Raw genomic sequence first — 144179 nt, 5'->3', positions numbered from 1 at the left:
GGATAGATTCGTGCAACTTCTTAGTCTAATACCGATCCTAATATTACTCTTATATCTACTAGTCTCAGGGTGTTTAACTAGTCTCTGCTAGGCTCAATAGATCTAGATGTTATCTCTGGCTTTTTGCGAGTTAGTTCCAGAGTGAGAACAACTGTATTCTAAGTTTAATTCAAATTGCTCTGGTGTTGAAACTACAAGTAGTTTCAACACTTACAAACAAGTGGGTTGTTAGTTAGATGGAAAATGATTGGTTAATATTAAATATTTTATAGTGATAAAATATCTAATTTATCCAATAATAAAATGTAGTTTAGATCAAGTTCCACCCATCCGGGGTTCAGAGAGTTTTAGTTTTTCAATGTTGTTTTGTAGTTTAGGTTGGAATATGGTGTTTTTCTTTAGAAGTTGCGAGCATATTCTTTTTTCTGGTTTGGAAGAAGAGATGTTATCAAGATAGTTTCGGGAGATCATGTTATGATTTCTGATCGGTTGTGATGAGTGTTGATCTGGTTGATTTTAGAGAATAGGAATGGTCTAATCACATTCGAGAGTGTCGTGTAGTTCAACTTTGGATGCAGTGCCTGGTGACTTGGATCTTTACGTATACTTGAACATCGAGATTGCCATTGTTCTGTTGCAATGGGTTTCCTTTGCTGCGATGCCAAGTCGTACTTTAAATCCGTTGAGTGTAGTGACTGTAGGCAGCATATCGGGTGTATTTTGCCATTCCGTAGTTGGAGTGTGATTGGGTTGTCAAATTCCTTGCTGCTCGTCTTTGGGCTGTATGTAATCTATATACTGCATTGTATTATTTACATATACAAATCTTTGTTAATTCTGTTTTTAGTTATGATCTTGTATTAATTTTTATCGCAAAAGCGTTCTTCTTTAGTTCCGTTTTTTCGAGAGAATAATTTATCCAGTTCTAAGCTTGTTTTAATCCGGTTTGGGTACCGTGCGTTTTCTTTTCTTAGTCATGCTGTTAGGTTGTGGTTTGTGGTGTTTAGTAAGCTTGCGTTGGATAGTTTGGATTATTATATAATTCCTTTTCAACCGGGTTAAAGGAAAGTTTGAAATGTTAAAACTGGTTAAAGTTATTATCAATGAAAGTTAAAAGTTAAATTCACTATTTTAAACAAATCTTTGTGGGCGAGCAATGCGAATTTGGATAGATTTTATGGGCGACTGAATATTCAAAACTACAAAGAAGCGTCTTTGAAAAGATTAGTACTGCTTTAATTTTATAGGCAATTTTTATTAATTTACTACTTTGAAATTATTAACTTCACGGCTTTCTTTTGTGGGATGAAATTATCAATTTATTCTCATTTTAAGAATATTTATTGCATATGGGAAAAGAGTTCATTTATCAATTTAGTGCTGTTTTGGGGGTAAATTTTACTGCTTCATTTATTGTAATTGGTTCATCTAAATTTATGATTCTAGAAAAAGTTTTCTGTTTTTTGTTTCGTTTTTCTCTTTTGTAGATGATTGATGATCGTACCTGTGAAGACTAAAGAAAAAGAGAAAACATTTATTAAGAATGGTTAGTTTTGTTTCGAATTTATTAGAATAATTTATTTAATTCGTACTTACCTTGTTCGTCGGGGAAGAATCCATGGAGAAAAAACGTGAATTATTTCTGATGATTTTATTAGTTTAGCTAGTAAGCGAATGATGAATTTAGTTTGAAAATTGGCCAAAGCAATTCGAGTGTGGTCGGGTTATTTATTGGTTTTTTGACAAGTAGGTTGGGTTTGAGCAATTTTTGGTGAGGGGAAGGTTGCAGGGCTATTAAGGGACTTCCTAGTTTTATTTTTTTAAATTGGATGATTGGGGGTATTTGAGAATTATTTTTTACTTTAGGCTAAATGATCATGTCGGTTTTGTTCTTTAGGCTAATTTAATATTTTTGCTTGAAGGTATTTTGAGGTCTATGCTGGGACAATATTGTTGATTTTTGTTCTAGTTGATAGGGGAGGGTCGTAATAATGAGGTTTTATTTATTTCAGTTGTCAAATTTTAGCGGCTTGCTCATTTTGACCGGGAGGTCTTAAAGTAATAGTTAGAGATTAGCTTGAGGGTGGTTATTTGTCGGCTAGAGAAGTCGTGTTAGAAATGAAGTGATGATTCGGAAAAGCTTCTGATTTGTTTAATTTGAACTAGTTTGTTCAAGTGCTTTTCAGCATGAAATTTGAGAAAATGTTTGGTCCATGAAAATATCTTCAAGAGGTGAAAATGTTAATTAAGTTAAAGTGGTTTTGAAATTCAACTTTCTTTAATATTTTAGATTACGGGAGGAATGTTTTGTAAACTTTTCGTGGCTGATTACGAAGTCGCGATGAATGTCTATGTGGAGATTTTTCTTTTTGATCTTGTGGTATAATTTTTTCTTCTATTTTTTGATTTTTTCTTTCTGTTTGAGTGATTTTTTTTGTTGTCTAAGTTTTTTGATATTTGTTTAGGAAGTTCTTTGTCCTTTTTATCTAATGGTTTTTAGATGGGGTACATATCAGTGCTTTGATTTTGATGTTGTTCTGAGCTATTTTGAATATCTTTAAGTCATGTAAAAGAGTATAGTTGAGTAAGTTCTCGAAGTGCGTACTCTTTTGGGTAATAAGGTAAAAGATTGTTTCGATGTTGAACGATTTTTTTTTGTTTAAGCCTAAAAGTTTGTATGTTACATCAGTGGGTTTATCATTTATTTGATACGGTCTTCTTCGGAGTGGTTGTAATTTTTTAGAAATTCTTTTTTGTGTTGTAAAATTTGGAATTAAAACATATGTTCCTATTTTCAAATTTATAGCTGGGGTAAATCTGGAATTTTTTTGACAATTAAAATTTTGTCTTTGTAATAACTTTTTTTGTTACTTTCTGTTAAATTTTGTTGTGTTTTTTGTCTTTGATTAAAATCCATTCGGTGTGTGAACAGGAAGCTATATTTAAAGTTTGTGGATGATGAAAGTAATTTTCATCGTGGGTATATAGTGGTAGATTATAACATATTGATTTTATAGTGGGTTGACAAAAAATTTGTGTATTTTTTGTTTGATTGGCATGTTAAGCAATCCTTGCATAATACTAAATAGGTGTCCATATGTTCGGTGGAGGTTGCAGTGCGTGTTTATCGGGGTGCAAAGTATTGCTACGCTCAATTTCTGTTTTCATACAATTTTTTTTTTCACTTTGCATTTTCTTTGTTTTTCATTATACTGAAATCTTAAAAAATTTCTCCCTAGCGCAATATAAAATGTATTCATCTAATTTTTTATCCTAGTCCTAGCCAATAGTCATCTCTAGCACCCAGTTTGCTTAGATTTTTGATTTTTTACTCTAGTTTTGAATAATTTGGAAAAATATGTCCAAATTTCTTGTTTTTTGGTGGATTTCAGAGGTTTGGGTTGGGACGCGAATTTTTCTCTGTTGATCTTCTGGGGCTGCTTTTATTAACTAATCTGGGTCTTATAGGCTTGATCTTGCGTCTCGCAAAATAAGATTTTACGGTTTTTTGAAGAAATTGAAAATTTTGAACAAAAGTCCATTCAAAATTGTGCCATTTTTGGCCTGTTTTTCGAGGGTTTTTCGTGCAATTTGTGTATTAAACTTTATTTTTTTTGTGCTCAAAATGGTGTCTATCATTTACGGACAACTATTGTCGGAGTGTCTAGAAGTTAATTTGTGTCACCTTTTAAATTCAGTTTTTTAATACTTGGGTTTCTTCGTTTTGAAAATCGTTTCCTAATAATTTGTTTTTGTTTGTTAATAATTTTCTTTCGTAGTGTTTGTCTTTTTTCTTATGTATCCTATTATTTGTCTGTGTAGTGTGATTTTTGTCGTTAATTAAACAATTGTGTATTATGATTGTTTGTTTGTTTCCTAAAATATCTCTTGACATAAGGTTTAGGATGATGGATGCAATTTTTGGGTTAATGATTTCCAATGTCTTAAACTGTTAGTTCTTACAATTTTTTGTGGTTAGCTTAACTTGGGTTGTATTGATGGAGTTGAGAGAAAAGCTTATATCGGTTCCAAAGAATGGTTTTTACTTTCTCGTGGCTAGTCTAAGTTAAGGTGTTAACTTACTTAATCTTACTTAGGGGTAGCGATTGTGTTCAAGGGTTGGAGAATAGTAAATCGATCCACAAGTTCAGGTATAATTAGAACACAAGTAGTTCGTTAGATACTATTTTAAACTAACTAAGTTTAAGTATTATCCTGGGTCAGGTAAGAGGGGGGTCAAGTGAAGGATGAATAACCGAAGAATGGTTAGTTTGATTGAAAAATTTCTATCAGTCCTGGGTCTTGAGGAAGAGTTGGGTAGCGAATCGACGTTTGAGGTCGTTAGACACTTTACTAAATGAGTGGGGAAGAACAAAATTGTTCTATTTGATCCAAGGATAAGCCTTAATAATCAGGATATAAAATTAATGAAATGAAATTTAATTGAGATAAAGGTGAATTAAAGATCCAAGGGAAGCCTTGATGATCTGAATATTTAGATAAAGATAGTTTGTTTTAAGTTAAGTGAAATTAAATTAAAGATCCAGGGGAAGCCTTGATGATCAGAAAATTTAGATAAAGTCAATTTATTCTAATTTAAGTGAAATTAATTTTAAGATCCAAGTGAAGCCTTGATGATCTGTTATCTTAAGTGAACTTAATTTAAATGAAAACAAGGATAAGCCTTAATAACTTTTAGGTGAAGGTTTAAATGAAGAACAAATTAAGTGTTTAGTTTTAATGTTGTTAATGTTTTGAGATTTGCTGTTATGTTTTAGGTGATAAAGCTGGGATGAAAGGATGATTTATATAAACTAACAATTATGCTTTATACTAGATAATTTTTGTATTTTATATTCAATAAATATTTTTTCAAGATGTTATTTTTTCAAGATGTTATTTGAAAACAGCTGATTTAAGAAAACGAAAAGTGTTGTTTTTATCAGTCGTTATTGTACAATTAATAGGTTTAGCGCCATGAAAGGTTATTGAAGATAATTCTTCAAATAATATGTCAGTAAATGAAAATTTGATATTACTGCTGGAAGTATTCTAAATATAAAAGTTTGATCTCGTTTTTGTCGTACAATCATGAAATCGATTAGTAGATTTCTTCCTAGTCGTACGTCGTCTCTTGTACGAGGTCTGCTTCCAATACTGGGTAGTTCTCACATTGTTCGGATAATTAGCTGTGATCTATTGAGTCGTGGAGACATTACTACTAAATTTTTGTCACTTAACATTTTTTTCAATGTTGTATTTGTCTAATTCTAATCTATTTTTTTCTAAATCTAGCTTAGTTAAGGTCTGTTCGAGACTTTTTGGTCGCACCAGATGAGTTAGGATGATTCTCTAACTCATAGAGTAATTTCGGATAGGGTACACCGTCTGCTCGTCACGCTATCTTTTTTTCGGCCGGATAGATTCGTGCCACTTCTTAGTCTAAAACCGATCCTAATCTTACTCTTTTATCTACTAGTCTCAGGGTGTTTAACTAGTCTCTGCTAGGCTCAATAGATCTAGAGTATACTGGCTTATTGCGAGTTAGTTCCAGAGTGAGAACAACTGTATTCTAAGTTTAATTCAAATTGCTCTGGTGCTTAAGTAGTTTCAACACTTACAAACAAGTGGGTTGTTAGTTAGATGGAATATGATTGGTTAATATTAAATATTTTATAGTGATAAAATATCTAATTTATCCAATAATAAAATGTAGTTTAGATCAGGTTCCAGCTGGTCAGGCAAACGTCAATCTCCGATCGACATCAAAGAGAAACAAGCTGTCAAAAAATGGCTTCCAATGTTTAATCTCGAATTAATCCAGGGCAATTTGTCGGAAGATTGGACCATAGCTAATAATGGCCATTCAATCATGGTCTCAACGCCTAAGAGTGTAAAATGGCAGTTACGTGGGATTGTGTTGGATCGAAAATATCATTTCGATAACTTCTAAATGCACTGGGGACCACGTAAGAGATAAATCATTGTACCTGAAGTTAAGTAGGTTTTTTTAAAATAATTTGGTGGTGCCTTTTTGACCTTTTTGTAAAAAAAATTTTTTGTTATATTATTATACACACTTTATGACAGCAATAGAGTGAAAAATCTTTTAGCGCAGAATCTTCAGTTTTGCTTGTTTTGAAATTTAGTCTTTGCTTAGATCCTTTTATCACACCGCGGACAAATAATGACACAATTTGAACAAACAAAAACAGTTTTTTTTGGTGGGAATTTCGCGCTACTTAATTTTCAAAGTTTTTTTTCCACGTAGAATAGATAAAAAATCATTGGACTAAGCAGAATCATTGGATTACTTTGAAAGAGCCCGGGTCGAGGTCCAAAACTCATACCCAGACTTTCGCGACAAATTTTTGGCATTTCCAGACTTTCCAGATCAAAACTTGACATTTCCAGACTTTTGCTGCCCACGGCGCGACTCATGTCCAGACTTTCCAGACTCAAAATCTCGGGTCGACTATGCATTTTGAGGTTTCCCAGCCCTAAATTCTTCTAATAAAAATCTGCTCTTACATTGTTGAGCTCTTTTATGAAAACCCGCTGTAACATTCTTGGGCACTCATGCAATTTTTATAGGTGCGACCCAGAAAATAAAAAATCTATTTCAAAATTGGTCAGTTTTCAGTACTGAATTTTTTTAGAGCTAACTATCTGGCTAATAACTAGTCATCCTGAGCAAACATGAAAATGGCAAAGAAACATTTATTCGAAGTTTTTTAGAACAATTCAATTTTTTCCTTGTTTGAACAAAAGTAAAAATTGATTTAATAATCACATCCCTATGTTACTCGCCACCAGACAATCTCGGTGTCATATCTAAATTCGCTTGAGTCTGCTGACGATAATGAAAGCGAGTTTCCCAGGAGAAATGCGGCCTCCTGCTCGACCGAAACCACAGATGGGTTGAGATAAAAAGCGAGGCTGCTGTTTTAAGCTTCCCCATCTCTCAGGAAAACAACATGCTTCCTAAAGGGTAATTTTTGTTATAAGCGTTTGTTCATATTTTGTTTGACTCTCTTGCAAAGAAAAAAATGAGATCACAGAATCCAGAAATAGCGACGACCCAGACTTCAGCTTGCTCCCTCTCTCGGGAACACAAAAGATTTCGTAGCGTTGATCTCTTGTTTAAAAAACCCGCTCTTACAATGTGGAGTTTTTAGAAAAGCTCGCTCCTACATTCTTGGTCTGTCATGCTATATTTATGGGTGTGACCCAAAAAAAAGAAAGAAAAAACCTGTTTACAGCTAATTTTCTGGCTAAAAACAAATCATCCAAAAACATGAAACTAGCAAAAAAAGCAAAAAATTTAATCCAAGTTTTTCAAATTATCTTTTTTCTTCTCTGAGTACAAAATTAACCAATGACCTATTTTTTTGAAACAAACTTTACTTTATTTTGTTTTAAAAAATGTGATTGTTTCATCTAAAATTGATTTTTGTCGCACGTTCGTCATTAACAATTTTTTTAAACTGTTATGCCGAGTTTAGGGTTATGTTACTTTGCCTGATTTGAAAATATGCTTCAAGAGCTTGAAAGTATTTGAAATTATATTATAGACAAAAGCCACCAAAACTGATGTGAAAATATTTCAAATGACACGCCAATATAATTAAAAATGACTATGCAGCTACAAACGCTGCTTTCTTCTATGTTTTAAATTCTATGAGATAAAAACTTCCAATAAAAGCTTTCATTTCAACAACAACAACAACACAAAACACAGCCCCATTTCAACAACAACAGCAACACAAAACACAGCCCAATTTACTTGAATCAATTTCACAATCAATTAAGAATATAGTAAAAAAAACACTAAGTCTTGAACAAAAATAAAACTTAATTTGATAATCAGATCCTTCTGTTCCTCACCATCAGACAACCTCAGTGTCATATCTGGAACGACCCGGGTCTGGTGGCAGGCAAGGAAGTTAGTTTCCCAGTAGAATTGCATTTGAGCCATCCGAGTCCTGTCCGGCCTCCTGCTCGACCAAAACCACAGAGGGATTGAGATGAAAAACGACTCCCCTGATTTCAGCCTTGCCCTATCTCAGGAACACAAAAGTCCTCCTAGAAGGGAACTCTTGTCAGAAAAGCCTTTTCTTCCTTCGTTGAGCTCTCTTGCAAAGACGAAATTGAGGATGACAATATCCCGAAGTTGTCGCAGCGGAAATGTCGGTAAACTGACGACAGATGCGGCCCAGCTTTTTACATTTTCTAGATACGGGCTGAAGTTCGCTCAATTTTACCCGGTCTAATTTGCTCAACCGCAGGATAGGACTAATTCCTTTCAGTGCTGAAAAATGTATGTATAAGATGTGAAATTATATTCAAAATTGGTAAATATCAATGGTGCATTGCGTACAGAGTATAAAACGAAGCTATCATTGTAAATGATTTTTTAGGTAAATGGTACTTTTTTGTGGGAAGTTATTCAATTCACTTCATTAGTGGGAACGGCATAACGGCATTCATTAGTGAGTCCAGCACTGAATGAAAATGTAGTAAAAAGGATCAGGGGCATGCACATTCAGGGAATGGGCTCAAATTCCCAATGGAAACAACATATGATTACATCGCCCTGAATTCATTTCCGAAGCTGTCATAGATACAGTGTGGAAAAGATGCAGAAAAAAAACTAAACTGACCTTGAACAAAAAGAGGTTGAAAAAAGTTTGGAAAGGAGATGAATGAAGCCTATATGTACATCTGCAAACAATTGTACTGTGTTGCACTGCTTGAGGGTTCGAAACTGGACGAAGCTACAAAAACAAACCTTGAAAACATTAAAAAAGTCAAAAACACAGATAAAAAATTGGATTTTGGAATGCTTGAAATGTCACTGAAAAAATTTAGCGTATCCGACAACGAAACGTCAAACATCTTTTTGCAGTACTGATTGCGCTTTGTGGAGTACTGAATTAAGTACTCTAGACAGCCCTACCTCCCGAGAGGCTTCAACCGTGGGAACATCAGACGAGGAAAACATAACAAGGATAAGACGTCTAATTCCGGGAAGAGGCGATTCCAGGTTCTCTAAACGACAGGAGAATGAAGAGTATATAACCAAGCAAGAAGAGCAGGTCTATGAAGAAAACAATGTCGACACGGAGAACAAAATTGATACATCTACCTTTTTATTCACACCCGAAAATTGGGTAAAAGAAAGGTTTCCAGAAAATGGAGAAGTACTGAAAATAGAGATACTCGTAGATTTAGGGGCAGCAAATTCAACTAGTTCATTTAAAAATGAGACCAAAATGAATCAGACTAAGCACAGACTTAAAGGAATGAGAGAAAAAAAGGAAACTTATGAAACATTTGATTTTGGAAGAGGTGGAGTAATTAGAGCAAAACACATCCGATAAGTTACTTCCGGTAAGGAATGCGGGAAACCATATGACGTTCAAATTCAATGTGATTGACGACAAAACCCAATCCTAATGGGGATTGAGGCGACTGATATGGAACGTTCAATTAAATTTTTCCGAATAAAACGCCGGAACAAGCAGTCAAGGCGCGAAGAGGAAAAGATGGCCGCAGAAGGCGGGATGTGAGGAAATATCGTCTTAAGTGACGGATGAAAGTTACAAAGTTACAAATGACAGCGGGAAAAAAATGGATTGAAAGAGTGATTTAAGCGAAAAAGATGAAATTGATAAAAGACTGGGATTGAAGATTTTGCCACGCGGGTGAAGAAAAATGGAATAAATTCATTGAAAAACAGGAAAAAGAGGAATGGAGGAAAACATTTAGAAAAAAGGTTAGAAAAACTGTTAGAACATAATAAAAAAACTGCACACCATGCAATGAGCCTGGGAGATTCAAAAATTGACGGAAATTCAAAGATTAAGAGAAAATTTGGCTCTTTTTCCTTTTTCCCCCCACCTCACATAAGCATCAGTTTTATGGTGTAACGCGTGGTTTTACAAGGTTGATAATGAAGACCAAATATGTTTGTCATGTCCTAATCAATCGGTATGCCAAATTTTGTAACAATCCGACAATTTGAACAGAAAAAAAACTCTACAAATTTTGCAGGTGGGGGGAAAAGGAAAAAGAGCCGAAAATTTTATCCAAACAGAAAATAAAGGCGAACAAGACTGCTCGTATCAGGGCGAAGCCCTGAATGTTCCGACTGCCTTTTAAGGTTTGTGGAGCAGTAGTAACATCAAAAAATTAAATGTTATAAAATAAAATGAAAAAAAAAACAATTCTAAAATTTGAATTCATTTTTATGAAATCATCCCCTCACACGCCATATAAAATACAAAAGAATAAATTTCGCTCATTGTAACATATCAATTATTGCAAACATGCTTCTTTCAACCATTTTGGAACGATTTCAAAGACGGATTAAGTCTCCGCTTACGCGTTAATAGCGCGAAATATATCGCGCGTTAATTGTCCCAAATTGGCCAAAATGGCAATCTTTAAACCCCAATAACTTTACGAAAATTGATCACAGGTAAAATATCTTTTCAAATTTGAGCCCAAGACAACAATACTTTTTGAAAAATATAAAAAATTCCGTCAAAAATGTTAGTTAAAAGTCAAAATTTGACTGAAGAAAAAAAAACCCATCCCGAGCACAAATATTCTGTTATTTTCGTATCGAAAATCGGAACAACAAAACTGCTCGTATCAAGGCGAAGCCCTGATTGTTCCGACTGCCTTTTAAGGTTTTATGGAGCAGTAAAAACATCAAAAACATGATTGTAATAAATTAAATATAATAAACGTTTTTATAAAATTTGAAACTTTTTATGAAAATCATACCCCCACACGCCAAATAAAGTACTAAAGGATAAATTTCGCTCCTTTTAACAAATCAATTATGGCAAATAAGCTTCTTTCAACCAATTTGGAACAATTTTAAGACGGATTAACTCTCCGCTTACGCGTTAATAGCGCGAAATATATCGCGCGTTAATTGTCCCAAATTGGCCGAAATGGCAATTTTTATACCCCCTAACTTTACGAAAAATGGCCACAGGCAAAAAATATTCTGTTACTTTCGTATCGAAAGTCGGAACAACAAAGATTCAAAATGGGAAAAACAATTGAGCATATCTACCGAGTGGGGGATTGGATTCGTTATCACAAACATACTTGGAAGCAATTCACTGGATGGGACCGGCAAAAATTGTTGCGACCTATAAAAGAACGTGGTTATGCTTATGCAGACATGGTAAAGACTTAAATAGGCTTACTATTCAAGAATAAAACCTTCGAACGATTGAGAGGGAGAATTAAGATTGAAAAGAATTAAGATTGAAAACAGAAAGCGACAAAGCATGTAGAACAACCAATCAATCTTGAAGTTTGGAGCAATATCCAATAGCCAGAACGGAAATAGGTTGAATGGCGCTAAGGCTGGTGTTGTTGGATGAAGCAAGACTACTTCCAAAGATTGGTGAAATGACAAAAGACGATAAACGAAAATAAAAAAAGTGTTCAGAACGAGTGGAACTATAGAAACGGTCAGAGAAACACAGCGAAAAGAAAAAAATCAAAACAGAAATGTGATCAAAGACAATTGATCAAAAGAGACAAGCAGGAAGAAAAAGAAATGAATCAAGAGATGGAAAAAGAGAAGGAGATCTTGGAAGAAAGCGAAAGCGGAGAAACAATACCAACTACATCAATGATGAGAATTTCGATGAAGGGGAGTTGAGAAGCAATCACGGACAAAAGAGATGGGCCAGTCAGTGAACCAAGAAAAGTGAGATTTCGCAAAGAGAGGATGAAAAGTGAGACAGAACCAAGCCCAGGGCTTGACACGGAGACAAGAAACACAGAAAAAAAACCACAGCGGATGACAAAAGGGAGTGGCGTATTGAAACGGAAATGGGAGAGAAAGCGATAGATGGACACCTATTAAAGACAGCTCGAGTATAGATAGTAGTGGGGTCACAGACCCGGAAAGTGCAAGCAGGACCAAGGAGTCAGGTTCGGCAATATCAGAATCATCCACGGCAACTTTGTTAAAATTGACAGATTTTTTCGCGCAAGCTCAAACGGAGCAGCAACTAAAGTGGAAAACAAATGAAAACTGATCCTTGTTTGGGAAGATTGTGACTTTGAGAACAATACTCAAAATTTCAGTAGCAACAACGAGCAACCGAATAGAAAGAGTTAAAAACGACGAGATATTGGGAGCCGATAGCGTCACCAATCCCCAATCTCAAAAAACACAAGGAAGTGGTAGGCATACTAGATTGAAGGGAGCATTAAGACGCAATTCTTCAGTCACAAAGAGAGCAGTTGGAAGGCTAAAATTTATTCAGGATTGTGGAGCACTGCTGCAAACATGAGGCAAGAGGCATGCAAAAAAGATGCCGAATACCAGATGGGCTTACCCCTGGAAAGTAGCTATGGACAGTGGTAAGAAACCAACGTTAGGGCTAGTAATCAGACGCAACTAGCACAAAATAAAGCCTCGTGCTCAAAAAATTTGATCCGAAGGCTTCAAAATTAGCATGTAGCTTTGAATTGACAATAATTCAATTGATGAATTGGGAAACAATGACAATCGACGCGAAAAAAAGACTAACAAATTAAAAACTAACAAATTATGCGAGAAGTGTTCGTGAACCTAACACCAGAAGCGCTAATACAAGAATCGATTTGCTGGAAATTTCCTGTGGTATCAAAAATAAGCCACTCGACTAAAAGCGAATCTAATCAACGAGTGCGTTACATACTATTTCCTATTTTTAGTGAAAAACGATTTTGGAGCATGTATAGTTTTGCTGATTGTTCATTCAAATGACATAATATAGGGTAGCACGCCACAGTTTGAAGTTAAATTCTCTGGAAGGATTCAAAAAGGTTACAACTAGACGTCGGAATTTCGAGTTCCTGGGACTTAGTGTGAATGCATACAATGATAACTTGGTACACAGACCTGTGCTAAAAGGCACAGTGCAGACATAGGAATTTGACAACATGTCAGCAGCGGACAATGAGATGGCAGTGACATACGTTTTGTTGTGATGGCCAGGTCGCTCATTGAAAAACATCAATGGATGACTAAACGCATTACACCAGATCTAGCAAAAAGGCTGAACAATGTGCTCAGTAAACACAATGCCAACATGATGCGTGATGCGTGCACTGAAAACCTATTGAAGTAGTATAAGAGAACGCCAGTTCATGCCATGAACTTTCGGAAGTTATATGAGATGCTCCAATGGGAATTCTATGGCGATAGGAGCTACAAACGATTATTAAGTATCTGACAAGTTGGGTAAAAGCGTCTGAATAATTCACTTGCAGTCAAAGTCAGAAGGATGAACAAATACAGATATTCAGATTTAGTTGACACGGAAGCATAAAAGCGAAGAGTAACAAAATTAGAACGCGTAGATAGGAAAGCTACCATCTTCGACTCAGGTTTCATGGGAAAATTCGACAAATTTACGGTATAAACGGATAGTAAATATGTCAAAGCAGCGGTGGATTCCTTAAGATTTCATAACAATGTGAAATTACCTAAGGAGAGATTTTGTTGTGGTGGGTCGATGGTCAAGTATGAGGATTACAGTTTCATAATGTACCCACTACAATGAGCACCCACTTCAAAAGTTGCATGTGAGGACAAACTAACAACCAGCATGGTAGTCGGAACAGTCAAAGAGTGCAGAAAAAGGATGGCAATCGGATAGAAAGACTCAGCTGAACTCAAACTACCAAATCAGGTAGTCTCAAGTAGCCTAAGTTAATCGGTGCTCAAAAATCTTATGTACATTAAGTTATTTGGTACTAGGCTATTGGCGCGAAGCTTATATACCCTTAGTTAACTGGTACGAAGCCATTTTAAGTTTAGTTAGATAATTGGAGGATACATCAATGACAGACAACTGATCAAAATAGATTAACATTGGCCCTCAACTATACTTATACTTCGTTCAGAGAGGGGAGAATGTTGAATGATGAATTCAATAATCATAAACTGGCAGTATCCATGTCTAGTCTGTGACCTTGATTGCTAGCTTTAAGTATCTGAAAATGATCAACCACTACTACAATGAATTAACATATGTTATATACAGTTCTTCGTTTGAGCCAAACCCTTAACAGGGACGGACAACGTCAATGTGTTGTGATCCTGCGAAAAGTGGTTACTTAGTATACTTGATTTTTGTAGTTATAAACTGTTAAACTAATCACTATACCAGCTTCTTCGGTAAGTATTTGATTTTTGCTATATGCTGATTGTTTAGATTACAAATGCTCGTTTATTCGGTAGCGCGGACACTATAGCTGATAAAGAAAGATAAGTTTCACTCCGAGGTAAGCGCAAATCTGCTACTTTTAATATCCGCATTCAAGATAGTACTCAAAAATTCATAACTTAGTTCGAATTAGTTGGTAGATCTTTGAAACGATACATAAATGGCTGTTTGAAAACTACTGGAGCAGTTTAAGTCCATAATTCATCCGGAGGATTCGGTGGCACCCTTGTCTGTTTTTTTCTTCCTAACTTTTCCAGTGGATGACATGGCAGCTGCTGCTTCCAGAGATTCGGCCGCGTCTGCGTTGTCGGCTGCTTTCTTTTTGGACAGTTTGTTGACACATTTCTTGATTTGAGTGGTTAGTTTGGTAATAATTTCCAGACTAAATTTCTGAAAACCAAAAACTAAGGTTTTGATTTAATGCATTAACGATGACAACAAAAAAGGCCAAAAAATCAAGGTTTGAAATCGAAATGGAAGGTGAACATAGCAGTCACTACAGCAGGTAAAGAGTTGACTGTTATCTAACCTATTTCCAAAATTAATTTGATTTCTCCTAACCCTACGGTATAAAATACCGACAGTAAGCCCAGACAAAGGAATGAGTAACCTTTTAACTTTTCCGGTCTTTTAATTTATCCCCTCTCACCATTAATTCTGGTGAAAAATTTTATCTTAGGACGTCACGCAAAATGGAATTCCACGACACGTTGGTACAATGGTCTTCAGGCGCTTTTTTACTAGAATCTATTTTGGCCGACTAGCCGTAAATTCTAAAAACGCTGAAAAACACTTAACTCTGGGTGGAGAGCAACTTTTTGGTCTATCTTTGTAAATGTGGCTAGACTATTTTTTTGCCAAAAAATTGACTGCGAAGCAGAACATGATCCTAATTATGGTTGCTCTAAGATAAATATCCGAAGAAACAGAAAAATTCGTAATTGTTGACTGACTAATAAAAAAAGGTCAATCAAATTTTGTAAGAAACCTCCCCGTCAAAAAATTCTTGCGCACGCCACTGGAAATAGATATGTTTTAAAAATATGCCAAATACAAACAGATAAAGTCACATGATAGCATACAAGTTCTAAATCGTCGTTTTAAAACCGCAAATTGACCATTATGGCTATTTCAAATACCACTTCGATGATAAGGTTATCGACACTTTTTAAAAAATGGTAAGATATTGACTGAATTCGAACCTCAGACCTATTAATTTAAACTATAAATGACAATTTTTACCTCTTTGCCGTAAATATCGAAATTACTGAGAGAGCCGTCGCTGTTTTTCTTGATGATCACAGGGTAGTATGTGCAGTTCTCCTTCAGTAGATTGTAGCCCTTTTCTTTGGGGGAGAAGTCAGCAATGTTCATTATCTGTCCACTTTCGTCTATCAATTCAAGGTCGCAGATAGCACCTTGATCGGTTAGTAATTTACTCTGCAAAATAATATACTTTTTGAATATTTTAGCAAAAACTGCAGTAAAAACTGGTTTTTTGTGGTTTACTTGTTGGTTTTTGGTCTTCATATGGTTTTTGGCAAAATTTTATCATTGCACAAAAGTTATTGCAAATAATTTGCAAAATTCGCAGATATCCATCAAATCAGTAACTGCTTTTTATGACAAATTATTTTCTCTAAAATACGATATAATTGGAAAAGAAGAAAATTATTCTTGCCTTTAAGTGTTCCAACAAAAGCACAAACGAGCAGTCTAAATTAACAACAAAGAACTCTTCAACTGCAGGCGGGATCTCCTTAGGCCCTTCGCCTGAAGAATTAGGGCGTGATTGGTCATTTTCGGGGTCAACTACTGCAATTGAGGTCAAAGGGTCACCAGTAGCAGCTGAAGTCGCACCCTGTTTAGTACCTGGTTTTGCTCCTTTATTTTGTTCCGTTTTCGAATCTTCAGCTTGAGTTTTATTTTGCCCGACAGTGCTTTTCTCAGGAGATTGTTTGCGCGCTTTATGTTCTTTTTTGTTTTCTTTGTTGTTTCCGTCTTTCTCGGCTAACTGCTGTTGTTTTTGATTAGATTGCTCGTTTGTAGTATTGCGGTTTAGTTGAGCAGCAGGATTATGGAGCTTAAAACAAAATTCGAAATTCCGAAAACATTTCATCAATTCTTTCTTATGAAACATTAACAAAGGAAATAAACCAAATCAAACCAAAAAATCTAAGAATGAACAACCTAAGAATGACAGAAAAAGCAGTCAGTGTTAATGAACTTCAAAAAATTTGATAACAATGTATTTTATACATTTTTTTTGGAAAAAAAGTTTGTCATACAATTCTCATATATGGAAAATATAGGATAGGCGACAAAAAAAGTTTTTTCAAGTTACTTCTAAACTTCCCAAAAAAAACGTTCGTTTTTTTAAACCGCAAGACAAATTATGTACTCAAATAAACATTTTTTTTAATTACAAGCAAATTTTATATCTTTGTGTGTATAACGTAGTCCTGGATACAGGAATGTTAGATTTTTTCCTTTCAGCCGGATAACTTTTTTTCAAAATCTCTCAAAACACATTTTTTTCAATGACATGTTTATGTTTGACTTGATCAATGCCAGATTAATTTAAATTTCTTGATATAACAAAATGATGCACTTTGAGCCATTTCAGGTTGTTCCGTATACATTATAAATGCAAGGCCGTCCACCCTTTGGTGACTCTAGATTTGAATAAGCCAAGGTCATTGTCACTTGTGTTCAGTTACGATTACAACGTAAGAATTTTCAGAAATTTAATTAAATTTTTTTATTGGCTCATGAAAAAATGCTTATTATACAATTTCAATGTATGCAAAAACCCTATAACAGAGATTTCATACAGTATTCTGTGCGTATAGAATTCTATGGAATTGTATCGTGAGAACTTTTTCTTGAAAATGGAAATTTTATGATCAGAAGTTTTGATTATAGTAGATTCAAATGGATTTCATGGATTTGACAGCACATTAAGTTTTTTTTTCGTTTTTAATCAATACTAGTTGATTTTATTATTTAAAAAAAACTTTTTTAGAGACAGACAATCAAAATCCAATATATTCTATATATTTTTTATTCAGACGTCTTTTTATTCTATATTTTTTTATTCATTTATCAAAAGAACGTCACTTTCAAGTAATCGCTCACTTGATCTTCGTGGTCTCATCAGGGACGTGCTATGAACTATAATAACATGAATTTCGGTCGTTGTGTAATGAGTCGAACTAAGCTGCTCATTTTATACTTTGATGCTAAAACTTTAATGCTCCTTATTTACGCGTGGCGAAATATCCCGCACGAAGAATTTTTTCCAAAATGAACTGAGGCAAGCTAATTGGTCTTACTATTTTCAGACTCGATTCGAATGTTTACGCTTGAAAATTATTATAAACAGCCCAAAAATTATAATTTGTCAATATTACTTCAAGCAAAAACTATTCAAGGCAAAACCTATATTCAAGACTTTAAGCAAAAACTATTCCTTAACGTTCCAATTGCAATGGGCAATTGGATTATTCACAGCTTTGCCCTGATATGAGCAGTCTTGTTAGCAACAAACACTTGAATCATTGCTCATTTCACGAATTAAACATGCTTGCATTGATTTGGATAAAACAAAAAGAGCTAGCGAAATTTTTTTATTTGAGTTCTGCTGTGCAATAAAAGCGCATCGTATTTCAATTGGTGCTTGTAATCGTGCTTGTAATTAGTGCTTGTAATTGGTGCTTGTAATTGGTGCTTGTAATTGGTGCTTGTATAGAATATAGTAACAGCTGACAAACTTCAACGGCAACTAGGTCGACGGCTTCAAGGGAGCGATTCGGATACCAGCAAGTGCATCGATGTCTATGTGAGAACGCTTTTTCTGAACGTAAGCTTTGATTCTCGTGGATCTTCTACTGTACAACAAAGAGACTATTCTTATTTAATTGCTTCTTATTATACAGAGTCAAACTGACAAGACAACAGAAGCTGGTAGTTTACGCTGCGGACTATTGCCATGAATGAAGATTGATTGATTTGGGATACCAGCGAAAAGCGCAACGGCCATGTAAAAGAATACTTCTTGTAGGGAAATAAATTATCTCGGCGTCTAACTTTTTGAACAAGTTTTCATAATAAGAAAAAATGCCGCTTGTTTTGAAAGTAGCAAATTATGTTCAGTCTAGAGCAGACTCCGCAAAAAAAAAACAAAAAAAAATAAGTAAGGAGGGACAGGAAAATTTTCATGACCTAAGCACTAACAAATTAACTAACAGTTTAAATATTTTAGTCTCGTAAAAAGATAGCGACCATTAATTAACTCAAACCTTCAGCTTTAACTCAAAATTGACCTGAGAAGAACGTGGTAGTGTTTTTGTCTCGAAGCCAAAACAACTTCTTGCTGCTTATTCATGCATGAGCCACGAATGAAAAAAAATATTGTTTGAGTTATAAAACGATGCCAGTTGACTGCTCTATTTGACATCTGGATTTATGGGGGGGGGGGTTTGTGTCACTGTTTGAGTCCTGATTTTTTTAGCGATTGTGAACTTATTTCACGCATAAACTCAAACTTTGATTAAACTCAGTATAAATTTAAAAAATTACATATGATCTGGTTTTGAAAAACCATATCTCGTTTGAGTTTCCTTTTTCAATTTAAAAAACCTGACAATATTTTTAATAAATACTATGTCTTGTCTCTATAAAAACTATGTCTCTGCCAAAAAAAAAACTGTCTAGTTCTCAGCAGAAAAACGGTTGTCACAAATTGAACTTGTCATTAAGGCAAGGTTGTCTCTTATGATTTTTAAGACAAGGTTGTCTCTTATGATTTTTAAGACAAGGTTGTCTCTTATGATTTTTCAAAACTTTCTCAAATGGCGAGCATTATGAAGATTTTATTATGAAAATTGCCATAAGTTTTGAATTAACTCAGTATAAATTTTGAAAATAAATATGATCTGCTTTTGACATATAAAAATTACATCTATGAATTTCTTCAATTTGGAAAAAGCTGATATCTTTATTGGTTCCTTTTAACCAAAAAACTATGTCTTGTGCTCAACAGAAAAACGGTTGCTACAAATTTTCATTAAGACAAAGTTGTCTCAAGTTTTTTTCAACACTTTCTCAAATGGCGAGCAATATGAAAATTTCAATATGAAAATTGCCGAAAAATTTGAATAAACTCAGTATAAACTTTAAAAATAAATATGATCTGGTTTTGACATATACAAATCACATCTATGAATTTCTCAATTTGAAAGAACCTGATAATATCTATAATGAGTTCCTTTCATGCCAAAAAACTATGCCTTGTGCTCAACAGAAAAACGGTTGTCACAAATTGTCAGTAGGACAAGGTTGTCTCAAGTTCTTTTTTCAAAATTTTCTCAAATCGCGAGCAATATGACAATTTCACTTGCCTCGCTGCGAAATTTCAGAACTAAAAAACTGAAGTTAACGATGACATCTCCAAGATGTCCATAATATGAATTCCTTAGAAATGTGAAAACTCTGTAAGAAGATAATTAACAAAAGCATGGTAGTTGAGGGTTTTCCCGATTGAAGAACTTCAGTATGTCATTTGCAAGCTAGTTCCAATCCAAACCCAACAAGAACTTTTCAAATTTCAAACAAGCGAAAATGAAAAGCTTGAAAATGGTTGATTTTTTCAGTGTTTAATTTCCAGAGTTAAAATGAACTTCTCTGTATTTTGTTCAATTAAAGTCGAAATTTTTTCTCTGTTTCTAAGTTTCAATTTTACCTACAGAAAATATCTTATGCAACTTGTTATCCATAAAACGTCGTCATATATAATTATTTCGGAAACATCATCAGACGCAATCATGGCTGTAACCTTCAAGAAAATATCATTCAAATGTATTAAAAAGTCAATTTTTTGAAAAGGACTTTTTTCGACATAGTTTTTTGGAACAATTCATTAACATTTTCATGTAAAAACTTTTTTTGGGAATGATGGCTGACATTTGAATTATCTGGAAGTAAGCCGGGCTTGTCATGCTACGAAGCAACTGCATGGTACACAAAACTGTCAATTAAAATTTATAGCAGTGAAGTGTGTAACAATTCTAGCCAATCGCTCAAAAGAAGCAAAAACAAAATGACTTTTTGCTCATCAGGATAATAGAAACGGGGAAGCTACAAAACCGGATTGTTATAATTTATTGCGGATCAATGAAAAATAGCTAAAAAGAATCGAGTCAAAATCTATAATAACTGATGCGGATGAAAATGGCGATCTTCGTCAAACAATCGAAGGCGTTGAACATTTAAAAATTTGAACTGAACGGCAATTGAGCCGACAAAACTTGTGTCAACTCCAGTTAGAACATTAAAAAAGTTTATTAATCTTTTTAACAAAAATTTCTATTCTAAGAGTTTTAGCATTTTATGCGATACGGAGGGGAGCATAAAATTTTTTTTTCCATGTAAAGTTTGGGCTTAGTAAAATTTGTAAGCAAAAAAAAACAAAATATACGAAGTCAAGGTTCATTAGTGATACGTCCATACTGATAAGACTCGATGCAAACGCAGAAAGACACTGGGTTTTTTCCATATTATTCCACTTGCAAGCATCTTTCAAATAGAATATTTTAGTCGAGGGCTTTGTTTTTTGGCTTGCGTTCCCCAGTTGCCTTTTAAAACACTTTAGCGTTGGTCCCCCAAAGTTTACACAGCAACTGTAATAGAAATTTCGAGAAAAAACTGACTGCCGCGATCCAGTGATTAACCCAATCTAGTAAGTAAATGAGCTACTGGTGATAGCTACGATATCAAACTCTTACCTTTATCTTGGCAAACGCAATGTGACGTTCCATTTTTTAGTTAAGAAAGCAATTGATCAGCAGCAAAATGTCTGCATTCGTTTTATATTTTTCCTGTAAATGATGCACCTGGTTTTATAATGGTCATAAATAGCTCTTTTGTCGGCTAAATTGCTATCAACATTAAACAAATCTACCAATTGTGCATTTTTAAAACTCTTTTCTCAGGATGCATTGAAGTGTTACGTTGACCTTTTTATATGTTATGTTCAGCTTATTTTTATAAGAGTTCTTGTAAAAACACAAAACCAAACATGAATTAAATCAAAATAATTCATAGAAACATAAATGATAACTTAAAAAACTATCCTAAACTTCAGTATTTTATTAAATAAATTGTTTACTCCTCAAAATTAACTTTGCATAAGGGGCAATAGTTTTGAACATAAATCCATTTTCTTAGACAATTTTTATGGAAAACGTGCCCACATTTAGTTTTCAGCGCTACTTCCAAACTTTCGTAACAAATTGGGCACAAATTCGGCTCATTATTCTGCTCGTCTGACGAATCTGTACTCCCATTTTCCGACGCCATAAATTCGACAATTTCGAGCTGTTCCAACTTTTTCGAAGCTGATCTTCTAAGTTGAAACTTTCTGTAACCGTCTCGACATTGAAGAAAAATTGTACTGTATGCGTGCAAGCCCAACAAAACAGCCCTGAATTTTCCACCCGCATCAAAAATTAGAATGCAACATCCATTTATAAATACAGCACATCCAAACATAAACAGAATGCAACTTGTAAACAATTTTATGTTGGTCAGCATGTCGTCAAAATCCTGGTTAATATACTTTTTTAGAGGTAATGAATCCCAGGTGTAGAAAAATAGGTAAATAACAATCAACATTGAGACTTTGAAGATGATTTCGGCTGTGAAAAGGGATACGGCAATGTTCCAGGTTTTTATAGGAAAACTGAGAACGTAGTTGATGACGGAGAAGGCGGTAATAAGTTCCACAATGATAAGAATGTAGATTTTGATATGCCTGGATAAATAACAGTGTATTCTTACTTACTGTTCTGTTTAACAGATCCTTAATGATGCCTAATTTTTTCACCATTTATTACGAATTTCCCCCAAAAAAAAAACAACTTAAGGTCACAAAAATTGCCGCAACTATCAATTAACTCTCCCAAAAAAACTCCGAATATCTCCCCACCTCTCGAACTCATTTGAAATACCATTTTTAAAAATTTTCAAGCGTTGTTCTATAATGAAACTTTGCATGGTAATGAATTTACGGTTGAGCCCATTTACTTTTCATGCCTTGCATTGTAAAATCGTGCATTTAGCCATTATAGCGTTTCAATCTAAAACGAAAAGGAAAAACTTCTATGGTGGGGGAAGGTGACAGGGACTTTTTTATCGAGGGGGGGGGGTTTCTTTAAGTTAAGTCTCCAATTGTATACTTCAATGGACATCACTTTTCAACTGCACCTGATTGGCCTCCTGTTATTTGTGGCTCCCATTGCCTCCACTACAGACTGGGATGACATGTGAGAGAAGTGGAGGATACCCACCAGCATGATCAGACAGTTCTTCAGGAAACGAGAGTATTGTTCATCCGGGGTCAAGTAGGCCAGGTCTACGCAAACAGTGAAAAACTTGGCGATATAAGTTAAAAGAGGGCTCTGGTTGAGGGTGGTATAATAGGCAGTTGCGGATGTGAGAAGTGTGAGCGCCCTGCCCCCTCCCCATTGGTACTAATTAATGACAACGAATTTATACGAACAACATTTTTTTCTAGAGGCGCCAATATACACAAATTTTAATGAAGCCACGAGTCAAATATAAATATAAGTTGCTTATACATAAATTATATGAAAAAAAACAGCGAAATAAATGCAACCGTAAAGAAGTACGGGAGAATCTAACAACGCTTTTGATTTCACATTTGAACGATAAAAATAGTTTTGATTAAAGGTTTTTATAACAAAACCCTGAAATAGACGACAGGATACGACTGCACCTTCCATATAAAAAATGAAATAATTTTCTATTGCTAAATGATAAATGGGAGACATAATCCAGCGTAATTGATTTTAAAATATCACTTTTTTATTGTAAAATATTAGTATGAGAGGCCATATATGCATCCGCTGGAAGTAATCTGACCACCCCACCAAGGGTCGAAAATTTCAAATTTTGAAAAGTGTTTAATTGAATTATAACTTTTGAAGACTTTCAAAAAGGATAAAAACTTCATATCTAAGGAAGCACAAGGAGTTGAGCAGTCATTATTGGAGTACAGACAAACATCCTCAGGTTACCTTTGAGAGCACCCCGCCATTGTGCTAACTATTTCGAACTTGGAAATTATTTTGGATCTTAGATTTTAGAAAAAAATTGAAAAAACAAAAACGGCATATCTCAGAAACTAAGATGATTTGAACAAACAAATTTTGAAGCAAGATCTGCACCCTCTGATAGTACCCTGAGAACAACCCACTTTTGGGTTCGAAATTTCAAATTTTGAAAACACGTCATATCTCGAAAACTAATAGCATTTGAGCAGTCACATTTGGAGGCAAGATTTACACTGCCTGGGAGTACCCTGACAGCAACTAACACTATAAAAATCAGAATTTCAACTTTTGTTAAATTTTTTATTTTTTATATCTAAGATAATAAAAATTTTTTGAAAATCTTAAGAAACGTCATATTTCGGATATTAAAAAAAAATTGAGCAGTCATATTTTAAGGCAAAATGTGGAAATCCTGGAAGTATTCTGACAGCACTCAAAAATCAAGGGTTGAGAATTTCAATTTTTGTTATGCTTTTAATATATAATTTCTTTGAAAAAATCATAAAAAACGTCAAATCTCGGGAACTAAAAGGACTTGAGCAGTCACATTCAGAGGCAACCTTTGCAACCCTTGAGAGTACCCTGAAAGCACCCAACTACATGGTTGGGAATTTCACTTTTTCTGGAATTTTTGATTCTTATTTTTATGAAAAAACTTGAAAAGATCCGAAGAATCATTGTATCTCGTAAAGTAAAAAAGATTTGGGTATTCAAATTTGAAGGCACAGTTTGTAACCCCTAGGGTAACCCGATAGCATCACACTTTTGGGTGGCTAATTTCAAACTAAAAAAAAACAAACAAGCTAGAAAATCGAAAAAATTTTTTAAGCATTGCAAGATACGATATAGCTTAAACGTGCAAAAAATCATTCGCTAAACATGCAAAAACAATACGTTGAAAAAGCTTAAGCAAGGCGAGATAGTGAAACCCGCATTTAATTATATAATAGATAAAAGATAACAGATAGATAGATAATAGACAGATAGATAGATAGATTGTCAAACCCTCCAAAAATTGCAATACAACGGCGTTTTGGACTTGTCTTTTTCTAGTTAAAATTATGGAGACTTCTCAAACTAAATTTGGTCAACTTACAAAAAAAGATCGAACATTTTCGCAAGGCGTTGTCAAAACAAACAGTGATATATACCAAGGGAGTGTAAAAGCTTAAACTAAAATAATGGTTTTTGATTTCGTAGGGATTGCTTTATAAATTTAAATTATCCACTAATATCAATGGAAACAAAATAGACTTTTTTCAAAATCAAACGTAAGCCAACAAATAAACAATTTTTGAAAATTTAGATACTCTTACGTGATTGTATTGAAGCAATTAAGTACAGCAAAGCACAAAACGTTCCAAAATCCTCTTCTTCATTTCTCGTCTCGAGTAAAAACGACAAAACTCGATCCAACAATTTCGCCACTCTAGTCAAAACTGCACTCGTAGATGCTATCAAAGCCCACGATTTAGTGCAGTTAAGCACAAAACTCCTAAAAACTAATTTGATAGTAACTATTTCTATTTCACTCGCAGGAGAAACGGCGAAATCATGGTTATTCTCATCGTGTATATTTTCATTCGTCGGCGGAATTTGTTCATGCATTAACGAAGATTGTTCATTTCTCGTGCCTGAGTTGTCGGCGTATTGCGTAATATAGTCGAATAAAGTCGGTATAGTTGAGTATCCTTGATGACAGCACCAGTATAGAATCAGAATATTGAAGACGAAATTGCGATCGACATTTGCCAAAAGATATCCAATTAAAAACTCAAAATGACCTGTGTTAGCTGAAAGATTGAAGAGCTGTCTTGCTTTCCTGTAATAATCAGATCCTTCGTGTTTGATAAGAATAAAAACGGGTGCCAAAGGGGCTACTGAGAAAAACAAAACTAATGAAATAATTTGAGCCCAACTAGGAAGAAATATAAATAGAAAAGTAGGCATGTAAACTAGAAAGAACCAAACTGGACAATATTTGACGCCCAAAAATGGGTTAACTATATACGATGCTGTTAAAAAGCAGCCAGAAAACAACAGGATTAAAACTGTTTGACTCCAGTGCCAAATTAGGTCGCCACTTTCGTTTTTCGAGGAAACACTTTCTGATACTATGTTAAGAAACTTCAGACAAGTTTCGAACGAAAAAAGAATGCATAGAAAAGAGATAACGGAGCTGTAATACGCCAACAAGTAATTATTTCGCCATGTAATCAAAATACACGTGCAAACGAGGAGAATTAAAATTACAGGAACTGCGAATATTTCCTGCACCACTGAAGGTATGAAATGGTAGTTGTAGAAGTCGCTCATGATTGTGTTCACGCAACTGTCCACCTGGAAAATGAGCGGCAGTCGGATTATTGCTTCAGTGTCACTCATTTTGTCTGTTCAACACTAATTTATCCAGGATAAACCTCGAAACTTTCAAGAGTTCAAAATGACCATTCAACCTGAAAAAAAAAACACTGAAAGTGGTTAGAGGTCCGCGAGTTGGTTATTAGAACATATTGATTATATTAGATATTAGAGCAAAATGAAAAATAGGACATGTAATAAAAATATTTCATACAAGTAATAGAATACATTTGGGAACTGAGCAAATGGTCAGAAAATTCCGTTACACAGAGATTTATTTTGTATTCCCCAAAATGTGTCGTGTCGCGTCAAGGGGAAACAACTAAGCCTTAAAAACGGGTAACTAAAAAATTAGTTAACGCATTTTAACAAAAGTAGGCTAAAGCACAGTCTTCAAAATTAGTCAGTAACATTAGTCAAAACAAAAAATATTATAACGCCTTTTCTGGTCAAGGAAAAAAATTGCAAATTGGATTATTTTTGCAGTCCTAATCACCACAGAAAGGGCTTGGATATGATAATCACTCAACCTCATATAATCTCCAGAGTACTTTATTTTGCGGATACAGTTTCCAGGGTACCTAATTTTGCGTATTAAACACGCAGAACGAAATTGATCCGATCAATGATGAACCAAGGAATGATAGCTGGTTGATGGGCAATTTGGACAGAATGTTCCGACCATGTTAAAAAAAACTACAAAAAATGTAGTTTTTTTTTTCAAATTAGTGTCGTGTTTTGTGCGCCATGTGACGAGAAAACAAAACGAACGGGTATAACATTAACGTTAGAGAATTAGACATACTTGACAACAGTTCTTTTCGAAAAAAATTTAAAAATGTTAACAACTGTACTTGATTTTTTGCAGAATAAAATTTTGAATTCTAAAATAATTTATTGCAAAGGAGGCGCTAAATAAAAGTCCAGAACTAATTTTCTGGAAGAAAAACTAAGTTTTTCACTATTTAAATAAAAGTTTTAGTCTACTTCTGAGCGAGTAAAGCCAGCGATGATGTCTTATAATCGCTCGAAATTAAATTTAAACTCAAAAATTTCAGAGCGGTTTTTCTCATTAATGGGACCAATGATAGAAAACACTTTAAAATCGTTCGACTCACACTGGAAGGGTTATAATATGATATATTACTTGACCCATTCCGATGATTATATTACGCTACCTGATTTAATATAAAAAAAGATACTAACACAAAGATAGCCTGACAATCTAGCAGACAAAAAGTAAGTGAACAACCGCAGAGTCGAAAAAAAAAACTCAAAAATTCCAAGTCTCCAAACTCACACAAACACAAAACCACACGCGCACGCATTGTAAACTTTTTAGCCATAAAACGGCACAATATCAGTTAATAAGGCCAATACTTTTAATACCAAATTTAGCAAAATAAGTGTGTAAGCCGACTACAATAAACAAACTTCGAAAAAAAACAGACATTCAAAATATATCTGTTGCTGATGAAATAACAGAATTTACCAAATGGTTCGATTGATTTTCTTTAACACGTAAATTCAACATTTCGATTTGATAACGCTGTGATAATCGCAAGCGTAACAAGTGAGTTTGTTTTATCTGACAGAAAAATTTGGCGAATTCTCATGTCATGCAACCCAAACTAAGTTTTGAGCCAATAATTTAGAGTTGATCCATATAAATAAGGTTAACAGAAAAAAAATTGCTTCGAAGACCAGCGTTACAAAGACCTAATTATAATAAGAAAATTAACTTAAAATAAAAACCATAAAAACTAAAAATTCTATTAAAATAATTAGAGCAAAATCTAATTTTTGAATAAAATGGTTAATAGCACCTCTCAGTTAATATTATGTTAAATTTAGCTAAGAGAATCGGAAAAGGATAGAAATATTTCAAGAAAATTTCACAATTATTTTAGCTCGGTAAAGCAGCAGCCTTTTTGAAATCACAATGAACGAATGTTCACGTAGGTTTAACTACACTTCTTTTCATTCAGTTTCAAGAATTGTTTGGCTCAAAAAAATCTACATATTTATTTCAACGAAAAGTTTTTAAAATTTAGAGCCCATTATCTAAAATTGAAGTTAGTGGGATCCATATAAAACGTTCAATTAAATTCAAATTATTTGATAAAGCATAGAATAGAAAAATCTCAGTACTTAAAAGCACTATTTTACAACTTCATGTCACTTTTCATCTAACGATCCAGATAAGCAGTTTATTTTCGCGAGTAATTAGTGTGAACCAACTTGGAAGCCTCGCGATAAGTCAAACTTCTGTCGCTTCCAATTGAGTCGAAGAATTTGAGGTCGATGAAAACAACCCCTGTCACCACCAGACTTGAACTCGTAGAACCTTGAACAATTTCCCGTTATAAAAACATATCTGACAACAGAAAACTCAAAAACAAATTAAATAAACTATTTTTATGCAATGAGGTTATTTCCCAAAGTAATCAAAAGCTATCTAATATCACCATTAAATCCATATTCAGCTTCACAAACAAAAATCTGTTTTTTTTCTTATATAGCCACTTCTTAGCGTAGATATTTTAACAGAGGCTAGTTAGTTGAGTTGGTTGGTTCTAATTATGGGATTTTTACCTATCACAATTTTTCAGATATCCAAGAGCTCAAGATACCTCAATCAAAACATGATTTGGCTCTTTTCTTATTCCTATTGTGATAATTTGTCACTTACGCAAAACTGTACTTCGTAAAATAAGGCTGAACGAATCTCATAAAAGAGATAGAATGAGGGAACAACACAAAAGCGAAGCTGCAACTCGTAAAAAGTAGCTCTAAAAAAGGTAAGAGCCACAAGCAAAGCAGATTCAACAAAAACCACTTATTTGCCAATATTATAGAGCAAAATTGCCACCAAATGAGCACTTTTATTTGCGAGTTGGGTTAGAAAAAAGTTGATTCGTAACATTTAACTACGCTCTTTAGCTCGCATGTAAAAATAAAAATTTAACTGAATTCGCCAGCAGTTTAGTCACTATTTTAGCTATTATATCATCTCATTCACTAATTTCATCGCCTTTCATTGGAAAAAAAACAACAGGAAAATTGGTAAAATAAACAAAATTGAAAAAGTTATTGCATGTTAGTTTTTTTTTCGAAATTCTCTGAATTCCATAATTTTTTTCCTCAAGGAAATCTCAAAGGAGGTCAAACGAGATATCATACTATGGCCCTTTCACACGTAACTCGGATTCCCAATAATAATATTTTTTAAATGTATCTTATTTGAGTAAGAGCGCACTTCTTATGTGTTTTAGTGTAACTTTAGCCATTTTCAATTCGATTGCTTAACTCTTAATTGCTTCAATAATAGTACTGTTGTCGGAACAATATGTGCTATTTCTCCAAATGGGCTATCTTTGTTTACTTATGGATTATACCCCAACGATGTAAATTCAAACCTTGCGCCATCCTCCAAATGAGATCATCGCCTTCCATGTCAACTCGCCATTCCGAGTCTTCGGGTTCCCCGTCAATAGGGTCATCGCGGACAATTGTGCTCGGGTAAGATCCAAACGAACCCGGTCGACACAAAACACAGATTATGATGCACCATTGCGTACCGCCGAGAACAACTCGCTCAGAATACGTCGGATGGCCTGCAAGGTAAAAAAAACAGGCTACTAAATGTTTTAATTGAGACATAGCAGCCATTCTGAAAAACTCGTTATTTATGCTTTCAAAAGTTATGAATTTAGTTTGTATCAATTTATGATTCAGAAACGAAGCGTAAAATTCAAGCAAAAACTCTGCGTTCGTCTCAACTTTGTTCAATTTAGATGCCGATAAACAGATTTCCCAGCGTTGAATTAGCATTTGAGTGACACAAATTTACCAAGCGGTAACTACGCTCGAAGAGCCGAAAAATGCCCTATGATTATTGCCAATAAAGTTCTGCAACTGGAAGTTTTTATGTGAAGCACACGCACACACAAGCCAAACTGTTATTTCATAAATTTCAAGTCTCAAAGACTGAGGCAAGATCCGACCAACTTACCTGCGTATATCAAACTGGGAGAGATGAACACAGCGCTCGCCCAGTTATTAACTCCAAAGTGAGTTGACCCCAGCTGGTAATGACCCTTTGGGGGTCTGATTGCCGTGCCATCTACAACCGCTCCCGATGGTTGCAATCCGTTTTTCAGAATCGAATTCAAATAATTGTATTTGGTTCCATGCCATGCTGGCAGCCAGTTCTTGGGTATATCTATATTCTGAAGCCTCAGAATACGAGCGACAGTTTTTCCCCTATGAGTTATATTTTCAGCGTTCACATTCTGTACGGACTGAGTCAAAGATGCAATTATATCGCCTTTCTTCAATTCTAGTAACTTCTGTTTAAGTTCATCGGTTTTGGCCTCGTCAACGGGTGTATTCCCAAATCTATTCTTGGCAGCAACTTTGGCGCCTCTGGATATAAGCAGCATGCAAACCAAATCGTGGCCATAATAGGCGGCCGCATGTAAAGGAGTGCTCTCTGAGGAGCCACAAGTGAATCCGGGTTTGGCTCCTTTATCTAGTAGAAATTCGCATGTGTCGTAAAAACCACTTCGGGCTGCGATGTACAGCAACGAAGATCCTAGAAATTATTTTGAAGAAACGTTTATTTAATAAGCAAAGTTAGTTTAAAAACATTACACGCTTCTAGTTGCAACTCTTTCGAACAAAATTATTAATCACCAAAAAAAAGTTATCAGTCGCAGGACATCTAAAAATAACTCTTTTAAATAAACGCTATAAAACGTGTCTCTAAATCAAAAAAAACTTACGAACCAAGGAAATAGTTTAATTTCGCACATAAGAAATAGATGCGAAAAGTCTGTGGATATTAAATAAACTCTTTATGGAGAAACCTTAAACTTAAGACCCTTTTTTCACTTAAAAAATTAATGAGCTTTAAAAATTAATGAGCTAAACTAATCAAAAAGTTTAGAAAATTGTTTGCAGATGACTACACTTATTATGCTGCAAATAATTTCGGAATTAATAGCGGTTGGCCTTAACAAAGGTTTGAAAATAAAAGCATAGCTATCAGTCAGCAAACATAATGATACATAAAGTATATTTTATTAATAACGCTTTGCCTTTTGCAAAAATTTAGAATTTGAGTTCCTAGCCATGAATGGACAAAAAAATTAACACCGCATCATTTAAACAAGTTTGGAAAACGAATTCCTAGCCATCAATGAGCAAAAATATCAATATTTTTAGTTTGATACGTTAGTAGTGCTTTGCCTTGAACAAAAATTTGGGAAACAAACGCCAAGCCATCAATGAGCAAAAATATCAAAACAAAAGATTTCATACACAATTAGCTCTTCGCCTTAAGCAGACGTTAGGGGAAAACGCCTAATTATCAATGAGAAAAAAAGATCAACATATTCATCTCATTAAAATGACAGAGCCTTGTCTTAGTATGAAAAACAATCGCCAAGTCATCATCATTCAGCAAAAACATTAATTTTAAAATATTCAAAGCGCTTTGCCTTAAAGAAAATTTGAGAAAAAAGGTCTAGCCATAAATGAGGATAAAATCAATTCAAAAACTTTAGTACACTTAAGACGCTTCGCCTCAAACAAAAATTTGGAAAACAAATGCCTAATCATCAATGAGCAAAAATCGTACCACTCATAGTCGTATAACCAGATATTGACGTAACCGCACTTTTCAAACGGTTACACACAAAAAGTAAAGGATTGAGAGCCTATGTGTTGCGAAACTTTGTAAGACAACCCTAAGAAGTTTCAACGCAGAAGTTTTGCAGTTACCAAAAATTTCAGTCTAAGAATGAGACAACTTATTTGCGCTCTTACCAGAAGTATCTGTGCATTCTAGTGCACCTGGGTATTCTGCCAGTTCAGCTTTCAGATTTTTTTGTGTCACCACTAATTGCATAATCGAACACGTCACAAACTGTCCTTTCTCCAATGCAATAAAGCACTTCGTTCGTTATCATGTGCCAAGAGTATGCAACTAACATGCGTTTTTGGCGGTTAGGAGTTGAAACCAGGTCACGAAATGCGGTTTTACATTCACCGATACTTGCTCCTTTTCTCAATTGAAAATTATGGTATGGGTTGATGAACTGAGGAATGTAAACCCAGGAACCGCCTTTCGCTTGGTAGCAATATGTGTTCTCTTCGCCATATTGTTCGTTGGTCACGTGATCATCGTCTCGATATGGTTTCAGTCGCCGGACTCGACAAGCCATCGGTAAAATAATATTTCAGTTTACATCAAGCTTATTTGAAAAAATATATATAAATCAAGGAAAATCCAACAATGATTTACATATTCTATAACTGCACAAATCCTAAAAAAACATAGCCCTTTCAATTAAATACAAAGGCGATGTCGAATTTCTTAGCACTTGAGAAACAAAATTATCTACCAGATTCACGCGGAACAAAAATTAACTGGACAAACACTGATACAAAATTGACTGCACACAAAATATTTGTAAAAACGGGATGAATGAGATATTTTTCAAGTTTTAGCAAAAAATTAAAACAGAAATTTCAAAACAGTTAAGACAAGGATCCATTCACTGCATCCTACTGACTAAGATAAGAATGAAAAACTTTCGACAAAAACTTGGACAACTTTCGATATTGGCCGAATATGACGCTGAAACTTTTTTAAGGACGTCCGAAAATGTTTTTGAGCACTCCTGAAACGCCAATTAGACCCAATTGGCCAAAAATATCAGCACCGCAGGCAACACAAAAAGAAAATGCTGTTTTGGGTAAATTTTTGACGCACAGCTCTCAAAATTATATCGGTGCCCAAGGTGCTTTTAGATAAATTTGTGTGTTGATCGGCCAAAATTGATGACAAAAAATAGTTCCTATTAGTACCTAAAACTTGTGCACAGATGCTTTTGCAAACATAAAAAAATCATCTATGCATTTAATCGTAATGTTCATCGGAAGTTATATTGACAGAGGCAAAGCTACGCTTCTTATTCATTAGTGAAAAACGGCGCATATTTGATGAAAAAAAACGAAAATTGAAAAACTACAGAAAACAAAAAAAAACAGCTACAAGACAGTCGGAGAAGTGTTAATGAACAAGGAAGCAGAAAATGTTTTTAAAACATCCGCTTCCAAATTCCAAACAACATAACCAACAGATAGTTGGAGAAGAGTCACTGAAGGCAAGTGCACCACAAAATACTGAATTGATTTCAAACCTACATAAAATTCAATAAAATAAAATTCAATTTAAGAAACTTAAACCAAAAAAAATTATTATTGAAAAGTTTTTGATAGGAATAACCCATTGTGAGAAAACAGGTTCAATAGATAACTTATATCGCAGAGAAGTCTGAAAATTAAACCGCTTTCGAAACTAGAAGTCGATCACGTTTGTCTTGACCGTTACACTTTTTGCTCAATAGTGAAAATTGCCTTCCTTTCAATTTGGAAACTTAAAAACCAAAGTGAAAACTCAAAAAAAAACTAAATTTGAGCCTGAAAAAATCTGCAGACTTTTCCAGGGAAAACGACAAAAAAGTTCACGAGCTATATCAGAGTCTTCACAAAGTTCATAGACTGTTTAAATCGAAAAATTTAAATAATCGAGAGTAATTTTAACTCAGACAAATTGAAAAAAAAAACCTTTCAAACTCATCAGACTAATTAGTTTTTTGTATGATTGAACGCGTAATTAAAACAAGGAAACATTCGATCAGTTCCTTTGCTTGAAGTACTTAAAAATGGCAAAAAAGGAAGGAACAATGGCAGTCAATTTCAGTGAAGTTGTCGTAACAATTGTTTTAAAATAAAGTAGATCGACAATATCACAATAATACAATTATATTTTGCAAAACATAGCCAACTGCAAATTGGAGTGTCAGTGAACTAAAGGAAACAGTTGTGCTGATTTTTGAAACTTTCAAATTACGAAAGAAAGAAGTACAAAGCTTTTCAATTTCTAAGAACCTTTCGTGATCAATATTTTTTCATTTAAGTAGATCAATTTGAGACTGGATGTTTTTTGAAAACTGGGTCAAACTGGATCCACTGGAAATTTTGAAACTCATAACTTACTTTCGAAGCTATATTCCCCCACGATTTGTTTTTCACGCCACCTGAACTTTCGCTATTCATAAGCGTGATTTGTTTTTCTTTCAGCAGATAAAATTGAAATGAACTTTAAAGAAACCAATGGAGTCGAACTGTTAAAAGATATCATTGAGCGTAAACATCGTTCAAGATTTTCTACCAAAAACTTCAACACGACCTATAAAAATGTCCTTCCCACGCTCAGTGAAACTAAAAACTAAAATTCACTTTTCAAACACAAAGTCAAACAAATTGCAATATGCAACTTGGTGCGCGACCTGTTAGCAAAAAAATCTTGAGACCAAGCGTACAATCTCCCACCCCCTAAGTGACATACCGTAGACTTTCCCCTAGCCACCTTTATTTGTGCAAACTATGAATTCTAATCTGTTTTTTTTTAGGAAAATGTTTCAAACAATCATAGAAAAACGTCATATTCCGAAAACTAAAAAAGTTTAGATAGTCAAATTTGGAGGCCAATTTTTCAACCCATGGTGCAACGCTGACAGCTCTCAATTATATGGCTACTAATTTCAAAATTGGTGAGATAAACGCAAAAAAAACGCCAATTACATAAATAGAAGTACGAAAATTCCTGGACACTACGCTACACAGCTCAAACCTCTCCCTCTCATGCTGGCATTATAGCCTCAGCCTTACAGCCGGACCTTTCAATTGGACTAGCATTCATAAACAGGGAAATCTAAAAAAATTCTTAAGCATAGCAAAATACGATAAACCGTGAAGTGCAAATTTTTTTTCGTTAAACATGGCGAGATATGTGTCATATGCTTTCGAATATATTATAGATAAATATAGATAGATTGTTATATATCACGGTTTTAATTGAGTACTACCGTGTAACGCACCTCCGGTACTCATAATAAACCGCATATATTTGGAAAAAAGATCTGACTTCTTTGAGTGTACTCTGAAAGCACCCAATTACAAGGTTCGTAATTACAAATTTTGCAAAGCTTTTTATTCAAGTTCTTCATACAAATTTTGAAGAACCATAATAATTTGTGAAGTTTTTTTATAAGTTCTTCGAAAATTTAAAATGAACTAAAGAATGTCACATCTGGGAAACTACAAGAAATTGAGAAGTCGCATTTGGACGCAAGATGTGCAACTTTTGAGAGTCCTCTTTTAGTACCCAACTACAACTTTGAGAAATTCAAATTTTGAGAAACGTAACCTTAAGTTTCCAAAAAAAGGTATTTTTGAGAACCAGCAAAAAATTCACATCTCGAAAACTACCAAGATTTCAGCAGTCTTATTTGATGGCAATAATCGCAATCTTTGAAATTACTCTGACAGCACACAGCTACAGGATTGGGAATTTCACTTTAGTGAATTATTTTGTAATTTGAGTTTTCTGAAAATTTCCAAAAAAAATCACAAAAAAGGTCTTATCTCTTAAACTAACATTATTTGGGCATTCTTATTTGTAGTCCTAAATTACAACCACTGAAATTACTCTGACTACCCCCAACTACAGGTTAGGAATTTAAAGCTTTGAAAAAAAAATTAATTTAATTTTCATGAAAATTTTTTGAAAAAATCACGAAAAACATCATATCAGGAAAACTGCAAGGTTTAGAGCAGTCAAATTTGGAGGCGAAATTCGCAACACCTGAGAGTACCCTGACAAAGCCTCACTACATAGATGGTAATTTCAAGTTTTGTGAAAACTTTTATAGCTAAGTTCTCTGAAAAATTTTGAGAAAATCCTATAAAACGTCATATCTCGAAAACTACAAATAATTGAGCAACCATATTCAGTGGCAAGATTCGCAACTCCCTGAGAGTTTCCTCACAGATTCCAATAACACGATTGAGATCTTCAACATTTGGAAATTTTTAAAATCTAAATTTTGAACATTTTTTTAAAATATCATAAAAAACGTCATATCTCGAAAACTACAAGGATTCGAAAGTCAGATTTGGAGCCAGATTCGCAACTCCTGAGAATACCCTAACAGCACCTAACTAAAGGACGAGAATTTCAAAAATTGAGAAAATTTTAAAATTAGTTTTTCTAGAAATTTTCGAAAAATCTCGAAAGTTGCCTATCTCGTAAACTACAAGGATTTGGTAATTCATATATGGAGGCCAGAAACGCAAAAGCTGGGAAAACTCTGACAACATCCCACTATTAGGTTGTTAATTTCAAACTTGATAAATTAAACACTGAACTTAAACTGGAAAATCGAAAAAAAACCTTAATCATAGTAATATACGATATAGCATGAGCATGAAAAAAACTCTTTTGTTAAACATGTAAAAATAATACGTTGAAAAAGCCTTAGCATGGCGAGATAGTGAAGCCCGTATTTAAATATATAATAGATAGATGAAAGTTAAAAATTAGGAGACGGGTAGACAGACATAATCAAATTAATTAACAAAGCAGGTATACAGACAGACAGACTTATTTCGCCTCGCAAAAAAAAAATACTGAAAATTAATGACCTTGCGGAAAACTAAGTGAAAATTTTCTTAAGCATTGCAATATATGATATAGCTCAAACATGAAAAACTCTTTCGGTAAACATGCAAAATTATTATGCTTGAACATAGATGGATGATTGGTTGGTTAGATGGTTAGGTAGACAGTTGACTGGATAGATAGCCCCGGGTAAAAGTCTGAGAAAACTTTATAACAACAGTAACAGCAGCAAGTTAACTGGCGACAATCACTGGCTAGGCATAGTTTTTAATGACTGCTATCAGCTGCAAAAGGTCACATTTACACAAATGTGAAAGGTCCCTCAGCAAAAACCCACATTTACGCAATAAAACAGAAACATGACAAGCTAGCAGATAGAAAAGACGAAAGCCCACAACTCGAAAAACTGTTATTTTCCACACGCGGGCTTTGATTTGCTTAAGTTCATTTTGAAGAAAAATGTGTCAATTAAAACGACTACCAGAATTGAATTAGCACCAAAACAAAACTTATGCAGCAAAATTTTAGCCAACATTGGTTGAGCAAACACCAGTTTGCCCGAGAAAAAAATGTCATAAAAATTTAGAGCTATCAAATATTTTGAAACTCGAAACTTGAATTCCAACTCCTCAAACACATACACACGCACACACACAAGAGGCGCAGCTGAGCCGGATGTACCTGTTTGATAATTTTTGATTTTTGTTGTACTGATGCCGGATGAAACAAATAATTTAAGAAATTTAAAAAGTGGGCTTCACTTAAAACCTTAGATGTCTATTAAAAAATGAGTGAAAGTTTTTGTGATTTTGGAAACTTCCCAGAGACATATTTTTTTGTACAAACTTTAAGTCGTAGCAACTTATGCAAGAAGGCTTCACAAAACCTCGATTAAACCCTTGATATCAGATTGAGTTGTTTTCAGAAAGAGCTGTAGAAAGCTGTTTTTGGAAAGCTGTAGAAAGCAAATTGATGTATAAAAAGAATATAGAATAAAGCAGGCACATATAATAGTGGGCCTGCTTCCCATTGATGTTACTTTTTTGAAAATTGGTCGAGTCGTTTTTGAAGAAAAAAAAATGAAAAATTTTCTGAAAAGAGAAAATTTTTGCCGAAGGGTCCTAAAAAGTACACACACAAAAATTCCGGAAGTTTTTTTCGCTATCAACATTCGACTTAACCAGTAAGTCATAGGCTAAAGCCTTTTATATCAAATAGAGAAAAACAAAGAGATAGACCACCGGACATGCTAAAATTACATGGAGACAATCAAATTATATCTAATGTTGACGAAATCACCTTGACCAAATGAGTGAAAAGATTTAGTAATCAAGTTGTTAACCAACGATTAAAACTTGATTCTGGGTTCAGTGTAAATATGACTTTCAGCCTGAAAGAAAGTTTTCAAAAAATAAATTCTATTTGTATAATTCTGTCAAAAAATATGAAAAATTTTAGTAAGCACCTATCAGTTGATATAATTTCAATTACAAAAAAGAGCACCAGAAAAGGAGATATTCATTTCAAGAAATCTTCACAATAAATTTAGCTAATGTTGACCGCCGTTGACAACTAATTAAGACCGCCGTTGATGGGCTGGTTTCAACTCATATAACAACGAATATTCAAGTATGTTTAAATATTTATTTAAAAAGAATCATAACGATTTTAATAGCTCAAGACAGAATAACTAAAATTCAAAATCATTGCAGTATTTAGAAATCTAGAACCCACGTATCCTTAAATGAAAATCGTACCGCTATATTAAATGTTCAATTATAATTCGGATAATTCGACAAAAGAAAATTAGGTTTGCAGAAAGAAATTGCAATTGAAAGAAATAGGTTCGTACGGTTATATAAAAGGTTCAATTACAATTCAGATTATTTGACAAAAGATATAAATAGGTTCCAATTGCACTATTCAAATTGCACTTAACAGCAATGTATTCAATCACTTCCGGTCACTTTTCAAAGTTTCAAGCAAACGCTTCATTTGCGGTATAAGGACGTTAAATTTTAAATAAAAACCTTGAAAATATAGATTCTTATTATAACTATTCGTCGAAAAATATAATTTTCAAATAAAAATGTAGTAAGCACCTATCAGTTGATATTATTTCAATTTTGAAAAAGCACCGAAAAAGGAGATATTTACTTCAAGAAGAAGTAGTCACAATTTTAGCACAACGCAGCCTTTGTAGGGCTGGTTTTAAGTCAAATATGAACGAAAGTTCACGTATGTTTTAGTAATTATTTGCATTTATTTTAAACGAGTTTTAACGTATTTCATTCACTCGAGGAAAAATCACTAAAATTTACAAAATCAAGATTTCATTGCAGTATTTACAAATTATAGATCCCAGGTATTCTAACATGCAGCTCCTAGGACCCATATAAAAGATTCAATTATAATTCAGATTATTTGACAGAAGATAGAAATAGGTTACAATTGCACTGTATTCAAATTGCACTTAACGGCACTGTATACAACAATTTCTCGTCACTTTCAAACTAACGCTACAGGCAAACACTTCATTTTTGCGAGTAGTTAGTGTGAACCAACAGGGAAGCCTCGCGATACGTCAAACCTCCGATGCTTCCAATTGAGTCGAAGAATTTGATGTCAACGAGAACAGCTCCAGTCACCATCAGACTTGAACTCTTAGAGCCTTGAACATTTTTCCATTACAGTACAAAAAATAAATTCCACGGGAATGGACGCAATTTTACACGCCCAAATAGAGTCATACTGAGTTTTACAAATCAAAATCTGGTTCTAGCACTGAAATATAGAAAACTACGATGTTCCCAAGCTGAGATTGTACCTATCACAAATTCACATATTGAAGAGGTGCTTAATTCAAATTAATTATGCCAATCGAGCAAAAATTACACTTCATAAAATATAAAGCTAAGCGGTACCATTAAATTTGAGACGCAAAGACATCAGCTCTGCAGGCTTAGAAACTGGGACAAATTGTGGTCAGTACAAAGAGATGGTTACCTACTATTTACCTGCAAGGCCTTGGTCAAACAAAAAAACGCTTAAATTGAGTGAATCTGAATTGGTTGGCATGGGTTTTTACGACTGAATTTAATGTTATCTGCGAAGTTAAACCTATAACGGGTTGAAAATTCGAACCTTGCTCCATTCTCCAAATAAGGTTATCGCCGTCCACGTTAATTCGCCATTCGGAGTCTACGGGTTCGCCGTCAACCGGGTCATTGCTAACAATCGTGCTCGGGTAAGATCCAAACGATCCCGGTCGACACAAAACACAGACAATTACGCACCATTGCTCGCCGTCAATAACAACTCGCTCGGAGTATGTCGGATGACCTGCAAAGTAAAAAAGGAGATTACTTTTTGTTTTGTCAGACGTTGCGGCTAATCTGGATAATTCATTGTTGACAATTTCGTCAAGCTTACCACCACTTGCGATGTAACACAAATATGGCTGGAGAAAGAAGCCGGCTGAAAATGCGATGAAAACCGCCCAAGTTGAGAAAAGTCTTAAATGTTGACACAACTAGATGTACCAAAATTTAAAGACAGCATGCCAAGGTGAATAATTAAAATAAAATAAGCATCAGAACAAAACTTATAAAGCGGTCACAAGGCCGACAGCTCTTGAGCAGACACTGGTTGAGTCGAAAAAACTGCTTTCATAAAAATTTGATCACTCAAAAAACAAAAGACTCCCTCTCGCAAAAGATGGAGATCGGAAACTTTTTTGCTCAACAAACGAAGCAATGAGGCAACTAGGGTGAACAATACTAAAATCAGACTTACAAGACTACAGTATAAAAAGCAATTATCTATTAGAACGGGAGGTTAAAACACAGACATGCTCAAAACATTTATTTTGGCAAAAAACAGATTTGGATATTATCAAGAACTTCAGTTATTCTGTGAGCAGTTATTTACGGGAAAAAAAATCCAGCACCCGATTGCAAAACCCATGGTTATCTCAAGAGCAATGCACACAATTTGTTTCAATTTTTGATACAGAAATTAGAAAAAAGATTGTTGATAAATGTTTTACACAGACGCGAAGCTGCACTTCGTAAACAAAATCGACAAAAACGCCCAGAAGTAGATTTAAAAACTTTAAAGAGAGAAAAGTGAAAATTAAATATCCTCCACGGGAAACCAGCCTTAGTCCTCGGACTCCAAAAATTCAAGTCGACTTCACTACACAACTTTGCCCCTGACGCTTCCAGAAACGATACACTTGCCGATGATTAAATTTAAAACATGTCCTATTAAGCTGCCAATACTAGGTAACTGTAGTGCAACCAAAATGAGCCTTTTTATTTGCAAATTGGATTTCAAAAACGCTCACTTTGTGATAAAACAATGCTCGCGAGCTCACTCGTGTTAAAACATCACATAGGCAAAACAGAGCCGCACAACACTTGCGATACAAAAACTTCATGCCAATCGTACAAACCGAATTTGAAATATTATACCCCAAACCATCAAATGATCACACTTAATCTATTAGAGAAGTGCTAACCTGAAAAAAAAAACATATTCCGAATTAATAATGCTTGCTAATTGCCAATGTAAAAATGTCAAAATAACGATATCTAGTAACTATGCCATGTGTTTGTTTCCTATGATCCACGCGTACAAACAAAATTCTATTTTCATCCAGCTACACATTAAGAGATGGCAAAACCAACAAGACTGCTCGTAACAGGGCGAAGCCCTGAATGTTCCGACTGCCTTTTAAGGTTTATGGAGCAGTAATAACATTAAAAAATTCAATGAAATAAAAAAAATGAATTTTTTTTTCTAAAATTTGAAATTTTTTTATGAAAATCATCCCCCCACACGCCATATAAAGTACAAAAAGATAGGTTTCGCTCCTTGTAACAAACCAATTATGGCAAATAAGCTTCTTTTAACCAATTTGGAACGATTTCTAAGACGGATTAACTCTCCGCTTACGCGTTAATAGCGCGAAATATCGCGTGTTAATTGTCCCAAATTGCAATCTTTAAACCCCCGTAACTTTACGAAAAATGATTAAAGGTGAAATATGTTTTCAAATTTGAGCTCAGGACAACAATACCTTTCGAATGGTATAAAAAAAAATTCCGTCAAAAATGGCTACTTAAAAAGTCGACATTTGTCTGAAGAAAAAAAAAACCCACCCCGAGCACAAATATTCCGTTACTTTCGTATCGAAAGTCGGAACAACAAGACTGCTCGTATCAGGCCGAAGCCCTGAATGTTTCGACTGCATTTTAAGGTTTATGGAGCAGCAGTAAAAGCATAAAAAATTAAAAATTTAATTAAAAATACTTTTCTAAAATTTGAAATTTTTTATGAAAATCATCCCCCCACACGCCATATAAAGTACAAAAAGATAGATTTCGTTCCTTATAACAAATCAATTATGGCAAATAGGCTTCGTTCAACCAATTTGGAGCGATTTATAAGACGGATTAAATCTCGCTTACGCGTTAATAGCGCGAAATATGTCGCGCGTTAATTGTCCCATATGGCCAAAATGGCAATCTTTAAACCCTCATAACTTTACGAAAAATGATCACATTTGAAATATCTTTTCAAATTTAGGCTCAGGAAAACAATAGCTTTCGAATGATGTAAAAAAAACTCCGTCAAAAATGGCTAGTTAAAAAGTCGAAATTCGTCTGAAGTAAAAAAAAAACCACCCCGAGCACAAATATTCCGTTACTTTCGTATCGAAAGTCGGAACAATAAAAGTAAGTCGAATTAAGCCAATTCAACCTTTCAAGTAATATTTATGGCTCAAAGGCTTTCGCCAAAATTGGGTTGAATAGCAAATTATTTTATTCTGCTGGAAAAATCATAATATTTAAATCCTTTTTCGAACCTTAAATCACTCACGTATTTTCGCGTCAATTGCACTTTGGCATACAGAAACAAGAGTTTGAATTCCTTTCAGCAAATGAATTTGAATTGAACTATAAAAGAAACGGAACTACAAAGAACACCGCGAAAAATCAAATTTGTGCTTGATCAAGTTTTTCCTCTAGAAATTAAGAAAAACACGAGTAAACAAATGTGTACACTCGTTCAATGACCCTTATTGAAACACACTGATGAATTCACTGAAGGAAGTTTTTAATGTTTCCCTAGCTACCATAATTGTCGTTAGAGACTACATGAGGAATCATTTTATGACCTTGGCTGACAGTTCGATCACTTTAAAGCAAAAAATTGCAAAAAAAAATCGAAAAAAAAAGAGCCATAATACTCAGCACGGTGAATTAGCTCTAACCACCTTTCAAGTACATTTTTTAATAAAATTTTTACTGTCGAGTCCGATGCAGGATCGGACCGATTACCTGCGTATATCAAAATGGGAGAGATGAACACAGCGCTCGCCCAGTTATTAACTCCATTAACGCCATCTACAACCGCTCCCGATGGTTGCAATCCGTTTTTCAGAATCGAATTCAAATAATTGTATTTGGTTCCATGCCATGCTGGCAGCCAGTTCTTAGGTATTTCTATATTCTGAAGCCTCAAAAGACGCGCAACAGTTTTTCCATTATGAGTTACATTTTCAAGGCATAAACTCCCTGTCAATCTAGCCATTGGTGAAGGTTTGTCGCCATTTTTTAATAATTGCAATTTTTGGTTAAGTTCATGTGTTTTTGCTTCATCAGCGGGCGTGTTTCCGAACTTATTTTTGGCATCAACTTTGGCGCCCCTGGATATAAGCAGCATGCAAACTAAATCGTGACCATAATAGGATGCCGCATGTAGAGGAGTGCTCTCTGAGGATCCACAAGCTAGTCCGGGTTTGGCTCCTTTATCCAGAAGAAACTCACAGGTGTCGTAAAAACCGCTTCGGGCTGCGATGTACAGCAACGAAGACCCTTTAAAAATATTAATTAACTTAACGTGATTTTAACTTTTTTTGAACTAAAAACAGGTTGAGATACATTAATTACTCAAGAGATCTTTGAGCGTTTCCCTAGCAGAAATTAATAGTTCTTAAGAAAAACTACTATTTTCGTCAGGCCATCTATATCTATTTTATTCAAACAAAGAAGTATTTAATACTGTAGACCAAGATATCTTGTTGTGTAAAAAATAATATGTTGTCGGTAAAAAATTAAATTAAAAAGAAATATATGATAAATGTCTGAACACAACCCCATCTTGTGGGGCAATTCAATTTTTAAGAGCATTTTGTTAACTGTATAAAATGGCTCGAATTAATTTCTGATTCATGTCCAAATTTCGAAGAACATAGCCAATCGAAGAAGAGGAAAAGAGTAATGAACGCAAGTAAATATAAAAAACACTGATTTTGTAGAAAAAACTTTCAAAGTTCAAAGAAAAAAAATAGATGCCCTTTAAGCTCTTTGAATTTTTGAACGAACTATGATTGCCGTTTTTTGATATCAGTAACCCAATTTGAGAAAACTGGATCAACGGGTAAACTTTTTATCTGCTGGAAATCTAAAAATTAAATTCCACTTTCAAAACTAGCAATCGTTCGCGATCTTTTGCGCCATTTACACGTTCGTATTTGGAGAGTGTCGTATTTGGAGAGTCAAAAAACGCCAATCATAATTCGTTCAAAAATTCAAAGAGCTTAAAGGGCATCTATTTTTTTCTTTGAAATTTGAAAGTTTTTCTACAAAATCAGTGTTTTTAATATTTACTTTTATATTTATATAACTCCGCAAAAAATTGGAATATAGCCAACAGAAAATACATTTGACTAAGTTCAATCAACTCGAGAAATATTGAAAAAAAGAACGGATTAATTGTGAAGCAGGAACCAAATAAATGTATGAACTTAAGACTAATCGAACAAAAAGAATCTTTTACGATTAGTAGTATGCATATAGTGCGTTAGGATCGGGGGGGGTTGTCATACATGGATGACCATTAGGTATAAATCATAATGGTCACCATGTATTAAATGATCAGCAATGGTCACCATGTAATAATCCTAATTGTCACCACATATAATTTTATACCCAATAGTCCTCATGTAAAACTTCGGTATATTATTGAGTATTCCCACTGAACGTTGTGGTTACATGTTTGGAGCGGGAAAGGATTTGCCAAATCTTTGTTCTGAAACCAGCCGGAGTGTTTAACTGCGCTATAGACTGTTTGCTCAATTCTTCTTAAAACTTTGATTCAAACTCAAATTACATACAAATACATACAAAAGTATGCTTAAGACACTATCGCTTAAATGAAAATGTTTATATCCCAGATTAACTGAGTTCCAAAGCTGAACAAAATCTCGCACTTAAATACACACTAAACGCGGAATAAACGGTAGGTCAAATTTTATGTACAGACAATTCTCATATTAAATAACTGAATTTTATTTACTATACAAAAGTTAATGTGGTGTTTTTTGTGTTTTAATCTATTCGTCGATTTTTTGACCGTGGTTCTTCTACTTCAACTGCTTCATAATCGAAAAACGAATCGTTGAAGAATGACGACTCGTCCTCATCGGAAGTATTGGCCTCCAGATCCGCGATATCCCCGCTATCAATATCACTGTCGTTGGTTTCTGCTGCCCGAATCAGACCGGGGTCTGGAGTTTGCCAACTGCTATTGACCTGGTCCATCAGTTGTCGAAGCGAGCGATGTGGTTGTGTGTTCTCAACAGCAAAACTATCCTCAGAGTATTCATCATCAATTTCCGGATGGTCCCAATTAATGTTTTGAGTGTTAGCGAATTCTTCAGACACCCCATCTAGGAAATCGTCACAATCCCACGACACTGGCTGTTGACGATCTTCAAAAAATGGCATCCATTTTTCCAAATCGTCATCATCGGTTGGGTCAGAATTAACAGCGGCTGTGTTGTCATCACTATCATCAATGCCAATCACAGTTTGACCCAAGATGTTTTTGTGACCGTAGGGAAGAGTCTGCTGACCATCATCGAGGATGTAGCGTTTGTCATCAAAAGCTGATAACGATGTTTTCGTCGAAGTCACTGTTTGCAGATTGTGTGACTCGGATGCGATTCGACTGTTTTCAGTTTTGAATAACGAGCCAGAGGTCAAGGTGTCTCGATATCGCTGATGGCTCAACATCTTCTGAGCAGCTTTCGATACACCCTTCGCCGATAATTTTCTGCAATCTATAAATATAATTATATGATTTCTAATCAATTTTTTGATGATCACTAATGTGTGGTGGTAAAAAAAGAACCAAATGCAATCTGTGGTTTTGTGTTTTTTAGGAGCTACATCATGTTAACTTGAAGGTCAGGTGCAACAAAAAAAAATGACATGAAGGCCAGGTGTGACCTTAAAAATTAGTCATCATTAAAAAAATCGACCAACACAAAAAAAAAAAATCCCCAAAAAAATTAAAAAATTTTTTTGCAAAAAAAAAAAAAAACACTTTTTCGCCCGAAAAATTTTTCGAACAAAAAAAAAATTTTTTTTTCCAAAAAAAAAAAAAATTGTCCACAAAAAAAAAAATCGTCCGCAAAAAAAAAATCGCCCACAAAAAAAAAAAAAAAAATTTCGCCCACAAAAAAAAATCGCCCACAAAAAAAATTTTTTTCGCCCTCAAAAAAAAAAAAATTTCGCCCACAAAAAAAAAATTTTTTCGCCCACAAATAGAAATTGCTTTCCAAAAAAAATTCCACAAAAAATCAAAATTTTTTGAAATTCGTGCTCACAAATAAGGCAAATAGAAATTAATTAATTACCTCTGGACAAAATGGAATAAAGCTTGGGTTTGAGGGATATAAACTCGGTTATAATGTCTCCTGGAAACTCATCCTTGAATTTTAAAACAACCATTTTGTTTTTTGGGTCGTAGAGAGGGTGGTTCGTCGGGTAATTTGACAAGTCAAGTTCATTCAAAATATTCCTTTTTTCGGAAATTTCTCGGTATAAATCTTCACTTTTGACTTGGTACAGGAGACTGTCTGTATCAGAATACAGTAGTTGACATTCAAAATTTGGTTTCATTATATCGTAATGAAATTTATACATGTGAAACTTTGCTAACTCAAGAACACTAGCTCCCACAATTGTTGGGACATCCCAATAGATTTTTGTTGGGTTCGAAGTGAACGCTGCCAAGTTTTCTCCAAAAATTTTGTAGGATTTAAATTCGAATGCACTAATTTCTCGCAAAGCGGCATGATAATCTCTAACTATTCGAACAAGCATCCGTTTGCGCTTCGACTCGCATGTTTTCCCATAAGCACAATTGTTCAGTAGTTTGTACAAATCCTCCTCAAATTTATTTCTAGCTTGTTGTCGTTTAGTCGTGTTCAATGTGATGTATGGTTCTAACCATGCTTCTTGTTCAAACTTCAGCACACGGTGCACTTTTTTAACTTTAAGTCCCAACCTAACAAACAATTGCAATAGTTTGTAATGAATTGTATAGTTTGACTTGTCATGCAGCGTCTGCAGTAACTTTTTGGTCTTTCCAATTGAACGTCTTGCAATGTCTTGATTTTTCATCTGCTCGAGTAAATTCGTTTGGTAGGGACTCAACCAATCCTGGGGTACACTTTCTTTAGTAGGAGCTAAAGGGTAATCTTGATGATCCTCATGCAGTTCTTCTGGGTACTCGAGATCAACTTCCAATATAAATCCAATCAAAGAGTCTTCAGTCATGTTGAGGATTTGGTTCACAATCACCTCGTCTTCTATATGCTCTAATAACTCAAAGTTACGCACCGGTAATTTCTCCGTTTGCATGACGCCGCCATAGAGGTTATTTGCATCGATCATAAACCCGTAGGTGCTAGGTTGATCTGGGTTGAAGTCGGGGCATTCTTTGTTGTTGGCTTTGAAAAAGCGACTATGGAACACGGATGCAGTACCACCTCGCATCATATTCTCGACCATTTCGAGATGCCTGCGGTCTGATAAAAGCTGAACATTCGAGTCTTTGCAGATACGTTTGAAGGCGTCTCCAGCTAAGTTTGAAGCACTAAAATGGTGCGCGCAGTCCAGACCATAAGTTTGGTGACTAATTTGTCGAAATTCTTCAAAGACGCAAGCAAGAAGGAGTGTATCACACTTGAGATACAAGTTGTGATAATCCTCCAAGTTTTGACATTTGAACATTCTAAAAACTTTCCTTGCATGCTCCAGATCCGCTTGTGAAACTGCAACTTTTCCTCCATTCAAAACATCGGACCAATTTTGCAAAGGAGGCAATTCTTTTTCTGCAAATTTTTCTCTTTTGGTCATGTACGAATAAGGGTAGAAACCTTTTTGTCGTATCAGACACCGTTGCTCCTCCGTCTCGTTTGCAAAATACTTGTTCAAAACTGACATTTTTTCCGCTGGTAGATTATCAACCAATTTTTGCAAGGAAGAATTCAAAAACTTGCATGAGTCAATAAATCTGAGGTATTCAAAAACTTTTTGCTCGGATCCGTTTTTCCTTTTTATAGTTTTAATTAGGACTCCAATGCTTAACGATATATATTTTTCGTCGGTGCTAGGTATAACACTCATTGTACTTGTTGGCTCGCATTCATGCAATGCGAGACAAATGTGGTGAAGGTCATAGTTCTGGATGTTATGTCCAATGACTGGGGTGAAATTTACAGTTCGTCTTGCGAGGTTGCATTTTTCATGTGCCCATCCCAAAAATTTTCCAGAAAAATGGCAATGGTCAAGACATTTTTCGTGCTCATTGGTAAAATGTATACAGCAAATCCAACATGTTGATGTGTTTTCTTTGTTCAACGATTCTTGGCTTTCTAGAAATTGAGGAAACCGTCGCTTTTGATCATATATCTCTCTCGCTAATTGATGCAACTGATTGAGAAACTTTTTCATGCATTGATCAGAGCTGTCATAGTCAAAGAAGTAGGGCTGTGAATTTCCGTGCTCAATTACAGCCAATGAATACCCACAAGCTTCGTGTTTTTGTACAACTCGGGTAGATGATCGCGATGGATTATCAGGACAAGAATCTACAGGTTTCAGAAATGATTCAAAATCAAAATAAATCACAAGTGGTACAAACCACAAGGCCTGGAGGTTTTTGAACTCGTATCTGTTGGTACCTTTTTCTGCTGAAGGCATGACTACTAGAGCAGGTTCATGATCCTTACAACACTGGATGTGTTGCTCATGAGTTTCATCACTCCAACTAATGTGAAAGCAGTTTCTACATAAACGTGCAATTGGGCGATACTTACACCCTTTGATTTCGCAGATGAACTTTAACAAATCGATTATAAGTACATAGTGATGCTTTGCAGGCTCATACAAGAGAAGCAGGTCCATGTCAAATATTTCAGTTTGGGTGCTGTTATCTTGGTTTGGTCGTTTTGATATATACATAGGCAACAAATCTCCCTTGTGGTACTGGAACACATTTACCCGCACGTCGTTAAGTTGTTCAAATTTTCCAATTGAAGCGAAACTCATGGGTGAATCAAAATTACCTTGGGCTTTGTGTGCACTTTCTGCAGTGTATGTATCAGGTTGTGTCCGCGCAGCTGCTGGGTTCGCTTTTTGTTGATCAGTTAGAAGTAGGTCAACACCATGCTTCAGACTATAAGCAGCGGTAAAGCAAAGTTCGAAGCAATTATTATCTTCGTGATTTCTAATGTTTATCAAATTCTGGGACATTCGAATTCGAAAAGGCAAGTCAATATAAGATGACCCACGGATTGGTGAAAACTTTGCAAGTTTAACAAAAACTTGAATTACATGTTGCAAAACCCAACCGCTTCCATAAGATGCAAAAGTCTCCAAAACTGCTTGCATTTTTTCGACCATTTCAAAAAACTCATCATCTTCTAATCCTAAGCTCATCACAGGTTTCATATCAGAGTTTGCATAAATGTCAATCCGCTCGTCGTGCTCAGTTTTACTAGAGTCATTTATTACTTTAGGTTTTACCAAACCTAAATTAGCGCTGAACTGAACTTTTCTAGGTCCTTCTGCAACTCGATCGATTATGAGACTTTGAATTTCATCTTTTTTCTCTTGCATAAACTGCAAAAGGTCAATCGGCTGAGTTTCATCCATGGGTTGGTTTCCGCCGATCACATACGTTTCAAGAACACCGAAAAAAGCAGACTCACTTTTTTGAAGATTGGTGCCGTTGATTTCGTCTTCATCGACAGCATGCACATCACCGAGAGCAGCATTAGCAGCGGCACTTGTAGTGGCTAAATCAGCAGAGGCAGCTCTCATAACAGGAAGACCATGGGTTGCTAGTAAATGAGCTGATAAGTTTTTGGGCGAATGAAATCCCAAATGACAATAATCACAAACACCTCCAAGTTGACCATGAGTGTGAAGAATATGTTTTTGTAAATTTGAAAGCATTTGAGCCGTGAATGAACACTCATTGCATCGATAAACAATAAGTCCTTTTTCAACAAAATGTTTGTCACGCTCATGGCGACTTCTATTGCTCTTATTTGCATATTTCAGTGGACAAAAATTGCATTTGAACATTTTTTGAAATAAGTTAAGCTATTGATTTTAAGAAAGAAAAAGAATCAAGTGATCTCAAATTACACTCAGAAACAACAGTAAATGAGAAGCATAACTGTTCGTCTACCAATTGTAGAGAAAACGGTTTGTGTTTTGCGCGCGTAATTTTGAATTTGAATTAAAGTTCCCGCCAAAATTTGAATTAGATTTGAATTTCCCGCCATAACTGGCAAACTCAAATTCGATTGGACGAAACAGATAAATTGTTGTTTGAAACGTTAATAATTATTATAAACGATAGAAATTAATCTAAGCCAACCAAGTTTGGGCTAAATTTTAATCCAAAATGATTTTAGAGCCAAGATAGAAAAGTTTTAATTTTATATTTTATCAATTCAAATTATAAATTGATGAAATTTTCGAAATTGCAAATAAAAGTTGAGCATGTCACAACACATGATAGATCCTAAATATCCCAGTTGTCATGGGGACAGAATATCTTATAAAAACGTCAAAATTAGTATCAAAAACAGTTGAAATGATGAATAAGTAAAGCAAAATCTAAAAAATGACAGTTTTTTAACTTTCCAGGCGCATTGTTATCAATGATGTCAATCACGGAGCGGTCGCACGGTCCATATCACCATGAATTTGTCTCAGTTGTCTTTCGAGTTGAAAAAAAAGTCCGAAAAAATACTTTTCTGTAAAGAGAAATGAGTTCGTTGTTTTAGGGGGGATTAAGGGGATTAGCGTTTTTCTCGAAGACTAATGAAAAAACATCTACTCCCACAATCTCATTAGTCGTGCCCCTCAATGCAATTTCATAATAACACCACTTGCTCATAATAAAAAATTGCGTCTTCTGGTTGAAAATCGCATTTTTTCGGAAAAATGAAAAAACGATGAGTCATCAATTAAAAAGTTTGATTTTTATTATTTTTCTCAAATATTTTGCATGATGATGAATACTTGTATTTTTTTCAATATGACCATTTTTGGAGACAACAGTATCAATGATCAAATGGTAACTCCAATTTGTAGAAAAAGAAAAAAATTGATGCTTTTTTTTCCTTTTTGTAATTAAAAAATCAAATTTTTAACTAAAAAACCTTAAAAAAAATAATTATTTTTATCAAAAAGTTGGTTTTAAACATCTTTTATACTATTTTTCATTATGTTTAATTTGTATGATAACTATTTGAATAAACATATGACAACATAAGTTTTCATCCAAAATTATTTTTTTACAGTTTTTTTTTGACGTTAATTATCTTTTTTCAAAAAACGAATTTGATTTTTTTAATCTTGTTTTCTAAAAATTAGCATATATATATGGATGCTTTTCAGTTTTTTGTCAAGATCACTAATGTAAATAAGAACTTCAATGTTAATATGTTAAATCCTATTTGTGGAAAAAATGAAAATTTTACGGATTTTTTTTTTGTTTTTTATTGAAAAAAAAATAGTCAATTTAATAAAAATAAATGATTTTTGTAACTTCAATTTTTAAAGGCTTTTGAAATAAATTTTTAATCAGAACCCAATCGTGTGATAATTAATGAACAAATACAAGATACAAACTCAAACTCAATTTTAAAGTTAAATTATTATACACAATAAATACAAACAAAAATCAAAAAAACTCAACCTCAGTTTCAAAGTTATATAAGGTCCAAATACTCCTGCGCTTTCTCTAGTGTTGTTAACTTCCTTTTTTTCTTTGGCGCTAGACAGAGAGAAGGGGTTAAGTTTTCCATGTGGTTGCTCACAGTAGCCACAGGGGTACGCTTTGGAGTTGAGCAACCCGGTTCGTCAAGCCATGGTGAAACTACAGGGGAAGGATCAGCTTTCGGGGTAACTACTGATGGTGACTCAATTTGTTCCATTCCCCATAAACGATCAAAAAATTCAATTTCTTCAAAGTATTCTAATTGGTTTTCACACATCGGAGTAACATCACAATCGTATTTATACAAAATTTTTTTTACTGGTTTTGATAAAGTTGAAATATCAACCTGAAGAGCAAGAGGCTCGTCAGGATCCGTATATTTACCAGAATTTGTAAGGTAACTCAAATACTTTATATTCAGTTCTTCGTCTTTCTTTGAATTTTTTAAGGAAAGTTTACTGAATAAATGTAAAAAATTTTTGGGAATCATAACGTGATGAGTACAAGTCCACTCATCAGAATTGAAACTTTTTTCTTCGTTAATTATTGCTACAAAATTACCGTGAACGGTTTCATAAAAAATGGTTCTTTCGTAATTGGAATATCCGGCAATAATATAACAAGGCATTTTTGAAGAAAAGTTGGAAGAAAATGACAAACGTAACGCGGAGAGAAATGAAACTGAAATGAATTGTGAAAACGCCTCAAGAGATTAAAATAGGGATTGGTTCTTCTAAAATTAGAAATTTCAAGACCTCCTATGTAGTTTTTAATCGGTTTAATAAGGGAGGGCGTGTAAAATACTTATGTTACCTTGGGTGGTATTCTATGTTTATCTAAATTGCATTCAAACAAATAGCTTGTATCAAAAATAACGTTTAAACATTGTGACCTTTAACACCCATTAAAATTCTTATCAGTTGTACATGCACAAAATACTTATCCATGTGAACTAAATTGCAATCCAATATCTTTGCGATATAAATTACATGTGTATATAAATTAAAATAGATACAACGCCGCTTTCTTTTGCAGACATATACAATCAATCGGAACCATTCATTTCTTTCTATTCAGTTTTGAATCAAGTTACTTTGAAAATTTACTCGTTACAATGAATAAAACCAAAACAAGCACCACAGCAGATGCAGATAAAGATTTTGGCGATTGCTATTTCGATATTTCGGAAAACAGTAAAAGACTAGTGCGTGCTACATTGAAAACATATGACCAAACTGGAACTTATGTATTCCTGAAAGTTTTCAAAAAAGCAGCTGAAGGCGCTGAATTTGAATGTGTACAAAGACTTTCCTTAAGCAGCGAAGAATTTTCAAAATTACTAAAGTCGGGAAAGTCAATCCGAGCGCAAACAAGTGAAATTTCTGATACTGTTGAAAACAAAGACAAACCACAATCTAACTGTAAACGAGCCAGGAAATCTCAACTTTCCTCAAACACAAAGGATTTCAAGCACGACCCGAATTAATTTTCCTTTACAAAATGGCAGAAGCTATGTTCGAAGTTGTGTTACCTGATTATTTCAAAAAATTTCAACCAAATTTCAAATTTGTTATCACTGAAAAAATTCCTAATTTATCTACTTTTAAAAATTATGTTTTTGGAAGCCACTTCAAATCTGAATATTGCCCTTTTTCAGTCGAGAATGAAAAAAAAATTCATTACCATATATTGATTCAAGTAGATTCAGAGGAACAATTAAACCAATTTTTTCCTTCCCAAAAATGTTTCAGTGTTCCTTGTATTTTCACTTGCTTCAAATACTTAGTTTCTCCTGCTAAAGATGTCAAAGGAAACGGTGAGTTATTTGACAAGCTTAAACTAGCTCTCACTTATTCAGCACAACCTGTTGCAGCCAATCTCGATTTGTTAGATTTCACTGCAATCAAAAAACGTTTACCCAATTTATTGCTTTCTGCAACATCATCTAAGAAACAAACTTCACCAAATCAAAACGTTTGCAAGAAATCTCCGACCGTTGGGGGACAGAAACGAATTGATAATACAGTTACGCCTGCTGCATCGTCGACGTCAAACAAATCCGTAAGAGTTTCGACTTCAGTTTCAAAGAAACATACAGAAAGCAGACATGTTCAAACAGATGAGATGAATACAGAAACTTTGAAAAGATTTGAAAGTTTAATTAATGGACCCCATTCTGCCGCTTTTTGCAAAATAATGGATATTTTGACAAGTGGATATGGAAAACTTGATGTAGATACTGATGTGCTATTTGTGAAATTTATTGTTGAAGAGAAAGTTAAGTTTTAATTGATACATACTTTTCATTATTCCCTTTTTATTATATTGAGTTCAGTAAACATGATTTCAACTTTCGATTTAAAACTCATTCATGAAATTTTTATAGACTTAAAATCACAATATCCAGACAAATCAGTCAGATTTCAGTATTTTTTAGCCACTTGTTTGTATTTGGATGCTGATATTAATTTGGATTTTGTTTTGAAAAACAGACCATATGGTGGTTTAATTGGAATAGACAATTCGTCGCTCGACAAACACTTGAAACATTTCAAGTTTCTTAGAATACATGCTATATTGCATGACGCAGCGGGATATTTGCAAGAAAAAAATCATACCGGTCCTGGGTACACATATGTTTTGCCTTGTCCAATAAAAAACTGTTACCTGGGTCACGTGACAGGTATTGCGTTTTGCTTATTTCTTAAAGCATTCAAACCAAAGTTATTTCGTTTGTTGGAATGTTGAGTGAAAGTCATGTTAACCCAAAGAAAGAAAACTAAAAAATTGTTTTTCAACCATCTCATTATTTTAGATATTGAAGGATTTAAATGTGGCAAGAAACCTTTGATCATAAAGGAACTTTCCGTTTGCTCTGCTAATACAATTGATACAATTCATTTTCTGCCACCAGTTCAATTCAACAATTTATCAAAAGAAGAAAAAAAGCGTACAATTGGGTATCTAAATTTCTACACGGGCTTCGTTGGGACGAAGGTGAATACCCTTACTCATACTTGGATCAAATTTTTGACAGCATTCGTTTGAGGAACCCAAATTCCCATTTTTTTGCTAAAGGTACACAAAAATCTGTTTTATTAGCTGAATACTTGAAATTACCCGTGACAAATTTGGAAGATTTTGGCTGCCCAAAGATTGAACAGTTATTGGGTCAAGAAAAACATATTTGCAAACGACATTCTCATTTACTTCCCTCACATCAATTATTAAAGCATTGTACCCGTAGAAAATCCAAAGTTTTTTTCGATTGGTTACAAAATGAACTGTCCAATGATGCAAACAACCTTATCTCCAAATTTGGTGGTTTACGCTTCAATGACTAATCAGAGTCCTGAAAACAATTTAACACCAAGAATTAAAGTTACTCTTACGCGGACAGGCATATTAGATTGTCGAGGAAAACCTCTCCTGCAAAAACTCGAACAAATTACACTGAACGATATCGAAATCGATAATTTACGGAAGTTTTTTACAGTTCTTGACTACTTTCACCTGTACAATGTCCAGACTCCAGGAATTTCGCCAGTCAATTCCGTTGTTCAATCTCAACCTGGAAGGGCTGCAACCTCAGCTGGGAGAGAGAAGACAAATTCATTTACATGACCATCAGCTTCCAGCTGAACTGAAAGAATTAGTCAAAACTGATAACGTTGAGGAAATACATTTAGTTCAAGCCACTATCAGAGTTGCTGCTCATTTTGTTGTAAAGTTCAAATCTAATTGTAACCATGACAAATTCACAAAATATGAGTTTTTCTTCATTGAACGAGGAGTTGATTTGCCTGTTGAACCGAAATGACGAATCACATATATATATATGCCAAATTTTGTGAATCATAATAAATATATTTATTGATTGTCTTCATTTTCTTTTGATCTTGTGTGATTACTAGTTGCTAACATGTCGTGTTTGAAAATTCAAAATTTCAAAAAAATATTTTTGCCAAAAGAAAACACACAAAATGTGAGTTTAACAGGTGAGAATTTACCAAAAGAGTTATTAGACGAAATCAGTACCGGAAACGTAGAAAAAATTGTTCGGATACTTCTGACAGACAAAAACATAGCAAGATATATAATAAAATACAAACCAAACGGCAATAGATCAGAGAGAAAAAAAGGCGATTGGTATGCAGTTGTAACTATCAACCTTGATAGAAATAAGCAAAAAAAGTCTTCGGGTAAACATGGAAATTGAAGAAACCACCACTGTCGAGAACAATGATTGCGACTTTGTTGACATTGGTGTTGCCGAAAAGTCTTTATCTCACGAAAACAGATCTTGGAAATTTTGTAATTCTGTTTCTCTTCCGTCTGCAGAAGTTGTCTTTTTCACGCAAGTCTGTTTCATTTTCATTTTGCTCTCTTTATCTATTTCAAAATTATCTTTTTACAACCTTAGTTGTGATGAGACTGCCATTTGGCTTTCAATACTATCCAGTACAGTTGGTTACATGTTACCCAATCCCAAGTTATAATAATGAATAAGATCATTTCAACAAAAGATCGTCTGTTTATGTCCGTTTCAGGTCCCTCAGGATCTGGCAAAACTGATTTAATTTTTCAAATGCTTCTCAAAGGTACATTCTATCCATCGTATAACAAGATATTTTATTTTTATCTTCACGATCAACCCAAATACCGTTCCTTTGTTTCTCACAACAAATTTGATATTGAATTTATAAAATTATCCAGCTTTGAAATTGTTAATAACTTACGGGATTGTATGATTGTCTTTGATGATACCTGTGAAGAAATTTTTAATGAAAAAGATTTTGTTAAATTAGCTACAGCAGGCCGACATAAAAATGTTCATGTTATTTATGTCAAGCACAATTTATTTCAGCAAAGTAAGCAATCACGTACAATAGATTTGAATACAACTCACTTAATTTTGTTCAAATCACCTCGAGACATTCAACAAATTGATTATTTAGGCAGACAGTTGAATAATGCAAAATTCCTCCGTCATGCGTATCAGTTGGCAACGAAAGAAGATTTTGGTCATCTGTTGATAGACTTGGATCCCAAAACTTCAGAATGTCTTCGTTATTCGTCAAACATAGTTCCACCATCACCAACCATTTTCTATTTACCATCCTCGAAAGCAGTTATCACATCTCTTGAAAATGAAAGAGAAAGAATTATGTATATTGAAGCAAATGCTCAATAGTCGCCATTGTAGATCAATTTTGACAGAAGCTGATTCAAATTTTATTAGATTTCTTTGCGATTGTTTTGTAAATGTTTTTCTGGGACATGTTCCAGCTAACAAGAGTTTCATCGAGAGTAAGAAAATACCATTTGGAAAAATTGTTGACCCTAAGTTTAGTATCCGAGAAAAACGAAAAGTTTTGGCAAACAATATTTCACTGGTTAAATCAATCGGAGAATCGTGTTACATTTACTTGAAAAACTAGAATCTCAGGCATGTATGCTGAAGAATTCATCCTCATTCCTCGAAAAACATATGCTCCAGATGAAAAAACTGCACCACAATCTCAAATCCTTCATAATCCATTAATTAACGACAAATCATCTCAACTCAATTACATACAACGATTTCGAGAACGAAATATCAGCCGTGACTCTCCACCACCATTAAACCCAACATCTCCTATTCCTTTAACCCCTAATAATGTAGTACCAAATCTGCACCGAAAAAGAAATTTATCTGCACTTACTAATTTCAGTGATGACGGTGATGATGAAGCAGAAAAAAATTTTGAATCAAACAATTCACTGCAGCAGACAAGTTCAAAGAGAACAGAAAAAAACGATGAAAAAAGTAATGGAAAAACCGCTGAAGTGTTTCGAAAGGTTATGGAATCCATTCAAGAGCTATTGGAAGCTAATAAATTGGAAAGGGCAAACATCGTGCTAAAGCAGTTGTTCAAAGTTGAATCCTTGACTTTAGACGTTGACGGATATGTTTTAATTCAAGGAAAACCAACACTCGTTAAAATTGAATCTTTTTTGTACGATACACAGCAAAACACAAAAAAACTTGAGGGTGTTTTTTATCCACAAATTTTGAAAGAACTGAATCTTGATCCTAGCTTAGTGTCCAACACTTATGCCAAACAGATTCTCCGCTCGCTTAAGAGCGAAGCAGCTAAGCCCTTCTCAACTTCTTCCTCCTTCGTCTCCGACGACAACCCGACAACTGAGTACTCGAAGAGATCAAAACCCTCCTCTTCGAAGACTCGATCGACAACTCTCAAACCCAGAACCAAGCAATCAGACAAAAGAAAAACCCAGAAAAAAGAATTTTTCCCCAACACCAACGACGACGATGACGACGATGATAAAAACTATGAAAGCAGTAAAGAATCGTTTGCGACGACGTCAACAAAAGAATGGAAATCCTACTATCAGTGAAGAAAAGAAACTCAAATTACTCTACACGAAAGGTCCAGCTGCATTTGGTAGCGTTAAAAATTTAACAAATGCTAGTCAACTCTCACCAAAAAAAGTTGAAAAATTTCTGAGATCTCAATCATCACATACAAAGTATGGATTGTTTCGTAAAACATATCCTCGGCTAAAAGTGATTGTTAACGATATCAACGAAATTTGGTCTCTTGACTTGGCTTATGTTGATAAATTGGCTAAATATAACCGAGGGGTACGATATTTGTTAGTTGCTGTCGATTGCCTCTCTCGCTACTTACGAGTGGAACCCCTGAAGACCAAATATGCTAAGGAAACAACCGAAGCTTTCAAAAAAATGATCAAAACAAAACAACCAAAAAAAGTTTGGGTTGACAAAGGCACCGAGTTTAAAGGAGAGTTCGAAAAGTTATGTACTAAACGAGAAATCATCAAATACAATACTCACAGTGAAAAAAAATCAGCGTTTGCCGAAAGAAACATTCGATCGCTGAAAAGTATTATGTACAAATACTTGGAGTTTGAATGGACTTACAGTTATATTGAAAAATTACCAAGTTTTGTTCAAACGATTAACTCACGCGTTAATAGAGTAACAAAATTGGCTCCAAACAAGGTCACAAGAAAACATGTACCTGCTTTAGTTTCATTAATTGCAAACAGTTCATCGAAGTTGGTACAGAAACCAAAATTTTATGTTGGTGACTATGTTCGAATAGCGAAGACTGACTTGCCTTTTAGAAAAGGTTACAAGCAGATTTTTACAGACGAAGTTTTTGAAATAGTTGCCATTCCTACTGTAAACCCTCCAACATACAGTCTCATTGATGCGGAAAAGGAAGAAATCAGCGGAAAATTTTATGAAAAAGAACTTAGTTTAATTGGAAACAAAGCTGATTATAACGTAAATGGGCAGTGATGAGTTTACTGTACATTTGATTTCAACAGCATCAATGGATTATTTCCCAGGCAACACTTTGGCCAGTTTTAGAAATTTTTGTAAAGAAGAAATAGCTTTAGACGGAGATTGGAGAGTTGCTCTCTCAGAAATAATTTTCCCCACAAAATTAAACAATGTTACTGATGAGGAATTTACGTACTTCAGAGCATCCGAAGTAGTAGCCAGTAAATCCAACGCTGGCAATCGGAATACAATTTCCAGACCCTACTATGGCGAAAAAGTTTTTATCAAATCAGGAGAGTACACTTTTATAGAACAATTGATTAATGAGATAAAAACAAAACTCAAAGACAAAATTCATTTTGATGCGAGTCCTCAAGAAATCACGAATAGCATGAGCATTTGGATGAACGCAAATGAAGGAATCTCATTCCCAAGTCCCCAAATACCCAGTCTGTTAGGCTACAATGCAAAGCTTGATGAGAACGGTGAATATCACATTGGTTACAAAATGATACCCTCCTTCGATGCATCTTATGAGGGAAACGAACTGTACGAATCTCATTTCCCATATGACTTATCAAGTGGGACAAGTCTAATTTTTGTCTATATTGACATTATTCAATACCAAACTGTTGGTGATGCAAAGGCCCCATTGTTACGCGTCATTGATTCAAATAGACGCATCAAAAACGGTAGTGCCTGCAGCATTGAACCTAATCATCGAAAAAACTTCACTAATTTAGACTACAAAAAATTATTCACTTCATCTGTACAATCAATATCGGTACAGTTGCGCACAGAAACTGGAAGACTAGTGCCCTTTGCAGGAACTGGTAAAGTTGTGTTGACTCTAAAATTCAAGCGTTTTGATTGAAAACCAATGGAACAATATTATGCAAAGCAAGCTTCACTTCCTCATTTCTCTGGACACTACCGACAACGCGGCAGTGGATTTGGCGCTTTGGCTGCTGGTATTGGTCGTGTTGCTATACCGTTTGCACGACGGGTTATTCTACCGGCAGCGAAAAAACTGGGCAGAGAACTTTTGATGAGTGCAGCGCCAGAACTAATTGATGTCGCTATGAAAAAGAAGTCTCCTAAACAAGCATTGAAAAACACTGTCACAAAAACTGCAAGAAAACAACTCGGTGGTGGTAGACGACGTCGTCGAAAGACACCAATGAATGGATTACGAAGAAGAAGGTCAGTAGGGGCTCGAAAAAGAAAAACAACCATTCGAAGAAAAACCAGACCAGTGAGAAGTCGAGCAGATTTTTTCTCAAACATAAAAAATGATCGCTAATTTGTTACCCAATGAAGCTACCCATAGCTCTCTAGATTTGTTTGAAAAACAACCTCTTTTGATTACTTTTGAAAACGCTTTTGATCAAAAAATTGGACCTGTTTATTCACCTAATGGACCAATGCTTGAATTTGAAATCACCGGTGACCGTAATAATTTTGTTGACCTGCAAAAAATTTATTTGGAAATACGATGCAAAGTAACGCAATCAAGTGGAGCTGATCTGCGATACGACAACACTGATCCTACTGTGTCTGATTCACCGTTCCTCGTAAACAACTCCCTGTATTCCCTTTTCTCTGACTGTACCCTCTCTGCTAATGGACTCAAAATCTCAAATGCCAATAGTAATTTTGCGCATAAAAGCTTTATTGGAACAGAAGTTTCTAACAGCAAAGGAGCCAAGGACTCATGGCTTAAGTGTCAGGGATATCGTTTTGAAAACAATCCCGCTGCAATAGATGCAGCTGATTTCACATCTCAACGAGAACTGGTCCGTGAATCGAGGGAAATTTGGTTCTATGGACCCGCTGGAGTTGATTTTTTCACATGTGACAAGCATTTGTTGAGCGGTGTTACCCTCAGACTTTCCTACAGACGTTCTCATGAAGATTTTCTCATTATATCGGAAGATGCTGCCAAGCATTACAAGCTGCAAATACTCGAAGCGAACCTATATGTTAGAAAAATGACTGTGACCGACCATGTGCTCTCTGCCATTGAATCAACTTTGCTCAAAACTCCTGCGAACTACCCATATCAAGAAGAAATTACAAAAACATTTCTTGCAACAGCTGGTCAGCGCAGCTGGCAACAGGAAGATATTTTTGCTCGTGAACCGGTGAGACAAATTATCATAGCATTGAACACAAATAATGCATTTCTAGGAACAAACCGAACGAATCCTTTTCATTATCAAAAATTTGGACTGGAGCAAGTTACTTTGAGACGAAATGGTTTACCAATAGCAAGTACACCAATCAGTACACAAGATCATAAGCGTCTCTTCTTCAACACACTATCAGCGCTGGGTTTGTTGCACTGCGGGCTGGGAATCACTCTGGATAACTACCAACAGCACTTTATTATGTGTTTTGATCTCACTAGCACACAGCAGGCAGCTCATGACTTCTTGCATCCAGAACTTACTAACTGCTCAGTTTCACTCGATCTTCAATTCTCAAACGCTTTGACAGCAAACCTGGAAATTTTTGTTTGGGGTATACGCTCATCCAATGTATTTATTACCTCCGACCGCAAAGTTACAAAGAACGTCCTTCCCATTTCGACAGTCTGAAAATGGATGAAATCCAGTTGCAGGACCTCATTCAGAATTGTAATCATCTGAAATATAAGTTTTTTGGAGTATTTGCAGCCGACAATTTTCCACCTCACATCCCAAACAACATCTTTATGATTGTGAACACTTCAAAATCAGATTCTCCGGGGACACATTGGATTGTGATATGCAACAGAAGAAATGTTTTATACTTCGCTGATCCTCTCGGTCTTCCTCTCTGGCAGTACACCAATCTGTATAAACGATTGAACGAGAATTTTCATCAAGTGACTGAATTGATGACAAACTTTCCCATGCAAGACTCAAACTCTACCATGTGCGGTTCTTTTTGTATTTATATTGCACATTTGATTTTTGATAAAAACTTTAATGGTGATGCTTCTGATTTTGTTTATATAACTGATCATGTTTTGAAACGTTTCCTAACTCACATGCGTACCCATTAACTAACCATTTAATATGGTTGATTTATACATTTTACAATTCAATTTTGAACAATACATTCTTTTAGTAATTGAAATTTTACCCAATTGTTAACTGAATAGCAGTAATTCGAGAAGTTAAGCTTTTTATCAAAGTGAGAAAAAAAGTACAAAATCGATCTATGGGGGGATATCACCATACCAGCTACTGTTGCCTCCTTTCAGTACAATTTCCGGACGGGTTTCGAAACGCCGCCTTTCGGCTGAGAGTCGAGCGCCATGCGTTTTCCTCTACTCGGACCCCAAGAAATTTTGTTCCACTTCAATTTTATAGTAACAAGTTAGGTACACGTCTTAGAAATGGTTGCAGCAAAATTAATGGGCACTTTTGGCTTTCATCAGTGTTCTCGTTTTTCAAGATCTTTAGCCACTTCAACCTTTTAGCTCTTTCAACCTTTCTATCAAATCAAAGTTTTTGTCATAGATTTCAGACGTTTATTTTTCAGTCTCTTGTAGACACGGAAAATGGAAATGTCAAAATTTTCAAGCCAATTTCATCATTTTAGAGTTTTCAGTGTTCCATAATTTTTCTTTGTTTTTACCTTCAATTGGCTGAACGAAATTTTTCATTCTTATTTTGGTCAAATTGATTATTAATTTTTGCCTAAATAGAGGTGGCGGCCGCCGCACTTGACGAATTTTGCTTTCTTCGAGATTCAGTAATAAAACATGCATTTTTGAAGGAAATCGTTCACCGCAGCCAACAGTTAAGCTACGCTGCCAAAATCTTGTGCTTTTCTATATACCATATAGTTTGGTCGCATATAATAGGTATATAACGTCATTTTACATGTAAACAAACCAATACCCCCAAACTTTAGAAGGGAAAACATGCACCGACCAAAACCTAATTCCATTCCCGTTTCCACAACGTTCAGTGGGAATACTCAATAATATACCGAAGTTTTACATGAGGACTATTAGGTATAAAATTATTTATGGTGACAATTAGGATTATTACATAGTGACCATTAGGTATAAAATTATACATGGTGACAATTAGGATTATTACATGGTGACCATTGCTGATCATTTAATACATGGTGACCATTATGATTTATACCTAATGGTCATCCATGTATGACAACCCCCCCCCGATCCTAACGCACTATATGCATACTACTACGATTGAAACTTTTCAAGTTCCAAATCCAGTTGACAATTTTGTCTCCATGTACTGCAAATTTGCTAAAAAGAAATTGTTTTCATAGATAGCCCATGCCCAGTTATGCATGTTCTCGTGGTGGTCCTGAATATGATCCGCAAATATGCTGCTGGTCTAACTATTTGCGCAAATAGTGCACAATAAAGCAGAGAGGCCAATCAGTGCTTCGCTCCATTTGCGATACCACATTAACAAAGCATTGTCAGCTAAAATGCAGACATTGAGATGGATCTATTACGTCGGTAGAAAAATTCACAAAAAAAACAAATATTTTCAAATTTGACACGAAATAGGTTCAATTTGAAGCAACCAAAAATGAGGGAAAACGCAATCGTCAGCATTGAAATAGCGTCCAGAAAAACTCAAAGGCAACCAAATTGAAAATCGGTGGGTAAACGTCAGTTGAGACAAAAACAAAAAACAATTGTTCACATGAAAGCCCGATGAGCAATAAAATTTTGGAATTGGAAACATACAACCACCCCCCCCCCCCCTCTTTTGGAAAGCACACAAAAAAAACTTATTTTCCTATCAAACAACGCAATCAAACATTAAAGAGGCCGAAATAGTTAAAGCCGAACAGACGCGGATCTAGGAATTTCTCGAGGTGGGGGGGGGGGGCGCATTTTCAAAAAAAAATTCAAAATTTCGTCTAAATTTTTTTAGATCGACCAAATTGATTTTCTGAGCTCTCCCAAACCATTTTAAAGACGTAATGTGACAAAATTTTCTGCGCCACAGGCAAATTTTTGAAAAAGGCCAAAAAGGCTTTTTTTCGGCGCCCGCTCCCCCCTCAAAATTAGTATATATTGGATTGGCGCCAAAGGCGCTTTTAGGAAAATTTTAAGGTCAGTCAGCCAAAATGGATATCTCAAAATAGTATATATATTCAACGATATATTGAGCTCAGGTTGATCCGCTTAAACTTCGAATAACAGTTGGGAAAAAAACTTGCCTACAAATTAGATATTTATTCGTGAATCATTACCAGAAGTATCTGTGCATTCCAGCGCATCTGGGTGTTTTTCCAGTTCCAATTTCAGGTTGCCTGTGTTGCCACTAATTGCATAATCGAACACGTCACAAACTGTTCTCTCTCCAATGCGATACAGCGCTTCGTTTGTTATCATATGCCAAGAGTATGCAACTAACATGCGTTTTTGGCGGTTCGGAGTTGAAACCAGTTCACGAAATGCGGTTTTGCATTCACCGATACTCGCTCCTTTTCTCACATTAAGGTTATCGTATGGGTTGATTAACTTAGGAATGCAAACCCAGGAACCACCTTTCGCTTGGTACCAGTATCTGTTCACATCTTCAAACTCTTCGTGAGGCGCGTAATCATCATATCGATATGGTTTCAATTGCTGAGTCAAATACGCCATCATTAACTGAATATTATGTTTACAAAACACTGATCTGAAGAAAAAAACAAATCGATGTAATACTCGTATTGTAATAGACGAAATATTAAATACAGGTACATGCAGTCCTAAAACACACACCCCGACCAGCTTCAACTAAAGAATTTATTCCGAACACATGCTTGAAAATCAGAGAAACGCTTCATCGTAACATCCAATGGAGCTAGCTGATAATGAGTGACGAGGCAGCGGTTCCAATTCACCAGCAAAAAAAAACATTTGATCTAAGATTACAACGAAAAGATCTTATACAGTGTGTGCCAACCTACCACCCTTTAAAAAATTCCATCTAATGATTTTTATGAGACGAAAACATGACTGGTTTAGGCCATTTATTTGTCTAATTCGATAAAAAACACCATGGCCAAAAGTCAGTTATAAAAGTTTCAACACAGAAGCGGAGCGGAGCTTCCCACCTTTTGCTACACAAAATTATATGCCAGTTTGACTAAAAACAGCGACATATTTCTTATTTCTCATTTAAGTTCAAAATATAAAAGAAAGATCTCGACATTTTCTTACACTTATGATTCATGAAAGCCCACATGACAAGAACAAACTAGGTGGATGAAACATGCGAATGGAGATTTTTTACGCCGTAACACTGGCATTCATATATTTTTCAAATGATTGCAACCAGAAGGAATCTTAATTTTAAACAAATGAAGATAAGACGCAGGGTGGGAGTTTTAAACGTTTTTTATCCAATTATACATTAAAACATGTTTTTTTAGGAAAAAAAAACACGTTTTTTATGTTTTTTTTTCGCGGCCACAATTTTTTTTGTTGATTGGCTTAAGAAAAAAATCTTTCGCGAACACTGAATTCAACAGTTGAATTGTTTGTACAAGAAAGTCATTTTCCCCGCTTTTTCGACGTCAAGTTGATTTCTCAAAGATCCGTAAGTCATCCCAAGGGTTGAAAACTGACGCTTTAGTCCACCACTCGACCCTATGGCGGAAACAAGGGCTTTAGCCAGGTTGACTAACTCTTCGTCAAACCCGAGATGAATACCGCTTGACCACCACGCTGTGGGCGAAACCGTTTGGTAACTTTCTGCGAACAGGTACCTACAGTAAGGTTGTTCGTAACCAAGATACTTTGTAACTTGTGGAAGACATGCCTCATTAACTGAGCCGATGTAACTCATTCCGGCTGCAACTTCAACCGGAAAATGGCGGCGGCAGTAGAAATATGTGAACTCATCATTTATCTACCAATCAGCGAGCAGGTCAAAACAACAGGCGATAAAAGTGAGGTGTGAAACTTCGAGCACTATTGCGTCATAACTTCAGCACTATTGCGTCATTAGCCGAAAAACGACTTTAATTGTCGATTTCAATCAAATTGTTTTAAACGTGTTTTTTCCCGCTGTTTTAAACAGTTTTTTAACCCTGTGTTTTAAACTGTTTAAAACAAAGTCCCCCACCCTGATAAGACGCCAATCATTACATACGAAGGGATTGCGCAGACAAAATAAAAATTTTCGAAAAATTTCCTATAAGAAATATATTCAGAAAACTAAATATCAAGAATCAAATATCAGCAAAAATCCTTGGCTTGCACTTACCTTTACAGGAATAGTATGAAAGACTTTTGAATGACAGCGAAAAACCCTCAAAACATAGTGTGACAGTAAAAAGCGCTCTATCACGCGATAAAAAAATTTACCTTTCCAAAAAAAACAGGGACGGAATGGATTCGACTTGCAACCTTTGCCGTCCCAAGCAAGAACGTTACCTCCACGCTAAACGGGCTAAATTGACACCACGAACTTGATAAACTAATAAAGTAACCAACAGTACATGAGCACATAGTTTCGTGCGCTAGTTGTTAACCTGAAAAAAAGGTAGTTGTTAACCTGCAAGCCTATAGAAGTTGAGGATACGAAAAACATTTCTAGAAGTTGAGGATACGACTCATGTTTTTCAGAACAATTTTTAAACTTTCGAACAAGAAAGATATGACCGTAGAGCTCTTTAAAACTCGGGACATTTTATACTGAAACCAATTAGGAGCTTCGCGCCGCCCAAAATACAGCACAAAAAGAGCAATACAAGCTCGAAGACATCAAATGAAAAGAAAGACAATCAAATGAACATGATAGAGGCGAAGATGAGCTTCGCACCACTTGCGATACAAAACAAGAAAGCCACTAGGTCGAAAAAAAAAATCAAAAATTACAAAAAAACTAGATCTATTGATAAAACTAGTTTTGAAACAAAAACGAGTCAAGACAATATAATATGAAAGTATAATCGAAAGAAAATTTATCAAGCGGTAACAAAGCCGGAAATACCTTAGCAGAAACCCTTTAGGCCGTAAAATTTTTTAAAAATATCAAATCAACAATCTCAAGCAAACAAACGCACACTTACACAAAGTTAATTCACCCGTCAAATGAAACACTATGCGGCCACGATGCCGATATTGATTTGGCCGAAACCTATTAAGCCGAAAAAAGGAAAATGAAAAAAAAAAACATTGCCGAAAAAAAATTAGACTAATAGAAAGTCAGTTAGTCCCCTCACCCTCAAAACACATACACAGCTAGTGAAATGAAGCAATATAAGGCGACTGAGCCGATGTAACATATACCGAAAACTATCAAGCCGAAATAAAGGAAAAAAATCACAAAATTTAATTTTTAACGAGTAATAAGAAATTATCAAGTCCCCCTACCCCTCAAAACACAGACACGCACAAACAAACTATTTTCGCCCATCTAAAGGCGCAATATGCAGCCATTAAACCGATATAATATAGGCCAAAACTTATCAAGCCCAAAAAGAAAACATAAAAAGCTGAAAAAAATTGTTGTCATGAGAAGCTTGAGCTATAATATCTATTCAAATTTTGAGCGATCTGGAGGTGAGCAAAAATATTGTTTCCCTTGTAACTACGCCACTGTAACTGAAAACTAAGCCGATATAAAATTGTACGAAGCCTATTAAGCCAAAAAAGGACAAAATAAAAAAAAATAACACAGGCGAAGCTGAGCTTCGCACCACTTGCAATACAACACAAGGAAATCGAAAAAAAATGCCGAAAAAAACTATATCTATAATAAGGAAGAATTCTAGTTTTGAAACAAAACCATGCCAAGGCAATAGAATGTGAAACTAGCATCGCAAGATATTTTACCAAGCGGTAACAAATACTTTGGCAGAAACCTTTTGAGCCGAAAAAACTCAAGATATAAGACTTGTGAAAAAACCTCTTGCACTCGAAACACTAAAAAACATTATTTAATAGTCAAACGAAACAATATGAGAAATCTAATAAAAAGCTATGTAATTTATTCAAGGAAACTTAAGGAAACTCTTATTGAAAAAAAAACGGTGAGCATTAAGCAGTTAAGTTCAGCCAAAAACTAACTGTTCAGGAATAACTTCACATTCGAAATGTAGTAAACAGCAACACTTTACACAGAGGCGAAGCTGCACTTCGCAAACACTCGCAAGAAAACGACAAAAAAGCAGTTCTATAAAGTGCAATAAAACAAAGTACCAACAAGCCTCGAATACAAAAAAATCGGCTTCATCTCGAATTCGATCTGCGACCTAGAGATTATGAGTTTCACGCACTAGCCACGGACGCTTAAAAAACCACAAACACTAGCCACAAGTAAAGCAGAGAACAGATGTTTAGAAATTTCCAATTCTACAGATCGTGATTATAGCAAAGGTACCACTAAATACGTGAATTTTTTTAATGAACTTTTATTTACAAGTTAGGCTGGCGAAAAAAAAGGTTCATCCTCGCAAGCTCGCTCGTAGAGTAATTAACAACATTGATTAATTTGTAATAATTAAAAGACAGTTGAACAAAAATAATAGTACGCTATTGTACTGTATGCATATGACAGCACAAGCTGAAAAATAACAAACATGTTATGGAAGGAAAAAAAAGTCTAGTATCCGGTTACAACACGCTGGCTATCCCAAGTGTGATAAGCCTTGCTGTGAAATTTTTCAACTGCATTGTTAAACAAGAAATTGACCAAAAATAAATAAACCCCGATTTGATACCGCTTACTTATCGCTAGCGTAACAATTGACAATTTCTTGACATAGATTGACCGCTCTACTTCGCAAATAAGAGCGAAAAACATCAAACGAAAGCTTCAAAATTGCAATGAAAACGGAAAACATAACCGCTTTGATACAGCGGGTAAAATTTAAGCTAGTAAATCGCCAAAATGAATTTGATCAGTACTCATATAATGAAACTGAACATCGAATTTGAACAAAAGTCGGGTTGGAAAACGTTACCTCGTGGTCTAAAACAAGCGTTTGCTTGAGTAAAATAAACTAACCCATTTCGCAAAAAATGCATCATTAGATATTTTTTCATAGTGCTGGGAAATCTAATAATTACAATAATTTTGAAATTAAAAGCATTACTCACATTTTTCGCGCCATTTGTACATTTGTTATTGGAGTTTACAAGTCTGATTCTAAATATATCGATCAAAACAAACAAAAATGTGGGCATTAATTTTAATGTTCTCAAATTAGGTTACATTGAGACAATTGATGAAAAAATTGCTTATATTGCTACCAAATTAATATGGTGCCTTATAGTTGGGGGAATTCAGACCCGAACTTTTAAACAAAAAAGCAGCACGACAATGTTAAACAGAGTTATCTCCTAAATTTTAATCTAAACAAACATTTTGGTATACAGAAGAGCGCAGCTTCGCGCCACTTGCGCAAAAACACGAATGTAATATGGCAAGCTAGCCGGAAAAAACTGCCGAAAATCACTAGATCGTAAAAGAGAAGTGAACATGACATCTAACAAAACTACATTAAACGAAATGATTGCCTCGGTTGAAAAAAATTATAGATAGTATAAAAGAGAAGTGAAAATCACATCTAACAAAACTACATTAAACGAAACGATTGCCTCGGTTGAAAAAAATTAAACTAAAAAAAATAACATCCTTTCTGAACAACATACTTAAAATCGGCAACGCAGAAATTTTGCAGTTCGCAAAAAAAGTGTATTAACTCCATCACGGGTTGTAAAACATTCGGCGTAAAGATTTTTTAATTAATACTTAGCTAACACAAAAATGAAAAAACATTTCGCAAAAACAAACAAAAAACGGCAAACGCAAGCTCTTAGAAACAAAATTGTAAGTAGAGAAGCCGAGAAAAATTTTCAAAAAAAAAAGACTGCCAATAAGCTGAAAAACAACTAAAACTTTCGAAATCATTTAAGCAGAACTTTTGACAACGCAAACATAGCAGCACAAAGAAAAATGAGAAGAAAACCGCTAAATCGAAAAAAGCTTTGTATCAAGCCGGAAAACGCTAGATCAGCCAAAATTTTATATCTTTAAATCAATTTGTCTGGAATAAACTTTTCTTAAAAAATCTTAACATGCCAAATAAGACAACTGAACGTTAAACTTGAATCGAAACAAACTTACGAAGCGGCAACAAGCCGACAATGCAAATAGCGAGCATAATAACTGCAGGTATAAAAATTGCGTGCCTATTAATCGACGAAGAAATTTACAGTTCAAAACAAAAACAATCAAAAATTTACCAAGTTTCAAAAAAATGCGTCAAATTTCTGCAAAAAAATGTTACTCATTTTTTTCACCAATGGCATTCACTTAGTTAGAAGAGAGGTGAATCCAGAATATAGTCAACAGACAGTTGAATAAGAGCCAATAACCGCAAGTACACAAAAACACTGACTTTATTGAAAACATCAAATTTCGAATTTCCAGAAAAATGGCCTCAAAGCTCTTGGAAATTCTAGAGCAAATAATGACAAAATTGATCAAATAACCCAAATTGAGAAAACTGGATCAATAGGTAAAGATTTTATTTCACTGGTGAATCTGAAAATGAAATTCCCACTTTCGAAATTAGAGGTCGATCATGTTTTTTGTGACCTTTACAATTTTGCCGTTCGATAGTTGAATTCGCCTTTCTTTGAACAATAAAATGAATTCAACTTAAAACATCAAAACATCACAGCGAAAAAGTAAAACACCGGGCCGAACAAATTTTTCTGAAAAAAAAAAACGAAAACATCATCAAGACCTTTATAAGAGTCTGAACTACGTTCATCGACTCTTAAAAAAGAGTCCTTGATACGGGAAATAAGCCGACAAAAAAAACGACGGACAATAGTCCAAAAAAAAACAGAACAATTATAGTTTGAAAAAACCAGAAGCGTTACGTCTACGCTTGAAGCTCTAGATGCTAGATTGAATTTATTTCAAGGTAAGTAGAAACACGTTTAACAATTTGTTGACACGTTTGACAATTTGCTAAATCTTGTGAACAAAGTTAACAGGGTAAAAAAAGTCTTGTACCCTGTTGCAACACCCTTGCTTATCGCAAGACTAAACATTATAAGTATGGGTCACCAAACTTAAGCTTCGATAGTTAAAAAAATACAAAAATATTAAATGGTTAGCAAGCCGGTGGCAAATGGGCCGAAAGCCCGTAGATTGTAAAAACATGAGAAAAATGAAGAAAAAAAACTCAATTTAACGAAACGATTGTCCCAACAAAAGAACAACTTGAGGAAAATGTGCCGGAAACCAGCGTTAAATTAAGATTGAGACAAAATGTGCGGTACGGTAATAAAGGCTTCTCCCGCTGGAAAACATCCTAATCTCAATGATAGCCATAAACTTTCAGTTGTATCGCAATATCGGAGATTATACCTTATTTTTCGGGCTACTAAGAGACTCTCTTTGATCTGGTAATCTGGTGCTTTCTATTAATTTTTGATTCATTAATTAGAACCGAAAATAGTCTTATTATTCGTTGCAAATTTCACTAACTAAACTGCCTTAAAATAATAATTCTATTCAAGATGCAACTTTTGTTCTTGAAAGTATTTTTGTCTCTTGTTACTTCTTTCATTGACTCAATTTGTCTTTCATTGACACTTAATCAAGGAAAAACCCTCATGACAGATGGTCCTAGATTTTCTAGCAGACCGGTATTTAGCAGACACAACCATTACCAGTCAACTTCAAACGCCAACTTCAAACCCGCCATTGCCAAGTCGCGACCGTTGGCTAATTTCGTATTTTCTATTTTGAAGCTGATAGTGCTGTTGACAAGCTCGAACCAAAATTAGGCGTATTTTTTACATTGTCAATCACCGATGCGTCAGCTGCAACCCCTTGTCTGGATTAAAAAAAACGTCCCATGTGCAGGGGCGGATCTAGGATTTTCTCGAGGGGGGGAGCGGATTTTCAAAAAAAATCGAAAATTTTGACCTTTTTTTTAGGTCGACCAAATTGATTTTTCGAGCTCTCCCGAAGCAGTTTTGCCCCTATTTGGCGCGCGCTCCCCCTCAAAGTTAGTATATATTGGCGCCTTTAGAAAAATTTTAGGCTCGGTCGGCCAAAAATGGATTTCTGAAAAAGTATCACAGGGGGGACCCTTTGGGTCGGCAGGGGGTCGAATCCCTGAGGGGGGGGGGGGGGGGGCGTCCAAACCCCCCCCCCCCCACATAAATCCGCCCCTGCCCACGTGATAGATGTATGTGGAGCAGCCGTGGCCGAGTGGGGTAAGGCGAGCGCCTCTCGTTACGAGAGTACTGTGTTCGAAGCCCACTTCGTTCGCGGTTGGAAGGTCCCAGAGTCATCCGCCTCCTCAAGGTGAGACAGACAGGCTACCTCAAAAAAAAATGAAAAAAAATATTTGAGAAAAAAATTTGAAATTTAACAATTACTATAAAAATAATAATGAGAAATAGATTTTTTTCTTTTCAAAAATCAGTGTTTATTCTGGATGCTTCCAGAGACCCATCTGACGCTCCGATTCCACCCCAAAAATATGACCTTCCAGAAGAAGCTAGTTTTCGAGAAAACGCCATTTTTGTAAAAATATGAAATTTTCCAAATACTTACAAAAATACTTGCTAATACTTACAAAAATACGCCTAAAAATAACGTTCTGTCTCAGTTAGTATATATTGCTTAGACATTTAATGGGCATCTAATTTGCCCTTAGTCTATCCTCTTCGGATAATACGTACCTTTAGCAAAATTTGATTGCTTAACTTGTTTTATTTTTTTTGTAAATGTATTTGTATGTCTGAAGAAATAAATTCTTTCTTTCTTTCTTTCTTTCTAAAAAGAAAGACGTCCCCCTCCACTACGGTTGATCCTGAATTGAGTAGGACTGAATGCAATACAAAAAGAACACATGACTTTCTGTGGTCGCTTTGACATCAATCGGGTTATAGCTAGGACATAGAGATCACAAAATTCATTTCATCAGCATACATACACTTTTCAAAACCCCTACACTTGATCAGAAACTTGTCTAGTGCTTGATTCAAGCGTTGTTTACAAGTCTATAAAACATCGATTAGAAGTCGATTTCTTTCTCATTTCGATTATATTGATTTAGCAATCCGTAAGATAATCAAACAAAGCAAATTTGATCTCGCTGATTTGACAGTCTAAACCTTGTAATTAATCAACCCTATTCAGAGATCAAAACACGTTATCTAAACTAGTTTCAATTGTATTATCGGCTTTTGACCGTAATAAATTAGACATGTATAAATCAACTCATAATACTGTACTACACATGCAGGTTGTTAAACTCCGTGGACAAAATAACAAGTATTGGGAGGAATTTCTCACGACAAAAGTCATTTTGTGAATCAACTGAACAAAGTTACTTGAACACTTACGAAGCCATTACTCTTATGTTCAAGCATACCAATAAAAACCAACGCGAATTTTCAACCATTTTAATCTAACGACTCAATAATCATTTCACAGTTCATTCACATATTATTTTAATATTTTATGTAAACAAAATAGAAAACGTTTGCATTTGAAAAAATTAATCGCTCGGACAAAATGAAGACCAAATAACAGATATGCCAAAAATAAGATGCTCTTTTGAATAGCAATCAAATGTTTAAGATTCTTGGCAGATTTGACACTTTTCATTGAGAACAGCTCTAAATATTGTAAATTTACTCCAAATCTCAAAGCAAAATCAGAAGAAGCAAGTTCATGACAAAGACTCTTAAGCGAAAGCATTTCAAATGAATTTCCTATCACGAGTTTTTCGTATCACTTGCATCATAATTAACAACTCAATTCAAATACAAAGAGAGATCTTATCTTGATCAAAAGGTATTACAATTCTATATTAAAATTCATACCGGAGAGTTGAAATGATCTCACCAGAAAAAATTTAATCTGAAAAAGCTTAGAACAGCGTTTAAGATCTTCGTACTTGAATTGATTCCGTTTTACATTTAAACACGTCAATCTTATCAGTCAAAACTGGATAATAGTATAGAAAAAGAGAAAGCTGATATGAGCTTCAATAATGAGAGATAGAACTGAGGATATAAGATGCTCTCATAAGAGTACGCATCCACCCGCTCTGTTATTGCCCTGCTTCCTTCCTTTCTGTCTTTTGGAGCTCTTGGTCTTCGTGAATTTGGACGGACTCAGTTTGTTTATCGTTCGCACAAGGTCGTAGAAAATCTTCAACAAAAAATGAAAAAATAAACAAAAATGAAGCAGCTTTTAGAAACTAAATTTACGGCATGTTAGGTATGCTGCTCGTTAATAAACGTTTGCTATTAATCGGGTTAATAAAAAATTCAAAAGATTTTATGCAAATAAAAGTTTTTCTCAATTAATACAAAACAAAACAAACAACAAATGTGGGATGAACCATTGAGGATTGAAAAGAGAGGGGGGGATAAAAGCGATCCTAAAAATGCGAGCTTAATAAGACTACATTTTGATGTCTCAAATTAGTTTGCTCACTTCACTTTCACAAAATCTTTCTAAAATTTTGAAGTACACTTTTCTAAGCCACATTGCTTCAATTGCCGACAAATAATTTGATACTCACTTACCTCATGCACGTTTATTTTATTCTTCGCTGACACTTCAAAGAAGTTGCAATTGAATTGCTTGGCTCGATTATTGCCCTGGTCCCTTCCAACCACTCTTTCACTATCGAGATCGCATTTATTGCCGACTAGAACCATTGCCACCTGTTCAAAAAAATCATGAAATATTTCGATTTTTAGTTTAATTCAAACCGAACTTAACTTTTTAGTTATGTCCAGTTTAAGAGATACTTCTAAGACCAACTATGTGATATCGAATGATAAGTGAAAAAAAAACGATTGGCATGAAAAATGTTTCGAGGAAATAATAATTTTAAAAAAACACTCACATCCTGAGAGTCTTTGACACGGGTAACATGCTCTCGAATATCCAGCAGCTCATTGAAAGATGCCTGGTTAACAATGGAATAGACTAAAAGAAAGCCTTCGCCGTTCTTCACATAAAGGTCTCTCATTGCAGTGAATTGCTCCTAAAGAACAAATTTTTAACACAAGCAACTTGGTAAAAATTATTTGAGATATTTTAAATTACCGTTCCCGCAGTATCTAATATTTCTAGCATGTACATCACACCGTCGACATCTACACTCTAAAACATCAATTTAGCGATTACGTTCTTTAACCTATTCCGTTATTTTGGTGCTTTCAAAATTAAAGATCAAAAAACAGTTAGCTTTGAAATCAAAATGACTTTTCAGACTTACGACAAATTGAACACTTCACATTGGTTCTTACCTTCCGGTAGCTATCTTCAATTGTAGGATCATATCTCTCCACAAAAATACCTTGGACGAATTGCACAGTCTGCAAAAAAATCATTAAGTTTGGTTAAAGAAATCAATGAGTTAGGTTGAAAAAGTTTGATATGAATAAACCAAGCACTTCACTCACCAGAGCACTTTTCCCAACGCCGCCGCTCCCCAGAACTACTAGTTTATACTCCCTGATCATATGACAAAACCTGAAAAAAAAAAACAATTTTTGAAAAACAGCAAGTATCCAACCGATAAATTTTTATGCGTTAAAATTCCAGTTTACTTTTTTTAACAGTATTCTGTTTGCCAACAGTATCAAGTTTATAAAAATTACACACAGAAGTAAAACGTAGCTTTGTACCAGTTGCAAAATATCACTAACAAAGGATGGAATGCAAGCCAACAAAAATGGAAGAGAAAATACATAGAGAAAATGTTCAAGAAAAAACGTGGAAAATTAGGACTACCAAAACTTTCAAATAGGTTTAAAATAGAAATTTTTGGTTAAAAAAAAAATTTCAAACGTTTTCGCAACTATGCGCATTGTCAGGATTTTTACAATAAACTAATCTAAATGATAATACATCAATTTAATTGTCATGGCAACAATCGACGCTATTCTTTATTGCACTGAAGCATTCAGAAAAGCAATAGACAACAACAAAACTGTAGCATGTTCCATACTGGATCTCTCTAAAGCATTTGATTCTATTGATCATACTTATCTTAAACAAAAACTAAAAGGGTTAAATTTTTCCGAAGAAGCTATAGAAATGATCAATTCCTTTATCACCAACCGAAAACAGAAAACAATTTCCTGCTGTTATCTTAAGTATTTTCCCGCAATTGTAAATTCGGTCGTTCTGATTTTTCACTTTGTGTTTTCAGTTGTTGCGAGAAAACTGAGCATGACAGGCTCCATTCGAAATTTTGAAAAATAAAACTTCACTCCAAAATCACGTATTTTCGTGTCCCTCAAGGTCAAACTTCCAGATATGACCGATTGGCACATACTCCCCGGACTCAAGAACGATGTCCTCATCGCGTGCTGCCTCTGTCAGTGAATCCCCAGAAACCCGAGTGTCACTCAAGATACAGTGCCAGTGGTCATTTACAGAAGTTTGCAGCAGACTTAAGTTTATCTACCTTCCAAAATTCACAACCATATAAAATTTTCACACTATCGCTAAACAGCAATCAAAGTCTGCACACACCTTGAATCATGTGCCAGTCGGTCATATTCGGAAGTTTGACCTTGAGAGAAGCAAAAAACACTTGATTTTGGAGTGAAATTTGGTTTTTCAAAATTTCGAATGGAACCTGTCATGCACGATTTTCTCGCGATAACTGAAAATCAGAAAAGAGAAGTCAGAACGATCGAGTGACAATCGCGGGAAAGTTGCTAGAAAAATCAGTGGGAAATTGCTATTCGCAATTTCAGTAGCAATAATAATCGAGAGTAGAGCTGTCCCATCTGAAACAGAGACGAGCGCATTCCCACGAACTGGATTGTTGTGACTGGAGTACTATTATTAACTGGACCAGAGTGAACCTTCGGTGGAAAGGTGGACAGCTAGAGTGTCCCAATGGTTCACGAGAACTTACAGTCTAGAGTAAAAACTTGTTCTTGTTATTGAAACTGACTAACATTAAACTCATTTAGTTACATTATTTAATTCTCGAGTTGATTACCGACTGAAGTACTTCCCTTTCTTGAGCGTGCCACAATGTGAGTACTAATTTAAATTTCTAGAGTGTGTTTTATAATTGTTATGTTGAGGTAAGGCGAGTTTTAGTTTGATCCATCTGAAATGGATCAAAGTTCCACTGTCTAATAAAAATAAACTTAACGGATTGTTCTAACCCGGTTTTTAACGGCGTTCATGTATTTTGGGTATCTAGAGACCTAAGTATGGGGACGTTTCTAATTCTAGAGTGGGGGGATATTTTAGTAGTAGCCTTTAAGCTGTAACGGGTCGTAGTCTCATGTCACAAACGAACCGAACTGGCTCCGACCGTTCTTGAGGTAGAAAAACACAAGAGATGGTGTCCCTGACCCTTGAGCCAGTGGTTATAGGGCCTATTTTTCTTAAGCCTCATGTGTGACTGCAGTAGACGAATGTTACATCAGGAAATTATCATGCAGCATTTTGATTTATATAATAGATATAGCATATTAATAACAATATCTCATTTGTTAAAATTTTTTTCGTGAACCCAGATTTCATCCAAGTTCACCCTCGAGCCCCCTCCCTCTCAAGACTCAAGACTCTAGAATTTCCTTTTGAGCCACCGGCTCACCTCGTGTTCTTCGCCCTCGAGGTACCCGACCCAGATATATTTGACACTGTGATCTGTTTCAATGGTGCCTCTTCATCATCGGAGCTGATCACAATCTCCTCCCAAGCCTTCAGCTGTTCATAGGATCGCATCCACTCCCTTTGCTCCTGCAATCTCTTCGCTTGATTCGGTAAGCTCTTCACCTTCGACTCCCGGTTCAAACAGAAAGGAATTGTGAAGACTCAGGCTTACATTCTTCGCCAGGTCCTCCTCTAGTATCGACTCCCTCGCTCTAGTGTTGTTTCTGGATACTCTACCCACTCTTTTCCACCCCGTCGTGATCGCATTTCGATGGGTCAGCAGAGGTCTCTTGAAGGCATCTGGTCCTATCTCGGCCTGGAACTGTCGATATTCCTTTTGATGTTTCCTCATGTGATCCTTCGTCGCCACGTATAACCAGGACGTCAACGTCGCGCGAAACCAAGGAAAGAACCTCAATCGGCTCCACATGTGTCTGACTTCCATTGGTATGTCGAATACCTTGCATGCGGTCTCGAACAACTCAAGTCTCCTGCTGTAATCTATCGCGTGAATCGACTCTGCCGTTGGCGTCTTCGATTCCCGATAATTTGCTATATTTTCTTCAATCCATCGTAGAGCCAGCATCGTGCTCACCACCAAGATGATCACCTTTTGCTGATGATTGGGCAGTCCCAACGACCTGATTTCTTCCACATTCCAGATCAGGCAGAGATTGGCGTGGTCTGGGTACCACACTGTCTGCGCCAGACAGTGGCATGGACAATCCCCATGTATGAGGTCGATGCTCCTAAGAGTGCGTTCTCCTGAGGCTTCTAGGAGAGGCTCAAGTTCCATCATTTTCTCGTGTATCACGTCGATCTCTTCCAAGTTTGGAGCACCAACCATGGGTTTCCCGATCACGTTTTGTCTCTCGTGGTCACTTGTGTTTTCGCCCTCCAAACCTAGAAGTTCTTCACCCCAGATTTCACTCAAGCCGTCCCTCTGTTCTTTCGGCACTGTTCCTCGGATCTTCCTCAACAGCTTGTGTGAATGATGCGACATCCGAGCCAGTCTTACGCATTTGGGCACTGAGAAGGCTTTGTCTATCAATACCCTTTGGCTGGATACTTCTACCATCGCCATGTGTAATGGATAGTGGCTGCCACATAGGTTGGCCATCACTGACCCCACTAGGGACTTCGCATATAGAGGCAGACCATAGGCTTCGCTCATGGGAAATCCCATCTCCGCTTCGAGTCCAACCTTCCAACTCTTGATGTGTTTCTGGGTCACTTGCAACACCCCGGGCCATGACTCCACGCTCAACGCGGTCACCAAGTGGTGTTCTGACTCTAGCCTCTCCAGTGACTGGAGACTGCACATTCTTGAGAAGAACCCCAGAGCTGTTGCTAGGTTCACCGTGGTACTCGCGTAACACTCAGTCACTATCTGTATCTCACTTCTCTCCCTTTCGGTAATGTCTTCAAACCAGGTGACTAGGTCTTCTTTCTGGAAAGACTGTATCCTGACGCATGATCGTCCATCGCAGGTGTGCTCGCCATTCTCACACGTCGAGTCAAGACAACTGCCCGGCTCCATTTTCCTCACCGACCCTAGTCCACTCGTCACTTCACTTGACTCCTTCACATGAGGCAAGATAAGTCTATGAACTATACTCAATGTCGCCAAATCTTCATCCTCTGTCGGCGCTAGTCTCACTCGCTCCGTGACTTCCTCGATCAGGCTCGCATGAGGATGTGGACACCAGGAGGGCCTGAGCAATTTCCACACCACTCCCAGATTCGTGGTCAACATGCCGTTCCCGTTACCCATTTTTAGTTCGACTCTTTTACTACTCTTTATTACTTCCGGTGTTTTCTCGAGAATCAAACCTAGACTAGGTCTCTCTCTCTCTCCACAGTGTCTATCTCCACTATCTTCTCTGTCCAGAACTTTAGTAGCTCCGCTACCTCGTAGTTTCTGTGGGCACCTCCAGCCTCCAAGTCCAAGAAAGGGTTGTATGCCATCCCCATCACTCCAGACACATACTGGTACTCTCCCTTTTTGTTGGGTTTCAAGTACTCTCCTGACGAAGCCTAGTTACGGTGTACGTCGTGTTTCTCCTCGAACTTCTTGTTGTAGAATCTCCGTATCTCATCTAACTTCCTGTGGCTCTCTAGAGACTGCCTAGAACCATCCTCCTTTTCTATCCCAGTACTCTGGTACACATTCAAGATGACTGCGGAGACTCTCTTTTCCAGCGTCTTGCTTCCGATTGCTCTCTGGTGACATGCTAGGATGGTACTATCAGTCATCATCGGCATTATCCACCTCAAGAAACAGGTAGCATCTTTCCTCCTTCCCAGTCTCAAGCCTGAGTTATCCCTAGCAACGTGTTGCATCAGTACTCGATACACCTCTAGATTCTTGCCATCCAATTTGAACTTATCGTACGAAGTCAGTGTCTCTAATTCTATTCCCAACAGGCTCCACGCGAACATCAGTTGTCCTGCGGTTCTAATGAAGGGATTTGCCATCAACGGCGATGCCGATGAGGATGTTCTCATCGCTTCTTCAAAATGATCCTTTAACAAGTTCTGCCAAGTTCTCTTCAGTTGGCTCCCCAATTCCAATTTGTTGATGTCAGCCTTCTGCTGGGTAGCCCAGTTGCGCCGTTTGCGTGACACTCCACTGTCGAGCTTCTTTAGGCAGTCTTCCAATTCCTGCAATGTTTCCAGGGCCACCCACCACGGTCGGGAGGTGTTCCTCGTTTTATTCTTCTCAAGAGGATCGCTAGTCACTTGCTTCCCAGTGGCCTGGTGTTCATTCGAGACCCATTCTTTGCCGACGTCCACTTCCCAGGTCTGCCCGCTTGTCGAACCTCGCTTCATTTTCGTCCTCTGAGGCTTGAAGTCTTCTTCCGTTGTAGAGCTGGTGGGGATTTCCATCTCTCTTTCTACGTCGAGCAGTTTCCTTGGCTCGTAGCTACTCTTGTAGGCTGCTGTCTTCCATCATGCCAGAACCATGGGGGCCGTCTCTCTCAAGTTTTTCTCCGAGACCGCATCCGCTGCAGGACTGCCCAATCCCTCTACGTCTCTCTTCCTCTTGCGAGACCTCACGTCTTTACACGGGGTCGGCGTCGTTATCATCACTGATTCGACTTCTTTGTCTCCATCCAACCCTTCCAACTTTTGCCTCCCCCTGCTCGAGCCTTAAGGATATTAGTATTTTTAATTATATTACTAGTTCCGACCTTATCCCCCCTTACATTTTCAATTATTTTATTGTCAGTTTTTTGTTTCAGAGTAGAGCTGTCTTTACATTTGTCTTCCTTGGTCTTCTGTGATGCCTTCCTCAACTCGACCATCATGCTCAGCAGTTCTCCTCTAGCTTTCTCCTCCAGACCTGTCCCCATTAGGACAGGCTCTCCGAATTTCACCACCGTGTCCCACAGCTCCTCCTTGAAATCATCCAATGTGGTCTCGTCATCCACTTCTCGATTAAAATCGGTCAAGAATCCTCGCCAAGCGTCCTCATCCAGAGTGCCTAGGAAAGCATCCCTGTTTCCCTCGAAGGTGTTCTTCTCCCTTCTTTCTGCGCTCAGGAAAATCATCCCCATGTTAGGATTCTTGCTCGTCAGTGGTAACTCTAGATTCTTGCGGGGAGATGAGGTCAGAGGTGGCGTGGGGGTGTCTGCCCAATTTTCTCCACTCAGATCCTTCAACAGCTCTTGCGTGGTGAACTCCTCTTCCGATGGTTTTTGCTCCGGTGTGTTCCCACTTCCAAATCCTCTCCTGCCTCGCTGAGAGTCTCGTCCATGCTCTCCTCTCCCAATTCTGCTTCTCTTCTCTCAAGAATCCTCCTGAATCGATCTTCTACAGGACCGCTCCTTTTATCCCCAGGGGTGTCCACCGATAGGGGTGATGGTGTCGCTAGACCCGTTTTCTTATACTCTGTCAGAGCCACATACAATGGGCCTGCTGCATCCAGCTCCTTACCCTCCTGTCTCATCTCCACTTGCTCCAGTCCGTAAGGTGCCCGGTATCTTCTCGTGGCAAACACCATCTCATCTTCTTTTAGTGCGATGTGTCCTTCCTCCACGATCATCCTGCCATCGTCCCACACCGGCAACTTGTTCTCCAGACCTGCCCGCTCAAGTGTTCTCAAGGCTTCTCGCACCTCGAATTTCGGGGGCATCGAGCCTCTCATTTTCTTGGCTTGAGTTGTCCATGAATTTATTTTCGCATCGCTGGTATGAAAATAAATAGCTGCAGTGTAGCCGATGAAGAGGGGATCCCAGCCATCGATGAACTCCATCTGTTGTTCTTCGGTTGCTGCACTCGCGAACAGGGACGGGACCACCAGGGAGCTGTTCATCCCCAGGGTCATTCTCCTCACTGTTGGAAACTCTGGAATGCTTGCTGGTAGGACTTCCTTCTCCAATATCGCCTCTAGCTCCCTTTTCACCAACTCGAAGCTTTTCTTCCATGCGGGAATTCTCAAGATCTCTTGTCCATTTGCTGTCAGGGGATTTAGGTTCCAGAACTTGGGATAGGTTTCGATGGGGACTTCGCGCTTACCTCCCATCCTGCACTGCAGTTGTCCTCGGAAACTGTATATCACCAACTCCGGCTCCTTCACCTTTCCGAAGAGCACCGTGTTGCTCATTTGTGCCCTTAGCACCTCCTGCTGACACCAATTGAGTGTCGTCCCATCTAGTATGCTTATGAGGCTCAAGTGGGTCACTGAGTAGCGATAAGCTGTCACCAGAGGATCTGGAAACGCGTACGTGATGGCCGGTCCATAAATGCAGGTTACGACCTCCTCTAGCCCCCGGATCATCCCCATGGGGTCCGATCTCATGGCCAGGCATAGGTCCGTCAACAGAGGCATGCCCCCATTCACTTTCCTCCACTCATCTCGCGTCTTCGGGCTCTTTTCTTCACCAGTTAGGTGCCGGTTTTGCATCACTAGGTACTGCACTAGCAGCGTCTTCAGCCCGGCAGCACACTTGTACGAATAGGTGTCAATACTCGAGTGTGTTCTTTCCATCGACAGAGGCTCTCCGTATTTCATTAGTCGGTGAAATGACATCAGTTCCCCATGGGTTAGAAGCACCAATGCCAAGTACCCGTCAGTCCGGAGTGTGTCCACGCCCCGACTGAACATGTACACTGGGCCCATATTGTACAGGTACCTTGGGTAAACCAGGTACAGTGTCAACAACAGACTGATGGGCATGTTCAAGATTTCCTGTATGAAGGCTCCAAAGATGGTCTCTTTCGCGCTGTACACTCCAGCCATGAACTCCTTTCCCCAACAAGGACTCAAGAACTCAAGAATCTCGTGATCCCTCCTCGTCCTCAGCTCACCCCTTGCGTGCTCCCTCCAGAATCCTCCAATCGTGACCTCGTTGGCTGCTGTGACGAACCTGGCCACCGTCATTTCCCTCTTCTCGGCCACTTCCAGCTGCTCCTCAAGAAAATCCCAGATTTGCTTCACAAGAGGTGGGGCATCCCCTCTTGTCTTCTCCGTGGCGTTCTCCAGCCTTGGTGTCAGGAAGGGCCATCTGCCTCTCTCTTGTGTCAGTCGATACACCATCGACTCCAGCTGCTTCTCCGCTGCGGCCACGTTCTTCCTTTCGTTGCTCGGCCCTCTAGACTTACTGGTGGAGCTTGTCGCCACGCCGCCGGCAGTTCTGACTTGCGAAGTCTCAAGTTCGTTGGTTCCAACTCCCGATTGGGAGCTGCCATCAGAATACGCCACCCATTCCCTTCCGCTATCAAGATCAAGATCGCATATACAAATTGCAGAGCGGGAGGCATGCTCGTGTACCCGGGGGACGTCGTGAACACTACTTTTGTCTTGGAGCCAAATCGTGAGGCAGCGTTCTCTTGTACTCCGTTCATAGCTGCAAATAACGTCTGGATAGCTTCCCAGATCTTCTTCGGTGCTGGTTCATCACCCTTGAGCTGCTCAAGAAACCCCGTCGCATGCAAGTGATCATTCATTCCTGCAAACAGTAGTAGCTCAGGCTCGCAAGGCATCTCCGATTTTATTGCCACCACCAACGTTAACATCTGGTTTAGCTCCGCTCCCGGTAGTGAGTATATCAGAGTTTCCGGCCAAAATAACTTGGGAGACGTTCCCTCAAGATCCGATCCCGCCACGATGACCACCCTCGCAGCGGCTGGATCTGCCCTGTCATAAACAGCCAAGTTTTTGGCCAGCTGCGTGTTCCCGCAGGATTTCCCGTATCTGGGGTCGTCGGCTAAACTCGTACCCTCATACGCGGTGTCCGGTAGTTCCATTTCCCTTGGGTCCAGCAGTTTGTCCACCACCCTCAACTGTGCTGGAGTTGCCAATCTAATCCTGGCAATGCTGGTTCGATGCTTTGGAGGCTCCACCACGAGTCCCGGATTCCCCAGCGACTTGAGAGGCCTATAGTTGATGGGTCCCATGACCGATTTCGTGGGAATCCCAGTCAGATCCGCTGTCTCCATTATTTTCGCTCTTGAGAAATGCGTCTCGTGAGCCTTCAGCCAGTCCACGCACTGGTGTCTATCCAAGTCTTCGTGTGACACCCGCTCAAGACCCAAAGCTTCCGCCAGTTCTTGCCTGCATTCCAGATCTTCCAAGTCCAGCTCCTTCACCTTCTCCACATATCTCGACCTACTGGTCTCTGCTGGCCTCTCCGGTTTCTTTTTCTCCGCCACCACCACCGAGGATATTACCGAACCCTGAGCAGTTGATGACGTTGCCTCCTCGGCCTCCATGGGTGCGGCGCCTGGCAACCTGGTCCGGCTGTTCTTCGAACTGTCTCTAGAATCGACCGTCGCTCCCAGGCGACTGGACAAAGCTCTCGGGTTGAAGAAGGGTGGATTTGGGGATGTCCGAACGTGACTTGGGCCGTCTCTAGCAACTCTGCCTCCAATGCGCTTATGTGCCTTTGGAAGTCGTCATTTAACCACTCCACCCCTCTGGGCCTGTCAAAGAAAATCCCGTCCGAGGAAAGCAGATCGCTCCATTTGCTCGGCTACGTCCAATAGTCCATCGGGGAGGTCGCTCCTTTGGTGTATTTGCCTGATTATTTCATTCAGGTTTCGCACTTTAGTGTCCATCTGCATTGCATGTTGATCCGCTTTCATGTTATAAGGAATGGTGCACACTGTGAAAATGGCAGGATCCATTTGAATCCGCAATTCCTCAAGAATGCAGCTCATCTTGTCATGCAGCCTCGTCACCTTCCTTGCCTCCCCCCTAGACACGTCGTTCGTCCCGACCATCAGAGTTACCGTGTATACTCTTGCCATCCCTAGCATCTCAAGTGTTGCCAACATCTGCGGCGTCGCAGCTCCAGCGAAACTCAAGATCCCCGTTTGCCAGTGGGACTGAATCCGGGTCAGCACCCGCAACAAGCTGTCCCCTACGATCAGTTGGACCGCCCCCTCAGGCACACGTGAATGCGTGAGGTATTCCACCCAAGCCGCGTCATGGAAGCAATCCCTCCTGTCTCTCTGCGCCGTGCTCCAATCCATCCGATTGTGCATGTGGTATCTCCTTCCGTATTCTTCTTGTAACTTGAGATCACCACACTCCTGACAGGTTGCTCCCTCCACGTCGAGGGTAGCTCCACTCTTGCTGGACTCTCACGACTCCTTAGCTGTAGCCGCTCGTTCAACTCTTTCAGTCGTGACGAGCTACCGCTCACCTGACTACTACTCGGGGTTGAACTTGGGGTATATCCAGGCAGCGCGACGTCCATCAATGGGCGTATTATTTGTGTCTCTAGGCCACGCAGGGAGGACGTTGATTCAGTTGGTATCCACACCTCCAACCCCTCATTCATATGTTCTTGAGCCGCGCGATCAAGGTTAAATCGTCCCTTCGATCTAGGAGCTTCGTCCACCTCCATACGCGACTCTGGCCTTGAGCCGGTAACCGTCCGCTCTTTGGGCCTAGCCCCTTTCTGCATGTCAAGCTCGCGTTGTCGTTGCTGGATCCTTTCAAGCTCCGACTTCAGCTGCTCACAGTTCGCGGCATTCTCTCGTACTCTTTGTTCCTGCAGATGCTCAGCTCTCAACATATCCAGTTCCCTCCGCGCTTGGTCCTTTTCGACGACCGCTTGATCCCTCTCAACTTTCGCCTGATCTCTCTCAAGCTTCGCTTGATCCCGGTCGAGTTTCGCCTTATTCCTCTCCCGCTGAGTCCTCTCAAGCTCTCTCTTCATGATACTGAGGTCTGGATACGCTTCCCCCGTTTGTTGCGCTCGCGACATAGATGGTATCTTACTCGTGCTCTGGCCTGTAGATCTGACTGATTGTCTGATGGGTAGTGGGAACTCCCCTGCACCATACTCGGTATTGTTACTCAAGCCAGGGTTCCTTGCCAAGTCGAACCCCTTATTGCTCCATCCACATTCCAGGACAGCCATCTGGTTTGCTCTTGGTTGGATATTCCATCGGTGGTGTAGCCGACCATCAAAACCGCTTCTGTCGCAGACTCCCGGCACTCGCATGTTCCTCCAACTGGAGGATGGCATTCAGCATCACTGCCATTCTCTCATCCACTTGAGTGTAATCCAGGTCCCTCAGGCGTCTGTACAACTCATCAAGTGTGGGCTTTTTCAAAGCCGATGGCAGGGACTTCCAGAATCGATCTGCCATTTCTGTAACTTCCAGGTGATCTTGAGTATTAGCAACTTGAGTTTTACCTGAGCAACTTGAGTATTACCTGAGCAACTTGAGTATTACTTCAGCAACTTGAGTATTACCCTAGCAACTTGAGTATTACTTCAGCAACTTGAGTATTACTTCTTGAAGCGTCGTTCAATTTGCGTTTTCGTTTAAGGACTTCTTTTCTTCAATTGAATGCAGTTGGGTAGTCAATTTGACTTTACCAAATCAATCTGAAAATAACACCCAATTTTTAGACTAACAGGCTATGTTCCTAACCTAAAAACCCCCTTTATCACTATAGTTAAAACCCTTTCCTTTTCGTCCTACTAAAATAGTTCAATTGGAAATTTTCTAAAAGCATGCAGATTCATTTTATGTTTTAGCACCATCAATCATTTAAAATTTTAATTGTCATGCCAATCATCTTTAAGATTCTTTACCTGTTTTGTACCCCCACACCTAACTCGAGATTATTCCCTCATGCCCAACTCGAGACCCACGTGTACTCGACTCAGGCGATGCTCAAGTAGTATTTCTTATGAAGATGTACCATTAGCTCCGTTTCTGTGAGGACCACGTGTAGGATAGCGTACAATTCCCTTGGGCTCAATTTGCCCCTGTTTGGGTCATACACCGGTATTGAGACCTCCGTTATCCCTCTTTCAATCATGAAGTCTCGTAGTCTTGTTAGTGCCAACATCAAGTGTTCGGGATCGATCGCGTTCCTGTCATTGACCCTCGTCACTAGGAAGCACAGGTATTTGCCCGGGACTTGTGCTACTGATGGTGGTAGCGCGGCCATTCCTCCCAGCCCCTGTCTCTGTCTAAACAGAAACTCCACGTTCTGGTACTCTCTCTTGAAGTCTGCATCCAGTCTTGATTTGAAGCTCATGTCCGCCGTGATACAGATTGCGCTAGTCCTGTCTGACAGAATGATGTCACTATCCGTTATCAGGATATTTTCCGAGTATTCGTTTTGTATTTCAAACTTCGTTTTGAAATTCCGTCCTTTGGTAGGCTCGGCCTCCTCCCCATCCAGTTCCAGTCCGCACGTTTCTCTCACTTCCCTGAGTTTCTTTATCATTAATTTTTCGGTGTGGGTAAGTCCTACCCCACTCCCCGGACAAAAATATTTATCGACGTCCCCGTCGATGATGCTGGGTCTGAATTATCTGGCGGAATGTCGAGCGGGCTGTCTGTTGCCGTCCAGCCGAAAAGAGGATTCTCCGTTTTCATGTACTTCCTCGCTGATATGTCAACTTGCTGTATGCTTTGTCCTTCTTCGCTTCCCTTCTTGACATCGCGCATCCATTCTAATATCCTCAGGTTCGTATTCTCCCTCCTCTCTATCTCGCTCTGTTCTAAATCCGTCTCCCGCTCCGGTGTCGAGTAATCTTCCTGTGGGTAGTGTTCCTTATCATCGATGATTTGCCATTCACCATCTGCCGCCAGCTCGCCCACACTTATTAGTTCTTTGCCTAGGTCATCGGGCTGTATCTTATTGATCAGGAAATCGTCCCAATACCTGTTATACCTCATGCCTGTGCGTTTGCGATTGCCACTCCTTGTCCCCGCTGGTATTGATAAGTCTGGTTTTGTCCACTTCGGCACCTCACCTTGCTCCGGATCGTTCCAGTCCTCTTCCACAAAAGATTCCGCTTCAGAGTCCGCTTCTATTTTTTCATTGTCATCCAAACTCAAGTTCTCATTGCCATCATTCTTGTCTCTGGTGCCTTTTTCGTTCACTTCACATGCTGGCTCCACCAGTAGGTACTCTAGTCCCTCCATGTCCTTTGGTATACACCAGTCCTCTGGGGATGGGACATGAGGCTTCAGGTTCTCATAATGTGCTGCTCGCCCAGTACTCAAGCGGTAGAACCGTCCTTGTTGATGTACTTCTGTTATCATGAATGGTTCTCTCCATTTCTTGAGTGGTTTCTTCGTCCCTTTGGGCGGTATAACATTCTGGAAAACCCACACGTACTGGCCCACTTCATATGGCTTCGCCTGTAATATCTTTTCATCATATTTCTTGCGCTGTCTCATTTGTGCTTGCGCAGTGTTCCTCCTGCATAGTTCGTTTATTTCCTGCTGTCTCCTGATCGCTTCTTTCACGTAAGCTTGAGGCGACGTCCTCTTCCCTTCATATTCCGGGTAAAAGAATGTCAGGGGCATCGCTCTCTCTTTGCCTGTCAACATCATGAAAGGACTGATGCCCATTGTTGAGTGTTGAGTACTGTTGTATGCCCCTACGACTTGCGGCAGATATTTATCCCAGTCTTTCATGTATCTTCCTCAGCATATTCACCAACGTTCTATTCTGTCTCTCTACCAGCCCGTTGGTCTGAGGATGGTAAGTCGTCGTGTGTGCTTGAGCAATGTTTGACCTCTTCATTAATTCTTTAGTCAAGTCCCCCACAAAGGCCTTGCCGTTGTCTGACTGAAAAGTCATTGGACAACCATACCTCGATATCCAATGGGTTATCAAGTGGTCACAAGTCTCCTCTGCCGAAGCTGTCTGACACGGCACCGCTTCTGCCAGCTTTGTGAAGTGGTCAATTATAACCAGTATCTGGTTATACCCCGACTCCGTCATGCAGATCTTTTGATGGTCTATCTGGAGCACCTCATTAAGTTCCGAGCTTTCCACCGACTTGAGTGGGAATTTCTTCTTCCTTGGGTCTTTCACTTGCAGGCATGCCAAGCATGCATTCACCCACCTCTCGCAAGCTTTCCTCAATCCTGGCCAATCGAACCTGTGAAGTATTCTTTGTTGCACCTTGTCTATCCCCTGGTGCCCCATTTGATCATGCGATCTTAACAGCACCTCTGTCTGATACAATTGTGGTAATATGATGAAGTTGTGCTCGTGTAGTATCTTCTCCTCGTCTTTTCTCTTGCATGCTACCACCCCGTCAGCCGTGTGATAGATTAACTCTTTCCTTTCTTTGTAGAACTGGCTCAGGATCTTGTAGCTGTCTTCCTCAAGTTCCCCTTTCTCCTTGGACCCCATTCGGATCCATTTGGAGAAGTTACTTGTCATCTTGTCATTCTTCTGGGCTCTTATCAGGTCCGACAGCCTATATCTCGCCTTGACATGTTCCTTTAGTGCCATGATCTGTCCATTCAGTTCCCCGGGGTTGTGGATGTCGTCATTCAGCTTCACGCATACTATTCTCTTTACTATCTTCATGTCATCTTCTGGCACCAGATTTGTTCTGACATTTGAGTTGCATGATAGTTCCCTGAATGGTTTCCTCGAAACTACAATTCTTTCAAGTTCTTCACCTCCTCGTACTTCCTGTACGTCCAAGTTGAAGGTTCCTGAGGACGGATCTGTTTGTAATTCCCTGTCGCGGTGTCTAATCTTTTCTTCTGCCAATATCATGCAGAGACTATCTTGATTTTCGCTGCTCTCTTCCGAGTCCTCATCCCACATTTCACACTCCCCGGACAAATTTCCTCCTTCAGTGTTTCCCTCCTCCGTGGACGTGGACCGCTCCCCGGACTCTTGACCTAGTCCCAGGTATTCAGCCTCTTCCTTGAACTCCACTCTATTTTTCCTAACCCGAGTCTGTTCAAGTATGTCGGCTGGGATTTTCTCAACCAGTGACTGCACCACTTCCTTCCCATCAGGGTTAGTCACCTTCGAGGTATTTCCATCACTAACTATCCCGCTCTTTCGCAGTATTGTGACCTCAGGTTCCTCCTTACCATTTTCTTGGATCACGGGCTTATCATCTGCTAGTTTCTCGAGTAACCTCTTTAAGTCATCGTCTATTTGTGCCTCTCCTGTCTCCACCTGGTTAAGATCATAGCCTTTTCCTTTGACCGTCTCCCTTGCGATCTTTGACTTGAGCATTATTCCTATCGGCATCCCTCGTTTCTTCTTCAAGATTGTTTTCTCTGTGGTTTCTTTTGGTATTTCGGGGTGATCTTCTATTGGTTTGCCTGATTTGTCCAACCATCTCGTGAGTGGAAGACTGTCGTACGTTTCCTTGTCCATGAAGGAGAAGTCATACTTGATCTCAGGTCTATCTGCCTCCCTCTGTTCTTGTCTCTCGTAGAACTCCGTCTTCTTGCTCAAGCTGTCAGCATTTTGATGTTTGTCTCGTGTTCTATGCTCAATTATCATGTTGTATCCGTCCAGGCGAACTATCCACCTACCAATGTAACTTTGGTCCATTGAGTACGTCTTCAGCCAGCTTAGTGACCTGTTGTCGACTCGCAGCTTGAATGGCTCGCTGCCTAGGTATGCTCTATATTTCTCGACAAAGTTAAACACCGCGAACATCTCCGCTTTCGGTGCCCCGTACTTCATCCGTGTCACTTAGGACTTTGCTCCCGTACGCTATTGGTCTCAGGACTGTCTTCCTGTTCCACTCTTGTTCCTGATGGAGAATTCCAGAAATCGCTACTACCGACGCATCCGTATCCAGCAGTACATCCCTTTCTCTGTTGGCATCCCTAGTACCGGTGCCTCGCACAACTCTTTCTTTATTCTCTGGAATGACTCTTCTGCTGCGTTGTTCCACGTGAACTTTTTGCCCTTGTGTCTCATTAACTGTTGCATCGGATAAACCTTGTCTGCATAGCCTTTGATGAATTCTCTGTAGTAATCTAGCGATTTCCAAGTTAGAACTGCTTCTACTGCGTCTAGATCTGGTCTGATGCCATGTCTGTCCACCATTCTGCCCAAGTATTTTATCGAATCCTTGAGTATCTCACACTTTGATGGTTTGCACTTTAGCCCCGACCTCTTCATACACGCAAATACTTCGTCAAGTCTCTCAATGTGGTCTTCCAGTGTGGGTGTCGCTATTACCACGTCATCCACATAGCACATTACCAGATTGCCGTACATCTTCGTCACGCCTATTAGCGCGTGTGCCATCAACCGCTGAAATGTGGCAGTGGCATTGCAAAGACCAAACGGCATCCGTTTCTATTGAAACAGACCCAACTCGCAGGCAAACCCTGTCTTGTCCCTGTCCTGCTTCCTGAGTGGTACCTGCCAAAAAGCAGAGCCTAAATCAAGAGTCGTAAAAAGTTTTGCATCACCTAACTTCGAGAGGCTCTCATCAATCCTAGGCATGGGATAGGCATTCTTCACCGTGACGGAGTTCAGGTATCGAAAGTCACAACAAAACCTCAACCGGTCGCCTTTCTTTTTGGCCATCACTACTCCACACTCCCACGGTGATTTGGATGGTTCTATCATGTCATACTCTAGTAGCGTTTCAATCTCCTTTCCACACGCATCCGATTTGTGTGGGGTCATGCGCCTCACCCCCTCCCTGTGCGGTGTTGCGTTTTCCTCAAGTTCTATTTCATGCTCAACAAAATTACAACACCCGATGTCTGCCTTATGTCTTGAAAAAACTTCCTCGTTCCGTTCTAGTACGTCTTTGATGGCTTCGAGCTGTTCGTCCGTTAACCTGCCTCTTAAATGTTCAATTTCCGGTAGGACCGGTTTATCACTCTGCATTTCATCTAGTGTGGGCCGTTCCGGGAAATTCGAACAGCTCGATAGTCCATCGTCTGTCTCTGACTTAAGTGACTTTACAAGACCTGATGAACCTTTTATTTTCTTCAATCGTCTCAAGATACAAATTTTGTCCCTGTGATTAGGACAATCAACAACTTCATTTTGTTTATGGTTTTCAGTCATTTCATATCGAGTTTTTACGGGTAAAGCCTATCCCAGTTCCCTCCCCCTCTGTATCGTGATTGGTATGTCAAGAGTATTCAACAAGACACTCACGCAGAGACCGCTCTTTGTTATCGAGAAGGATCTTCCTAAAACAGCAGCACTTTGACTATTTGGATTTGGGACTATGCATACCTGCTTGTTGTCACTTAGTTCATTGTAATTTTTCATTCGTAAGCTTACAATCGCCGCTTCGTTCGCCTTTAGCCTCAGTCTCCTACTCAAGAATACCGGTTCTTTGGTCTCATTTGCCATTATTAAATTTACCGGTTTGATTGTGTACCTCCTATCCGGGTTCCGTATCCTGAACATTGCGTTGTTTAGATCAATCGCTACATCAAAGTTCCTGATGAAGTCCCTGCCTAAAATGAATTGGTCAGACTCATCTAGGTTTTCTACCACAAGAAAGCTCATCCACAGGTTTCGTTGCCCCAGACTCAGGGCTTTTATCGGCGTTCTGCCCAACACCCGCAGCGCCCCTTTGTTTGCAGCTGACAACCGTATTCTTGAATCTATCAAATCATTTTTGTTGAAGCCCATTCTTTCCCAAGTTTCGATTGGTAGGACACTCAAGACCGCTCCAGTATCAAGTAACCCACGTAACTGAGTCTTCTTGCCACTTATGTCAAGCACATGTGCTGTCAATTCTGCCTCTGTCCCGATGTGCATTGCATCTTCCTCTAGCATGGCACAGTGTCCAATGGATCTCACTTTCAACACTTCTTTTCCCACGTAGATTTGCCCTATTAGATCTTCATCACATGTTATCATTGTTTTCGTATAGATGTTAATCCCATCTATATTTAGCATCACTTCATGTGGACCATAAGCTTCTGTGTACCTGTTATCAACTCGTACCGACTTGCTACCCCATCTCGTGAGTAGTGCCCTCAATGCTCGAGAAGTCGTTTATGGGCTTATACGACTCAAGTAATCTGCGTACACATCAATATGCATTTTTGTCTGGTCACTTGGTTCGCTCAAGTTTCTCGTTACCTCATGGCCGCCCACAGTGATTATTGACATTATTCTTGCCCCAATCTTTGTTATGCCGAATGGCTTCCCTGTAACCATCTTTACAGTGTTGCAGTTTCCATTTTTGTCGACCCCGCTACAGCCTCTGGTATTGTTTGTGGGCAACTTAATGCTTCGTTCAATTTCTGTCTTTGGATTTCTTGCTTCAGCCGTTGTTCTATTTCTTTCGCTGCCAGGTCTTGTTTCACTTTGTTGATGGCCTCCGCTGCCGCCTTCTCATAATCTATTTCTAGGGCGTTCTTCGCCGTGGCCTCTATTGCACTTTTACATTGTGTTACAGCTTTCAATGTTTTCGTCGGTAGCTCCGCACTTGGTCTTTCTAGGTTTTTCGTCTCAAATTCACCTTGTCTGTTTCTCTGGTTCTGCACCGCTGCTAGCGCCAACTTTGGTTTTGGATGACTCTGATTCTTAACCGCTTCCCAAAACAACGGACAGTCCATCCTGAAGTGCCCCTCTTGATTGCAGAAGAAGCATCTTGCACCTATTTTGATGATCAAGCCACTATAGAACTCGTGTTCTTCCATCTGGCTCATATCTTCCTCATCGGGTGCATATCCCAAACTCTTCATGCCCTGTTTGTATGTCGTGCAATCCGCCACATGATGATCAGCTGACCCGCAGTCCCTTTGCCTTCTCTTTTCAAATCGCATCATCGCTTGATGACCCTTCATGCCTGAGCCGAATCGATTTAAGAATATTTCGAAGATTTTGTCCGCTGTATCGCGTTCCTCTTCTTTCTTCGCAACCACGCATTTCAATGCCGTGCCTTCCAGGTTGCTCAGTATCGCTGTGCATGCTTGCCTCTCATCGTTGCCTCTCTCACCAAGTTTCAATGCATCCGTCTGAATCATCTTTGAATTCTTTTGGTTTCTTGAAAGTTTTCCTGGATTTGTTGCTTCCTCTGTCACTCGAGTCGGTGTTCCTTGTAGCGAAGGCTTCTAGTGTCCTGTTCATCGTTTCCCAGGTGCTTGCCCATGTCATGGCATCCGGTCCCATGTTGTTGTGAGTCGTGGAGTCTCCTGGACCACTTGTTCTGTTCGCTGTTCCACTTTTTATAATCGTCTTGGCCCCCACCGGTGCAGTACTCGCAGCCTGCCGTTGTACTGGTAACGGTGTTGACTGTCGTTTGTTCCTTTGTGGTTCCACGAAGTCAACTCTATTACCTTGTGTCCGCTCCGCCGCTGGCCTGTCTTGTGGTGTTGAATTCCTCAAGATAGCGTCTAACTTTGTCTGTATCGCACTTGAGCTCTCAGCCTGGTCCCTACTCATCGTATCAAATCTCGTTTCCAAACTCCCTAACTGGCTATTCACTGCGTCATATCGCTGTTTCATTTCTCGCATGTCTTTTCTGATGTTCTTGTCTCGTTCTCCATCAGTGGTGTCTACTTTGTCAGACATCTGCTGAAGCTTTTCCTCTGTTGCTCTCGCTAGATGGAAATAGCTGTCCAGGTACTCATGTTTGTTGTTTCTCATTTCCTTCCTTATCACATTTCTATCCTCTTCGCTGTGCTTCAGTTTCTCGTCTATATGATCTAGCTTCGCCATCAAATCGCTTAGCTCAAGAGTAGTTGTTCCATGGTCCGTTGTTGTCCTGTAGTCGGTCGCTGGTCCCGGTTTTTTCTGATCCTCGTTTTGGTCGGTCTCTGTCGTTCTCGTGGATACTGTTCCGAATGTTTTGCTTTTCTCGGCTTTCTTCTCCTCCACTGCTGCGTCCCTCGATTTCATTCCGACCATCATCGCCAATCTTTCAGTAAAAGACGTTCTCTTTGCTTGAGACTCATCCTTCACCGTCTCTGGCGTGTTGCCTGTTGTGTCTTCCACGTTGTCTATTGGTGAGAACTCCATGGGCTTCGGTATAGTTTCTTCCGCATTGGGCATCGGAGTTGACTCTGTCGTTTTTTTTCCCACTTCATCCACACTTTGATCCGGTGTCTCTAGTTCAATCTCGATGTTGGGTTCTACTCGTTCCCCTTCCGTGCCCTCTTTTGCTCTGTTCTCCGTAGTACTCTTCGTGTTGACCATACTAACTGAAAATTTCTTCTTTGTTACCTTCGGACCCATTGATGTTGTTTTACGTAGCGACGAGTTATACTTTGTCTTCGCTTCGGTAGGTCTTTTTTCAGCTACCGGTACCCTGCTCCGCCTCATTATTTTTATTTACAATTGTTCCTATTTACAGTATTACTATCTACAAAATTCTACTCTAAGGTTAAAACCTCTTTTGAAAAAATTTTATAAAAAGAAACTTACAATTTGCTAAAAACAACTTTTCATGAGCTTTTGAAAATTCTATATGTTTGGATTTGATAGAAAGTTTGATTTTGCAATTGGTTACTTCAACCTGTCCTAGTACTCTTTTAGTACCGTCACCCCCTTTTTTTATACTGTTCCAAGACTTCCTCTCTACTGTCCCAAGACTATTCAGTGTTGTCCCAGTACTTCTTGTTAGTGTCCCAGGACTATTGTCCCAAGACCACTGTCCCAAGACCCTTGCTCTAAGACTACTGTCCCAAGACTACTGTCCCAAGGCTAGTGTCCCAAGACCACTGTCCCAAGACTACTGTCCCAAGACTAGTGTCCCAAGACCACTGTCCCAAGACTACTGTCCCAAGACTACTGTCCCAAGACTACTGTCCCAAGACTAGTGTCCCAAGACTACTGTCCCAAGACCACTCTCCCAAGACTACTGTCTCAAGACTAGTGTCCCAAGACCACTGTCCCAAGACCACTGTCCCAAGACTACTGTCCCAAGACCACTGTCCCAAGACTACTGTCCTAAGACTAGTGTCCCAAGACTGTTTCGTAGCAAGACTGCTCTGGTCCAAGACTGTCCCAAGACTGTCCCAAGACTGCTCTGTCCCGAGACTGTCCCAAGACCGTGTTGCTCCAAGACTGTCCCCAGACTGCAATGTCCCATGACTTCTTCGGTACTGTCCCAAGGCTTGTCGCTGAGTGTCTGGATATCGGATCTCTTCTTCTTCGTTGTAGGGACTCTTGAACCACTGTACCTTTTACCACCACTTGAGCTCTAATAAAAGTTTTCCCAAAATCCCTATCTTAATGGCCAAAACCCAAATAATAACCCCCCAGTATTTATCTCCCTCTCGATGTTTCAGGCTATTTGAAACCCTAAATTCCCCGCAGGTATCTTGTGATCACCTGTTCGTTAAAATACCAACAACAAATTTCCACCAAAACGTAAAATTTTAAACAGGAAAAATTTCAAAAACAGAGAGATGAATTCACCTAAAAATCAAGGTTGACAGATGTCAATCTTTGTCTGAAAAAATGTCTGGTACCCGATTGCCACGCGTTTTCCTCCCCCCTGCTAGCGATCTTATGGGGTATCACAAAAACTGTCTATGTCCGTTCCCCCCTACCAATCCGACCAGGGTACCTACCTTAACCTGATGTTAAACTTGGATATCCGCTTCTTCTAACCAACGCGTGTAAGTATCTAATGTAACTAAATCGACGATGCCGAACAATTAGTTACTCTAATGTGTCCCCCCCTTTTTATAATTTATAACCGCTAACCTCGAACCTAACCAGCCCCCCTTCTAACCTCCTCCCTCTTTAGCCCCCCTCTTAAGCCGAAAAATCCCTTAAGCGCCGGGTGCTAAACCTCTCGAGAGAAAACCGTAGACCTGTTTCCAGGCCTGCTTGTGTAAAAACTTCCTCAAAACAATGGGGCTCCGCTTATCCAACTTTACACTTATCTCCTATAATGTAATGTGGATTTTAACGATACCCGTTTGCCCAACTTGAGAACTCCCCTGTGCGTCCTCTTGTTGTGATCCCGTGCTGGTTGTCTCCGTTGACGTGACTGCACTTGACAGCAGCGCCACCTTCCCACTTGGCTGGTCACCTCTTCCAGTCAAGTTTCCTAGCGGTTCAGCTCAGTCCCTCTGAACCACTTTCCCACTCGGCTGGTCACCCTTTCCAGTTAAGTCTCCTAGTGGTCTGGCTAGGTTGCAATCTATCTGAAAACCCTTAACAACGCCCCCCACTCGGGCACCTTATTGAAGTCACTGGTTTAGATTGCTAGATTGATCGAAACGATCGGTCTTATAAAACAGTATGGGTATACTATTTAATTAATATAAAGGTTTGATCCAAATGATCTGGTATCAAAGTCACTGTCTTTTTTGTTTTATGGTTTTTTGTTCCTTTTTCTATGTTTTTTCTTGTTTTTGCTTCACTTTTTGTCTTTTTACTCGTGTTTTTGTCCCCCTAGTCACCCCCCCCCCCCTTACTCGGTTAGCTAGGCCTCGTTCGGAGAGCGTACCAGGAAGTTTTCTCAAGTTTTCTTAAAAAGCTATCACGGTACAACCGGAAGGTTTACACGTTCCCGCTGAACCGTACCACCGGTACTCTATAATGGACATGCAGCCCGGAGCTGTGTCAAGTGGGTTCGACTCCGTGGTCATGATATCGTAAAAACACCCAGCAGCGCCATAAAAATACTATGTAACAGTCGCCTACTTCAGTCACATATGAGGCTTAAGAAAAACAGGCCCTATAACCATTGGCTCAAGAGTCAGGGACACTATCTCTTGTGTTTTTCTACCTCAAGAACGGTCGGAGCCAATTCGGTTCGCTTGCGACATGAGACTAGAACCCGTTACAGCTTGAAGGCTACTACCAAAATATCCCCCCACTCTAGAAAATAAGAACGTCCCCATAATTAGGTCTCGAGATACCCAAAATACACGACCGCCGTTAAAATCAGGGTCGGAACAATCCGTTAAGTTACTTTTTATTGGACAGTGGAACTTTGATCCATTTCAGATGGATTAACCTAAAACTCGCCTTATCTCAACATAACAATCATAAAACACACTCGAGAAAACTAAATTTGGAACTCACATGTCGACGCACTAGAGTACAAGGAGTAATTAAATTGATGAGCAACTCGAGAATTAAATAAGATAACTTGATAAGTTCAATACTAATCAGTTTTAATAACAGAAAGAAGTTTAGACTCTAGAATTGAAGTTTTAGTCTGAACCATTGGGACACTCCAGCTGTCCACCTTTCCGTTGAAGGTTCACTCTGGTCCAGTTTGAATAATTGCTCTCTTCTCTCGTGATTATCTCGCCTCCTATTTCAGGATAAGACGGCTCTACTCGTGTCTTATTTTGATCTGGAAATTGCGAATAGCAATTTCTTGCTGTTTTCTTAAGTATTTTCCCGCAATTGTAAATTCGGTCGTTCTGATTTTTCACTTTGTGTTTTCAGTTGTTGCGAGAAAACTGAGCATGAAAGGTTCCATTCGAATTTTTGAAAAATAAAACTTCACTCCAAAATCACGTATTTTTGTGTACCTCAAGGTCAAACTTCCAGATATGACCGACTGGCACATATTCTGTGAAAATAACGATCCACAAAAAGCTATTAAAGCACTCGAAGCCAATTGCAGTCTATTGTCAAATTATTTTTTAGAACACTCACTTCAATTGAATGCAAAAAAAACAGAACTCATCGTTTTCAGCAAAAAACATTCAAGGAAAAAGGATGAAAAGTACACTATAACTCTAGATGATAAAATAATTGGGGAAAAAACCAATGTTAAATACCTAGGAGTAGTTAAATACCTAGGAGTAACTTTAGATCAGTTTCTCACATTCCACGATGAAATCAAAATTATTCTCAGGAAAATGGCATGCGGAATAAAAACACTTCAATCAAAAAGCCATTGCCAGTGAAAACAAGACTCTTGATAATGCATGCACTGGTAATTAGTCATTTGCATTACCCAGCAATTCTTTTAAATGGAATATCCGCTAACCTAATGATATCTCTGGAAAAACAGTTAAGCTGGGCAGTAAAAACTTGCTGCGATCGTGCAAAATACGACTCATCTTCAGACTTGAAGCTAAAACACAATATACTACCAGTTACAATGTTTCTGGACTATAAAATATTATGTCACTTTTAGAAAATACAACATCAATTATTGCCAGCCTATTAAAACATTGAGTATGATAACCACCAAATAGATATTAATACAAGAAACAAAAAATCATATTTCGGCGACAGATACAATGGGCAATACATAGAAAATTCCTTCTTTAAAAAGTCCGTCATAATCTGGAACAAACTAACAGATGATAAAGTCAACTTTAAAGACATAGTAACATACAGAAAAGCAAAGATAAAATTCAAAAATTATTATTTATTCTTATTTAAAGAAGACCCCTCTGTGGCAACTCATGGCAAAGTTTCATGGAAAAGCTTCAAGTTTATATAATAACATTTATTTATCAACCACCTTGAAGCTCTCAGGTGAAAAGTAATCATCGATAATTGTAATCGAGTTTGTTTTGTTTATTGTTATTGTAACTATGTGTATCTAATAATGTTATAATATTTTTATGAACTGATAGGAAAAAAAACAGAAAACATTTGACATACACTTGTGTTTTGAAATTAATTTCGATGTGCAATTAAAGTGTTTTTTTTTATTTACAAATTCTATTTACAATAATTCACATACATTTTGGTTCTAAACCATCATGTTAAAAAAGTAGCCAATCACAGTTGACCTCTAAATTACTATTAAGATTAAAATACTTTTAACCTCTAAAATTATTTAAACAGTTTCACAAGAAATGGTCTGGAAGTTTTTGAGTTATAATTTCGATTTAGACATGTACGTTTTAAATAAAAACCAAAAATATTTTGGGACTAAATTTTCAGTGTTAACTCCCAGCTCCTAAACACATCGCGCGTGTTCAAGCCCGGTTTCTCTTTCCTGATATGTATTGCCTCTAGTGTTAACTATTTTGTTTGGTTGTTTGACCTATCTATACTTTCCCAACTAAGACTTGCGCTATTTCCCTCAAGTTGGCATTGCTGAAGGTGGAGGCCTACCGGCGAGTCTGCTTTCTAATGTCCCTCAATTCTAGTGGTCAAAAGTCGAAAAGTTTGTCCGACATGAGTGGAAGTGCATCCACTACATGAAAGTTTATAAACCACTCTTGACTTGAGGTCATTAAAAATGCTAACTTTAGTGATGGTAAAGATGATTCTAGTTTTCTTGTGGTGAAAACCACTTAAACGTTAGTTAGTTTTCGTAACCTGTTGCCAAAGCCTTGCCTTTGGTTAACTCTATATTGCACCATCAGAATTGGGGGCTTCACATCCTTTGGTGATTGAGTTGACAAACACCTCTCACTATCCAGGGGCTTGCCCTTACCCTCGATAATTTTGCACGGGGCGTCTGAAGCCACCTTTGTGGACTAATTTTCAGGGTACTGATTTGTCAGCCATTGCGCCCTATTAGTTTCCATAGCCTTATCATATTGCTCCCAGCTGGATGTACTCCTAAAAACTTATACTGAGTTGAGGCGCCGCTTCTATAGTTCAGTATAGTCCCTTTATCTGTTGGTTTTTGATAACAACTGCAAGTTACACCCCTACCCTGCGATAAATTTATGTTCAAATCCAGGAGCGGCAAATTCCCCTCCAAGTTAGTTTCCTCTAGAGTGAACTGCAGATTTGGATGAGGAGAACTGGCGGCATCGAGAAGACAACTCGGCTCCCCTCTGACTGTTCTAACAATGTCATTCACATACCTGAGGAACAATTTCATCTGGGGAGTATCCTTCTCCTTGTTTTTAGCGCGGCAGCAGCTTTCACAGTACCAGACTAGCTCAGTTATTGATGCGTATACGTCATCGGAAATTTTTTTTCCACATTTTAGATGATACCAGTTTCGGCAACTCTCGCATTCAACCCCCTTCGATCTCTATGTGACTTTCCTGCTGTAACATGGGCACAAACCGTTTTTGTCATTAATTTGCTGCATTTCCGTTCCCACCAGCATTTCTTGTCTTAGAGCAAACTCGTACTCTTTGAGCCATAAGTTTGCCAGAATTACAGTCTTAGAATATTACTGATAACTTATCTCGTCTCTTTTGTTCATGGCTAGTATTTCTTCGTTAAGTTCCTACTCAATTTTCAGTATAACCTCATCAGTGGTGGGATCTTTTTTCAAAAACTGAGCCGTTTGCAACAAAGATTCCAGCTTTGATCCATACGTTTGTTTCCTCATTATGCAAAAACCATCCCCCTTATCAAAAGGCACATCCAAGAATCCATTATCTTCGAGAAATTTTTTCGTTTTTTCAACGGCTTTGTCTCTTGGGGTACGCCTTACGTTTTTTGCATATGCCTTTGCCGCGGCTTCTATTTCACATAAAGTTTCACCAGATGATTTTTGATTTTTTCAATTGTGAGAGGAGGAAAATGTTGATATTAGCCAAAAAGTGCGTTTCAATAAATTTGTCTCTAATGTGATGCTTCGGGCCCCTTAATAGCACTTCATGTACCCATCCAGGCAGTTCAATATTATCAAGCACCTTAACTGATTGCTCATTTCTCCCCCCAAGAGGTTTATCTTGTCTCCCGGACAGTTTTTATAACTTTTTTCTATGGTTTTCTGATGTTGTCTTTAAGCTTGCCTCAACTTGACGCCTCACGAAGCGGAAAATGGATGCCCACCACTGTTCGTCGATTTCTTTTTGCACCAGTGATCTTGCCTTCATTACCATCTCCTCGTACCTTTTCCTGTCCTCATTTGCCCTTGAAGTTTCAGTCCTTAGTAGTTTTAATTGAAAACCATGCACAGCTTGGTCCGAAAAAACCCCGTTCTCGGAGACCCTAAACTTAGAAAAACCGGTATTAGATAGATTTTCAGACATTTTCTCAGAAACTTCAGTCTATGTACAGATACTTGAAATTTTTTAAAGAATTTTAAATAGTCTAACACAATTTTCCAAGTTCGTTTTCTTTATCGAACTTGGAATTTATCTGAACATTTATCTGAGCCAAACAGCAGGCAAAAGTACTGTGGTCATTGTTTTGCAGGCCACGAGTAATGAAACTCACAAGGCACAAAGCAAAACAAATCCTGCTCTTCTCACCCCTGTCTTTGAAGCGCAGACACTTCCTCTGCCTTCAGCTTCTGCTCACGTCTTGCGTTCGCCTTCCTCCTTGTATGTGATGGTCTCTGATGTTCACCCCTGATATTGCCAACCAATTCTGACAGCCTTTCTTTGTGTGCCACTACCAATCGCAGAGATTTCAGCTCCAATTCAGCACTCTGGTGCAGCTTAGAATATTCTTTGAGCTGCTCCGTGTCTTTTTGCTTGCTCTTTAAGAGTAGCCGTTTTGTTGCTGGAATAATGAGCAATTAAACAGGTCGAGCTGTTTAAACAAGTCGGGCGTTCCTCCCCTTCTGCGATAGACGATCGCCAATATCTGCTGCTTCTTCGACTTCAAAGAGTTTGTCAGCTCCTCGACACCGGCTGGGCGATAGTTGTTTGTTCTGTGGCTGCTAATGGTGTTGTTCACCACGTCATGCCACACAACGACTTTTTTCTCCTTCAAGGGACTGTATTCTAGTAATCGTCGAAGGGTGTTTCCTTGGTTCAGCAAGTTGTTATTAAAGGATAAGTCAAATAAAAATCGGCCATATTCTACGTATCGATAAAAAACGCTATAAAATTTCCCTATACATTATTGAAAATCATTAAAATTTTCATACTGGTCTTTTAATGGGAAAACAGTTGAAATTTTAAGCTCTTCGTTTTTGCTTTGTCACAAATTTACAAGTAAAATTGAAGAAAGTTTTGCTAAAAAGTAAATTGCAAACGTTTTCGCAACTATGTGAATCGTCAGGATTTTTACAATAAACTAATCTAAATGACAATAATAGATCAATTAACAAATGTTATTTACAATAATTCACATACATAATTAGTTTTAATTTCATTTGTCTGGAAGTTTGTGAGTCATAATTTCAATTTAGACATGTACGTTTTAAAGAAAAAACCAAAAATATTTTCGAACTAAAATTTACAGTGTTAACTCCCTGCTCCTAAACTCATCGCGCGTGTTCAAGCCCGCGCGTGTTTAAAAAAGTTTCGTGTTAAAAATTTTAATTTAAATACTTTTTCTACATTAGAATATGACTTTTTTTCGCTATAACTAGCATCATAAGGTATGTAATGCGTTTCAAACAGCTGTCTCGAATAAAATTCGAGAAATTAATGCCAAGAAAGACAACTACTTGTAGCAAAAAAGCACTTGAAATTACATAATTAATACGTAACTGTAGGCAATATCGATGTTTTTGAGCAATATAATCGGTCAAAACTTTAGCTTTTTGAAGAAATTATTTTTTTGTAGAAAAAAATTACATGTCGAAATCACTGAGATACTAAATGTGCTTGTCGATAATGCTCTGAAGTTCTATCTTCATTTTAAACGGAAGGTTATTTTTTGAAAAAACCGAAAAAAACGTCATGCTCGGTTCATCGCAGCAGCTGAAATAAGAAATAATTAAAAGCAGCCGACTAGAGTTATAATAGCGGGAAATTGGACAAGGATCGGTCTGGAGTCAAGTTGCTGTCCGAAATTTGTCCAAAAAAAATCAATTTGAGTAGAGCCGTCTTATAAGAAGTTTAAAATGTTAATTCAAACCTTTTCGCACATTTTGTGCATCATCAGGATTAAAATTTCTTTTAATATTTACAAAACGATCAAAGATCTGAAAAATGAGAAATATGTCTAAAAACTCTATAAAACTTTTTGACCAATCAAATTTAAACAACTGTAATTACATAATAAAGTACGTAATCATTAATAACTTTTCCTTTTAAATTTCTGATATTTCTTTTTAGTTTTTTTAGTGTTTTGTTCTTTTAAGGATAAAATTCGTTTTGGGATTAGTTTTGATTCTGACATGTCAGTTTTTTAACTTTTAGCCATTTTATACATAGATTAAAGTTTTAGTGTTAATTTCCGGCTCCTGAATTCATCGCGTAATTTGATCCTCGGCCTCTCCCTCCAAATATGCTAGGTTCTAGTTTGAGTAGCTTATGAGTGTTGGCTGTTTGGTCTATAATCTCTGACTTCAGCTCAGCAGTACCGCCTATCTCCTTATTACTCTCTAACAAGTGTTGCCCTACTAGGAAGTCCCCTGATGGATTGCCTCAATATTGCATTGTAAATATGGGGGTGAGTCTTTTAATTACTTATCATTTCTCGGTTGTGATGCCTTCACCTCTAAATTTTTTTTTCTCTCAATTATCTTGTTAAGAGTTTCCAACACTGACCTGTCTGACCAATTTTTCTGATATTGATTTCCAATCCATTCTTTCCAATGCTTGATCAAAATTTTCCTATGTTGATGTAACTTCTGAAAACCCTTTGAACCGTCCCTTCAAAAATGTTTCTTTTGTACTGCAAAGGTGCGCAACCTGTGAAACTTAGAATGGTGCCGGTATCAGTGGGTTTTTAATACCACCCACTTGTGACCTTTTTTCCTGATCCCACGTTGACATTTAAATCCAAAAAGGCCAAACTACCGTTACTATCAAGTTCTGCAAGTTTGGATGCAAATTATTTGCAGCCTCGAGAACTAACCCAGGATCGCCCTTGACAGTCTTAACTATGTCGTACACATACCTTAGAAAAACTTAAACACTATTCGCAGCCCGATCTGCTCCCTGTTGTTTTTTGCAAGCAATGCAATACCATTCTGTTTCAGCGATGTCTGCGTATTCAGATTCCAATATGTTACCACACCCTAAGTGGTACCAATTCAAACAAGCTTCGCATCGTACCCCTTTAGTCCGATATGTCACCTTTTTCTGACATCCAGGGCAGACCTCCTTGTTAACCTCATTTAGCACAGTCAATTTTGGTACTTATTTCTTTAATGCAGGTTCGTATTCTTTGAGCCACAAATTGGCCAGTATTACTGCAAGGGAGGCGCCCATTGCTAAACCGTCTTTTTGTACATACGACAAACCGTTGCATTTAAAGTGTACCTTACCCACTGCCAAATTCAGTAGTTTTTCATAGTCATGCTAGATGTTTCCCGAGGGTTGACTTGCACGGGTTAGTTCAACCGCTTCCTTTAGCGGCACATTAGGTTACAAACTCTTTACATCAAGGGGGATTATACTCTCATCAGAGTCCAGTTCAGTTTTCTCCAAGATCTCCCTGGCCATTTGAGTGTTCGCTTCTATGTTTGCTCCTCAATTTCATCAAAGTACTTGGCCACTGTTTTATTTAGGCTGTCATATGAGCTACCAGGTAAAGAAAGGACGGGACGAAATGGTGTGTATTGTTTATGTGCTTTTGCTAATCATACAGCCTAATCGGCTGTGCCCCCATTGATCTCAACCTAGTATACAGCGCTTCGCTAATCTCGTTCTTCTTTTTCATGGCGAGTAATTCCTTGTTTATGCCTTTTTCAGTTTTCATGATCACGCTGTCTGTCAGCTTCTTCCTCTCACTAAATTGTTCTGCCTGTAATAAATCTTTCAGTTTCTTCTCATATGTCTCCTTTATCATTACACAAAAGCCCACGCCCTTATCAAACGGCACTGCCAGAAGACCGTTGTCCTTCAAATTTTTTCTGGCTTTTTTGTCAGAGGGGGTCTGTTTCACATTCTTAGCATATCTCTTTGCAGCTGCTTCAATCTCACATAATTTTTCTTCTGGAAACCTATTTAACTTTAAATCAGACAAAATCTGTCAATGTCCGCAAGGAAGTAGACTTCACAGGAATTTGTCTTGTACCGAATGTTTTGGTCCAAAACTTAAGACCTGTCGCACCCAAATCGGCAACACCACTTCATCTAAAATTCTAACTGACCATTCATTCGAGTTTTTTATTGGTCTATCCTGTCTTTCCGAAAGTTTTTTCTTGTGTCGGCTTATCAGGTTATTGACACTATACCTTGCTTGCAGGTTCAGATAGAATATTACCGAAGGCCACCACTTCTCATCTATACCCCTTGATCTGAAGAAAGACCGTTATCAGTCACGCGAAACCGTAAAAAATATGGTATATTGTCGTTATCGAGACATTTTTTCAGAAATTTAATTCTCAGGAAACTGCTATTCAATTTATTAAAATGTGTTAAATAATCTAACACAAGTTTTCAAGTGAGTTTTCTTTTCAGGGCCAGTCTAAGGAGTGGTGGTGTCAGCAAAATTGCCCTCATCTCTTCTTTGCAATCCACGAGCACTTAAACCCATGTGGCACTCAGCAAAGAAAAACAGCCTCAACAATATCTTACCACTTATCGGTCGTTCGGCTCCGACTAAAGGTCTCCTGCCAACACCTTGGCTCTCCGCGCCTTTGCCCTGCGATGGTTACTTGGTCTGGGCCCGTATCTTTGAGAAAATGCCTGGCAGGTGGTCTCGATGGGACACCACAACCCGTAGTGACTACAGTTCCAATCCACTTGACTGGTGCAGTTGAAGGTACTCTCTGAGGACCGCAGGATTCTGTCTCTTGCTTCTAGAGATAAGATTACCGGTTGTCTTTATGACTTTTATCTCTGTCTTCTGCAGATCTTCAAAAATATCAGGAGTGCCCGTTTTCCTGCAGTAGACGAAGTCTCGGAATGTCGAATAACGTTCTGCTCCACCCTTTCGAACTGTAGATTGACGGCGGGAACAATTTGATCGAGTCACCTCACCGCACAGCATAATCAGCATTATGTTCATTGATGACTTTAGATAACAAAAGTAGATCGTTTATTTGCTTTTAAAAGGAAAATGGAAGAAGCTTCAACTTAGTGAGTCTTTCGGAATATGATGAACTACTATGATAGCCAACAATCCATCTGTTGCATCACGTTGTACACCTTCAATGAGCTTTTTGCTGCTTTTGCTCGCAATACACGCGACGCTTCCCTATGTAACTACTGGAACAACCATAAATTTATATAGATTCAAATTGTTTTCAGACGCTAAATGATATGAACAGTTGCACTTGATAAGAAACAAAATTGTAAAGGCGTTCTGTACACTCAATTTGAAGTGGTCGTTCTATTTGAGGCTTGAAGATACATGAACGCCGAGATCTTTCTCACACGTGGTGTCTTTCAAGCTGGACCCATTGAGGTAAAAAGGGGTAGTAATGTTTTCGCCTGCTAAGAATGAGATAAGATGACTCTTGTCGTAATTGAACTCCATTTGATTGCTGATCGCCCAATTTCCCAGGCGGTTGAGGTCATGCTGCAGCAAAGTAGACTCATTTATGCTACGAATAGACAACAGTTTGGTATCGTCGGCGAACATATACGCGACACCTAGAACTCCATCAGGCAAATCTAAGACATAAAGAAAGAACAGCAGCGGACCCATGATGAAACCCTGAGGAACACCAGATAAAATGAATAGACGATTAGACTCAGTTCCGTCTAGATTTACAAACTGTCTTCAAATTGAAAGATAACTTCTCAATATTTTGAGGAGTTTTCCGCCTACTCCAATCTTTCGTAAATTGTCGAGTAAAATACTGTGGTTTTTTTTGTCGAAATCAATTTGCAAAATCAAGGTACACGGCTTCAACGACAGTTTCCTTATGATGAATTCCTTTGTATATGTCTTCAAGATATGCGATAAGCTAAAGCACTGTTGATTTCTTTCGCTGAAAACCATATTGACCATAATGAATGAGAAGTGCTAGGAATGGGTACAAAGCATTGAAGATACATTTTTCAAATATTTTGGAGCAAATATTGAGGTGAGTGATTGGCCTATAGTTACAAGCAACTTGAGGATCTCCTTTCTTGAAAAATGCGGTAACTTTACCAATCTTCCAACAGTGAGGAAAAATACACGTCTGTTTGAGTTCGTTGAATATGATACTCAAAGATTTGCCAAGCGCTGGCACTTCTTTGAATATAGCAGGAGGCAACTGATCAGGTCCACGCGATTTTGAAATATTGAGGTCATGAATGACTTTCATGACACTTGCGGAGGTGATGTCATATTCGCTTAGTTTAACAGTGGGGATTTCAGTCGGTATCAGTGAGATGTGCTCAACTGGAAGTACTCATTGAACAAACACGCTTTATCCATTTGCGTCGAAGCTTTGCGTTGCTCCCAGATGTTCGGTGGGATAGAATTGCCTTTTCTGAGGCTCATGAAACGCTGAGGATTGTCCTTCAGATAAACTAGCTTCGTATACGGCTTGTTCTTCGAGCGACTCCGCGTTGATTTTGTGTCTCAGGCTGTTAATTTTCTCTAGAAGAATCTCGCTGCTTATCGACTTATATTTGTTTTTGAGCGTGTGAAAGCTTTTTAACTCTTAAGAGGTAGTCGAGGAAATCCAAGGTGGTAAAGAAGCGCGCTGTTTGGTCTTGTGGGGAATGTGGGCATGAAGTATATCATTTAACCATAATACCATTCGGTAGTCATGACACTGGGGTTTGACCAGCTGACCAGCAGTTTCCATCAAAAAGCGAATTAGTTATGGCTTTGTTGATAGACAAATAATCAGCTCTTCCGAAACTAAGCCTCGGGTTTAAGAGGTTTGTGGTCTGAGAGTGTTCGTCCATCACTTGAGTAATAAGAGAGCATACATTGACCATACATTAGAGAGCATACAGTTTGATGTCAGTGCAATGTCAAGGCAATGATTGGCGGTCGCAATGAAGCTCACTAACTGCGGCAGATTCGTTGATGAGAACTCGTGAAGTAGTTCTATGTCGTATACACTATTGGAATGCCAAACGTTCTAATCAGTCGAAGGCATATTCGTATCTCCTAGAAGAAGAACATACTCTGAATCTTTTCTGACCAGATTGATGATATTGAGCACTGGTTGCCATTTGACCAGCGGAGGGTTGTAAAAACAAACGAGGATAAAAGACTTCCAGCTGGATGATATCCTGCAGAAGATCACATCAGAGAAAGAATCCATACTGCAGGTCATAAGTTTATTTGGGTCAAGGAAAGTATGGGGTACCGATGAGCGAATCGCGATTAGAGCTCCTCCATGTTTTGATAAAAATGACTGGGTAGTTTTTTCCCGTCGATAAACGCAACAATCAGTTAAGAATAAGTCCGCATTTAGATGATCGTTGGTGAGCCATGTGTCGCATAGACTTATTTTATCAGGGTTTGATAACAGTACGGCATTTGCGAAGCATTGTCTTCTACTCGTTGAAACGAGACTTCGCATATTGAAGAGTAACACGCTCAAAACATCATTTGAGTTTGCTTCTTTTGAATTGCGAGATGATGATAGTCAAGATTTCAATAGAACAACTACACCGTTGCGTAGTAGTTTAAGATCTCTGACTTTCAGTTCTTCTGGGTCTATACCTTCTTTTAAGATAATTTCTCGTCGCTTGAGAAGAACTTGTTGTTCAATCAGCTGCTCCTTTGGGTCCAGTTCACGAGACAAGAAAACAGGCGACAAAAAAGATTTCAGGTTACGAGCATTTCCGAGAGCTTCTCCACTGTCCACTGTAAAAGCACTGGCAACTTTAACCAAGAGTGTTCTTGGGTGCTTTCTGTCCTTGTCATACAATCTGAGTCTCTTAATGTCTTTGATTTCCTATTCCCTTTTGCCTAGATGATTGAAAATCTTTCGCACTTCTTCATCTTCTTTTCGTAGTCTGCCAATAGAGTTTGCTTCACTTGGTTCAGGAAGACTAAGTTTCGGGAGATTGCACGATAGGCAATATGGTAGGTTTAACAGGTGCATTTTGTTGCTGATCGTTGTTTTTTTAACAACTGTTCTGTATGCCGTGAGGTTTGTTGAGATGTTCTCCATTTCATTTTTCATAGAATTGTGACTAGTTGATAAGATATCAGTTTTATATTTCAGATGATCTAGCTTGTCAACAAGTATTGGTATATTTTTGTTTTGGTCACTCACCTTCTCCACAATTTTCTCCAATTTGAGCTGTTTTTTAATGATTTTCAGTTGAGATAGCAATGAAGCAGGAATTTGTTGATTTCCTAGGAAATCAACTTATTCTCTGAAATTATTTAATAAGTTTGACACTATTTAATATGTGAGTTTTGAAATTTTTTCCTTGTGTGTATTTTATACAGTCATGTTGAGGTAAGGCATTTTTATAGGTTGATTTAACTGAAATGGATCAATGGTCCACTGTCTAATCAAAGCTAATGGTATAATTGAGTTTTCAGCACTGTTTTTAACGGCGTTCGGGTGTTTTAGCTAATTAGAGATCTAGCCATGGGGACGTTCTTTTTTCTAGAGTGGGGATATTTTGGTAGTAGACTTTAAGCTTCGACACCATCTTGAAGCCCCATTTCTTATGGTCTGGTTTGATTGGGCGGGGGATCGGTTTTAACAACATTGGGGTTGGGGCATTCTACACGAGTTGCTGAGACAGTCCTGGGAAGCTAAACCAACTGCCCAACACTAGATTTTGTTGATTCCTGCGAAGCTGAATCAAATGCGCAACATTAGTTTGCTGGGTCTTGGGAAGTTAAAACAATTGCCCATTACTTGAGTTCTTGGAAGCTAAGTCAACTGCTCATTTCATGAGTCTTGGTAAGCTAGAACAATTGACGAACACTGGTTTACTGAGTCCTGAGAAGCTAAGTCAACTGCCCAACACTTGAGTCCTGGGAAGCTAAAACAACGGCCTAACACTTGAGTCCTTGGAAGCTGAACCAACTGCCCAACAATTGTTTGCTGAAACAACTGCCCAATACTTGGTTCCTGGGAAACTAACATAACTGCCCAACACTCCAGTTCTGGGAAGCTAAGACAACCGCCAAACCTTGGTTTGCTGGAGTCCTGCGATCCTAAACAACTGTCCAACACTTGAATCCTGGGAAACTAAAACAACTGTCCAACAGTTGAGTCCTGAGAAGCTAAAACAACTGCCCAACACTTGAATCCTGCGAATCTAAATGAACGGCCCAACACTTGATTCTTGGGAAGCTAAGTCATTGGCCCAACACTTGAGTCTTGGGAAGCTAGACTAACTCCTCAACCCTAGGTATGAAGTCTTAGGAAGCTCAAATAACAGCCCAACACTATACGAATCAAGTCTTGGGAAGCTAAATGAACTGCCCAACACTTGAGACTTGGGAAGCTAAATGAACTGCCCAACACTTGATTCTTGGGAAGCTAAATCAACTGCCCAACACTTGAGTCTTGGGAAGCTAGACTAACTCCTCAACCCTAGGTATGAAGTCTTAGGAAGCTCAAATAACAGCCCAACACTATACGAATCAAGTCTTGGGAAGCTAAATGAACTGCCCAACACTTGAGACTTGGGAAGCTAAATGAACTGCCCAACACTTGATTCTTGGGAAGCTAAATCAACTGCCCAACACTTGAGTCTTGGGAAGCTAGACTAGCTCCCCAACACTAAAGCTATGAAGTCTTGTGAAGCTCAAAGAGCTGCCCAAACCCTGGTTTTTGGGGGACCTGGGAAGCTAAATCAGTTGTTCTACGCAGGATTCTTGGAAAGACAACAATAAGAAAAAGCACCGGGATCATTAACTTTTAATCCAGACTGTTGAAAAAAAGATATAAAGACCAAAGCTGTTTTTGAAAGTTTAGATAACTGGAACTTTTTTTAAAGTACATGTATAAATAAAAGTGCACACAAACTGAAATTGTGAATAGAAAAAAAATTGAGAAAACAAGAGAACAAGAAAAAAACCAGAGTTTCGTTACCAGAGAAATGCAGAGTCAAAACCGTTCATTAGGACAGTCAAGACAGACACCAGTGGTAACAATATCGAGATTAAAGGGTAGAAATGATCTAGTGAGCATGGTGAAAACGAGGAGTAACAAAGAACAACACGAGACAAAAGATGCAGCAGATGAAACACATGAAAAACGAAAGATTGCCCATTCGCAGAAGTTGATTTTGAGAAATCTGAGCAAACATAGATTACGTTGAGAAGAAAGCGACGAAATCAACACCAATGCCAAACATCGCTGAGCAAGAAGCAAAAATAGTTGAGTTCTCATCAATAGATGATGCTAACGAGATCACTGACCCTAGAAACAATAACAGACGGTTTCCAATTGAAGAGGACATCCTACACGGAGAGATTTGCGGTCATGGTGGGGATGACACCAAATGATAAAGAAGAGGTGATAACTGGGTCCGGCAAAAGCAAGACGTTTGGGACGGTTTCCGCCATAACAACGAAGACCGACGAAGGATGAGAACAAATCACCGGATCCACTGGGAGAACAGAGAATCATACAGCGGGAAATACAACAGACTCGAAGACACCGCCTGTAGAAATTGCGGACCTGATGCAAAAATTGGAGCAGATAGACAAAAAACTCAAGTGCAGCGAGGAAGACTGGGAAGATTTTAAAAAAGAGGTCAGGCATAACAAAAATGAAAACCTTTATAACTACTTCACCATTTCGAGAGCAACTGAGGACACGTTATTACAGATGGCCGAAAGAGTAGAACAGACTGACAAGGAATGGGAAAGATTCATCAAGAAAGACGTGGAAGACATGAAAAAACGGTACAAAACCGTAAATGGCAAACTCTGGAGTCTGTAGACAAGAATATATACGATGGGCAGAGACCAGGCAGAGAGTTCCTGTGCAAACTATCCAAATTGGATGCGCTCTTGAGAAATTCTATAAATCAAGATGAAGCGGTATCATAGAAAACAGGAAAACAACCTAGAACAAACGTAGACTTTGCAGAATCACATCGTAAGAAACAAAAATCCATTCCAATGCCTCCAATCCATAACATCATATGATTGGAACTAGGAAATTCAGCAACTAAAGAAAGCGCATCAAATTCGACAAGAGTCCCGAGGGAATCAAATGTTCACACGAGTGTAGCACCAGATGCCACGTCCTGGGCAAACACTTGGAAAGAGATGAACAGGACATTTGAAGCATTTGCCACGAAAAGCACGGAGTCAAGCGAAAGAGGAGGCAACGAATCGAGGAAAACCTTCAAGAAACCTAAAAAATTCAAGGACTATTCGGACGGTTGCAATGACACATGGGTCGAGGTAATGATGCTAAATCTAGAGCAAGATAAGTTAAATGATGGAAGACAAGCTTTCAAAGCGATTCTAAGCAATCTGGAGGGCACAGCACTGAAGTGGGTAGTAGCAAAAAAAAACAAGAAAAAAGTGATACAGCGGACAATATTTTCGAAAAACTGTTGAAACGTTTCGCCTCTCGAAAGAAGGAACATCAAGCGATGATGAAGTTTGAAAAGAGGAGGCAAAGAGATGACAAATCGATTGATTGATTTCTGTATAATCTCGAGAGAGCTTGAGAAGAGGAAGTAATCCGGAGGAGTCCACTAACAGAAGGAACTTCAGTATTGCCTAAAAATTCATCGACGGTATGAAGACTGACGACTTAAAACAGGCAAAGTTGGCGACCTATTATACGCTATCAAAAGATAAGGCATCAACCCCAGGGGATATGAGGCAGAAGTCTGGAGAACTCATTTTAATGAAACCAAAGAAGTACTCATTTTGACGGAGCAAGACCTTCAAGGGGGAGCCAACAGCAAAAATCGACGTGGTTCAAGCTGAGACGCGATATGATATGGACAAGCGCAGATCGTGCGAGAGTTGTGGATCAACAGATCATCACCTGATTGCACCTTTTAAAAATAAGGGATGAAATCTCTGGGTTATGCACCAGATGAGCACGACCTTAACCAGATGGAAGAGCATAAATTCTACAGTGGCTTGATAATCAAAATTGGCGCGAGTTGATTTTTCTGTAGCCAGCAAGTACGCTTGAGAATATGTTGCCCTCTGTTTTGGAAAGCCGCGAAGAATCAGAAACACCCGAACGCAAATAAGCGCTGTACATAAAAACAGCAGAAGATAGGCAGAAAATGACTTGCAGAACAAGGAGTTGATAATAGATGAACTGTCGATGAAATCTGTAAAAGCAGTAACTGAAGAGAAGGAAAACATGGAAACAGGATCCCAAAGAACGCTGGAGAAGAATTACCAGAAAGCCGCAGCATATGCTGTCAACAAAGTGATACAAGATCTGGCTACGAACGAAACTGAACAGAGGTTGAGACAGGAAACAGAAAAACATCAAAGAGGCAAAACATTGTCAGGAGAAAGAACCAAACCTGAAAACCTGAGGTAAGCGACACTCTAAAAATCAGGAGCAACTGCTACACATTGAAGATGGAAGCCGTTCCAAATCACAAAAATTGGGTCGACAACAATGTCGATAATCACCGTAGGTGGTGACGAAGTGATGAGGAACCTGAGCGAACCAAGTGACCGAACACTATTGCAAAAAAGATGTGTATCTGGATTATTTGGGCTCTCTTAGTCCTCAAACTCCGTCGAAAACCATCAGGGCGCTACTGACAAGAGGCGGTGGGAAATTGATAAGAGTAGTTAGCAGGTATAACGAGGTCATGCTAACTATAGATGGAACCAACATTTATACAAAGACGATGATCACTTGTGGTGATGACCTAGTGGTTCAGATCTTCGTGGGCCAAGAGGAGCTCAAGCTAAGATCAATTGGAAAATAAGCCATGCTTGAGGAGGACACCATGCATTTGGGCACGGAAGTGGACGTGTATGCCCATGTACTGAATATAAACTAAAGGTAGACGTCCTTGAAGGGCTTACTAGTTACGGGAGCCGTCTTGAGCGTGATACTAATTGAAACAAGGACCTGGATGCAATTCGACAGACGTGACCTGATAGACTCCGGAATCCGGCTGCCAGCAGCAAACAAAGGGGCGCGAAAGGTATTTGGCAGAACACCAATCATAGCATTTAATTTGGGGCAGCGCAGTCTATGGATGAGTCTCTTGCTAGTGGAGAACCTAGATGAATCAGATCATTTTACTTCGGGCAGAGATTTTATCAGGAACTTTGATGTAACGAAAGATCTTAACAACGCCATGTTCATTTAGTTTGGGGCAACTAATCTGATTCATCTAGGTTCTCCACTAGCAAGAGACTCATTCACACATTTAATTTGGCGCAACGCAATCTGTGGATTAGTCTCTTGCTAGTTGAGAACCTAGATGAATCAGATCATTTTACTTCGGGCAGCTTGTAGTAAGCTTGAGAATGAGTAAGCTTGAGAATGAGGAACTACAATGAACCTTGTGGTAATAATAGTATTTGTACTACCGAATCCAAATAGCCAAAGTGCTTCTATTTAAGAAAGATCATTCTTGATCACCAAGGGTGGCCTCTGCGTCAGTGTCTTGTTGAATACTCATGATACACCCACCAATCACCACCCAGATATTGAGGAAGTTACGATATGCATTGCCGGTGAAAACTAGATATGAAATGACTGAAAACGTAAAAAAAATATAAAGTTCTTGATTGTCCAAATCACAAGGACAAAATTTGTATCTTGAGTAGATTGAAGTAATAAAAATTATGTGAGGAGTTATTAGTTCCCTTTGGTCAGAGACGAACGATGGACTGTCGAGCTGTTCAAATTTTCCAAAAAGACCCACACCTGAGTAGTTGTACATGGAGCAACCGGTTTTAACAGAAACTGAACATTAAAGGTGAAAATTAACGGACGAACAGCTCGAAGCCATCAAGATTGTGTTAGAAAGGACTCAGGAAATTTTCTCGAGACATAACGTAGAGTGGACATCGGTTGTTGTATTTTTGTTGAACATGAAATAGAATAAGAGGAGTCGGCGGTACTGCACAGGGAGAGGGCGAGGCGCCTTAACCCAAACAAATCAAATGCATCTAGAAAAGAGGCAGAAACATTACTAGCGTATGACATAATAGAACCATCCAAATCACCGTGGGCGTGTGAAGTAGTGATGGCCAAAAAGGATGGAGACCAACTGAGACTCTGTTGTGAATTTCGATATCTGAACTCCGTCACGGTGAAGGATGCCTATCACATACGGAAAAAGACAAAAGTCTTTCAAAATTGGGGGATGCAAAATTTTCACTACTCTTGATCTGGTTCAGCTTTCTGGCAGGTACCGCTTAGGAAAAAAAATCGGGAGAAAATGGGATTTGCTTACAAGACAGGACTGTTTCAATGGAAAAATATGCCTTTCGGCCTATGAATGCGACAGCCACATTTCAGAGATTGATGTAACAGGCACTAACAAGAGTAACAAAGAAGTATGGGAACTTGTTAATGTGTTACGTGGACAACGTGGTGTTGGCAACGCCAACCATTGAGGATAACATCGAGCGCCTGGACGAATTATTTGCATGTATGCAAAGGGCAGGTCTGAAGTACAAGCCGTCGAAATGCGAAATCTTGAAGGACCCATTAAAATAACTCGAGAGATTTGTGGACAAACGTGTCATCAGACCAGATGCAGACGCAGTTGAGGCAGTCTTGACTTGGACATCACCGAAGATTGATCATTGGGCTTTCTTGTCTTCGCGAACTACTATAGAGAACTCATCAAAGGATACGCGGACGAAGTATACCCGATGCAACAAATCATAAGACACAAAGGCAAGAAGTTTACATGGAATATCGCAGCAGAAGAGTCCTTGCAGAGAATAAAACGGTCGCGATATCCGGGATACTTCATCAAGAGCAAGAGTGGAATGATAAGACTGTCTAGAGACCATAAGCGTAGTGAAGCAAAATTCTCAGCGGCACGGAAGATGTTTGCAATAGTTCCCTCCGGAGAGAAATACAGAGCACATCTGGACAGCGAGCCAATCAAGTTACGGGTAGATAACAAATCATCGACTTGGTTGAAGACATACTCAATGGATCAAAGTTGAAACGAGAGATAGATAGTGCGTCTAGATTGTTATATTTTGATAATTGAGCACAGAAACAGAAACAAGCATCAGAAAGCAGATAGCTTGAGCAAGAAAACTGAGTTTTACGAGATACAAGAGCAGAGGAAGGGTGACAGGCCTCAAATAAATGATGGACTTTTGTTTATGGACAACGAGACTTATGGCAAATTTGCCTCTCAGAAAATGGCTCGATCACCCAAAGTTACCTGCTGAGGGCCAGAAGACCAGAATTTTTAAGAGGCAATCGCGAATTCCGATGGTTTTTGCCAAAGTCGAAACTAGTTCAGTAGACGTTAAAGGCGAAAGATTATGACCTACATGAAGTAGAGAAAGGGAGAGCAGGAGTGAAACATGATCTGATGGGAGTGTTGAAGAAGCTGGCGGACAACAAGTTCGTGGACACGATTGAGATGAACGATGACCCGGAAATCACAATAATGAGAAACACCAAGGTGGGTTTGCATGGAGAAAGTTAGCCAGGATACAAAAATCTTGAAAAAAGAAAAGGTGCAAACTTAAATCGAGAGATTTCCTGAGGAGATAACCTTGCAGACCACACTGAGAAAGAAAAGCGTATCATAACGATGAGGAATTACTGCACAAATACAACCTCATCATTTTATTGCAGTTGTATCAGACAGAATTAATCTTAATGTGCATGATCAAATGGAGCATTGGGGAATATATAAAGTGCAACAAAGAATACTTCATAAGTTTGATTGTCCGGTGCTGAGAAAGGCTTGCAAGAAGTGGATCAACGCGTGCTTTTCATGCTTGCTGGTGAAAGACACAAGAAAAATGAAGTTTCCACTTACGAAATTGGCGGAAGCGGTACCATGTCAAACAGCGTCGGCGGCCTTTGTCGGGGATCTTCCCAAAGAATTGATAAAATGATCCTATATCGCTCAAGCACATTCGACGACTTATCATCCGCAGACGAATGGATTGGTAGAAAGACAGAACAGGACACTGCTCTAGGTACAGGACGGATTGTGACAGGCTTGCCCCAAGTAATGGCCGCGAAAACAGCACGCAACACTCGACAAAGGGTATCAGTCCCTTCATGATGCTGACGGGGCAGGGAGAGGGCGATGCCGTTGACGTTATTCTACTCAGAACACGAGGGAGAGAAAACGTCGCCTGAGGCTTACGTAAGAGAGGCAATCAAGAGACAGCAAGAATTGAATGATCTGTGTAGACATTATACAGCTCAAGCACAATTGAGACAACGCAAGAAGTAAGGTGAAAGGATACTCTAAGGAAAGCCATACACAGTGAGGTAAAATGTATGGGTGTTTCAGAAAGCCATACCACTAAAGGGAACAACGAAATTGTTGAAGAAGTGGAGAGGACCATTTATGATAACAGAAGTACACCAGTAATGTAGGTTATATCGCTTGAGGGCCGCTCATTATTAAAATCTGAAGACTCGAGTTCCCTCGTCAGCGGATTGGTGTGTGCCTTAAAACATGAGAGAACTGGAGTACTTGATAGTGGGATCGGCATGCAAGGTGAACGAAAAGGGTATCAGAGAGAAAAATTATGGTAACGAAATCTCAAGCCTAGTTGAGAACGAGAGGATAAAGGACTACTCGGACGAACGTTCTTTTGCTAAAGAAGATTGGAATGAGCTGGAGCAGAATGAGGTAGCGGAGTCGTGGAACCAGACAATCCCATAACCATGGAAACAAGGAAAGGCGGACACAAGAAATCAAGAATGATATACAATAGATCTGGAGACAACTTCTGGATCGACAAAAAGAAAACGGATGAGATTGGGGCAGATATGGTGAGCTTAGGTGATTTTGTCCCGGACCAAGAGTGGCAGATTATCGATCATGATGAATCATTTTGGCAAGAGGTCATAGCTTGCCAGAGCTGGAGACGGATCTTGAACATTGCGAAGCAGAAAAGAGACAACAGACAAACTTGAGAATACTGATCTACCAGTAGGTGGACAAGAAAGACAAACCAGGCAACAAGTCGAACTATCTGCAACTAAATACGTTAAGAAGAGAAACCTCTTGCTTAACTGGATAGCTACGGAGCGACCACGAGACAAACCCTCAAGTAACCTAGACTCGGCAGCATCGACGGTGACGTCGATAAATAATTTTGTCTGGTTATTCGGGGTAGAACTTACCCACACCAAAAATTTAATGATACAGAAGCTCAGAGAGACAAGGGAAAACAGTGGACTGGAAGTGGAAGAAGAGCAAGTCGAACCCGCTATTGGAAAAAACTTCCAGACCAAACTTTAAATACCAAACGAATACTCGGAGAACATCTTGATCACAGACAGCAATTTCATCTTGTCGGACAGAACCAGTGCAATCTGCATAACAGCGGAAATGCGCTTCAAGACCAGGCTAGAAGCGGGTTTCAAGAGAGAATATCAGAATGTGGAGTTTTTGTTCAGAAAGAGACCGGGGTTTGGTGGTCCAGCGTCTTTCCCACCCTCTGTATCATTAGTGCTAGTCAAATACCTGTACTTTTTGGCGACGAAGATCAGTGAGAAGAATTTGGAGGACCCTGATTACGTGGTAGTGGCTTTGATGCGATTAGGAGACTTTGTAATTAAAAGAAAAGTAAGAGATCTCGAAACCAGTTTATGATCTGAACAAAGGTAAATTGAATCCTTGGGAGCTGTATGCTCTCTTGCACGTGGTCTTCGCAGAAACGGATATAACAGTACACCTATACAAGAAAAAATACCTGAGAATTACCTGATTCTTGGGTTGGTACGATAGTCTTGAATTGGACTTGAGCCTTGAGTTGGTACAAGAGTCTTGATTTGGGACTTGAGTCTCGAGTTGGGGCTTGGGTCTTGAGTTGGGATTGAGCCTTGAGTTGGGGCTTGTGTCTCGAGTCGGTACAAGGGTCTTGAGCTAATGGGGGATGGTACACAGTGTAAAAAAAACTTTAAATTGCAATAAAAGCTGCATGTTTTCAAATTTAATTTAAAATTTGAAACGTTTCACGTGAGTATGATGCTTCGTCCACTGGAGCGAACACTGGACTGATTGACTAAAAGATCTTTTTATCGAAACTGTTTAAAGAGGTATTGGACGTTTGTGAATAGGAATAAGGCCAGTGGTAGGAACTGACGAACCTAAAACTCAGTTTTGTTTTCAGATTGAATTTGATAAATCATCAAACGAAACTGAATTAAAACGATCAAGCCAGAGAATCACTGGGGATCTAGCCATTCACGCTGGGTTGTCAAGTGGCATTGAAGCAGATCTTCTTGAGTGGTAAACTGGTTTAGCAATTCTTGAGTGGTGATATAAATTGGTACTTCTTGAGCGCTAATCTGGTTTGGTACTTCCTTGAGCACTCTGCAATTTCCAGCCGCGGCCAATCGCTTCTGGAAAACGATGCCCGTGGCACCTGCAGCTGGACTCACAAGGAGATGGCACGGAGTCCGCAATAGAAGCTGTGCTGATGGTGGGCTACACTTCTGATGGAATCTCGAACCAAGAGCAAATCAGATTGCTCCCAATAATGGGGCTTGAGAGGATTCAACTTGGCAAAAAAATCCGGCTTGAGTAACATCACGGAGTATGGTGCTCTACCAGGCCAACCACGAGAATGGGGGTTCCGATGAAAAGTAAGCCCACGTAGATTTTTCGATAACAACAAACGGAAGAAGCATGTCCAGATACCACCAGATAAAAGAGGTAATTGGGAGTGAACCAAAGGGAACGGGACCAAGCCACTCTGGATAGGGAACAAGCCGTCCTAGAGAAGGAGCTGCCGCGCGGGTCCGGATAATTCAGAAATCGTGCAGATAAAGAGGTTGTACAAATAAAATGAAAAAAAAAACAAGGAGCGAAAGGTGAAAATGCCGACTGAGCCTCTGATGACTCGACCGAGGCCGGAGTCGAAGATGGAAGTGGAAGAGACACCCAGGCGACTGATTGCTTTAATCACAATTGAGTGGCTCAGGAGCATATGAGCGAAGACCTGGAGAAGTGGACCCCTCCAGAACCCACGCCATCCTCAAAGCAAGCCGCTGGCAGTGGATGTGGCATTACCTGGACTGACACCCAGTTCGACTGGAGGTACCCAGAGTAGCGCGGGAACTTCCTGTCTCAAGGAGGTACATGATAGACTATAGTCAAGAACCCCCGAAATCCCCGCAACGGAAAGGGAACCGTAACCTGGAGGAAGCAACCAGTGAGGGGTGCAATCATTTCGAAGTATAAGAAGTATGTCAATGGGAGATACCATCGACATCACAAGGAGTACTGGACGAGCGCCTAGCGGGAAAGGAGGGCAGCCTTCAACGAAGCCGCCTGGGTGATTACCTGACAAAACCAAGAATACATGAGGTCGCGGTCCACTTGATAATAGGAGACTGGTTAGTTAGAGTTCTCACAAGAGTCAAGGCTCACTGGCAAGTAGGTGTCTTGAGTTTCTCGGGTGCGGCAATGCCTCAAATTTTGGTTTCACTGGAGATGCTAGAGGTTAGGAAGACACATACCGTCACCCGATGACGGGTAAGTCTGATGTTTCTAAAGGCGAATCGGGAAAAATGACGCAGTTGCCAGAACAGGTGAGCTGATAGTTGCAGGAGGTGAGGATCTACTTGGATCTTAGGATAATGATGATTTGCACGATGCCATTTATTATGATGCTAGATGACAATGGATTGAACATTAACGAGAGGGTGCGTCACATCAATGAGATAATACTCGAGATCCAAATGGGCAGTATTCTGCCATTGAGACTGTTAGATGATGCCCACATGATGCAGGACTCTCTAACGTCCGGATGTTCCTACGATGGCATCCATTTGATCGACCCAAAGGCGTGGTTTTTCAGAGGCATATCAACAATCTAGAGTCAGATTTGCTGGAAACTGGACGTTTTACTTCTGGCCTACCTCCAAGACCTCCTTTCTTGCCAGTCAGACCGGTGAAAGTCAGGTTGTGAGGGAGAGTTGATTCTAGAAACAGTTCAGCAAGTAGCAGCAGCAGGCAGCCGGGCTTGAAATCACTGGAAAAAGACACGAGGGACTCATCGACACCGCAGAGCTCGGTGGTGTCTTCTGTCGTAGTGTTGGGGAGGAGCAAGGAGAACAAGTCCTGAGGAGAAGCACTGGAGGGTACGAGTGAGGCCAGATACCTAGAAAGGGAAAGGACTTGAACCTGAACAAGTTGGCTTGCTGGCAAGAATTGATGGAAATTCTAGGGCTCAGGAGCTTGTCCCATGAAGACCTTAACAGTCATTATAGCGTGGACTAGCTTAAGGCGCACGAGGCCCATTTTTCTCGAGGGAGGACCATGGAACGGCGGACCTGACAGGTGTCCCGAGGAGGTCGATTTCGGCCCAATCAACTAACGACCATTAAAGGAGCTGGGTGTCCAGGTGCGATCGCGGAGTCACCAGAATACCGCACAGGCCTGGCTACAATAAGGGTGGCAATACCAGCGCAGGTGGAAGCGGTAGAGAAATTACTAGATCCCAAGGCTATGGGGCCTCCTGATACTGCGTACGCGGGCTCAGAATTGTCTAAAGATGCAAGATACTGAAAGAAATCTGAAGCGTCCAAGTTGGCTATGGCACTGGCTGCTATGATCGTTCGGATCCTGGAGCCGCTCGAAAAAAATTGTCGCGGGTTTGGACTTCGCGTGAACGTTGGAGAACATGTTCTGGCCAGAAACTCTTGTATACATTTTCCCGGGGTGAACTGAACCAGATGATGACTCTGGTAATAGCAATCAAGTCGGACACCCCATGTGAGCCGGAGTTGCTACTGCTCGTGGGGACGAATGAACAACTGTACGCAGCGGGACTTCTAGAGCTTCTGAGGAGCGGGAAACCCGCGCCGAAGAAAATGTATGAGGTAGTACAAACGTTGTTCTCCGCGAAGAACGAGATGCACAATTTGGTGGCGTTCAAGCTGGGATCGAAGACAAAAGTGGTATAAAAGAGCATGCCACGTGACCTTGAATTCGTCTACGCGGTGCTAGTCCTAATAGAGGAAGGCCGCGGACTGTGTATGCTGATGGCTGCTTCCAGTCGAGAATTAGAACCGAAGGACTTGAGGTCGGAAGTGACGTCAACTTGGTGGGATATATCTCATGCCTTGAGAAGTTTTTATGAGCCTACAGTTGTCTTTATAGTTCTTGATGAATTGTTGTGCTTGGATATCTCAAATCTTACGAGGCAACTGAAGTTCAAACCAGAGATCAAGGACGACCATCTTGTGGTCAACCAATTGACGACGAGCTTGTAGTTCTGGAACATGGAGCTCACGATTGTGGGCTCCACGAGCAGCTTGGAGGGGCCTGTACATGGCCAGAGAAAGGTGATGTACGCGGCAAAGCAGCTGGAGTCGGCGGTGTATCGCCTAGCTCAAGAGAGAGGAAGATGGCCATATCTGACGCCGATACTATAAAGTGCGGGTGACAAGGTAAAGCGGACAACACCTCCCTTGATAAAGCAAGTGTGGAAATTTATACAGAACCAGCTGAAGCAAGCAGAAAAGAAGGGGTTGCCGTTGGGAACGTTCGTCTCCCTTACGAATGCCACGACCATCAACAATTTCTGGAAAGATCACGTCGCAAGAGACTTGAGAACGAGAAAATCGTATAAGATTTTGAGATTCTTAAGATCTTGCTGAGTGAAAAATTTTATGGGTAGGTTTTTATCTGCGGGAAGACCATCTTTGAAACAACATTCAGGATCTCTTGAGCTTCTCGATCACCTTATTGCTGGCATTTTACCTGGTATACCTTAGAAGCTTGTTCAAAATGGGCCCAGGCTTCATGTTCACTAGGGGTGTGGAAACCCTGATGATCGACGGATGCTTGACTCTGAGCCTCCTGACGCATCGTATTTCATCGTCTGATGAAGTATGTGGAACCGATGGCCATGGCTAAAATCACCCAAGTCTTGAGACCTACTCCTACAAGTGTGCCACGAGATTGAAAATACTCCTTGTAAAATATCTTCTGATGCAGAACAGACAAGTGACGGGAAAAGAAATGGACCCAAAAACTAAAGAACAACTTCTGGAAGTAAATGGAGTATGCCTCCCCTGATTGATTTATGCCTGGCAATGCGATGTGATCCTCTAGGAGTAGTGATCCAGATACTTTCCAGATCCCTTAACTACCGCGTATCGACATTCAGTGATACAAGTGAGCTTGATCAGCATTCTAGATGGGATGGTATTGAATTGATGCAAATTAGAAATTTCGAGAGCTCAAGTGAGCGAAAGGGTGTTGTTTGGAAAGATCAAGAATCCTGAATTGACAGTGTTGAACTTCAGTGGCCAACTGCAATGCAGGATGGACGTAAAACGACAGGGTCTGAGTGAAGTTTACCCAAAGTTCTGGAAAATAAAGCCTCTTGAGAAGCAAGCTGGAGAGATCTTGATAATACCGGCTTGGACAGAGGCCTTCGACTTGATAAGGAAATCACTGGGTGTGAATCTTGAGCGGGACGTGCTGTCAGCCCCTCTCCGGATTTTCCTATTGTAAGGCGGATGACCTTGGTGTTGCTGGTGCCGTCAGTGCAGGCCAGAAAGGTCTTGGAGCGACAACAAAGAGTGTTCATGCATGGCTGAGATCCCTTCTTTGTCGGGTACTCCGCGGCTGCTTATTTTCACTCTAGCGAGATTAAGATAAATTCCTGGACGGACGCAGCAAGAAAGATGAGGGGGTCCTTGCCACCGAAGTGTGATGTGCGTGATGTAAACAGCGTGCTTGAGAAGGCCGGGTTTGAGAATAAGGACCCAGTATACCACGATGGCCGAGTCATAGTGGAGGAAGTTATTTCAGGTCTGCTGGCTACACTTCTGCAATTAAGATGAAAAACTTTTATAATGATTTTGTAGTTTTCATTTTTTTTGAGATGAGACTAAAATTCATCTGTGGACCTGGATTGGGATGGAAGTCACCTAATTCAAATAGTTTTAATTTTTTAGAAGGTTAGATTTTGTTTTGGAATTCGGATACTAAAAAACAAAAGCTATAATAGGAATAGTAATGATTAATGTAAAAAAATATAGGGAAAAAAATTTATTTTTGAATATGTTTAAATATAACGTAGTGAGCAGGTGATGCACTAAATTGTTTAAAAAAGTGCGATAGAGAGGCACCATTTTGGTTAAAAAAGTGGACTGGAGAGGCACTGAAAAAAATCTTTTGAAAAAAAAATTGGAAACCCAGACAAAACTAGTTGATTTGTTTCTCCTATTTGAAACATCCTAGATCACTAGCCCTTCGCTATCAGAAACAAGCACTGGTAAACTGGTTACGGCTAAGAAAACTGAAATAGCGTTTTATAGACAGGTTGGGACGGGGATGAACGATGAGAATGATCATTAGATACTTTTACACATGGAAATTTTTTCATAGTTTCTACAAACAGAAGTACGCAGACGCAGACGTTTAGGTAAAATAGGGCGCCGTGATTATCATTGAAGTGGATTTCGTCCTAATAAAAGAAACTAATTTCTTTTAGATCTTTCGTCAACGAGTTTAAATGGAGCACCTCAAAAAATGATTTGATCCAAAATGTTCGTTAATTGCGTTATTAAGCTCATCAATGTTCACATTAAAATCATGGTTACCTAAAATTGGTGATGTTTCACAAACAACGAGCATATCTGGTTTATTTTGCATATCTGGTTTATTGGTGCCCAAAAATTGTCAAGGGATTCATCGGGGGTAGGTTTTTTTTAAGAACGAAGATGGTCCCACCCTGGAGATTAACCCATTTTAAATTTTGTTCAGAACACCGATAAAGAGTGTTCTTTTTCTCTTCAGTGATGCTAGCCCCGTATGGATGTACTATAGTGTCACTAGGGAGGGTTTCAGTCTTTTTCCGATAGGTTCTACTTGACCTTACGATTAGGTGTTTACATTCTTCTGGTACAGGAAACGGAGTAAATGTCTCACGGTTTTGGGCTTTCATTGGTTTGAAGTTTGTTACATCTGGGTTGTTTTTGCCACTGTCTGATCCCGCTCCTTTGTTTGAACTTCGATAGTCTTCTGAGTCTGTCTTTGAATTGGCGAAGAAGTTACAACAAGGCAAATTTTCGGGAGTGTTTCGTTATATAATTTTGGCTCTGAATGTAGATTGGCCGTGAAGTTACAACGAAGTCAAATTTTAGTAGTAACTCGAGATCTAAGATTTAAGTGTTCCATAAGATATTTTAAAAAATTTGTTGTCAACAAAACTCGAAAATGAGTTTTTTAGTTAAAGCAAATCTTCAACAATTGCGATTTATTTTTTTGAACTTAGAAAATTTTCATGAAGAAAAGTCAAAAGAGATAAGCAGCAGTTTCGTAGACATTTTTTTGTGAACCCTTTTATTTGTTTTGTTTTTCAGCCAGGTTTTCAACAATTTAATGATTGAGGCTATGGTATAGTGTGAATCAAGGAGCGGTTGATTGATCACTCACTAGGCAACTATTCAAATGATGACTTTTGAATCTTTTCAAGATAATTTAAAGCATGAATCTGAATTTAAAGCAAAAAATTCAGAATTGTTAAGATGTTTGACACTTACGTTTCGATTGGTTCGGTTTCCAAAATTAACGACTTCTTTAACAATCTAATCAAGCGATGATCCTCAACATTTTGAATTTGTTTATGCATGGATTGGACCGCAAACAATTTGGAGCAAGTCTTGGGCAATGAATTTTTGGACCAAACCAATTTTTTTAGGAGCTTGCATCGTTTTGCGAAAAATCAAGCTAAAAGCATGACACCGCCTCCTTTTGTTTTCTTGGTGGCTTCGAATGATCTGTAAAAATCTAATTGAAACAAATTTCTCAACTTCTAGAGCCCATACTTTATCGCCGTTTGATTCATTTAGTCACATTTCTGAAAAACCAAAAATTGTATTATCATCAATCGTTTTTACAAGTGATTTCAGGTCTGAAAGCTTCCTGGCTATGCTTCTGCAATTTAGTTGAAACACTTTAGTTTTATTATTGTAGGTTTCATTTTTTTTTGAATGAGATTAAAATTCATTCATTGACCTGGATTTGGATGGATATCACCTGACTGAACAAGTTTTAACTTATTAGAATGTGAGATATTGTTTTGAAAATCAGTTAAAAAGAGTAATAGTTATAATAGTAATAGTAGTAGTTAATGTTATATTTATAGGGGAGAAAAACTTTATGGAAAACTTTTAAAGTTCACTTAAAGCGCTGGAGAGGCACTAAACTTGTTTTAAAAAAGTGCGCTGGAGAGGCACGGAAAAAATTTCCTTTGATTTGAATTTGGCAACCCATGGAAAACCATTTGATTTGTTTCTCATATTTAAAACTTCGTAAATCACAAGCACTGATAAACTAGTAACGATTTAGAATGCTGGAAAGGCGCTTCATATATTGATTGGGACGGGGATGAATGATCACTAGACATTTTTACACTTAGAAGATTACTAGAGTATTTACAAATAAAAGTACGCAGTCAGTTAAGCAAGAAGGGGGCGCTGTGATTATCATTGAAGTGAATTCTATTCCAATATAAGAACCTACATCAATTCAGATCTTTCATCAACAAGTTTAAAATGAGCACCTCAAAACCTGCTCTTGATCCAAAATGTTTGTTTATTGCGTTATTAAACCCATCAATGTTCAAATCAGCATCATGGTTTTCTAAAATTGGCAAAATTTTGCAAATAACGGAGTTGGTCCCCTCTTGGAAAAAAAAACCATTTTTATTTTTGTTCAGGATACCGATTAAGAACTTTAATTTTCTCGTCAGTGGTGCTAACCACGTATGAATGCATTAAGTGTCCTTAGGGAGAGTTTCAGTCTTTATCCGAGAGGTTATACTTGAGCTAAGATTAGGCGTTTATATTCTGGGTAAATTGTGGAAAATCTTTCACGGTTTTGGGCATCCATTGCTTTGACGCCTGTTACCTCTGAGTTGATTTTGCATCTGTCTGATCCAGCTCCTTTAATTTCTGGTAGTCTTGCTTTTGATCGTGAGAATCTGAATATTTTTTGTAAATGGCTGATTCGTTTATTTTATGAAAATCTTCGAAGCTCGATTTGTGGTTTGACTTTTTTAATTTTTTGAGTCTGGTGGAAGAGGTGGAATGTCAAACACTCATTGAAAAAAATTCAGATATCTCAACAAATTTAGTAGTAATTCGGCATCAAAGAATTTTTTTTCAAATCATTTGTAGTTAGGTATTTGACATGTTTTGTGTCTCGAATTTACAATTAAAGGGTTAAGCTTTGCTTTTAAAAAATAAGATAATTCGAAAATTTTTATTATCAAATTTGCGATTTTAACATGAACTGGGAACTTACTAAAATTATAAAAATTGAAGGATAGTTTCTGGGTTTGTTGTCATTAAAACTCGAAAATGATGATTTTTGTTACAACATTAAATCTTCAACAATTAGACTTTGATTTTTTGATTTAAAAAAAAAAATTCACGAAGAAAAATCAAAAGAGATAAGCAACTACTTTGTAGACGTTTTTCTTTGTGAACCCATTCATATTTTCTTTTTTTTCGGCCATGTTTTTTACCAATTTATTGATTGAAGTTATGGTATAGTGTGAATTAAGTCGCGATTCATTGATTACTCATTAAGCAAGCTATACAAATGATGACCTTTGAAAATAATTAAGATAATTTAAAACATGAATTGGATCGCAAAAAGTTCAGAATTATTGAAAAATTTGAAATTATTTATCGAGTAATTCGATTTCCAAAAAATGATGACTTCCAAACAAGATATTCAAGAGATGATTCTCGAGAGTTTTGAAATTATTTTTGCAACAAATTAAAGCAAGTCTTGATTAAGGATTTTTTGGACCAACTAAAATTGTTTTCATAGCTTGAACTGATTTGGGAAAGTTTCATATTATATCCAGCAAGCAATCGAGCATCAAAAACTGTGATATAGGTTTCACAGCTTGAATTGATTGCCTACATTTGAATGTCTTCAAGTATTTGTTCAGCAGAAGATTTCAGTGTTTAAAATTTTAAAAAAAGTTCTCATTGCTCAAATCATTTCTGTGTTATTCACAAAGGCTACTGAGCAGTAAGGTTTCAAAGTATTTCAGTTTTTAATAGCCTGAATTGGTTAAAAGGAACGTTATTTATTTTCAAGAAAGCTCTTGAGCATCAAAAACAGGAAAAATTCAATGTTTTTTTTGATAATTCATTTTCGTTTGCAGAAGTTTTGAGTTTATTCAAGAAACCTAGTGAGCAATTTCGTGTTTTTTTTTTTCATAGATTGAATCTTCAAGTTGTTTCAAATCTATAAGCAAAAACCCAAAATTTTTTCCAATGCGCAAAAATAAACTTTAAAATTTTTGGGTGGTTTTTATGGTTTTAATCGATTCGCAAAAAGTAATGTTTTCTTTTGAAGAAAAAGCAGACGCAGACGCAGACGTTTAGGTAAAACAGGGCGCCGTGATTATCATTGAAGTGGATTTCGTCCCAATAAAAGATACTAATTTCTTTTAGATCTTTCGTCAACGAGTTTAAATGGACCACCTCAAAAATTGATTTGATCCAAAATGTTCGTTAATTGCGTTATTAAGCCCATCAATGTTCACATTAAAATCATGGTTACCTAAAATTGGTGATGTTTCACAAACAACGAGCATATCTGGTTTATTTTGCTAATGATTACTTCAATAATTGTCAAGGGATTCATCGGGGTAAGTTTTTTTTAAGAACGAAGATGGTCCCACCTTGGAGATTAACCCATTTTAAATTTTGTTCAGAACACCGATAAAGAGTGTTCTTTTTCTCTTCAGTGATGCTAGCCCCGTATGGATGTACTATAGTGTCACTGGGGAGGGTTTCAGTCTTTTTCCGATAGGTTCTACTTGACCCTACGATTAGGTTTTTACATTCTTCTGGTACAGGAAACGGAGTAAATGTCTCACGGTTTTGGGCTTCCATTGGTTTGAAGTTTGTTACATCTGGGTGGTTTTTGCCACTGTCTGATCCCGCTCCTTTGTTTGAACTTCGATAGTCTTCTGAGCCTGTCTTTGAATTGGCGAAGAAGTTACAACAAGGCAAATTTTCGGGATTGTTTCGGTATATAATTTTGGCGCTGAATGTAGATTGGCCGTGAAGTTACAACGAATTCAAATTTTAGTAGTAACTCGAGATTTAAGATTTTTCTTCAATTCAGTTATAGTTAGCTAATTCAGATGTTTTTGTCTCGGATTTTCTATTACAATTTAAGTGTTACATTTTGATTTAAAATAAGATATTTCAAAAAATTTGTTGTCACCAAAACTCGGAAATGAGTTTTTTAGTTAAAGCAAATCTTCAACAATTGAGATTTATTTTTTTGAACTTAGAAAAATTTCATGAAGAAAAGTCAAAAGAGATAAGCAGCAGTTTTGTAGACATTTTTTGTGAACCCATTTATTTGTTTTTTTTTCAGCTAGGTTTTCAACAATTTAATGATTGAGGCTATGGTATAGTGTGAATCAAGGCGCGGTTAATTGATCACTTACTAAGCAACTATTCAAATGATGACTTTTGAAACTTTTCAAGACAATTTAAAGCATGAATCTGAACTTAAAGCAAAAAATTCAGAATTGTTAAGATGTTTGACACTTACTTTTCGATTGGTTCGGTTTCCAAAATTAACGACTTCCTTAACAAGCTAATCAAGCGATGATCCTCAACATTTTGAATTTGTTTATGCATGGATTGGACCGCAAACAATTTGGAGCAAGTCTTGGGCATTGAATTTTTGGACAAACCCAATTTTTTTAGGAGCTTGCATCGTTTTGCGAAAAATCAAGCTAAAAGCATGACACCGCCTCCTTTTGTTTTCTTGGTGGCTTCGAATGATCTGTAAAAATCTAATTGAAACAAATTTCTCAACTTCTAGAGCCCATACTTTATCGCCGTTTGATTCATTTAGTCATATTTCTCAGAAACCAAAAATTGTATTATCATCAATTGTTTTTACAAGTGATTTCAGGTCTGAAAGTTTCCTGGCTATGCTTCTGCAATTTAGTTGAAAAACTTTAGGTCTTACTATTGTAGGTTTCAATTTTTTTTGAATGAGATTAAAATTCATCCATTGACTTAGATTTGGATAGATATCACCTGACTGAACAAGTTTTAATTTATTAGAATGTGAGGTATTGTTTTGAAATTCAGTTAAAAAGAGTAATAGTTATAATAGTAATAGTAGTAGTTAATGTTATATTTTTAGGGGAGAAAAACTTTATGGAAAATTTTTTTTAAAGTTCACTTAAAGCGCTGGAGAGGCACTAAATTCGTTAAAAAAAGTGCGCTGGAGAGGCACGGAAAAAATTTTCTTTGATTTGAATTTGGCAACCCGTGGAAAACCATTTGATTTGTTTCTCATATTTAAAATTTCGTAAATCACAAGCACTGATAAACTAGTAACGATTTAGAATGCTGGAAAGGCGCTTTATATAATGATTGGGACGGGGATGAATGATCACTAGACATTTTTACACTTGGAACTTACTAGAGTATTTACAAATAAAAGTACGCAGTCAATTACGTAAGAAGGGGGCGCTGTGATTATCATTGAAGTGAATTCTATTCCAATATAAGAACCTACATCAATTTAGATCTTTCATCAACAAGTTTAAATTGAGCACCTAAAAACCTGCTCTTGATCCAAAATGTTTGTTTATTGCGTTATTAAACCCATCAATGTTCAAATCAGCATCATGGTTTTCTAAAATTGGCAAAATTTTGCAAATAACGGAGTTGGTCCCCTTTTGGAAAAAAAAACCATTTTTGTTTTTGTTCAGGATACCGATTAAGATAAGAACTTTGATTTTCTCGTCAGTGGTGCTAACCACGTATGAATGCATTAAGTGTCCTAAGGGAGAGTTTCAGTCTTTATTCGAGAGGTTATACTTGTTCTAAGATTAGGCGTTTATATTCTGGTTAAATCGTGGAAAATCTTTCACGGTTTTGGGCATCCATTGCTTTGACGCCTGTTACCTCTGAGTTGATTTTGCATCTGTCTGAACCAGCTCCTTTAATTTCTGGTAGTCTTCTTTCTGATCGTGTGAATCCGAATATTTTTTGTAAATGGCTGATTCGTTTATTTTATGAAAATCTTCGAAGCTCGATTTGTGGTTTGACTTTTTTAATTTTTTGAGTCTGGTGGAAGAGGTGGAATGTCAAACACTCATTGAAAAAAATTCAGATATCTCAACAAATTTAGTAGTAATTCGGCATCAAAGAATTTTTTTTCAAATCATTTGTAGTTAGGTATTTGACATGTTTTGTGTCTCGAATTTACAATTAAAGGGTTAAGCTTTGCTTTTAAAAAATAAGATAATTCGAAAATTTTTATTATCAAATTTGCGATTTTAACATGAACTGGGAACTTACTAAAATTATAAAAATTGAAGGATAGTTTCTGGGTTTGTTGTCATTAAAACTCGAAAATGATGATTTTTGTTACTACATTAAATCTTCAACAATTAGACTTTGATTTTTTGATTTAAAAAAAAAATTCACGAAGAAAAATCAAAAGAGATAAGCAACTACTTTGTAGACGTTTTTCTTTGTGAACCCATTCATATTTTCTTTTTTTTCGGCCATGTTTTTTACCAATTTATTGATTGAAGTTATGGTATAGTGTGAATTAAGTCGCGATTAATTGATTACTCATTAAGCAAGCTATACAAATGATGACTTTCGAAAATAATTAAGATAATTTAAAACATGAATTGGATCGCAAAAAGTTCAGAATTATTGAAAAGTTTGAAATTATTTATCGAGTAATTCGATTTCCAAAAAATGATGACTTCCAAACAAGATATTCAAGCGATGATTCTCGAGAGTTTTGAAATTATTTTTGCAACAAATTAAAGCAAGTCTTGATTAAGAATTTTTTGAACCAACTAAAAATGTTTTCATAGCTTGAATTGATTTGGGAAAGTTTCATATTATATCCAGCAAGCAAACGAGCATCAAAAACTCTGATATAGGTTTCACAGCTTGAATTGATTGCCTACATTTGAATGTCTTCAAGCTATTTGTTCAGCAGAAGATTTCAGTGTTTAAAATTTTAAAAAAGTTCTCATTGCTCAAATCACTTCTGTGTTATTCACACAGGCTACTGAGCAGTAAGGTTTCAAAGTGTTTCGGTTTTTAATAGCCTGAATTGGTTAAAAAGAACGTTATATATTTTCAAGAAAGCTCTTGAGCATCAAAAACAGGAAAAACTCAATGTTTTTTTTGATAATTCATTTTCGTTTGCAGAAGTTTTGAGTTTACTCAAGAAACCTAGTGAGCAATTTCGTGTTTTTTTCATAGATTGAATCTTTTAGCAAATCTTCAAGTTGTTTTAAATCTATAAGCAAAAACTCAAAATTTTTTTCCAATGCGCAAAAATCAACTTTAAAATTTTTGGGCGGTTTTTATGGTTTCAATCGATTCGCAAAAAGTAATGTTTTCTTTTGAAGAAAAAGCAAATGGAGCAATGAAACATTCAATCATTTCAATTTGCTTCAATGCGTGAAATTATCAAGAAAAAAAATTAATTTTTCAGGCAATTTTACTGGCAATAATCTTTTAATGTTTTTCAATTTTCCATGGCTCGATATGATTCACCAAAAATTCAACGATTGATTCAGCAGAACTTTTCAAGGCAAAAGGTCACAACAGTTTTTCATGGCTGGATATGATTCACCAAAAGCTCAACACTTGATCTTGCAGCTTGAGTTTGTTTGCACAAAAATTGGGTTCATTCAAATAAGCTACTAAGCAAAAACAGCTTCAAATAATTTTCATTAGGGAAATATTACAGCTTTTTTCTAGCAAACATATGAGCGTAAACAAAAAATTTTTGAAATAATGAAAATTGTTTTTATTACTTGAATCATTTATCAGAAAACTTTTCAAAATTTTTCAAAAAAAAAGCTAAAGCAATGAAATTGAAAGAAAATCAAGTCCTCGTTTTCAAAACCTGAATCCGCCTGCAAAAAATTTCTTCAAGCAACCTTATCAGCACAAAATCAGTTGAAATTTTTGTCTGTGATTAGTCAATTTTCAACATCGTTGTTGAGAACCAAAAGTCTCTAACGGAATTGTATTTGCTATATTCGAGAAAGGAGTGAAACAATATTGACGTATGTTTTTTTTACTTTTTAACAAAGTTTTAAGTTTTTATGACTGAGCGTCTGTATTTGCGTCTGTCTCTGCATTTGGTTGTGCTTCAATCTCTGCGTCTGTCTGCCTCTCAATGTGCGCCTAAATATGCATCTATATTTGCGTCTGATTATACTTCTTTCTATGTGCGTCGGGCGTCGTTGTGTGCGTCTGTCGGCGCTTCTGTCTGTGCGTCTGTATATGCGTACTGTTTATGTGTCCGGATAAACCTCTCTAATTGTGTCTTTTTGTGCATCTGTCTCTGCGTCTATTTCCATGTATCTATGTGCATATTTAGATGCGTATGTCTGTGTGTTTGCATATCAGTCCGTATATGTGTCTGTAGGTGTCTCTGTAACTATGTATGTATGTGTAGCTGTGAGTGCGCCTTTGTCTTTATGCGTGGTTATATTTTGGTCTCGTGTAACTTTATGCGCATATTTTCTTGCGTCCCTCTGTGCCTCTGTAAGTCTTCCTTTATGTGTAATTGCGTGTCTCTGTGCGTGTCTGGGTGTCAAAGCTCTGATGTCTGTGCGTCTCTTTAGGCGTCTGCTCTTGCGTCTGCTTATGCATCTGTTGGTGCGTCTTTCTCTGTGTCTGTATGTGCATCTGTAAGTGCGTTTATATCTACATCTATTTAGGTGTCCGTATGTGTGTTTTGGCTTTTGTCTATATGTAGCGGTATTTGAGTGTGTCTGTGTACCTCTGTCTCTGATTCATTTTGTTCATCTGTTGTGTCCTTTTGTGCCACTGTGAGTATGTCTAAATGTGTAACTGTCTCTGCGCCTTTGTATGTGTGTCTCTGTGTGACTGTATGTGCCTCTATTGTTTTTAAATAGCTAAAAAAGAAATCAAACGATTGCACGTTTTTCGATCGGTCGAGTCGGTCGAACATATCTGACTTGCTTCGAACACTGGGGAAAAATTTTGTTCTTTGGTCGAGTCGGTCAAAACAATGCGAACTGGATTCGAGTCGCCCAAACCATAGTTGGCTTCCATCACAGTCGAACTCATTTTTCCTTTGGGTGACTTGGTCGAAACTCAGCCAATTTGTGTCGAGTTGGTCAAAATCAAGCCATTTTCAGTCGAGTTAGTCAAAGCGTAATCGTTTTTGGTCAAGCTAGGTCAAATCGTCAACCCAAAGGCTATAGGATTCTACTATCTTCAAGTTTGTGGCTCTTTCTATTGTATTTTTGCTGCTAACTAGGCTGCGGTGTTTGACAATTGATTTGACAGAAACGGTCAGCTGGTGTCCGAGTTTTGTCTTAAGTTAGGAAGGCTCAAGAAGTTTCCGGTAAAATTGAACAACAACTGATAAAATCAAACAAAATACGAGGCTCGCTGAGGTCAAGGCTTGTCGTGCTCCATACTCGCTAATTCACTGGTTCTCCTACCCGATGCCCTCTAAGATCACTGGTTCTCCTACCCGATGCCCTCTGAGGTCTTTGGTTCTCCTATCCAATGCCGGCTGAGGTCAAATTTTACCCTACCCGATGCCCGCTCAAAACGTTTAGAAGAGAAATGTGAGAAGTATCCATTGTGAGTAGTCATCAATGGGAGAAGTCTTCAATGAAAATGATCATTTAAACATCTTTGATGTTGTTTTATATATAAATGTTTTCAGGGAACATTTTTTTTTAAACATTGCTTAATCTTCCAGACATAAATAGAATTAAAAATAGCTTCACTAGAAAAATAGAATATTATGGGTTTTTTTGACAAATTAATCAATTTCAGTGACAGAAAAAAAAATTCTAATCGTTTATAATTGATTAAAATGGATTTTTTCCTCAAAAGTAATCAAAATTTTTGAAGTTTCTTCTCAAAATAATCGAATTTTTTGTCAAAATAGTCATTTATAATATATGATAAAGGATTATAATGGATTTTTTACTCAAAATTATTGATTAAAATGGCAATGTAATCAATTTCGTGGTCTCAATTTTACATCTGTAATGATTTAAAATTGATTATTTTTGTGTCGAAACTCCACTAAAATAGATTGAAGTCAATGGGCGCTTGGTGCGGGAAGGGAGTCACAACTGCCTGTTGGGTCCTTTTCTGCCACTGTAAGTATGTCTATATGTGTAACTGTCTCTGCGCCTTTGTATATATGTCTCTGTGTGACTGTATGTGCCTCTTTTTTTTAATAAGTGAAAAAGAAATCAAACAATTGCATGTTTTTTGTTCGGTCGAGTCGCTCGAAACATATCTGACTTGCTTCGAACACTGTTGAAAACATTTTTTCTTTGGTCGAGTCGGTCAAAACAATGCGAATTTAGGTCGAGTCGCCCAAATCATAGTTGGCTTCCATCAGAGTTGAACACATTTGTTCCTTTGGGCAACTCGGCCGAAGCATAGCCAGTTTGTGTCAAGTTGGTCGAAACAAAGCCATTTTCAGTCGAATTGGTCAAAGCGTAGTTGTTTTTGGTCTAACTAGGTCAAACACGTTATCCCAGGCTGTAGGATTGTAGCTCATTCTATTGTATTTTTGCTGCTACCTAGGCTGCGGTTTTTGACAATTGATTTGATAGAAACGGTCAACTGATGTCCGAGTTTCGTCGTAAGTTAGGAAGGCTCAAATAGTTCCCGGTAAAATTGAACAACAACTGATAAAATCAAACAAAATACGAGGCTCGCTAAGGTCAAGGCTTGTCGTGCTCCATACCCGCTAATTCACTGGTTCTTCTACCCGATGCCCACTAAGATCACTGGTTCTCCTACCCGATGCCCTCTGAGGTCTTTGGTTCTCCTATCCAATGCCGGCTGAGGTCACATGTTACCCTACCCGATGCCCGCTCAAAACGTATAGAAGAGAAATGTGAGAAGTATCCATTGTGAGTAGTCATCAATGGGAGAAGTCTTCAACGAAAATGACCATTTAAACAGCTTTGATGTTGTTTCATATATAAATGTTTTCAGGGAATATTTTGTATTTTTTCATCTTTAAAATTGCTTTTTCTTCCAGACATAATTAGAATTAAAAATAGCTTCACTAGAAAAAAAGATTATAATGAGTTTTTTATGACAAACTAATCAATTTCAGCGACAACAAAAAATTGTAATCGTTTATAATGAATTAAAATGGATTTTTTTTCCTCAAAAATAATCAATTTTTTTGAATTTTCTTCACAAAATAATCGAATTCTGTGTCAAAATAATCAATTATAATAGATGATAATGAATTATAATACCGAATTTTTTCCTCAAAAATTATTGATTAAAATGGCAATGTAATTGATTTCGTGGTCTCCAGTAATGATTTATAATGGATTACTTTCGTGTCGACAACCCACTATAATCGATTGAAATCCATGAGCGCTTTGTGCGGGAAGGGAGTCACAACTGTCACAGGAAAAAATCAACGCTAACCCAAATTTTTGAGAGAAGAATGAAAAGCAGAAAAAAGCTATTAACAGATCAAATAAAAAGAGACGTTAAAGAATCAGTAAAGTTTTTTAAATAAAAAATCAAACATGAATCACCAATAGTCTTAATTTCATTGACAGCCTTTTTTGTTATTGCACTGATAACTACACAAAAAATCTACTTGCTAGCTGTGAACTTAAGTTTCTTCTCAAGCACTTAATAACAAGCCTTCGAACAATACTACGACTTAATATGTTTTTAAATATGAAAAGCTCAGTCTTAAAACTGTTGTTAAAAACAGAAATTCGCAAAGAAATACAAAAATAGTATGTTTTAAAATTTATTTCTTTCAAGAAAAAAATACATCATTCAACCTGATGCAAAAACATGTGGAGGTCCAGCCTTGCTTGTGGTAAGTAAACTGAAGTTTTTAACAAACCCTTTTTTACAAATTCCATAATTACGGAAACAATTGTCAAAGTGATCTTCAGTTAATAGACAATTGTTTCATTAAAAGTAAATTAAAGGTATACAAAACATTTTACATCGGAGCCGTGTCTTATATCCCAGTAATTTCAACACCTACAGATTGGACAGCGTATGAGTAAATTGCATCCTTGTGGTCTGTTCAACATGGTACTAGAAAGAAGGGAAAAAACCTCGAGCTGGTTTTTCTTAGTTCTGATTAAAAATCAAAAACGAAATTGTGCTCAGACATGTTTAGCAGAGGCTTTTGACACGACATTTTTGTTTCTTGGGATGAATTTGAAATGCTTCTCCTCTCTGTCGTACCGTCCTTGATATCAATCCCAAAAACTATTATAACCGTCTCTCTTTGTGTCATCCGGCCGGATTGGCACAAACTCATTATGTATTTATATTTATATATGTTTATATGTTAACATTGCCTGTCGGTTGGCCTTGGCCGATACGGCCAAACCGTATCGGAGAGCAAAGACTCGCCGAACGTAGAAACACAATATAGTGTTCAGATATCTTTTTACTCTTGTCTAGTTTATATTGAGTTAGCTTACCAATCCGTTCGGATTCTAGAATTACTCATACGTAGCTGTATGACAGATTGTTTGAAAAAAAAAACGAAATAAATTGTTTTTAATCTAAAAAAGATGGGTGCCTTTCTTGTTTTTCTCCATTTTATCATCACAAGGGAATCGGATGAGTTTTTCAAAATCAAAAAGAGTGCCGGTTTACGATTTTCGTAATCTGGCAGATCCTGCATTAGATTTGTTCCGCTGCAGCCTTAGATTGGCTCTCAGAGTTCTGGATGATCGGTTGAAGACTCTGGCCCTTTTGGATCAAATTCTCCTCTGTGAGCTGACGTTCATCGTCTGAAACTAATCCATACTCATAACTTTTTTCTCTGTTTCGGCCTCTAGACTTGCTTTTGATGTGTCTGTATGTGTCTCTGTAATTATGTATGTATGTGTAGCTGAAAAAGCGCCTTTGTCTTTATGCGTGTGTATATTTGGTTCTCGTGTAACTTTATGCGCATCTTTTCTTGCGTCCCTATGTGACTCTGTAAGTCTTCCTTTATGTGTCATTGCTTGTATCTGTGCGTGTCTGGGTGTCTAAGCTCTGATGTCTGTGAGTCTCTTTAGACGTCTGCTCTTGCGTCTGCTTTTGCATCTGTCGGTGCGTCTTTTTCTGTTTTTGTATGTGCATCTGTATGTGCGTTTATATCTACATCTGTTTGAGTTTCCGTATGTGTGTTTTGGCTTTTGTCTATATGTAACGGCATTTGTGTGTGTCTGTGTACCTCCTTCTCTGATTCTTTTTGTTCATCTGTTGTGTCCTTTTGTGCCACTGTAAGTATGTCTAAATGTGTAACTGTCTCTGCGCCTTTGTATGTGTGTCTCTGTGTGACTGTATGTGCCTCTATTGTTTTTAAATAGCTAAAAAATAAATCAAACGACTGCACGTTTTTCGTTCGGTCGAGTCGGTCGAAAATATCGGACTTGCTTTGAACACTGGGGAAAACCTTTTTCTTTGGTCGAGTCCGTCAAAACAATGCGAGCTGGAGTCGAGTCGCCCAAACCATAGTTTACTTCCATCACAGTCGAACTCAATTTTCCTTTGGGCGACTCGGTCGAAACTTAGCCAATTTGTGTCGAGTTGGTCGAAACAAAGCCCTTTTCAGTCGAGTCGGTCAAAGCGTATTCGTTTTTGGTCAAGCTAGGTGAAACACGTCATTCCAGGCTATAGGATTCTACTATGTTCAAGTTTGTGGCTCTTTCTATTGTGTTTTTGCTGTTGTCTGGGCTGCGGTTTTTGACAATTGATTTGACAGAAACGGTCAACTGATGTCTGAGTTTCGTGGTAAGTTAGGAAGGCTCAATTATTTCCCGGTAAAATTGAACAACAACCGATAAAGTCAAACAAAGCACGAGGCTCGCTGAGGTCACTGGTTTTACTGCTCCATACCCGCTAAGGTCACTGGTTCTCCTTTATATCTACATCTATTTAGGTGTCCGTATGTGCGAGTCTGTCTACAGTGGCACAAAAGGACACAGCAGATGAACAAAAAGAATCAGAGACAGAGGTACACAGATACACGCAAATACCGTTACATATAGACAAAAGCTTTTGTCTATATGTAACGGTATTTGCGTGTGTCTGTGTACCTATGTCTCTAATTCTTTTTGTTCATCTGTTGTGTCCTTTTGTGTCACTGTAAGTATGTCTATATGTGTAACTGTCTCTGCGTCTTTGTATGTGTGTCTCTGTGTGACTGTATGTGCCTCTATTTTTTTAAATAGCCAAAAAAGAAATCAAACGATTGCACGTTTTTCGTTCGGTCGAGTCGGTCGAACATATCTGACTTGCTTCGAACACTGGGGAAAACATTTTTTCTTTGGTCGAGTCGGTCAAAACAATGCGAGCTGGAGTCGAGTCGCCCAAACCATAGTTGATTTCCATCACAGTCGAACTCATTTTTCCTTTGGGAGACTTGGTCGAAACTTAGCCAATTTATGTCGAGTTGGTCGAAACAAAGCCATTTTCAGTCGAGTAGGTCAAAGCGTATTCGTTTTTGGTCAAGCTAGATGAAACACGTCAATCCAGGCTATAGAATTCTACTATCTTCAAGTTTGTGGCTCTTTCTATTGTATTTTTGCTGTTGCCTAGTTTGACAATTGATTTGACAGAAACGGTCAACTGATGTCCGAGTTTCGCCGTAAGTTAGGAAGGCTCAATTAGTTCCCGGTAAAATTGAACAACAACTAATAAAATCAAATAAAACACGAGGCTCGCTGAGGTCACTGGTTCTCCTGCTCCATACCCGCTAAGGTCACTGGTTCTCCTACCGGATGCCCGCTAAGATCACTGGTTCTCCTACCCGTTGCCCGCTGAGGTCTTTGGTTCTCCTACCCAATGACTGCTGAGGTCACATGTTTCCCTACCCGATGCCCGCTCAAAACGTATAGAAGAGAAATGTGAGAAGTATCCTTTGTGAGTAGTCATCAATGGTAGAAGTCTTCAATGAAAATGAGCATTTAAACATCTTTGATGTTGTTTCATATATAAACGTTTTTAGGGAACATTTTATATTTCTTCATCTTTAAACTTGCTTTTTCTTCCAGACATAATTAGAACTAAAAATAGTTTAACTAGAAAAATAGATTATAATGAGTTTTCTTGACAAAATAATCGATTTCTGTGCCAAAAATAAAAGATTATAATCGTTTATAATGGATTAAAATGGATTTTTGTTCCTCAAAAGTAATCAAAAATAATCAAATTCTGTGTCAAAATAATCAATTATAATAGATGATAATGGATTACAATGGATTTTTTCCTCAAAAATTTTTGATTAAAATGGCAATGTCATCGATTTCGTGGTCTCCATTTTACATATGTAATGACTTAAAATGGATTAATTTCGTGTCGGAAATCAACTATAATCGATTGAAATCCATGGGCGCTTGGTGCGGGAAGGGAGTCACAACTGTCTGAGGAAAAAAATCAACGCTACCCTATATTTTTGAGAGAAGAATGAAAAGCAGAAAAAAGCGATTAACAGATCAAAGAAAGAGAGACGTGAAAAAAGAAGACAGTAAAGTTATTTTAATAAAAGATCAAACATAAATCACCAAGTGTCTTAATTTCATTGAAAGCCTTTTTATGTTATTGCACTGATAAGTACACAAAAATTCTATTTGCTAGCTGTGAACTGTAACTTCTTCTCAAGCACTTAATAACAAACCTTCAGACATTACTACGACATAATATGTTTTCAAATATGAAAAACTCAACGTTAAAGCTGTTGTTAAAAACAGAAATTCGAAAAAAGGTACAAAAATAATATCTTTTAAATCTTATTTCTTTCAAAAAAAACATCGTTCAAGCTGATGCAAAACCATGTGGAGATCCAATCTTGCTTGTGGTAAGTAAACTGAAGTTTATAACAAACCTTATTTATACAAATTCCAAAATTACAGAAATAATTGTCAAAGTGATCTTCAGTTAGTGTACAATTGTTTCAATAAAACTAAATTAAAAATAAACAAAATGTTTTGCATCGGACTCATGTCTTGTATCCCAGCATAAGATAAAAAAAATCTGATTTTAAGCTTCGAAAAATAAAAAGATGAAAATTAAATTCAACACCTACAGATTGGACAGCGTATGAGTAAACTGCATTCAAGATCCCGGGTCGAAGTCCGCGACTTAGGAAAAGACTTTCCTGTCGCGCCGCATACCATTTTCAGACTAGATTTCGCAGTCGCGCCGCGTGCTTAAGTCGCGCCGTCAGTCTTCTTAAGTCAAGCCGTCAATCTTTTTTAAGTCGCGCCGCTTAGTCTTTTCTTGAGTCGCGCCGCTTAAGTCTTTTCTTAAGTCGCGTCGCTCAAGTCTTTTCTTAAGTCGCGCTGTCAGTCTTTTCTTAAGTCGCGCCGTCAGTCTTTTCTAAAGTCGCGCCGTCAGTCTTTTCTAAAGTCGCGCCGTCAGTCCTTTGTTAAGTCGCGCCGTCAGTCTTTTCGTAAGTCACGCCATCAGTCTTTTCTTAAGTCGCGCCGCTTATGTCTTTTCTTAAGTCGCGCAGTCAGTCTTTTCTTAAGTCGCGCTGTCAGTCTTTTCGTAAGTCGCGCCGTCAGTCTTTTCTTAAGTCGCGCCGTCAGTCTTTTCTTAAGTCGCGCCGTCAGTCTTTTCGTAAGTCACGCCGTCAGTCTTTTCTTAAGTCGCGTCGCTTATGTTTTTTCTTAAGTCGCGCAGCCAGTCTTTTCTTAATTCGTGCCGCTCAAGACTTTTTTAAAGTCGCGCCGCTTAAATTTTTTCTTAAGTCGCGCCGCTTAAGTCTTTTCTTAAGTCGCGCCGCTCAAGTCTTTTCTTAAGTCGCGCCGCTTAAGTCTTTTCTTAAGTCGCGCTCTCAGTCTTTTCTTAAGTCGCGCAGTCAGTCTTTTCTTAAGTCGCGCCGTCAGTCTTTTCTTAAGTCGCGCCGTCAGTCTTTTCGTAAGTCACGCCGTCAGTCTTTTCTTCTTAAGTCGCGTCGCTTATGTCTTTTCTTAAGTCGCGCTGTCAGTCTTTTCTTAAGTCGCGCCGTCAGTCCTTTCTAAAGTCGCGCCGTCAGTCTTTTCTTAAGTCGCGCCGTCAGTCTTTTCTTAAGTCGCGCCGCTCAAGTCTTTTCTTAAGTCGCGCCGCTTAAGTCTTTTCTTAAGTCGCGCTGTCAGTCTTTTCTTAAGTCGCGCCGTCAGTCTTTTCTAAAGTCGCGCCGTCAGTCTTTTCTTAAGTCGCGCCGTCAGTCTTTTCGTAAGTCACGCCGTCAGTCTTTTCTTCTTAAGTCGCGTTGCTTATGTCTTTTCTTAAGTCGCGCTGTCAGTCTTTTCTTAAGTCGTGCCGTCAGTCTTTTCTAAAGTCGCGCCGTCAGTCTTTTCTTAAGTCGCGCCGTCAGTCTTTTCTTAAGTCGCGCCGCTTAAGTCTTTTCTTAAGTCGCGCGGATTAAGTCTTTTATTAAGTCGCGCCGCTTAAGTCTTTTCTTAAGTCGAGCCGCTTAATTATTTTCAACATGGTACCAGAAAGAAGGGAAAAACCTCAAGATAGTTTTTGTTAGTTTTGATTAAAAAATCATAAGCGAACGTGCGCTCAGACATGTTAAGCAGAAGCTTTTGACACGAGATTTTTGTTTCGTGGGATGAATTTGAAATGTTTCTCCTCTCTGTCGTACCGTCCTTGATATCAATCCCAAAAACTATTATAACCGTCTCTCTTTGTGTCATCCGGCCGGATTGGCACAAACTCATTATGTATTTATATATATTTATATGTTAACATTGCCGGTCGGTTGGCCTTGGCCGGTACGGCCAAACCGTATCGGAAAGCAAAGACTCTCAGAACGTAGAAACACAGTATAGTGTTCAGATATCTTTTCATTCTTGTCTAGTTTATATTGAGTTAGCTCACCAATCCGTTCGGATTCTAGAAGTACTCATACCTAGCGGTATGACACTTTGTTTGAAAGAAAACAAATTAAATTGTTTTTAATCTAAAAAAAATTGGGCGCCTTTCTTGTTTTTCTCCATTTTATAATCCCAAGGGAATCGGATGAGTTTTTTCAAAATCAAAAAGAGTGCCGGCTTACGATTTTCGTAATCTGGCAGATCCTGCATTAGATTTGTTCCGCTGCAGCCTTAGATTGGCTCTCAGAGTTCTGGATGATCGGTTGAAGACTATGTCCCTTTTTGACCAACTTCTTCTATGTCCATACTCATAACTTTTTCTCTGTTTCGGTCTCTAGACTTGCTCTTCCGTGGATCAATTCTACGATATCTGAATTCTAACCTTTGTACGTTGGTCAAAAAGCCACTTAGCGTTGTCCTCTGTTCTTCTCATGAAGGAATCCTCGTTCATAGATAATTCTGTCTCAGGCAGCCTTTTGGCTTTTTTTCGGTTTTCGGAAGGCTAATTTTGACGCTATAAAAACTAATGGCATACACTTTAGCAAGTTAGAAATATCAACTTGATATTTATAACTTTTTTGCTTTTCCTACGGATGTTCTTTGCGTTTTTATATTAGTTTCAATAAGCATTCAGTATAAAGCTAGATGTTGCGATATTCTGAAATATAAAAATGTGTTAGAGAAAACTTCGATTAGTCTAGGTCTGGAATTTTATGAGATCGACATTATTTAAAAAAATTTTGTATAAATCATTTAGTCAGTTCTGTGGTCTTTGTGTATACATACGATTGAGCCGATGTTGTTCGCTGCCTAATATTTTTTTGAATTTGATGCAGATAAATATCTTGTCACATAGATCGATCTAAATGATTAACCGTGGTTACCCTCAATTTTTAAAATGCTCAGTGGATCTCAATTTAGCTCCGCAAAACCTCAATTACAATTATTGCCCGTGATTATTTCCAACCTCGTACGATTGA

General features: G+C 38.0%; 6 protein-coding genes and 1 long non-coding RNA gene across 8 annotated transcripts in view; all 7 read right to left on the bottom strand.

Moving 5' to 3' along the window:
- The window catches only part of LOC134853409 (ras-related protein Rap1-like), a 132353-nt gene extending 101976 nt beyond the window's left edge, over positions 1-30377 (bottom strand). The window contains exon 1 of the mRNA XM_063869404.1: positions 30374-30377. The gene's annotated coding sequence lies outside the window, so the exon portion shown is untranslated. The remainder of the gene's footprint in view (positions 1-30373) is intronic.
- On the bottom strand, positions 13863-21215 carry LOC134853272 (uncharacterized). Its single transcript, XM_063869245.1, has 4 exons — positions 21041-21215; positions 15937-16338; positions 15498-15695; positions 13863-14645 (listed from the first exon to the last, which is right to left on the bottom strand). The coding sequence occupies exons 1-4, from the start codon at positions 21071-21073 to the stop codon at positions 14457-14459; spliced, it is 822 nt and encodes a 273-aa protein (XP_063725315.1). The 5' UTR covers positions 21074-21215; the 3' UTR covers positions 13863-14456.
- Positions 21394-25841, bottom strand: LOC134853244 (protein TRC8 homolog). Its single transcript, XM_063869211.1, has 3 exons — positions 24706-25841; positions 22521-22668; positions 21394-22068 (listed from the first exon to the last, which is right to left on the bottom strand). Exons 1-3 carry the CDS (start codon positions 25772-25774, stop codon positions 21420-21422), a joined length of 1866 nt encoding a protein of 621 aa, XP_063725281.1. The 5' UTR covers positions 25775-25841; the 3' UTR covers positions 21394-21419.
- Positions 27572-33304, bottom strand: LOC134853408 (uncharacterized). 2 transcript variants are annotated; one of them, XM_063869403.1, is made up of 4 exons: positions 31583-33304; positions 29766-30284; positions 29170-29367; positions 27572-28097 (listed from the first exon to the last, which is right to left on the bottom strand). In XM_063869403.1, the coding sequence occupies exons 1-4, from the start codon at positions 31662-31664 to the stop codon at positions 27961-27963; spliced, it is 936 nt and encodes a 311-aa protein (XP_063725473.1). In that variant the 5' UTR covers positions 31665-33304; the 3' UTR covers positions 27572-27960. The 2 variants fall into 2 exon arrangements, with proteins under 2 accessions (XP_063725473.1, XP_063725472.1); XM_063869402.1 differs by having other exon boundaries at positions 29766-30347; positions 31583-33302.
- Positions 33305-37688: 4384 nt separating this feature from the next.
- LOC134853243 (uncharacterized) lies at positions 37689-39622 on the bottom strand. Its single transcript, XR_010164326.1, has 2 exons — positions 39432-39622; positions 37689-38958 (listed from the first exon to the last, which is right to left on the bottom strand). It is a non-coding gene; the product is annotated as an uncharacterized LOC134853243 (long non-coding RNA).
- Positions 39623-40804: 1182 nt separating this feature from the next.
- On the bottom strand, positions 40805-68902 carry LOC134853486 (alpha-latrocrustotoxin-Lt1a-like). The gene is made up of 4 exons (XM_063869486.1): positions 68792-68902; positions 63946-64376; positions 42635-43171; positions 40805-40809 (listed from the first exon to the last, which is right to left on the bottom strand). The coding sequence occupies exons 1-4, from the start codon at positions 68803-68805 to the stop codon at positions 40805-40807; spliced, it is 987 nt and encodes a 328-aa protein (XP_063725556.1). The 5' UTR covers positions 68806-68902.
- A 4680-nt stretch (positions 68903-73582) lies between these two features.
- On the bottom strand, positions 73583-109565 carry LOC134852861 (ras-related protein Rap1-like). The gene is made up of 7 exons (XM_063868696.1): positions 109559-109565; positions 75155-75226; positions 74999-75067; positions 74796-74852; positions 74593-74733; positions 74267-74407; positions 73583-73886 (listed from the first exon to the last, which is right to left on the bottom strand). The coding sequence occupies exons 2-7, from the start codon at positions 75212-75214 to the stop codon at positions 73758-73760; spliced, it is 597 nt and encodes a 198-aa protein (XP_063724766.1). The 5' UTR covers positions 75215-75226; positions 109559-109565; the 3' UTR covers positions 73583-73757.
- Between the last annotated feature and the right edge of the window lie 34614 nt (positions 109566-144179).

This window comes from Symsagittifera roscoffensis, chromosome 8, assembly GCF_963678635.1.
Source record: "Symsagittifera roscoffensis chromosome 8, txSymRosc1.1, whole genome shotgun sequence".
Classification (NCBI taxonomy): Eukaryota; Metazoa; Xenacoelomorpha; order Acoela; family Convolutidae; genus Symsagittifera; species Symsagittifera roscoffensis.
The sequence above is the reverse complement of the archived record's forward strand: the minus strand, read 5'-3'. Positions and strand labels throughout refer to the sequence as shown.

What these genes read in the sequence shown, in the direction of transcription:
- LOC134853408 (XM_063869402.1), bottom strand. Translation starts at nt 31,664, where the DNA reads ATGCAATTAGTGGTGACACAAAAAAATCTGAAAGCTGAACTGGCAGAA. An exon ending in AGAATGCACAGATACTTCTG is followed by an intron (nt 30,348 to 31,582) that starts GTAAGAGCGCAA and finishes AATAATTTCTAG; the next exon opens with GATCTTCGTTGCTGTACATC. An exon ending in TCCCAGTTTGATATACGCAG is followed by an intron (nt 29,368 to 29,765) that starts GTAAGTTGGTCG and finishes TTTACCTTGCAG; the next exon opens with GCCATCCGACGTATTCTGAG.
- LOC134852861 (XM_063868696.1), bottom strand. Translation starts at nt 75,214, where the DNA reads ATGATCAGGGAGTATAAACTAGTAGTTCTGGGGAGCGGCGGCGTTGGG. An exon ending in GCGTTGGGAAAAGTGCTCTG is followed by an intron (nt 75,068 to 75,154) that starts GTGAGTGAAGTG and finishes ATTTTTTTGCAG; the next exon opens with ACTGTGCAATTCGTCCAAGG. An exon ending in TTGAAGATAGCTACCGGAAG is followed by an intron (nt 74,853 to 74,998) that starts GTAAGAACCAAT and finishes TTGATGTTTTAG; the next exon opens with AGTGTAGATGTCGACGGTGT.
- LOC134853244 (XM_063869211.1), bottom strand. Translation starts at nt 25,774, where the DNA reads ATGAGTGACACTGAAGCAATAATCCGACTGCCGCTCATTTTCCAGGTG. An exon ending in AATTGCTTCAATACAATCAC is followed by an intron (nt 22,669 to 24,705) that starts GTAAGAGTATCT and finishes CTGTTTGCGTAG; the next exon opens with ACCTGGCCTACTTGACCCCG. An exon ending in AATAACAGGAGGCCAATCAG is followed by an intron (nt 22,069 to 22,520) that starts GTGCAGTTGAAA and finishes TTATTTATCCAG; the next exon opens with GCATATCAAAATCTACATTC.
- LOC134853486 (XM_063869486.1), bottom strand. An exon ending in GGAATGCACAGATACTTCTG is followed by an intron (nt 43,172 to 63,945) that starts GTAATGATTCAC and finishes ATATTTTTAAAG; the next exon opens with GGTCTTCGTTGCTGTACATC.
- LOC134853272 (XM_063869245.1), bottom strand. Translation starts at nt 21,073, where the DNA reads ATGGAACGTCACATTGCGTTTGCCAAGATAAAG. An exon ending in TTGCGTTTGCCAAGATAAAG is followed by an intron (nt 16,339 to 21,040) that starts GTAAGAGTTTGA and finishes TTTTGTTTTAAG; the next exon opens with CTCCATAATCCTGCTGCTCA. An exon ending in TCGATATTTACGGCAAAGAG is followed by an intron (nt 14,646 to 15,497) that starts GTAAAAATTGTC and finishes TTTGGTTTTCAG; the next exon opens with AAATTTAGTCTGGAAATTAT.